Source organism: Perca fluviatilis, chromosome 10 (genome assembly GCF_010015445.1).
Source record: "Perca fluviatilis chromosome 10, GENO_Pfluv_1.0, whole genome shotgun sequence".
Classification (NCBI taxonomy): Eukaryota; Metazoa; Chordata; class Actinopteri; order Perciformes; family Percidae; genus Perca; species Perca fluviatilis.
The window spans coordinates 24,268,448-24,403,403 of record NC_053121.1 but is presented as its reverse complement, the minus strand read 5'-3'; the positions used below and the strand labels follow the sequence as shown (position 1 = coordinate 24,403,403).

Here is a 134,956-nt window from a genome sequence, read left to right as displayed (position 1 = left end):
GTCCAATTAGTGCTCGTTCTGGAGCTTTTTAGCATATCACACTATCTTCATTAACAAATGTAGTTTGCCCACCGTTGTCACCAGGAGTTGTAGATGTTCAACTTTCCCTTTCTTTCCCTTTCTTTCCCTAGAGCACTTTGATGACCTCGTGTTGGCTTAAAATGCTGAGCGTCAGAGTTCATTCATGACTTTGGAAACAGCATTTGACAAAACAGTCTCACTAAAAGGTCCATTTAGTAGCTGCTGTGGTGCTTTCAGTCACACCACTTCATCATCAACTATTTTCATGCTGATTTCTTCTTTCTTTCTGCACCACCTCAGATCAGCACTCCCACCTGTTCTCCCGAGGATTCACACAGACAGACAATTAAAACAGAATTGAACAAACTTTAATCTTAATTGTCACAATTTGATCTCTGCATTTAACCTATCCTAAGCATTAGGAGCAATGGACACATACACACAGCGCCCTGGGAGCAACGTGGGGTTCAGTGTCTTGCCCATGTGGCCGGGATCGAGCCTCCAATCTTGTGGTTGAGGACCAACCCTCTTACACTCTAAGCCACGTGCCACAATACCTGTTTTAGTTCTGCACTGGGTTACCTGACCTAGTGTTACAAGAACAATCCCAAAGTACCGGAGGACAATTCATATTTCATCTTAAATTCCATATTTGCTGTTATACTTGGCTGCAGCTCTGTCTGATCGATACCATACTTGCTACATCAATACAACAACCTTTTAAGAAACTCTTAGCATAAGGGAAATCTTTTATTTTCCCAAACAAGCAATTAGATTGACTGATGTAAAAAGTGAAATGCATGTATTCCATTACTACAACTCCTTTAGGCATCACTGTTCAACCTCTGCAAGTATGAGGCTGAAAACTAGACCTCGATTCGTTCTAAATTCAACAGAGACCGAATAGATACATAGAACCCAGAGCTGAAATGTATTTACATGGAACTTCTGACATTTACTATGACTATGTAGGTTGCTCAGTTTTGATAAAATAACCACAACCTATCTCCTATGAATGCCTGTATAATATACACATTTGTGTAAGCCACCATGCATTTTTATTGCTGGAAAAATAAAAATTGCTCCAACATTTCAGCCTTACTAGCAAAAAGACTTAATTAAGATGCACAGAAAACAAAAGCAGTATTACATTGTGCAATCCAATTAGTCTGTAGCTCTGTGGCCTACAAATCAATGCTCGTAATTAGCCATTTTATTTCAAGTCTTTGCTCTCACCGAGCTATCAAAAAGCCCTTTGATGTGACTCACGAACACCCTGTGTTTTAGTTTTGGATTGCAAATGAAATGCTGGTGACTGAAAGGGGTGGGGGTGATGTTTCCCTGTTATTTTGTTGAATGTACGGTTTAAAGAGAAATCCACAGGCCTGCTGCCTCATGGACTTATTAGACTGGTTATACAGTATGTACACACACACACACACACACACACACACACACACACACACACACACACACACACACACACACACACACACACACACACACACACACACACACACACACACACACACACACACACACACACACACACACACACACACACACAGACACACAGTGGTCTCAGCAGTTTCTCTCCCATTCACTGTCACTCACTGACACCTAAGGACCAAAAAAAAACAACACACACACAATGGACAGGAAGGACTAGCGCTTCAAAGCTCACAGCTTGTGCATAACCAACTATCTCCCCCTGTCTATCTCTGTGTCTATTTTCACTTTATCTTTCTGTTAATATGGGCTTAACTGGCATGACTGTAAATGCACAATTGTGTCAAATTAATAATGTAAGAATCTATCAATGTAATGAAGAGAAAAAGAGAAACTATAGGCTACATGTATAGATGTATATACAGTACAGGCCAAAAGTTTGGCCATACCATCTCATTCAATGCGTTTTCTTTATTTTCATGACTATTTACATTGTAGATTCTCACTGAAGGCATCAAAACTATGAATGAACACATATGGAATTATGTACTTAACAAAAAAGTGTGAAATAACTGAAAACATGTCTTATATTTTAGATTCCTCAAAGTAGCCACCCTTTGCTTTTTTTGATTGCGCTGCAAACCCTTGGTGTTCTCTCAATGAGCTTCATGAGGTAGTCACCTGAAATGGTTTTACCTTCACAGGTGTGCCTTGTCAGGGTTAATTAGTGGATTTTTTCCCTTATTAATGAGGTTGGGACCAACAGGTGTGTTGTGCAGAAGTCAGGTTGATACACAGCCGACAGCCCTATTGGACAACTGTTAGAATTCATATTATGGCAAGAACCAATCAGCTAAGTACAGAGAAACGAGTGGCCATCATTACTTTAACAAATGAAGGTCAGTCAGTCCGTAAAATTGCGAAAACTTTGAATGTGTCCCCAAGTGCAGTCGCAAAAACCATCACATGAGGACTGCCCCAGGAAAAGAAGACCAAGAGTCACCTCTGCTGCTGAGGATAAGTTCATCCGAGTCACCAGATTTGAGATCTTTGGTTCCAACCGCTGTGTCTTTGTGCGACGTAGAAAAGGTGAACGGATGGATTCTACATGCCTGGTTCCCAGCGTGAAGCATGGAGGAGGAGGTGTGATGGTGTGGGGGTGCTTTGCTGGTGACACTGTTGGGGATTTATTCAAAATTGAAGGCATACTGAACCAGCATGGCTACCACAGCATCCTGCAGCGACATGCCATCCCATCCGGTTTGCGTTTAGTTGGACCATCATTTATTTTTCAACAGGACAATGACCCCAAACACACCTCCAGGCTGTGTAAGGGCTATTTGACCAAGAAGGAGAGTGATGGAGTGCTGCGCCAGATGACCTGGCCTCCACAGTCACCGCACCTGAACCCAATCGAGATGGTTTGGGGTGAGCTGGACCGCAGAGTGAAGGCAAAAGGGCCAACAAGTGCTAAGCATCTCTGGGAACTCCTTCAAGACTGTTGGAAAACCATTTCTGGTGACTACCTCTTAAAGCTCATCAAGAGAATGCCAAGAGTGTCCAAAGCAGTAATCAGAGCAACGGGTAGCTACTTTGAAGAAACCAGAATATACGAAATGTTTTCAGTTATTTCACACATTTTTGTTAAGTACATAATTCCACATGTGTTCATTCATAGTTTTGATGCCTTCAGTGAGAATCTACAATGTAAATAGTCATGAAAATAAATTAAACACATTGAATGAGAAGGTGTGTCCAAACTTTTGGCCTTTACTGTACACTACCGGTCAAAAGTTTTAGAACACCCCAATATTTATAGTTTTTTATTGAAATTTTAGCAGTTCAAGTCCAATAAATGAAATGGTACAAAGGTAAGTGGTGAACTGCCTGAGGTTAAAAAAAAAAAGTAAGGTTACCCAAAACTGAAAAAGAATGTACATTTCAGAATTTTACAAAGAGGCCTTTTTCAGGGAACAAGAAATAGGTAAACAATGTAAAGCTGTTCTGCAGCAATGGAGGTTGATCAAGCTTTGAAAGTTGGTGCTACCAATTCCCACAGGTGTTCCAACTTGTCTGGATTACTTACAACGCCCTCTGTTTGTATAAAAGTATTGTTGGAACACACTGTGGTACCGTACCCTCGTGAGCATTATATGAACAGTATTGTACTGCAGAAAGTAGTGTTTTGCTATAAAAATGGCGGGAAAAAGGCAATTAACAATGGAAGAGAGACAGACCATCATAACACTTAAGAATGTTGGTCTTTCCTACAGAGAAATTGCGAAGAAAGTCAAGGTGTCAGTGAGTACAGTATTCTTCACGATCAAAAGGCACTTAGAAACTGGGGGAAACTCTGACAGGAAGAGGTCTGGCAGACCCAAAGCCACAACAGAATCAGAAGACAAGTTTCTGAGAGTCAACAGCTTGCGTAATAGGTGGCTCACAGGACAACAGCTTCAAGCACAGCTTAATAGTGGTCGTAATAAGCAAGTCTCAGTTTCAACTGAAAAGAAAAGACTTCGAGCTGCAGGTTTGATAGGTCGAGTTGCAGCAGGAAAGCCATTGCTAAGACGTCAGAATAAGAAAAAGAGGCTTGCCTGGGCCAAGAAACACTGCCAATGGACTACTGAAGACTGGAAGAAGGTGCTATGGACTGATGAATCAAAATTTGAAATCTTCGGTTCATCATGCAGGATTTTTGTACGCCGTTGAGTAAGCGAAAGGATGGTTCCTCAGTGTGTTACATCAACTGTCAAACATGGAGGAGGAAGCATGATGGTCTGGGGCTGTTTTGCTGGATCCACGGTCGGTGATTTGTACAGAGTGAAAGGCACCTTGAACCAAAACGGCTACCACAGAATTTTGCAGTGCCATGCAGTACCCTCTGGTATGCGCCTAGTTGGTCAGGGGTTCATCCTACAGCAAGATAATGACCCAAAACATAAGTCCAAGCTATGCCAGAACTACCTTAGCAAAAAAGAACAAGATGGTAAGCTTAAAAACATGGTGGCCAGCACAGTCACCAGACTTAAACCCCATTGAGCTGGTTTGGGATGAACTGGACAGAAAAGTGAAAGCAAAGCAACCTACAAGTGCCAAACATTTATGGGAACTTCTGCAACAGAGTTGGGAAGAACTTTCTGAAGAATATTTGATTTCCATTGTAGAAAGAATGCCACGAGTGTGTTCAGCTGTTATATCTGCCAAAGGGGGCTACTTTGATGAGTCCAAAATTTAGAATACATTTTGGTTTATAAATTGATTCCATGATTTCTTTTTTAACTTAAATTGTTAATTTGTTCTATTCTTTCATTTCAGAGTACAATAAGACATTGAACTGCATGAATTTCAATAAAAACCTGGAAAAATTGGGGTTTGACCACCAAGGGTTGCCTGATAAATGAAAGAAAAAAAAGAAATTGCCCATTTTCATGTCAGCATTTGTTCCCCCGAAACACTCATTGATTCTCACATTAAGCAGACCTTTACACCAACATTGTTTCCAGTAGCTGCTCAGAGAGCTTATTGATTGTGGTGGACAGCCAGACACCACAGATGCATCCTCAATCACCAATAGCAAAATTAAAAATGTCCTTACGATAGCTGGCTATCTAATTCTAGTTTGAGTTTCAAGGAGGTTTGAGCATTACAAAGAAGAGAAAGAGAGAGAGAGAGAGAGAGAAACACAGAGAGAGAGAGAAAGAGAGAGAGAGAAACAGATTAGAGAGGCAGATAGATCCTTTAACCTCACATTACCATAATGAGGTGAATTTTGAAAATTAAACCATGTAAACCTATTCTGATATAACCTCTAAATACAATTATGAACCTGAAAATGAGCACAATATGAGCACTTTAACTCACCATATGCTAGGTACCTACCTGCCCAGCACCAAATGGCTGAGATAGTTGCTCAGTCAGTGTATGGTAAACACAGAAACTATCTAGCAAGCTAAAGAGCCAAATATTTTTTCTTAGTTGGAGGTGAAGGAGACAAAAAAAGGGCTAAAAGGTTAGTAAATGTTGAACTTACATTCGTTAAGTGGCTATAACAGGACTCCAAATTAATGCTAACGTAGCTTTGTGTCTGCTGCATATGAAGGTAGGCTGGAAATTGTCTGCTAGCATGTTAGCCATTTTGAAGTTTAAAATGTTGGGATTTTTGCCCACTAGGGAGCAGAAGAACTACATACAAGCTGATAATTACACAGCACTGATATACTGCCAAATAAAAATGTTATGGCTGATATAATTTATGTTAGCAAACAATTTTTTTTTCTTTTTGCTGCTCCCTAAAATTCACCTATACCAATATCTCGGTCCTTAGCCGTCTAACATAGATGCTTTTTCTTTCCTCACTCTCTCTCTGCTGTATTGTAGCTAACATTAGTTGCTCAGCACCAAATAGCAGACAAAGTAACTTTAGCCTAATGTCTGTGGGACGAAAAGGCTAGCATCTGGCAAGATAAAGACCCAGATCTCAGGTGTTGATTGAAACCAAAACAGAGCTATAGCTAACGTTAAATGGTGAGTAAATGTTAATCTTACATTTGTGAAGTGACCAGAAACATAACTCCAAATTAATGATAATGTTGCTCCATGACTGCCAGATATGAAAACATAGGCTATTGTTTGCTAACATGTTACTCATTTTAAAATGTTGTATTATTAAATTTTTGGCCACTTGGAAGATGAATATGGCTAGCAAGCAATTGTCTATTGGCTACTGCCTAAAATGTTCTGCTACGTCTTAGACCTGCTAAATGTTTTTTCTTTCTACATTGTCAGCCTGCTGTTTGATTAGCTGTCAGCTTGTTTTAATGTTTTCTACACTCTGCTGGCCAAAACAAGAAGGGTTTTGTTAAAGAAATACTTCACCCTTAAAATGATAATTTGTAGGCTATATCTATTACTCAACCCCATGATACCTTAAATTCTTGTAGACAAAATGTTGTTTCTCACATGCCCTCGCGGTGAACGAAGAATCCAAAAACTTCTTCTTGATTAATTGTGGCCCCCTATTACTTCCAATTTTTCATTCACCTTGGAAGCATGCAAGCAAAATAATTTCTTCAAGAAATTAAGGTAACACAAGGTGAGTAATTAATATACAAGTGGTGATTTGGAGAGTGAAGTATTCCTTTAAGTTTAGCTGAGTGACAGATTCTTATTCACTTCCACAACCACTAACCATCTTAGTCCCTCTGCTTATGTCAGCAATGCAGCTGTTGGCATAAACTGTCAGGAAAACCACACTACCATATCCCCAGATAACAACACAAAGCATTGTTGCAGGTAAGAAAGGACCTCAACTCCTTTCTGTGTCTCTATTAGTATGTGTGAGTATCAGCCATTGTTGATAGACCAAAAGCACAACATAAATACAATATGACAATAAAAATGAGAGCAAACATAACATTGATTAAACAAATAATTATCAATAATAGTCTAATTGGAATACTGTATACATACTGTACATGTATACATGCTCAGGGTTACTTTTAGATTTCATATGCAGACACACACACACACACACACACACACACACACACACACACACACACACACACACACACACACAGTATATATACTGCATTCTTTACATTGAATTTACAGTATCATTAGACAGCTCTTTTCTCTTCAGTAGAAAGAAAAAACAAAAACACACTGCGTATCCCTCATGTGTCTTACGTAAAAATGCAATGTATTTTTTCACTTTGCAACCATGTTTTATAATCAACTTTACAAATTTGTACTGTATTATAAGATAGATTGAATGATGTAAGTAAAAATGTTATGATTGTGTTAAATTACTATTTCTTTTTCTGATAGCATGAGAAGTCCTGCATGCCTTTCCAGTTAGGCCCCACATGGCTGTGTCAAATTGACGAGATGAGCTAATGGTTGTGTTGGTCTGTCTTCAACAGTGAAATTAAAGCTAATTTCCTGAAACCAGGATTGTTTTTGAAATGCCATTTCTTGTTTCAATTAATACATGTCTGTATTTATTGATAATCTCTGTCTGACACACATATAAAGAGTGTTTGATATTTTACATTTAAGAGATTGTAAGGAAAATAAAGGTCTTATGACAGAACCAGTTTCTTGTTGCCATAGGAACTGTTTTACTCCTTTACAAAGATCATGTCTTGGTGTCTCCATCACGGTAATTTCAACAACTTTCCTCACTGATGCAAAAAACAGATGTCTGCTTAGCGGTACATAATTACAAATACACAGCAAAGCCCAACAAGTTATATTAAAATCAACACTGACATATAGTTTTATATAGTAGTTTTATACTTTTAACAGATAATGTCACGAAAGAAGTTCACCAAAAGAAACTCAGAGAAACATTAGTGCCTCACAGCAAAGGCTCAACATCATCACTGTGTGCCCACACATACTAATATATTTGTTAATGCTTTGAATTGACTGTAGAAAATGAGGTGAATAAAACAATAGTAGGATTTATTAATACATATAGCAAATCCTAATATTTTGTGTTGTGGATTTAGTGTGTATTTTTGTTTATCAGATATGGCAGTGCCAGCAAACCAAACCAAAGTCCCTCTCCTACATGCACCTTAATAAATGCATAAATGCTGTGGTAATTTTCAATGTTGGCATACTATGAGACGAGGAGTTTATCCAAGCTGCATTGCTCATCTACCAGCCCCCACCTGGTAAGATACATCTTTTACTATAGCGCTCGTGGAAACAAAATTATCAACCTTCCTGGATATGATGTGATACAATGACGTTCTTAGCTATGACTGTTTTAAGTAAGCATTAAGGTGATTAGAGGTGATTACTTGATGGTGTTTTAAGCCCCCAACGTCTCCTTCCAGGCAGCGTTGCGACCGTTGACTTCAAGGCACCTAACCCTAACCTTAACCCTAACCCTAACCATTGCCTAATCCTAGTGCCTTCAAGGCAGCGCTGCCTGGAAGGAGACGTTGGGGGCTTAAAACACCGATAAACGTGATTAGAGCCATTAGTGGCAATACGGTTGCTGATTAGTGTTACTAAAAATCATGCTAAAAATAAAAATGGGGACCATGTTTAAAGAATCCTATACTCTTTTCAAGGTATTTCTACAATACATAATATATTTTAATAATTCAGCTAGAGGGATAAACATTTATAAATATTACTAAATTCATCTAGGCTGTTTCAGAATTCATATACTTTATTTTCAATCTTTCTGCTGTTTTCCAATAGTGCTCCCACCCATAATGAGTTAAAATGGACATGTCATGTGGTAACAGAAATGAGACCTATGTGCTTAATCAACAAAAAATATATTATCTCATGAGTGTTGCTCAGGAAATAGTCTGAGACATTCTTCTGTCGCTCTTATTCAGAGCTCAATAGAGGATAAATACAGGTCTGGTTGAATACAGGAATGTGCTCAATTAACATACTCTTTAGAAATGGAGGGAACATTACACTTGTTTTCTTGTGTAATTGAAATTAAGAGACTCTTCTTAACATTATAGCTTATGCAATGCAACGTGTTTTTGTGAGCGTAAGGAATGTCGTTATGTTCTTTCTCTGGTCAAGAATACAGGGATAGAAGTGTGTGAGGCATGGGGACACGTAAAAAACAAAACACGTGCACACACACACACACGTGCGCGCGCGCACACACACGTATGATAAAGCATGGTTGTAGTAGGCAACTGCAAAGAGAAATCTCTGTAAACAAACATGACAAAAAGATTGAGAGCAACCATCACAGCACTGCTCTCTAAAGGGAGCCTTTCATTTTATTGCACAATAGCAGTTGTCTCCGAAGCCCAAACAGTTTAGAAGTAATTACTAGTGTTTTCCCCAAAAGGTGATTACTTTGCCACACTTGGCAGCCATTGTCACCGGCCGGGCACCACACTCATCAGCCCTACAAAGGGGAGAAGTGCTCGATTGATGATGAGCCCTCTGTGGCTCTGTGGGGAGAATTTAAAAGTACTTGTATGAGGCTCTTTCAGGAGATTAACTTGCAATAAGGGCTACCTGCCATAGACACATTCCCTGTATTCATGGTGCCGGCACAAAGACTTTTTTAAGAGGGGCACAGCTGCATGAAAGCAAATGGTGAATGGGGATAATAGTCACAAAAGACAACAAACCTCAAGTGTAAAGAAATAAAGTGTTTTTTTAAGATGGGAGGCTTCCATTCAAAGCCAGACCATTCCTTCTTTTGACCATTGAAGATCCGGCCACTCCACCACCTAAGGCCTCAATCTAATTATTTTAAGACAAGACATGTTATGGTGCAAAGTGGCAAAGAGAGAGCACTCCGGACCAAAGTGCACTTTAATTTAATCATTCTATTGGACAGATTCCCCCTTCAAATGGACGTCACACACCAGTAGACTGGCACAATCGGGAGGCTCCTGGCAAGGCCTCGGGCTCTTTTAGCTGAGGTTAATAACAGAAATCACATCCACTTGTAGATATGGGTAAATGCATAAGTAGGTATGAGTAGATGTCTTATTTCCTGGTATTTTGCAAAAGAATACAACTGTGTAAGAACGTTTGGGTTTATATTTTTAATCTGGAAATTGTAGAAATCTTCAAAGGCAGATTAAAGCGCAGCCACAGGGGCCCAGATCCGATTCCATTCATTAAGCAAAACGAGAGAGAGAGAGAGAGAGAGAGAGAGAGAGAAAGAGAGAGGGAGAGAGAGAGACACACACACACACACACAGAAAGAGTGAGAGACTGCATGTGTCCTTGCTTGTCTAAATGTGAAAATTGCTCATGCCATTATTTCAGACGAGAAAGTGGGAACTGAATGGATTTGCTTTAATATAACAGACATGGGATACCACATACAGAGAGACAGAGGGGGGGCCAGACTTCTTTGCTTTTGCTCACACAGTGGAAAGACCCTGACAGGTGTGCTTTTGTATGCATATGTCTATGCGAGGGTGAGGCAGATTGTGTGTGCGTGTGTGTGCACGTGCACTTGCGGACGTGAATAAACACAGACGTGAGGTGTGTATGTGTGTGCGTTTGTGAGCGTAAAGCCTGCCACTCCCTGATGAAGAGACTTCTTCTTGGTATGGTCTAATAGCAGGCCAGGATTCAGCGCTGACCTTCATCAGACTCAGACTAACTGATCCTGAGAGAGAGGAAGAGAGAGAGAGAGATATGAAGTGTGAGCATGTGTGCAGTAAAAAGTTGGTGGTTGCCGATGGATAAAATAGCATTTAAGTTGCACTTAAAGTAAGTTATTTAATTCTTATCACTATTTCAGCGGCTTGTCTCGTCTGGATTAGTTCCAAACTGTGCGAGAAAGTCGTCAATTCCCACCTTGCGTCTCGGATATTTGGTAAGAAAACTTTAATTGTCTTTAAATGTTTAAAATTATTAAAAACATTTTTTTTAACTATAATATAATATAGGGCGAGCTATATCTAAAATGTATGTGTGATGCCAGGTCCTGCAATTATAAAAATGTCTGTCTCGCCGAACATCCCTGTATGCCAGCTCACGCCTCCTCAAAAACTTGGAAGTGATGAAGCATCAGCTCTTCAATTCTGACGCCAATGCCACAGTCAACGGGGTGAATGCCACTTGAAGGTCAGAGGTCACTTCACCCAATTTAGTGATCAGGGATCAGAGATCAGGAAGTAATCCAAAGGCTGACTCTGGATAACCACTTTGTTGATGGCCTATTGTTAGAAATGTTAGGCATACGTAATATGTTTACAAGTTCACATTTTGTCTATATAACTAAGATACATTGCTCAAGACAATGGAAAACAAAGTTTTCTGGATAGGCTCTGCTTTTATTATGGCAGCTGGAGACTGATACAGTTTTATATTTGACCACTAGATGTCAGGATTTGCCTAGTAACGGTGCACTACCCACCCCCACCCACCACCCTTCACCAACACCTGAGGGGGAAACTTGTGAGTAGCCTACACATGGTGTGACAGCTTCCCCAGGAAGCTCGGATGACATTTGCCTCACTTAATGACACAAGCTAATTAATCATTAGTTGTCCCAGAGGTATTGCTGTTTGAGAGGCTTTGTCGTGCCTCTCCCCAGTAGGGGGTCCCAGCCTCAACATGTTATGTATGCATAACTGCCTCATCCCACGCTACAACATCTTAATTCTCACCCGTTTAGCTAGTTTGACTGAACTACACTCGCTTTTTTTTCAAGCCTTCATCTCGGATAAAGTATAATCTGCTGAGAGATAGATCACCTTAATTTTTTCTCAGCCTCTTGCATGTGGCATAGTGGGCCATGGAGTCTTTTTCCCTATCTAAGGTAGGGCTAGGCAAGTGTTGTAATTGTCTGCAGTAGTGAAGAGGAGAGATTGTATTGATGGTTGATTGGGCAGACAAGGGGATGGGGGGTTTAGATTAGCTGCATCAACGGTTTTAACCACATCACTTTATCAAGGCCCAATGGACACTTTCATAGTCGTCAAATGAATGCAGGATTAGTACGAGTAGTATTCCTATATTTTTATATGATCGTTCTTCGTTGCCCTTGTTCTCAAAGCTGGTGGTGGTTTGTCAATGTCTATGGTCAAAAGTTGGAAATGTTTTATTGTGGCACTGCTTGAGCAAACCTACGGTGATAGAATTTTTGAAATTTGAGTGAATGTGTATATGAACCCAAGCTAACAGGGCCATGTGGGTTATACGTAATTATCTCTCATGGGGTGAAAGCCTCTCTTGCTAGGCTTTGAGTCCAACAAGGATGTGCGAAAAGCCTTTGTGAAATATGGAGAAAATGAAATCTGCCCCCTCTATGTGTTTCTGCCCCCTCAGCATCATTACTGCCCCCCACCTACCGGGTCTCAGGCTGGTTTTGGACAGACCAAGCCTGTTCGTCACGTACTGGGGCTCCAGGTGATGCACTCAGGTTCCCCCTTTCAACCAACGGAGAGGAGTTTGGGGTGGTGCATATGTGCACGGGGCCATAGGGGGCACTCGCTGATGAGGGCCTGGGCTGCAGGAGGGCTTTGAAAAATGTTAGAGGTTTTGGGATGAGAGTCAAGGTCCCCCTGGGATACCGTGACCCCTGACACCTGCTTGCTGGCCCTTGTGCTTTGTTCTGTGACCTGAGAATGGTGCGTACATGTGTAGAGATACTGGCCAGTTTACAGCTAATCCAAAAGTTTTATGTGAACACACGTTGCAGTAGTAAATCACCAAATGAGTGCTGCACACTTTAGCACCGATATATATGTCCACTCTATAGCGGCATTATTACTGTATTTTATTGTGCACATTGTTACAATGTTCCTCTGTATTTGAATATAACATTTACTGTTATTCACTGCCATCTGCCTAATGACAGCCATTACAAAAAAGGAGTAGCAACATGTTTCGATCCTCTCTTTCAGTTCCATTTGTAATTTATTTTCTCGTAATATTTTCACGCATAGTTGAATTATTCCATTTCATGGGAGTGCCTACTTATTGATATGCAAAGGCGTACGGGCTGAGGCTTTAGCGCCCCTGCTCTGCCAGGTGCCATTTAATATCACTTGGATATACAAAAGATCCTTCATTTCCACTCTAATCACGGGCAAGGTTTCACTCTGCCATGAACAGCAATAGTAATTCTGCTGGTTTAGAGCAAACACAGGCCCTTTTACTGCGATGAAGACATAAAGTAAACTTGAGTTCCGATCCATAGTAGCGAGAAAGAAGTCTTTAAAACAAACACAGGTCCCACAGTAAACCCAACCTCCAAAGATGAGGTGCATTTACATGCTTTTATAATGACACTATGTCACCTTGATGATGCTCTACATGATTTAGTTTACTCTGTAAAAATGAAGCCTGCTAAAGAAAATCTTTGTGCAAGACATCTAAGCCTTGACCTTGTGGATACAGACGCAGCCCTAGCAGGAAGCTTTTGGACATGACACATGAAGAGACAACAAGAACGTACTGTTCTCTGGCGATAGAAGTATCTGCTGAACCTTTAAGATGCAAAGATGGATCTGCCGCCATGTTTGCCTTCGTCTCTGTCGCGGAAATCACCGGGGCGTGTCCCTCCTTTGGGAACCCCATCTGCAGGCCTAAAGTGATGGCACCACCCTTTCCTCCACACCCATCACCATTCACTGTCAGTAAGACAAACAAACACATGCAAAAACCCACCTGCACGCACTGTACAGGGAGCTGGCTGTGCAAATGTACCTGACAGTGGCAGTGTTTGTGCCCTGGAACATATTTAACAATGCACACTCGACACCCGTACCATCTCAGCAGGAGGCCACAGGAAACAGATGAGGACTAGTCAGGTTAATCAGGAAAACTACAGCCTACCTATACTTGCCATGCACTGTGCGCACCCTGCCAACCTCTGGGCTTATTAACAATGAATCAATGTAATTTTCTGTAGAAAGCAGTGTTCACACTTGAAAGAGTCTATACCATGAAGCTGATGGCGGAGTGAAAAAGGGGAGGGTGTATCACTTGTCGCTCGGTGCAGATTCCACCCTTCTTGATTTCTAATGGGAAAAGCCAGCCTTCCTGCATCCATCAAGCTCTGCGCATGAAATTACCCTTTCCGAGGCAGCAAGTTGTGGATTTGTACCAGGACCTTTAAAGATAACTTATTTACTCATTTATTTATTGTGCATCAAAGTAAAGCAAACTTTTCTGCTCACCCCCCTTTGCAGCTGAAGCTTTACAGCCCTTTCATGGTGTCAGGGGCGGGGCTAAGCATTGCATGTGATTCTCTATCTCCAGGAACCCCGCAATTACATCTGGCACAACTCTACATGAAGTAACGCTTTGTGCATCGCGGCTTTGAAGAGCCGTGGTCCTCTATAAGTTTGCTTTTTGTCTCCCCTCTGTTGTACAGCCCCCCTCCCCCCCCCCGCCCCACTATCACCCCCATCCCCCAGCTCGGGACAGAAGACAGAATGTGATGTGTCGTCTCCCTCCCCACACAAAGCCCCAGTGCATTGGACACACCTTGGACATCACAAAGGATGAAAAGCACGACGAGGCTTGGACACGCAGGACCACGCTGCCAAGCCCGATAAAGACGCTTCAAAAGTCGAGCAGCAAACAGTGGCCTTCTTCTCTTCTGCTCTCTTCTTTTTCTTCCCAGGACCTTGCAGTGACAGAGAGAAAAAAAAGACAGAAAGGGAGGCTGACTGAGTAAAAAGATATTTTTGTCTTCTGTGTTTTTACTCACATGAGACTTATGGATGTGATTTTGGGTAATGTTGTGTCTACAGCAAAGTAGTCAGTTTAAATGTGCGTGTAAACATCTAGATTAACATTTGTATGTCTGCTTTTGGTATAAGTACAGGATTAACCAAAAACATCCCAGCTTTGAAGCAGAAGGCCCATAAATAAACTCTGCTGCCCCATCTCCAATCCCCTTGTCTCTTCAGCCGTCTGCTCACAGTGGCAAGCCACAGCTAGACTGAAACCTGCCATTTAAGCTGGAAATGGACGCCATTTTACCTCTTGTCTAGAATAAGTCACTCTTTGTGTTTTTACACCAAATTTGCTTATATGGCAATCATTTTCATGTCTAGGCATTAGTTTACTTTATTGACTTAAACTGAGTTTTTTTTCCCACAAGAAATGGCCGTTTTTTTTTTAAATTTAAGACAAGCAAGAGAGAACCACATGTCGCTGTACATTACTTTTTCTTCCCCTTCATTTTTGTCCCCTTGTTAGTACACAAAATTGTCCAGGCTTCATAAAACATGACTTTTCACCGGTAACTCCCTCCTCCTTCCTCATGCCCGTCTCTCTCTCTCTCTCTCTCCCTCATTCCCTCATTCCCTCATTCCCTCATTGAAACAGATGGCGTTTTATGCTGGGCACAATCAGGACTATTCAGCGTCAGGCAAGGCATGCCCTCCCCACCTGCGCTCAGCCCAATCACAACCTAATGAACACATTGGGAACAGTCTGTTCCAAATTACTCCCAGTTGGAGTCAGGGCCACAGGTAAACCCACCCCCCCTGCCATCACACTCTGCCCCTTCCCCTCCACCTCACCTCCTTCGCAACAGTCTCCCTGCCCGCCCGCCCAGATTGATATTGACTCCAGCGTTTAGACCCTCAACTCTGACTCTTAATCAAATCAAGATTCATATCTCTGTGCTGTCAGCATTCCAACACAGCTCAGAGGGGCTGCGTGTGCAGCGACAAGCATATAAGTTACACGTGGGGAGATATGGATTGACAGCTAAGGTGTTGATGTGTTGGATCGGAATTGGTTCTGTTTGATATGTCTCTGCGAGGTGTTTTCCCATATGTTTATAGTGAGCTATGCTTTTACTATTAAAAAGTAACTACTCTCCCGCATGCACACACACACACACACACACACACACACACACACACACACACACACACACACACACACACACACACACACACACACACACACACACACACACACACACACACACACACACACACACACACACACACAAAGGAACAGTCAAGATCCCTGTAAATGCTGTGGTGTTAACCACATTAGGCCTATCTGTGTGCCTTATCAGCATGTTTCCACGGCTTCATAGGGCATCACTTTTGCATTTGTGTTCAGATTGTTTGCGCTCTGTTCACAGCATATAGGTTCTATACATCCATGTTTTATTCATGTATTGAGGTTGAACAAAAAAGGGAAAATTACCTTTTTTTCTTTTCTAAGGTATACCTGTCGGTCACTACCGCTTGAATATCTTTTTCCTTATCAGTGTATGTGTGTGCAGGCAAGGGGCAGTTGTATATCGTAGGCAGTTGACACCAGAAGTGTGCTGTAGCCAATAGCCTCTGACACTCTGGTACACCCTACAACATCCCCAGGGACAAAAGAATAAAACCAGGGCGCCTGCCTCGTCATGTCCCATCAATTGCTATAGGACCTCAGGAACCTTAGGCCAACTACCAACCCCCACGTGGGTGTCCATCACTGGATTTGACAGGAGCGCTGCCCTGCTGGCTGCCCTTCTTCACTGTCCCTCTGGTCAATCTGCACCTCAATTGGCCCTGCACTGGTGGGTGATGCCTGCTCCTTCTGCCGCATGTCAAAAAGAGCCAGGAGCCACAGAGGAAGTGCAAATATCCTCCAATGGCCTTGATCCAGATGGATGTGCCCATGACAATAGGCCCCCGTGCCTGTGGTTTGGGTTTTTGTCAGTGAAAAACACTGAGGCCACCACAATAACACAGCAAAATTATGCATGCGGGCCAAGTACCATTGACATGTTAAAGAGCACTGCCAGTTGCTATGATAATTAAGTTAGCTCATTCCAAGGGAGAGAGCTCTTTTCTCTTAACATGTCTTTAAAGGCACTTCAGGCACATAAGGCAGGCTTTAAGACAATGGATATAGGAGGAGTAATAATGGATTCAGTGGGTCACCATTTCTCTGCCTATTTGCTTAACATAGGGCTATACATCTCTCAATGAATGCTGCTTGATGGGATTGCCTTTAGGGGGTGTTTTGTGGGTTTTAAATTCTATCACTCAAGAGATTGACACATTCTATGAAGTCCATATGGACATTTTAGGATAAGGTAGATTAAAGGACTGAGTATGAAATATTCAGATGGCAGCTCTACTTAATGACAGTGGCAAACTTTGGATTCTCGTTGCATAGGCCTCTGGGCTTTAACCATTGCTCACAAGTGTCCTATTACTTTCTGTAATATCACACTTGCCATGAGCGAACACTGACCTGTTTAAGCAAGCAAATCAATGGAATCCCCTCTGTTCACTTTTCTTTTAACTGAGATGTTTGGTTACGTCACAGGGTGTCTGATCTCCCTCTGCCTCCATAGGGTCTCATCTAGAGTGGCCACTTTTTGTACAGCTGGGGCATGTTTGGTCAGTAACGTAAAACCAGGAAGCCTTTGAAACTTTAAAAAAGGAAGAGGTTAGAAGTTCACTCATTTGGAAACTCCAAAGCTTTCTCCTTGGACACACTGGGGTAGGTCACGGACAACAGGAGCCACCTTTCTTCCTGCATTCTCGCAGCTGTATGACGAACTCAAAGTCAGTTAAAGTATGTCTCCTGTTTTTTTACTCTTTGGATATGTCTGTGTCCAGATGGTATTCGGCTAACAGCCAGTACATCAAGAATAGGTAATCAACATTAGCTTTAGTGGTCACTTTCCTGTTTATTCAAACCAGACACCCATGCATGAGGCATGTACGCACTGCCACGTTGATTTTTATATTTCCTCTAAATGGTGCCAATCTGCCACAACAGACAGGCGCTGAGTGAAAAGATTTTAAAATTCGACTCTAGCACTTTCATGGCAGGTCCTCTGTGTTAACAAGACGGTAGTTAATGGTTTTGCTTTTATGGCGGTGGTCGCATGTATAATTAAGCTGCTGTTGTATTTGTCATAAAAATCACCGGGGGTGCAGGAAATGTTGCAGGAGCCATTTTTACTTTGAGCAGTGGAAAATTAAAACCTCACAATGTTGTTTTGACATCATTCCAATTTTTATGGATTTTCCTGTGTGTGGTTGAGGTTTCGTTATTAAAAAAACACTTAAGTGCCTCACCTTGGGTTTGTTGGGGGAAGAAAGGTTGCAATGTTTGCATAATGCAGATTGTCACTCCTGGGAGGTCTTGCCTCTGGTGCTACTTGTTGGGAAACATGTTGCATGTCTTCCATTAATGGATGTCTGGCTTTTACCTGCATTGTTCCTGAATCATACAGTTCATGTAATAATATTTGGTCCATTTACAACCCTCCATAACTCCATCATGCCATGGAATTTGCTTTACTGGCATGTCATGGGTATAATGCCAGACCAACACTTTGAAATGGCAGGGCAGTCCTATCGATACAGGTTTTGCTAAGCAATACTGATTAACCTCTTACCCCAGATATCACCAGATATCACCAGATCTCCAGCAGATGTGTAGTCATGAACACAAGAAACAAGGACAAAAACACGGAACTCTAAGGAGCTTCACCAGAATTTTTAAGTTGTGTTTCATTTCTATATTTTGGGGACAACCAAAGTAGTATTAGGAATGAATCTCTTACAAGGATTACTGAAACATATGGTGGCAGCTTGTTGGCAGAATGTCACCCACTACAGACATGTCTTAGATAAGCCTGGTGTATGATTTACATGCATGGCCCCAGTCATATCTATGGAGATGAGTTGGGGTGTTATGGCCCTGATGTCACCTCCACAACACCAGTCCCCTGCTATGCTGATGACTGTATCTATGCTAATATGGGGATCAGTAGGGTAGAAAGCTCATCTGGCTCGTGCTTTGCTTTATCTTATCACTCTACTCGCTCTGTGACTTTCTTCACTGCACCAGCACACATACCTAGCATGCTGCACACATGAAAAGAGCTCAGCCTCTTCTCACTCTTCCTCCATCTCTCACCTTTACACTTTTCCTCTATTTCACATTTCTACATTTCAACTTTTGCTTTCACTGCATCAACTTCTGTAATGCTTTATTAAATTATCACCCACGGCTACGTTACTGTATTACTGTATGTGCTAAACCTGGCCTTGAAATCCCAGAAAGAGCTCTCTTGAGATTTATCTAGTTTATTTCCTTTCCTGATATCCTGACAAAGTGGAAAAGCGTTAGTTAGCTTCTTTATGAGAGTATCATCAGTACAAACTAACAAATCAAACAGTCAAATCAGAAGAACATCCTAAAAAGTTGTCACGTCTTCCACGTACATTGTTGGTCAAGGACGGGTCCGTCCAGACAGTAAATCCTGTCTTACTTAAATAACCTCCCCGCCTCGTCCCTCTTAGCCTCTTTGTCTCCATCGCGCCCTCCCTCCCTGGCATGATTATTTCTTATCATGTATTTATTTGTTTAATCCACCCCTCCCCCCACAACACTTGGCGGCCCTCTCCCTATGCACGAGCTGCCTGTCTGGCAGCGAGGCCCCCTCATCCCCCACCTCCTCCTACTTGTCCATATCCAGTCCCCATCCCATCCCCACCCAGCTCCAGGCCAGCCACAATGGGCGGATGTTGCTTCCAGAGCCTCGAAGCTTCATTCTGGGGGAAGAGACCCCCACCTCCTCACTTCATCCTTACATCCCTCCCGCTTGCATGTGGCCACCACTAGCCAGCCTCTATGAACACTATAAATAATGGATGCATTAGCATGCATGAATATCTTTTAAGAAGGGGGGTGGGAGTGCCTTAATTCATTATTAATCCCCTTCAAGAAAAAAATGGGCCGTGGCTCTGGTAGCCCAGCTCTACACCTACTAAACCCTGCTTTTGGGACTTTACTTGTCCACGCCGTACTCCTCTTTCGTCCAAAACTGGTGACCAGCTCCACCCACCCAACTACCCTCTCTCTCTCTCTCCCCTTAATCTCTGCAAAAACACATCTGGAAGGGTGGGGTAATCTGTCTTTTTTTTTCTGGGGGGGGGGGGGTGTTCTAGGCTTTGAACATCTCCAAAAACAGCCTGGCTAAGTGGCTGCTCGTTGATTGGAAAAAGGTGGACACTACTGCTCAGTCAGCTGGTGTGGTTGTACTTCCTTAATATTTCATAGCAGACGCAAAGGGGTGCTCCTTTTTGAAGGTTGGGTAGTCACAGAGCTCCTGACTTTGACTATGCTATCAGTGCCATTTGGTTCAAGAGCAGGGTTTGGCTGTGAAAGGATGGAAGTAGGAGTGGGGGGTGTAAGGTGGAGGGGCTAGGAAAGTGGGCTGACATAACAAATGCGTACAAACCTAGTTAGAGAGCGTTAAGTCATGTATCTGGGTGGGTTGTAGGGAATTATCTGTTATTTTTAAACCTGGAACACTATATTGGTATTGAGGACATAAGATCAAATACATAGGTTAGAGGTTAAGAGCATGTGTTTCAAAGAGATAAATTGCTATACAACAAATAAACAAAGCATGTGGGTTTAAATGTATGTGTTTGTGTGTTTGTCTATGAGCAAGTAGGAAGTGTGTATTTATGAGTGTATCTGTGTGATCCGAAGTGCACTCCCCTCTGCACCACACACCCCTCTTCACCACTAGGTTGCAGTGCCTGCCTCGCAGCCTCTCTTCCTTCTTACCACAGTCCTCTGACTAATCCAACCAATCGTAAACCTTTACAACAGAGCCACATGAGAGTGTCTTCCTATCAAAAAATACTATACTACACTACACACATGCATGTGTACTTGTGTACAGGCTGCATGCACCCGCACAGTCCTACTGAAAATCTGCCCGCCTTACTCACATTAATACAATGTACATAATCCTGTTTGTTTGAATCACCGTGGCATATAAATATAACATATAATCCACAACTAATCAAACACAGCTTCATTTTCCTTGTGTTTTTACATTCTATCAGAATATTGTACAGTACATGAAAAAAGGATGAAATAAAAGTGTATGCTATACCAAGATTTTGTTTTAAAACATTTTTTTTAAATTTTAGCTCAAACAACCACCCCCCCACCCAAAATAAAAACATAAAAAGATGTGGTTGAAAATTAAACAAGTTTTATAACTGACGTCGGTGATAGCCAAAGTATTTTGTGAAAATATTTAGTGGCTTGAATTTTACAATTTTGCCCCAAATACTTTTTTTGCAGAATTGTATCCTTATCGAGGAAACCTTTGAAACCAAATGTCATACCGGCAGTGACTAGCACAACAGGCCAATACCAAGCCTAACCCTGCAGACAGGATATTCACTTTTGAATAAAACAATTTCTCCTCTTTGTAATGTTGCACTTACAGAGGCTGTTGGGTCTCCTGTCAGTGTCCTCTGCACTGCAGTCTGTCAGGCAGGAAGATGGCAGCAGGGGTTGTTTTGTTGACACAGAGAGGACCTGTTTTCTGGAATGTTCTCGGTTGAATGTTTGGATCTTGGGTCTTCGGTATGAGGCTGGGGGCTGGTTGTGAGCTGGAGGCACCACACTGTGCCTCTGAACTTCACTCAACCCTTTAAATTCCTCTTCCTGGGCAGGAAATTGAAATATTGTGCAGTATTGGCATGCTGATGGTCATCTATCATAGGGGCCTGCGAGGGGACGGGGGTAAGAGGAGACCCTCTGTAGATCAGAGATGGGCTGCTGGGCCTGGGTTCAAAGGTAAAGAGGAGAGACCTGGGTGAGGAAAGAGGATAGCGCTCTTAGCAGGAGTTGACACTCAGACGGCTTCCATCACGCATCCAGCAGATCGCCTCAGTGTGCCTATACCTCTCATCAGGCAAGAGCAATCAGTCTTCCCCAGGTAGATTAAAAAAATGCCCATTATGACTCTTCCAGGTTATCTTAATGCGTGTCAAAGAACAAGCAGATTGCTTAAAGCAATGAGTGGCTTGAAACTTAAACGCAGCAGCGAGTAGTAACACACTTCAAATAGGCCATACGCTCCTTTTAAACTGAACAAGAACAGGAGACCCGAATTTAACTATACATCTCATAAAATTCATTCTTTGACTCCAACAGGTGTTCCTAGGACTTTGTGATAAACTATAGCTTTTATAGAGCCTCATGTGCTTGATCGTATTATCACTGGTTGTGATGCAGATGCACAGTCAAAATAAGCTAAAGTGATGATGCCGTCTTCATCATTGCATAACCGTGGCCGTAAATGCGCACAACGTACCAGGAAATGAAACTCGCCGGCGCATCACAGGAGGGGTAGGATGATGTGGATGTGACCGGTTATGTAAAAGTATAGGGCACAGTTGGAATGAGCCAGATGGGATGATGACTGTCATTTTAGAGACTAACGCGCTTCTTGTCTGCGTCTGGAAATTTCGCTTCTGCATGACCTTGTGAACTCGCCTGCCGCGTGACCTCGAACATTCATTCTTACGGCTCCCCTGAACACCCCTCCACATCCTTGTGCTCATTTGTGCAGGCTATTACCCAAGCAGGAAGTGACATCAACGGGTCCAAACTAAAAATATGTCGCAGGACGGACTGTGTAGGATGTCCAGGACCGGTGTTTGTAAAGGAGGATGGCTCGCACCGGCTCCACAAAGTGATGCTCATTGAAGGATGCAGCAGAGCGCCACACAGGCGAGACAGACAGACGCACTGGAGGCTGAGTGAGTCGCCTGCTGACTGAGTGCTTTAATTCCGTCACTTTCATTCATGCAAGTTCAGATATGGTGCCATACCTTGCCCCTCTCTGAATCCGGTGACGCAGTTCATAGCAGAGGCGATAAGACTTGTGCGAGTGAACGAATTGTGTCAGTGTCGCTCTTATGAGACGGGGGTGAGGTGTATGGTGCGATGGAACAGAAAACACTACTGCTTTTACTTGAATGGCAAGTGCAGGAGGGAGGAGTGAAATCCGTGCGGGGCTGGTCTGTGTGCTTTTACGCATTGTTATAATAAACAGACAGACAGTTTAAAGACTGTTTTGTAATGATACCACCACTAAAAGCAAGAGTGTGTGATGAAGTTCACCAAGTTGGATGAGAATCGTGTAGCTTTATAAGCGCCCTTTCAAAACATGAATGGCGTCTATTTTTATCCGTCCAGTGCGTGTGTCGTCCTCACCAGGGAGGCTCTGACAGACCTGCCGTGCGTCCAGACGGGACAGTGCTGCAGTCACGTGCTGTCTGCTATTATCCACCCTCACGCCAGGTACAGCTGTAAAGAGGCAGCACGAGGGAGGGTTATGTTCCACAATTAACGATGAGAAAGATGTTTAGAAAATTGCGTCGGCTATAACTCAAATATAATATTATACCAAAGTGTTACTAGAGTTGAAAAGAAATCATAGATATATCATATAAAATAACAATATAAAAAACAGGCAACAACATCAACACTGATAATCATACTGCACTTAAAAATATTAATTTGTATTTATAAATGTACAACACTAAACTTACACTACACCTCACTGCACAAGTCTAAATAATTCCAGTTTAGATGTCTTATCACAATAAAAGGTTCCAGTCAAAGAAAGATGGACAGATGGACATTATTTTTGAAGATGATGAACAGGCTGCTTCTATCATCTCGCCACCTGCTGTCCTGACTGCCAGGACTTTAGCCTGACATGAGGTGGTCATAGTTAGCCTAACAGATAATAATAAATTATGATAATATACAGACAAATCTTCAACTATATCAATTTTGTCAAATTAATATCACTGCTCCTGGCAGATGTTACCTTTCTCCTTGTAGTCCACAGTTTTAAATAACCTGCTTAAATGTAAAAGTGGAACTTAGGTATATATACCATATATATATATATATATATATATATATTTATATATATTCTCCACATATATATTGTGCTGATGATGTCTTATATAATACAACCATGCTACATGTCAGAGCTGAATAGGGCTAGGTATCTTTAAAAAATGTTCAATACCAGTACTGATACCAATACCATGACTTCACCGGTTCCTGAGCGATAATATATTTTTCAGCTCCTACTCTGTGAGCCCCGTCTTTGTGCGTAACATAAGAGTTTTTCCTGCGTGTCTCTACGACATGTAACGTTGGACAGCCAATCACCAGCGTTATTATATCTTTGTAGAAGCATGCTACATGCTTATTGGCTCACTGACACTGATGAGATTTGCTCTTTAGGTATTGAAATTTGGTATTGAATGACGAGGCATTTTGCGAAAAGGAGGCAATTTGGTCGGTGCCTAAAACGTACCCAGGTACCCAGCCCTAGTGCTGAATTCTGTCTGCAAGACCAGTAACAAATTCATCTCTTTGTGTGTTCTCTGTGTATACAGGACACTTGAAGTAGTTTCCAAAGGCACTTGTGCAAAATTAGCGTGTAGTGGGGCCACGTAACTCTTCTTTCCACCTGGGCCCCTTGGCTTTTCACGCCAATGCATTGTCCTATTGTAAGATGATAGTAAAGCTAAACTGAAGATCCTACACTTAAACCTAAGGCCATTGAAGATCTTTTATTGGCTCTAAGTGAGTCTTCTGCAATGTGAAATAATGCATGAGCTACTGTATACAGTGGTGCTACTACTGTATACGTTTTGGCACATGTGCGCAGCAGCCTATGGGATTTCTGGTGTATATAACTCACGCTGCTGTTGCCTGCCTGTCTGGAGTGATAACTTCATTATTCATGGTTGCGTGTAGACAGCAGTGCTTAATCTCTGAGCTGAATGGGGCAGCCTGTGACTCTGGAAGTAAATGCTTGTGCTCGGTCAGCCTTAACTGGCCCTTGTTGAGGAATGGAGGGGCACCAGTGAGTGGGAGGACTGCTGAGCTGGGCCTCAGGTTGGCAACAGCAGCTAAACGCCCCGTCCCATCGTGGCGTTTGGGGCCAGTTTGAGGTCAGTAGCAATTAACCAGACTGGACCAAGGAGCTGGGCCATATATTCTCTGTGGTGAAAGGGTCTGCGCAGGGGGTCTATTGGCGCTCGACAGGTGCAGTGGGAGGAAGGCGTCAGGAGTTTAGGGAATCGAAACCAGAGATGAGGCCAAACGGCAGCGTCTCTGGCTTCTGGGGTCATATGCTCTCTTTCACCCCTGGAGGCTCCAAAGCACAGTGAGAGCCTCTTCCTTTCCTGACACTATATCTTTGTGAATGTAGGTGCTTTAGTGCATGTGTGCACAGTTATCTTTGTGCATGTACAGGCATGTGTGCTTAAATGTGTGTGTGTGTGTGTGTGTGTGTGTGTGTGTGTGGGGAATGTTTTATGGGTGTGTGACACTGGGGCGAGAAGATCAGGGGGGCATGTTTTGAGTTGCGGTAATCATCTGTCTTACTTTATCTAGCTCACACTTGCACAAAGAACACTTTTTTTTGTTTAAACACACATATGTCCACTAGTATTTTACAGCACTCCATGAGGAGCTTTGATCACTCAGCTGTGAGAGTGGTGTTAAAAACAATGCTGCCATGATGTGTTTTGACATAATTTTGATGCCAAAAGTTGTAGCATTGATTCTGCTGTGCAATTACACTGAAGAATACTCTTGACTATTCTGTACTGTAAACGGGACACACATGACTGGCCGTTGGAGGGAGGAAAAGCAGTGTTGCCGACCATGTAATGTCTTTCTTTCTTGCTTCCTGGCTGTTCTGCTTGAACCCAGTAATCCTGGATACAGCCATTACAAATCCTGCTGTCTTGACTTGAGACCCCAGACAGGAGACAGGCTCTGCAACTTGGTTTCATTTAGCATTCCTCTGGGCTTTATGGGCAGGTGTTTAACATTACTGGCAGGATATTTATTGGCAACTTTAAAGGCAACTTTTTTTGCTTACCTCTCAATTAGGCACATACACATACTATGTGTGTACTGTAGATGCAAGCGCACACGTACATGCATGCAGAAATGCAAAAAAATACACACAGGGATGTTTCATACACGCAACAATCTGAGATTGACAGTATGGCTGCTTAATGGAGCATATTCTCACTCCTTTTCCAACACTGTCACACACTTTATGCCTTTTGAGGCACAGATCCACATCCTTAGAATCTACCCCTGACCCGTGACCATCTCTATCTCCCTGTATGCACCCCCTTCCCCTCCACCCATTATGTCAGGTCAGTGTATGATGTGGGGTAGAAATAGGGTTGGAGGCGTGATGGGATGTGTGGCCTATAATTACAGAAGCTTAGCAGGACCAGTGGCTGTGATGTGGAATTCTCAAATCAAGGTGCAGCCTGAAGACTTAGCCAGCCCCGCTGCTGCCCTCTGCTACTTGATTGCTGGCAGCTGGGTGAGCCATGTCAAGTGGCAGGCTGGGAAATGTGAAATCCCAGATAAAGCACAGAGCCCTAAAAAGCCATGAAGCTCCAGTAATGAGGAAAGTGATGTGGTTTGGGCATGCTTAGGAGGCAGGTAGCAGCTAACGGTAACTCTTTCTGTCTCTCCCTTCTTGGTGTGTCTGTATGTGAGAAAGAGAGGAGAGGTGAAGGTGTTTGTATATGTGACTTTTCAATCCTGGATTTAGAAGGATCCACCAACCTCCAACAATGCAGGACTGGTGGATAGGTCGGCACAGCTCTAGATATACCCAACCTAAATCCTCCGGGGTCACTCTCGGACATAAATCACAACCTACAGTACATCCTGCCTCTGCTTCTCATATTCTCCCAGGGCCAGTTCCTTTGAACATAACGTTAAAACCCCAGAAACTTTCCCTGCTCAAGAGCAGCAGAATCATTCCTGATATTAACGGCGACAGTCCGATTTAGAACGATTCCGGAGCCATTGTAGCAGTTAAACACATTCCTAGTTTTGTGGAGGCCATTATTCCTGCTTCTTAATCACCCCCTTGGCTTTTATAACCTCCCCAAGCCTAGTGTGTGGCTGGGGGGAACCACATGTGGGCAGAGACTAGAAAATAACCGCACTGCCTGGCACTCTTATCTAAGATAAACACCACTAACAACGCACAGGACACCAGCGCATATATCATCTATTTTTTAAGTATTTTAAATGAATCATATTTTTTTTATGTTTAAAAAAAAAATTATCTGTCAATTATTTTCTTGATTAATCGCTTAGTTGTTTAATCTATATGTCTATAGATATATGTCTAAAAATTATGAAAAATGTCAATCAGTGTTTCCCAAAGCCCAAGATGACGTCCTCACGTCTTGTTTTGTTCACAACTAAAATATATTCAGTTTACTGTCATAGAGGAGTGAAGAAACTAGAAAATATTCACAATTTAGAAGCTAGAATCAGAGTATTTTTACTTTTTTCACGGATGTTCTTTGAATCATGTACGTTTTTTTTTTTATTAAACCTAGCTTCCTTGCTAATATTTTGTTTTATTGTCAACAAATGCCATAAAAAGACCTAAGCTAGGCTAAGAAATGTCTTAAAACAGTCAGTAGTTTTCCGGAGAAAACAGGAGAAAACATTTGTAACGCCATGAAATGAACTACTATGACTACCATTTTTAGTCACTGTTCCATTATCTTTCTTGTGACTATTATTTGCCAGTGTTCATCACATCCCCAACCGGCACCGTGAGACACCGCCTACCAAGAGCCTGGGTCTGCCAAGGTTTCTTCCTAAAAGGCAGTTTTTCCTCGCCACTGTCGCACTGAATGCTCGCTCTTGGGGGAATTACTAGAATAGTTGGGGCTTTGTAAATTATAGGATGTGGTTTAGACCTACTCTATCTGTAAAGTGTCTCGATATAACTCTTGTTATGATTTGATACTATAAATAAAATTGAATTGAAACTGAATTGAATTGAATTTAAAATCATTTATTGGGGACTATTGTCAGCTACATATTAATACACACTTGGTGCACTTGTGAGTATTTACAGCAGAAGGATGATGTATCTGGGACTCAAAATAAACTACAGTGTCCATGTTCAGCACAATCATAGAACATAATCCAGTGCAATGGTGTGGCACATTGATGTGTTTTTAAAAGTTTTTGGGCAACAATGGAGGTCTGTGGCACAGCAGAATAAGATACACAGATAATACTTGTTAGTAGGATCAATTCATTATTGTTTTTTAGTCGTTTGATTTGTGGATAATAAGAAAAACATAAAATATCACCTAGCGTTATCCAGTAAGATTTCTGTGATTTTTGTGCTGAAGCCGTGTAAATTTAGTTTGAATTGAGCAGCAGGTACTGAATTCCTCCTATAAAAAAAAAGTCAGCCACCTTTGATAAAACAGTAACCTAAAAGTAACATTAAAGTATATCTTATCTTATTGGTCTGTGGATATTGACGATAAGGGCAAGGCCCCATGCAACAGAGCGGATGGGAGACCCAGAGTGGAAGATGGAGCAAAGTAGACCTCACAGCTTCCCTGTTGTTGTCCATCACTCTCTCCTTACCTGCTCCCAGGTTTACTGAGCTTTAGAGAAGATGGAGAGTTGTGATTAGGCTGCACTGATTATTTTGTTATTGAGCTGTTTTTTTTCATGGTTCTTCCACTTAGCTTCTAGTCCATTTAATACAGCTATCCTCTAGCGTGTATTTGACCGTATGTGTAAAGCGGCTTGTCTTGCTGATGGTTTGGTTATAGTTAACTGAGACACCTGGGTGCTCAGACACCAAGCAGACCCAGTTCACTGTAATGGGTGACACGCTGTCACGCCAGGCTTGATGGCATAATTTAACGAGGTCACAGCCATGCATACTGTTTAGCAGGGTGGGAATGGGGGGGCACATAGAAAGTCATTGCATGTTTACCCTGTGCCTGGTGACCCCCTGCCAGCAGCTACATCAATTATCACCTTTAAGGAATGTGGGACCCTTGTGTTAAATTCCCTTTGGACCCCCCTGTTGGAGGAGGTCAGGAGGTGGGCGCTCTCCCCAGGGGGGCCATACAGTTAGTGGGTGCAGGGTGAGTACTGTGTGTGTTTATGTCTGTGTGGTGGTCCAAGGAGATTCCCTAGATCCTCCATCCTCAGACCTGCAACCAACCACCATGCCTGCAGACCCCCAACGTGGTAAACAAGATTTGCATGGTGTGTTTACAATGTAAATGGGTTTCTAAAGGTCTTAATTTCCACAAGGGACGCACCAGAGGTGGTCTGGGAGCATATACACGAGACCCAGGTTTCATGTATGATTGAGGGTTCTAGAAACATTGCATAGAATCTTTGACTCTCAGATTTCTCCTTTTTAGAAAAGAATTTACTGCCTCAATATTAAATTAAGGATGCCTCAATAAATTAGCCCAACTGCTGGCACACTTTGAAGACCTCAGCATTTGTGATTTTAATGTGTTTGTTTGTCTCAAGCTGTTTTTAGTACACAAGTGTAAATCACAACTTTACAAGTCAGTGTAGCGCACCGTAGAGGGTGGCGGGTAATGTGCATGTGTGTGAGTGCGAGAGAGTGAAAAAGAAAAAGAGAGAGAGGTTTAGACATAGATATTATGTCTGATGCTCTTTGCTTCAGAAGGTGAATTAGATGGGAACATATGACATGTTAGGATGCAGCTATGTAGGCATTCCCAGACACATAAATCTCTTTTCCTCCTCTATCTTCTTGTGCTCCATATCAAATGCCTTCGTGAGTGTGAAGAAAGTCGTTGGGAAAAAGTATCATATGTGCTGTAGGGAGTGAAGGTACCATGGAAATCGATTGTGAATGGAATCACTTTTTTCGGACCATGATTGATGCTCTGAGCTTATGCATTTTAATCTTATCTTTTACAGGCTCTCTATCACGGTTGTCTGCAGGATGTGGTGTTCTCTGCTATCAGCAGTTACCTCAGCAGCTGTGTATAATATCAAAATCACAAGCGTGTCTACTTTAGATGACGGTGTTGACATAATATATTGGTACAGTACAGTTTCTTGTGTGATGTATTACTAAAGTTGCAGTATATTTGCAGTTTCTGTGTTTTAATAGCTTCAAAGTCAGCGGGGAAAGTAATTGTCTGTCTGAAATGTCTCGTTGATTTTAACCTTACCCCAGGACCAGCAACTGTGCTCTGTCCTGAGTCGTTTGCTTTAAGCTGTGCATTGATTAACTCCTCCTTGAAGGCAGCCACCCTTGAAATGTGAGGGCCTTTACACGTTGTGACAAACCAAAGTATCCCTGCAGTGTCATCAGATCACCTCGCCACTTCCAATTAGCGGTCATCTCAGACCCTTTTTTCTCCATGTTGACGGGACAGAAAAGCTGCAGCAGGACAGAGCAGCAGCGTAGCCCTGTCCCAAAGAGTCAACACTCTCATCATTTATTTATCCACACGCAGGCAGACAAAACAACACACGCCCATCCTGTACCAGGACCAACAGCTGCCAGCTAGAAGAGGGTATAGCAAGGTTGGGGTGGGGCGGGTTAAGGTGGAACAAGGGAGGCCAACACACACTCTCACACACAAGGCACAATCAGCACATCATCTGCACAGTCTTGTCAGTGATTGAACTTCTTCAGTGTTGTCATGGCGACGTAATTTTCTTCTCCAGAGGAGCTGTTCTTCTGTTTCAAATTGCACTGTAAGGCTGGTGGTGGTTGTAAGTAAAGGGAGGAGGGCAGGGTGCTCTTGAATGCACTCTGATAAGGAATTCTTTGTGCAGAAGGCTATGATGTACTGAACTTGAGAAAGCCTTTTGATCTCAGTTTGTATGCTAATGAATCTGGTCTTATGTATGCATTGCTTTGCCTTTGTTTATTTAGATATGTGGAGCCTTTATCCTTCAGACATTATTTTATCATTTGCATTACTCTCATTCCAAAGAGAATTGCAGTTACAGGGTTTCTTTTTGCCTATGTTGTGTGTGCAGGGGCACACACAGCCAAACTCCTAACTGTAGTTTTTTTGCTTGTTTGATAGCCTGACTGTAAGTAAGCCCCTCCGGTTGTGCAGACTTTTGTCTCCCTCAGCAACACACTCATTCACACGTGCATTCGCATGACTACACAAATGCACAAACAGGACTTTAGCCTTGACTGGCTCACGCACACAAAACACACTTGCTTACTCACTGAGGAATTATTGTGGTAGTAAAACTAGAGAGGAAGAGTGAAAGAGACAACAAGAGAGGAAGAGGGACTGAGACGGGGAAGCAGAGGGAGGGAAAAGGAGAGCGATTGCCCCAACAGAAGTATTTTATCCCCAAGCGTTTTTTAAACGCTGCCATGTCCGTGACTCAGTCATGAGGACAAGCCATTGTTCTCTCCTGTGGCTTCTGTAGGAAGGCCGATGTAAGACATGAAAGTTGCAGTAGTTACTCATTTCAATTGAAAACATGCATTTGTATATGCAAAGTCTATTCTACACATACCATTTGCACTAATACGAATAAAATGAGAGGTTTGTTGTGTTGCAGTGTGCAATGTCACTGTTTTTACTTTGAGTGGCTCAGCAGCGTACTCATGTTGTCCTTTGAAGGATGTGACAGACGTGTTCTGGAGTGTGTTGTTCTGCTGCTCTCACTTTTTTCTCTATCCCTGTATGTACTTCCTCTACTCTGGCTGTGTGTATGTGTGTGTGTCTGTGTGCCTTCTCTGGTCCGGTGCTTTGGCACAAAAAGGAAGGCCAGGCCGCCCCATTCTTTGTTTTGCTTCTTGTAGGAAACTAGCAGCAAATTGTGGCTCAATGAGGCGTTGCTGTTTTGTATAGTCCGATAAAGTGCAAACGAAACCGTCTGGGCTGCACTGGCCTGCTGCAGTGTTTTCTATTGTAGTTGTGAATGTAGGTCTGTGTAATGCTTGGTTAGTGTTGAACATTAGGTGATGGGGGGGCTGCTGGGGGTAGGGACCATTCACACAGTTTTAAGATGTCACCCAGTGTTTGGAGCTGCTGTCCACTGTGTTTAATTGTGATGTGGGATGATTAGAGCTCTGCTTAAGACTGGAGGAGAGTTTTCTGTCTGGCTTGCTTTCAAAGGTTTTAAAATCCCAATATTGTAGAGCTCTCAGACAGCGCCAACATGACACACTTGTCAAAGTGATCAGAGCAGGGCATATGTGTGTGGGTGTATTGATGTTCATGCGGGAAATAGACCAGTTTTTATTTCAATGCATTCATCCAACACCTGCAGGAACCACTTTCGTTGGAAATCAAAAGGGTGACTCACTTAATATGCAATAATTTCATGAAGATTTTGTACTCATCGCCAAGATGGAAGCAAACAGCTACTTGAACGTGACCTTAAGGGTTTTTTTTTTGAAAAAAAAAAAAAAAATTAAAAAAAAAATTTAAAAAAAAAAATAAAAAAATTTTTTTTATTTTTAAGTATAATGCTGTGTATTGGATTACACATTAATGCATACTTCTACTTAAACTTATTTCATTTTGTTTGTTGTTCAATGGCTTGATTTAACATTTTTCAACACCACTGGGATCAAGTTCATTGAGTTAAGCAAAACAACCACATGGCTTGGGAGATAGACAAAGAAGGAGGTTCTTGGGTGTGCCATGGCCCTTGTCTAAAGCGGTTATGGGGCCCACATGGGCGTTCTGCTCTCCAGAGGCTGTTGGGGTAATTATCTGCCAGGGTGCACGTGTGGGAGTGTGTGTCAGAGTGGCCGTGTCCCTGTGCTCATGTTCGTAAGGTGTGCATGAGATTATAGGGCTGGATTTTTCTGAGCATCCCATCCTGCGTCCTGATGCTGTGGCCCCAAACAGGATGAAATGCATATGCACTCAACTCTATATACTTCTTCACGCTTGTGTGATCTATATGTGCCCACCAAACACACAGAGACATACACACACATTCACTCTTTAAGTCCATCTTTTCCTTACACCCCAGAGTTGAGAGAGGGGATCTGGGAGTTTAAGAGGAGGAGCGTGGCTGGGGGATGAAGCTGAGGAGCCACGATGGGGCCCAACGGCACAAAGCCCCATTCCCTGCTCCTCCATGTGGAAAATGGCAGGAGAGCAAGAGGAGGAGGGGAAGGGGGCAAAAAAAGTGGAGGAAAGAGGAGGAGGGAGTGACAATTAGTGGGATCTGCTAATCACCAGGGCAACACTCATTTAATTGACATGTGAAATTTGAATTTGTCTGACAAGTCGATAGGCACTAAGATAATGGACCAGTCGTCTAAGGTCTGCTTGATGGAAGCCAAGGAGGGGAAGCGACAGCTGAGTGCTGAGGCCAAGCTCTTTGTTACAAGTAGCAGTGTTGTTGGGCGAGAAGGTTGTCCACAAGGAGATTATAACCCATTATGCCTTTGACCTTTTTGGATAAGTAACTCCACGGCTGCCCGTAAACACAACACACAGCAGATACACACCATAGCAAGGGTTTTGTGTGTGTGTGTTGTTTTCAGCAGAAGGCAGAGTAAGTAAACAAGTATTTTTATACCACAATAAATCTGACCCTGATAATCCTAATGGCTTGGAAGAGAAAAAACACAAAAGGGGAATGAAACTCTAGTCTGTCCATTCCTGCTTTACCAGAAATCAATAAGCTATTTGAGGTCATCAGAAAGCAGCATCACTCCAGCTGCTACGGAAGGGGAAAACATACAAACTTCCACTGCCGTCTCAAGAAGTGACTTAAAAAAGGCACTAATCTTTACTAACAGCTCATTTAAAGGATATTACAAAAAACATTTTTGGAAATAATCTTAAGCAATATGGCACTGTGGTTTGGCACTGATGTTCAGGCCACCACTTTGCTTAAACTACAGCTCAAGAGCCAAAGAAGGAAAGGTGCAAGCCATTCCCATTTCAATATTTCAAATCTATTTCAAGTGACAGAACAGCAGAAGGAATACAATATTTTTTAAGAAAAGGCCCTTTAAATTATGACCCTCATCCTACTTCAGGAAATACCAATTCATAAATCAATCAACTCACAACAGCGATTCATCAGTTTCTCAGTAGATATACCTGATAAGTTAATAGCCACCAAATCACATAAAAAAATGTTTTTAAAAAGTGTCATCAGAACAAAAACTTTTTAAAAACTAGTATTTTCTCAAAACACATCACAACCCCCCCTCCACCTATACCACGGTCGGTGCATTCCCCTAGGAACACCTCCATAAAAGGAGTCCAAATAGGCTGGACCTGGTTTGGCACTTCCTGGTTCTGAAAGAGCATGTTCAAGTCCTGCCTAAAGGAGAGGTAAGAAAATCTATCCCAGATTTGTGGGATGTTTCCTGTTTAAGAAACAAATGTGCAAACATGTCCACAACAAACAAGGCTAACACTATTGTCAGGAAGCCTCAAACAGTCACAGTCAATACCCATTAGCAAATAGCACACTGCTAGCTGTGGTCACCATTCATACTGGTAATAGCCCCAAGACACCCATACACTCAGTTATCTTTTAAACAATCAGATTAGCCAAATCTATTTGGAAGACTGAACAAAGTTAAAACTGTCCACCCCAGTTTACAGACCCACTTCCCAGTTCAACAGCAAAACACGGCTTCCTGTGCAATATAGCAAAATTTTGTGAGTGATGTGAAGTGTTTTAAATGGGCTTGCTAAACTGTAGTCTTGATTACAACCAGTCTGATCATTCTTGCCCTGTAAAACTGTTGTAGCAAAGTTGTTTTATTTGCAAATCTCAGTAATTACGTTGATAAATCCAAAGTTACCCTAAAGCCCCTGACACACCAACCCGATAATCGGCCGTCGGACACTCTGGCGATGTCGGTGACTCGAGTCTGTTTGGTGTGTTCCTTGTTTCATCCGTTTTAGGGGCCGTCGGCCTTCATTTTGGCCAACTTGACTTGCTGGGTCGGAGGGTGGGCAGTCGGACTCACGAAAATAACGAGCGGATTGAGTGACGAACGCCTCTCAAAATCTGACGAAAATCTTTTAAACTGACCTTTGTCGATCTGAAATGAAGACAGATTCAGCAACTGTATGGCATATTTCTTGCTTACAATGTTTTCAGAAATACATTTCAGTGAACTATTTTCGTAAAATAAGAGATCGTATTTCAAACAAGCCGCCATTACTATAGGCTGGAGAAGCCAGACCCACGTGACGCGTTCATCATTTCCGGTTTTCATTTTTTGTATTACGTCTCGCACACGCACAGAGCGTACGCTCAAGACGGCGTCGCTTCGGTGTGTTCCAAGGCACTTTTTGGACCTAGGGGAGCAGACTAATCAGTCCGACTGCCTTTTCTGCCAATGGTCCACGTCGGGTTGGTGTGTCAGGGGCTTAACTGATATAAAGGACGACCAAAGCCATGCAAATAAGACCCAAGCTGTAAAATAATCCCTTTAAGGTGAAACTAACTATCATTGTTGTTTGTCTTTAACCCTAACAGACACAGTTTTTCTCCCTGCGGCACGTATAGTTCTGGGTAGCACTGAACCGGCCCTCTGTACCACAGATGAGTCCTTTCCGCCATGTAAACCGACCACATCTTGGGCAAATGATTCCAGTTTTCCACATTTCGTCATGGACACGCTTAATCAACCCCACAAACACTGCTCATTTTGCCTATTCTATAACATACATCTCTTCATGTTTGATTTGGGACATTTGAATGACCTCCACATCACTACAGCGTACTTCCCAAATGTACTTCTGTGTTTTTGATCTATCACTCTGCTAACACAGTTCCATTGTCAGAGGTGACTTTGTAGAAGTGGCAGACAGTCAGAGGAGACTCAGGATACTTCCAAGTCTTTTCAGCCAGTGTAATCCTCTTCCTTTATCTCTCTGGCTGATCTGGGCCAAAGCTCTCTGTGTGAGAATGATTCAATGACTGCCTGCTTTTTTCTTTTGCTCTCAGTAACGTTTTCTCTCCCTTGCTCACTGTCTCTCTCTTGTTCTCTAATTCTCACTTGGATGTGTATTTTTCTGCCATCTTGCAAAGTGACCTGTGCTCTTTCAGTGTTCAGCTCCTCTCTATTTTGCGTGTGGGCAACAATGATTTCTGATATGATTCTCCTGTTTTATGATAGAAGATCATCTCTTTCTCACTCACACACACACACACACAGACTCCACCTTGCAGGCAACTTGGATTATGTCCAAGAATCACAGCTGGATTGATGTGTGTGCATGTGTGTTCACTGTAGATATGCGTGTGTTTCCGCGGGGGGTTGGGGGGTGGGCTGCATCTGGGGCATCTGATTGGCCCCGCTGGCATGGGAGCCAGGCCAGATCCTGATTGGATACATGTATGATGACTAGCGTGCAGGTTTCTGTGTGCCATGTAGCTTTGCCTACCACAGCACTGGCCAATAGCTCCACATATTGAATGCACTGCAGATTAGAGCCCATGAAACTGTGTGCACACAAATGTATATGTGTGTGTGTGTGAGTGTGTCTGTGTGTGTGTCTCTGTGTGTGTGTCTGTGTGCGAGTTTGTGTGTCTACACAGCTCATCTGTGCAGAGCACTTTTATCTTGTATGAACAAATGTGCACTGTCTGTGTTCACCGAAGTGATCACAAAATGCATTTGCCTTTCCCGGGCTAATCATTAATTATTACGGCAGATTTGCATCAGCATCCTTAGACCGATGTAGTAGCTACCCACTGTTAGACGATTAAGACTGCTCTTAAATACATTTGTGAACAATTAAAATGTATTGAAATCCTATTCCTTATGTTAGAGGACAATTACTACAAGATTTATTGCAGAGTTTGTGAGTTCATTTAGCACAAAGCGAGCCATCCTAACTCAAATTTTCACCATCATGTGTACAATTGCATGACATAAGATTCACTCATGCAGGATTTTAGTCAGATTGAAATCTGGAATGGGTCAAGGGTTACACAGTAACTTCAGCTTTGTCCCAAACTCAGAAAATTGGGATAAAAGCTAACCCATGTTTACTGTTGTCAATAGTAAACATGGGTTGACAGTTGTCATGGCTCCTTTGACTGAATAATATATCAAAGTGCAGGAATATTTCATACTTTTACCAAGTGAAATTCTATTTTACCTTCGCCACCATCAAAGAAATCCAACATCAGTGTGAACATAAAGTGAAATGATTAAAACCTAAATCTACAATCTGTATACACAGAGCCTCTCCAGTCCATGTCTGGGGCGTACAAGGACCCCCCCAATAATGTATTGATTTTGACTATTTTCATGCTCTTATAATGTGCGTAAAATTTGGAACCAATCAACAATAATTTCCAGCGCAACGGTGAACCCTGATAATGTACTGACGCATTTAACGAGAATGCACTGACGTTCCAAATCTTCAAAGGAGAGAGAATCGTCATAGGTAACATCATCAGTGACCTTATTTTTGTAATAATTGAAGGCTGAACAGCCAAGTGACGCTTGGGTGAGGTGGGGGGGCAGCGGTCTATACTCTACTAGTCTAGCTTAACGGATGTACTTTGCTTGGATAAATGTCCCTCCCCTTCCGCTATTTGTTTTGGAAAGGCACCGTTGCTGCATCCGGGGTTTAGCATCATCCCGGATGGTTGTGATTGGTTTAAAGAAAAACAAACAAGCCAGGGCACATCTTTTTCCTATCCCAGAATAAAGATGCGGTGTAGCCAGAACATACTGCTGACACAACGCTGTAAAAAAATCGCTCTACTAATAGAAGTAAACAGCTGATGTAACAATGTGCTTCCAGCTGTTTCTCAAACTCTCGCGAGAAGATCACAGTCTCGACAAAACTAGTATCCGGTCTAGCCACGGAGACATTAGGCTTTTCTTTACAAAACCACAAATGAGGGTGAGCTGAAAGAGTGTAAATTAGTAGCTGATTCCATAGCTATATTTATATGGAAGTTTCTTATATTAACCAAATGCTGCTCATTATGGCATGTAGGGAAACACTGGAGAGTTGACATCAGTTGACTCAGTTGATGTTAGCATGAATGAGACGCAGTCAGCAGGTTGGCAGTTAAAGCAGAGCATTTATTTCAGTAGGCAGATTGCTATTCAAGTTCTTTGCTTGCCTCGGTTTCTGTCTTTGTGTTTTTCACAATCAAAACAACTATAAGCAAATCATCTCAAAGGATGCACACATCATATTTGAGGTGGAAAAGAAGGAACAAAGGGAGGCAGTATATATAGCCTCTGGGTGATTGGGTGATTGATTGCACCTGAAGGGTGCAGTTCCTTCCCATGCATGAGTGTTCGGTTTACTTTCCCTGCCTCAGGTGTTGTCAGTTGGCCTATGCTTGGGGAATTTTCACTTTGTTGTAATCAGGCAAAAGTTAAGAGAAGAGATAGATGGCAGCGGACGAGGCATGGAGCTAAATAAGAAACGATCAAGGACCCAACGCTGGTCAAATATCTACAAATATAGACAGCATGCAGTACTTTACCAAATAATCTCATGTTAACTCAGTGGACAGAGATGGAGACAGAAGCTTGCTGGAGAAAGGGCAGGAACAGGTGACTTGGAGGAGGCGAGTGAGAAAAGACACCCTCCTGGAAACAAGACAGAATACAATAAAGTATTAGACTTTGTTTACTTTGCAATACATTTTCTACATCTACATTTAAAAGACCAAACCGCTCAAAGAAGTACATTAAACATTCATCATTTTAGGTCTTTGAGCTTAACCTTTCGTGTAACATAACTTAAATCCTCTGATATTTGTTTCAAAATGCTTTAAAATGGTCAGTTTAGCTGTTAAGTCTCTAAAACAATTCCCCCCCAGACCCCCATGGTTGATTCCAGATCAAGACTTTCAAAGAAAAAAGTTTGGCTTTATCCTTGACAGTGGGACAAAATCTCCCACAAAGGAAAAGGCTAAAATTGAGTCACCTCTTCTCTTCTGTTCTCACCTTAAATTACCTTTTTAACCTGACAACAGATGAGAGGATGGAAGAGAAGTAAAAATGAAAGCCATGAGAGCAATAGGCGAGTGGGGAAAGTAAAAATAGCACAAAGGGGAGAGAAAAAAAAAGGAGACGTGAAGAGTGCTGAACACAGTAGCTTACTCTCCTCTCCGTGACAGTCTGCCCTATTAGAGGTCCTCACTCTGTCATTACACTTGTCAACACCATCCGCTGTAATTGATACAAGTGCAGGGCTAAACCACCAAGGCTTACCATACATAAGACACACACATGCATTGAAAATAAACAAAATGTGACCATACACGCACACATACTTCCCATATGGACACGTAGAAACAGAATAGCAGACACGCATACATATTCACACAAAAATGGTCGCACCATCAGCGCGGCTACTCCTGCCACACTGTAGGACACACGCACACACACATGCGCAGCACTGCTTATTGAAAACATGGCAGCACTGTCAACCCCAGACGGCTCTTCTCTGCCCACCTGTCAAAAAAAAGAGAATTCACCTGGCTGGTATCTCAATCTTCTTTGGCGCTTAGCTTAGCTTAGACCAACCATCTGGCTCAGCAGCTCTGCCTCCCTCCCTCTTTACTAACTCTCACTCTCTTTTAGTCTTTTTAAAGCATGTCAGCAGTTACCCGGCACAGCGGTCTCAGTAAGGCTGCTAACGTGGCTAAGTGTCCATGGGCCTCTTAGTTAGTGGTGCTGTCTTTCTTTACGTGTTTGTGTGTGTGCGTGTGTGTGCTTCACAGATGGCAACGGGAGGGGTGGGGGAGTTGGAGGGGGTGATGGAGAGAGCTGTCTGAGGCTCCGGCAGCTCTCGTGTCTCTCAGGCAAGGCGGTCTGTCTGCGGGCATCTGCACTGGCAGCCCCCCCACCATGCCTCCCCTTTTATCCCATACACTGCCGCAACCTCACCATCCAGCACCGCAGCTTGGCAACAACCCACAGAGTACGGAGCAGTCCCTGAAAGATAATTTACCATTGACCTCAGATGTGTCACTTCACCACCAATATTCTCCAGTTGCCCCAGCGGATAATTATTTTTGATAAATGATAGGAGTAAATTATACATTGGGATACACATTGGGAGAAGAGCAGGCTGTGAATGAGGCTAAACGTTTCTCAAGGAGGAGTGAGTGTGTCTGTTTGGCATCTGCATATGTGTATGCTTCCATGGATGCTAACGTGCTGTGTTGTGTCGACCTATTTGTTGGAGAGTGATAGTTTTTGATTCAGAGCTGGACCCAGGGTTTGTGTTGGGCGGTGAAACTTTGAAGATGATTAGATGAGTTGTGTCTGTAGTGTATCCTGTAAGATTGCTTCGGTCTTTCTGCTGCTGGCTTATTGATCACAGCCAGTTGCAACATTATATTTAACGACACAACTCCCCGCTATAGGCAGATAGGTCAAGATACCTTTTTTTCTTCGTATATTTTTCATTGAACTTGTTATAGTTTTAAGTATCTATCCATTTGCTCTTCTTCTGATTTGTCAGATGGAAAAGAAGATTTATGATGTGGAATTTTCTACAAGAATCTAATGTAATATTTAGTGTTTATTTTATAGTTTGAATTCAAGTATGCTAGATCTCACTAGACAGTTCTTTGAAATGTTGTGCAAGTTTGACCTTTTTGTCTTCAGGTGGCACTTGCTCAAAGACCAATATCTGAGTAGATTAAAACATACTGTGCACCACGAAGCACACAAACATCCCCACACACAGTAATTTATGCAACCATTCTCTTTGAGTAACAGTTCTGATTGGCTTAATCCCTGCAGCGGCACAGCGTAGGGGCCGGCAGGAGTTGACACATCTGTTCCTGAGAAATTCATGGAGGTTTGGGCGCTGGAGGTGTTGGTATGCACTGATTAGCAAAAGGCTGTCTTTACCCAACCACCCGGTTTCCTACTGGGCTTCCATAAACTGTTTACTAAGGAGTCTGTTGCCATGGTTTTCAGCCATGTTCCAATCAGCCTTTTTTTGACCACTCAGCTTTATTTATTCCTCAAAAAAGCCCATGCCTTCTGCATCAACCAACTGTTGTTCCTCTCAGACCAATTGTTCTAAATCATGTATATACTGAATTTCATTTATCTGCAGGATAGGGGGCTTGGATGATGATTTGAGCCTGATTGGATGAGCTTTGGAGAGAGTCTTTACAAGCTGACACCTTTGGCTCATGGGTGGTTTTGAAACAAAGGCTTTGATGAGAGAAAGAGATCACTATCATAATGACCTAATAACACAATGTTTTGTGCGTGCACTGGGGTTCTAGTTAGAAACACATGCTTGCCATACTTTTTGATCTCCCTTGAAAAGGCCATTTTTCTTTAAAAAAAAAAAAAAAAAACGCAGGCAAGATACGATAAAAGTGAGATAAGAATTGATATTTTTTTACGACCAAAATTGTCTTTACACTGATCCTGCATGTCCTTTATCTTTTATCCTTTCAATTTACACCCTCTCTCTGTGTCCCTCTTCCTATTTTATCTGCTTTAATAATGAGGGGAAAGTCTTTCGTAGATCTGACAGAGTTAGAGCCTGAAGCAACATGAAGCAGCTCCCGGAGGTCAGGTCACACCTGAGGAGTGGACTGATGCTCAGTGTGTTAAGGTCAGGGATTTGTCTTCCTATAGGCTGTAGGCTGCATCTTTAGTGTTTAATAGTCTTGTAAGCTGTTTATTTCGACCCTTTGCACCTCTCTTAACAGGAAGCCATATCCCTCAATTGGATTACAGCTAATTAAACACTACAAACGTGTAGAGTCAACAGATAGAGGTGTCATATACCCTCCTCCCCTGCCTTTGTCATTCCTCTCTACAGGAGCAAAGTTACAGTTGTACTTTGACTTGTTCATTTAACTTAAAACATTCTGCTTAAGTATTATGGATTTGTAAACATTAACCCCACTTTAACTTAAAATCTCTCCGGCAGGGAGGTCATATCTTCATCTCTCTTATTTTTCTGTTTTGTGAACCGATTTCTACACAGATTGGTGAACAGTTTGGTTAAGGAACAAAATATATATATATATTTTTTTTTAGCCATACAGAACTTAACTTGGACAAAGTGTTTCCAAATCTAATGTAGCAACGTCATAAAATTGTGTTAAAGAGTTATTCAACATTTTGGGAAATATGCTTATTGAACACCAAAGCAACATGTTGTGTTGTAGGAGTTGGACAGTACTGGATTTTGAGGTCAGCTTTGCCTGGGATACTATGAGGTTGTCCGACTTTCCGAGTCGGAAATCCGACTTTGGGGGCGTTCCATTTGAAATTTCCGACTTGGATCTCAGAAGTTCTGACTTCTGAGTACAAATGGAACGCAGCATAAGTCCTTGGATTATCAAGTTTTTTCAGTGACCAACTTTATTCAACCCTCCAAACCAGCCCCTCTTTGGCCAGTTTGTTGGCCCTGTGGTGACACAAAGTAACGTGTGACTGTTTATTTGAGTGTAAAGATAATCATTGGGCAGTTAATGGGCACCAAAAGGGAACCATTAGTGAAGTGTTAACTTGCGATACCTGCTCGGTGTATGATGAGGGCTTGAAGGAGGAGAACTCAGAAGAAAAACAAACTTGGAATTTTGATTGCACCATGCAAATGCAATGAATGGAGACATAAAGTTCATTGGTCACTGAGGCGGGTTTATTTGACTGTATCACTGTTGGGTGTATTTATCTGCTCAACGAGAGCAGCTGTAGAAGTCTGTGTAAACTGTGGGGCCAGCTGTTGCGCTGCTTTGACCTGATTGTCTTGCAATTGGGTCTTCCAAATTTGCAAGGTCAAATGCATTATGTTTAAGGATGAAATGCAGTTTACTTTAATGCAGTGCTTTCCTGTGGAAACCTCTTCTCTCTACCAACTTTCCTGTAGCTCTTTTGATAATCCGTATGATCCCAGTTTCATTATTCAGTTAGTCAATCGGTCAGCTAACTCATGTTCACTGTTTCAACTCCTACGTCCTCCATCTTGGTGAGGGAGGAAATAAAACAACAGGAAAGAGGTGAAATGATGGACGTCAACAATATGTTTTGCCTTGCAACAGGCAGCAGCCACTAAATCTTTGCACTCCTGGTGGTTGTTGTTGTTGTTGTTATTACTGGTGTACTACACACAAAAAATCAATTTTGCCTGAATGGATGGGAGTGACAGTGATCACTGAGGGAAAGCACTGAATACAAGAACTTCAAGCATGCTGAAAGCTTAAAGAGTCTTATCATCCTCACCAAACCCCCCCCCCCCACACACACACACACACAGCCTTTGAAAGACTCAAGAGAGTTGTTTTCCTTTTTAAGTCTCTAAATCTTTTTATTTCTACCGCTGTTTCAGTATAGTACTCTTGAGTGTGTGCTTGAGTGTGTTTATATTCTTCAACAATCAAAGGCATCTTATTTTACTACTGCCCTAGATATCGTAGCTGAGGTGGAGACCCATCAAGGGGAATGTTTTAATTAACAATGCTGCCATTCTCGCTGACACCTATCTCTTGCAATATCTCTTCAACTTGCAGCATCCTAAACTCAAAAGCATCCATTCAACAGGGAATGCGCAAAAGCACACACAGGGTTATGTGTATTCTTTGCTGCAAGGAATATCCCAAACACTGTTCTAGGCAGGAGTCATTTCGCTGCAAATAGGATAGTAAGGGGGGGAAGAGAAATGCAGGCAGGCAGGTTGCCACGAAGGGGAAATACACACAGATGGCCTGACAGACTGACAGACAGAGGATGAGAAAAAAGTAGACTAACGAACAGACAGACACAATAACACTTACATACAGTATGTATGTGCATGCGGATACCTGCACAACAGTCTGAGCACATCTGTGTGTTGCGATGAATCCATTCAGTATTTTGCATTCACATGTATACACTTGAAGGTTAGACCTGTATGTTGTACCACTACTTGCTTTTTATTAAATCTCTGCCAATCAGTCACCCAGTTCTGATATGATTCCCTGGTCATGATCTGTATAATAATGTTTAATGTATAATCTTTTTTATTTTTTTTAATCAGCTTCTCTGAATAAATTGTCATTTGTCAAGCAAATATCCTAAACATTTTCTGCATTAGCCTGCCATCACCAGACCAAACAGCGCAACGAAATGTGACTTAGCACTGGGCCGACTGGCAAATGTAAACAGACTACAGTGTGCAGAGATGAGCTGTGAAGGTGTAGCATCAATATGTCTATGAACGAGTGTTGCCATTTTTGCCATCAGAATTTGAAAATAGTACTTCAACAGAAAGTTCCACATCAGCTGCAGCCATCTTGGTTGTTTTTGAAAATGCCTCAACAGCGCACCTCTTTACTAAGCAAGGTTTATGCGTAAAGCGCAAAGGCTCCACTTGTTCCACAAGTTGTCATCGCCTGCAACACGCCCCATATTAGATAAACCGTTGTGATTGGCCTGACCCAGGCCACGTTTTTATTGAACCAGTTTGTTACAAATGTTCATACTTAATGCAAGGTTTTACTGTCAGCATATTTACTTCCTTTTCCCTACAATATCTGCTTGTGGCAGGTAAAGCATGATTAACCTATTTGGTGGGATTCATTGAGCACTTTTCATGTAAAATTGTGTTCTTGGTTAAAGACTGAAAAAGTCTTGAAACACGAGGCAGGACTTGTTTACGTTGTAGTAACTTCCTAACTGAAACTACAGTCTTTCCTTAACCTTAACCAAAATGCTTTTGTTGCCTAAACCTAACAACATGCAGAACTCAGGTTACCAACCCTGGTCTCTGGAACATAGCTTTTATCCACTGAAATTGTTTTTGCACGGCAGTTCGTGAAATGGTCACGTTATTTTTAAGCTATTGATTCGTGTTCACGGGGACGTTTTTCTCGTGGTGGCAAGCACAAAATAATCTATACGGAGATTAACGGGGAAAGCAAACACCACACCCCGGGGAAGGACGCCTCACACGCCGGGAGACAGCCGCGGGGGAGGATGGCTCACACACCGGGACACGGCCGTGGAGGACGCGCGACAATAACGGGACGGTTAACGGGAAAACAAAACGCCACACGCCGGTCATGATCCCCAGCCTCCGGGGTGAAAGTCTGGAATTGTTTGACCCATCCACCACCCCAACCAACCTCCTTACGTGGATTTTCGGCATTTCATACTACTCGCTACCGTAGTCGTGCTGTGACCACGACATATGCTTCCCATTTAAATACATTTGTTTCGATTTTTGTTAAAAAAAACGACAAAAACGTCCCCGTGAACACGTATCAATAGATTAAATAATGTGACCATTTCACGCAACATAATAACAGCAGTTACATTTCCCTCAAAATCATATTTGGCAAAACAAGTAAGTACTATATAAATCTATCTTTATGAGATTTTTTTAACATTAATATGCATTCCCCCAGCCTGCCTATGGTCCCCCAGTGGTTAGAAATGGCGATAGGTTTAAACCGAGCCCTGGGTATCCTGCTCTGCCTTTGAGAAAATGAAAGCTCAGATGGGCCGATCTGGAATCTTGCTCCTTATGAGGTCATAAGGAGCAAGGTTACCTCCCCTTTCTCTGCTTTGGCCGCCCAGAGAATTTAGCCCGACCATGAGAAAGAGAGAGACATCATGGCTTGCAAACAAGCAAAGTGGCAGTTGGTCTCTCCTCCTCAATAGCTACAGACACAGAAATGGCACATACTAAGGAAAGCTTATTGTGGGACTGGCTCTAGTGGCTGTAATTCTGCACCAAGACTGAATTTCGGGAAAGAGACTTCAGATACAGTATTAGGGGACCACTAAGGTCTATATAAAAGCATCCAAAGAGCACCATGCCATGGGACCTTTAAAAGCTGCTAAATCTAAGATAATTGCATTTTTCAGGATTTTAATTGAGCCTTTTTTTCTTACGATGATCTAAATGGTGTTTATGGAGTTGACTGGATGGATTATTCATAAAGGAGACATCTTCAAGATTGAGTATTGACACAAAACATCAACGTTCAGTAGCCTTTAATAGAAAAGCACTGGTATTAGTTACACATCTATGATAACTAACAACTCATAGACACAGGTTGGTGGCAGCAGGCCCCTGCTTGTGGTGGCTGATGTTCTGTCAAGGTTGGGGGCATGCTGGGCTGGATCCTGCTGAGTCTTTTGTCACCCCTGCTAATTGAGTGATCCTGCTGACCCTGTTGTTGATGCCTGGTAACATGTCAGCAGGAGCTGGTGTCGCGGCCCTCTGCTTTAAGTCATAACTAGAAGTCTGGCGGATGGGTGTTGGTTGTGGGATGTACTGGTACGTTGATGGATGAAATGATGGATGGATAGATTATAGACGAAGGGTTGATGTGCTGGCTATACCATAGCCAGGAAGCAAGGTTAAGTGCGGTTCAGTGGCTCGGCATTGATGGTGTTAACGTTTCTGCTTTGTTTACTTGCAGGGCTGACAGAGCTAGAATTGATTGAAATCAGTGCTTTAAGGCACATTGAACAAAAGCACCCAACTTCTGGCCTGTGGCTTTATGAAATTGTGAGTGGATGCATACAAGAAGTATATGGAGAAATAAACGGTTTATTGCTCCTCAAGGGATTTTCCTTGCAGCAGGTATGCAGGCATAAGGAAGAGGATGAAGGGATGGAGGGACTGTTAGACTGTTTCGAAATTAGTATGCTATACGAACATATGAGAATAACACTTGACAGATGCTCACAGGGTGATATCATGCCCCATCTTATGATTTTTCATTAAGTATGCTACAACAGCTGCACTTGTACATCTCACTCAGTAGCGACAGTTGTAGCATGCCAAGTCTTCAAAAAAATATTCTTGCATATTTCAATGCATGCCTTTGGAATCTCTTTCAGTGAACATGTGACACTTTTCAGATAAGCGTTTTTGTGTTAACAAAATGGAAATCTTAATTTTGCTAAGCTAATTATAGCTTGTAGCCCGTTGCCAAGCAACCTAATGACAGGAGACAGCAGGGAGTCAAGAATCTAACCTTTGGCTGGATAGAGCCAAGAGGTGACATTTGGATTTCCTTCATATTACTTTCTATTGAAGAACTGTGTTCTGACTGTGGTTGTATTGCACTTTAGAGTTCAAATGGTTTAAAGTATGCTTTAAAGTTATTGTATTTTAAGGATAAAAATGGTTTAAACTCCAGTGAGAAAATTGAAATCAATCAATATCAGGCAGCTTTAACAAGATGCTGTTATGGGAAGGACAGTCTTTATATATAGACGTGCATTCACGTGAGTCATTTTGCTCTACAGACGTGCATTTACTTTTTTCCATCATCAGTGGCTTTATATTTCTACTCAAAGGGAGTAAAAACACTTGGTCAGAAAATAAATACCATCATTCTTACCATAAGGCAAAATGGAAGAGGACTAATGGGCTGAGTTATGAGGCTGAGGGTCTTCTGCTGTTGCATTATGCCATGGTCGTAATATTTTATTCAATTCTGGAGCACTAGCAAATGCAATAGCATCCGGCGTACAAGATTCTTTATTCTGACTCGGTGTTCGATTGATACAATATTTAGAAATCCTCTCTTTTGAAGGGCTGCAGCAATAATGCACATACAAAGAATATAGGGACCTCTGTTTTAGCTTCATATATAGTTATGAACAGATTGCTGTATAGTATTTCTGATCTACATATAATGCAGCACATGCACAATCGTTTCATCTGAGATCCCCCAAAGACAAGGTCTGTATGCTCTGAAAATTTCTTTGTGGGTGTCTGATTTTTCCTCCTATCGAGGGGGAGTATTGAGTGTGGTGGGGGTCCATGGCTCAGCGCCAAAATAGTTTTGAAGTATCTGTGAAAAGACTCCTCTTAATCCGTTTTATTTGCTCTGCTACCTCCGAACCATTTGTCCAAGCAGAGCTCCCAAACCCTCCACTCCACCCAGCCATCTCTGGGATTTAGTGTGGTAGAGCAGAGGTGCAAGAGCCCACAGACAGTTAAAAAAAAAGCCATCTGGCCAGGTGGGGTGGCAGCGAGGTGGGGGTGTTGGGAGGTTTGGGGCGGAGGAGTCGTGCTGGGCAATCAAAATGACGGACAGCAGTGAGAAGTGTTTTGCGGGCTCCCACGTACATGCAAAGTAGCCCGACTTGTGAGCTTTCACAGCTCCCTCTGGTCTTCAGGTAAACACTGACAGGCGAGGTATGCGTGGTCTTTCCCCCTCTTCTGTGTGTGTGTGTGTGTGTGTGTGTGTGTGTTTTTGTTTGTGTATGGTAATAATGTGTTTGTTGGCTTGCTTGTGAGGGGAAAGAGTGGACTTCTTGTGTTTACGTCCATGTCAGCGGCTTGTGTATTTGTGTGTTCTACAAGAAAGGCTGCCAGGATTATTTCTGTAGTTTTTCTTCTTTTTTTTTGCCAGTGATAATGTTTGCCAGTGGAAGGTGTTTGACTAGAGAAGTCAGGGTTAGCAGGTGAAATAAACAGCATCCATATTTCATGAACCATCAAAAAGAAAGGAAAAAAATCCCTTCTTGGATTCGACACAGGCTCAGTTCTAAGGACACTGTGAAATGGGCGCACAATTGTTCCTCTTCGCTCTGAGCAAATATTATAATCCTATTCTCTTATGCTTTCCATCTTGCCCTCTCTCTCTAATGTTCACCCCGATGGCGGCCCCTTTCCCTGAGTGAAAACCCCTCCGAATGTGTGGAGGCTTCATTTTTCACTCTCCCTTTGGGGCTCTGTTGTCAGAGAGCAGCCCTTAGGAAGTCTTTATTTCTGCCAGGCAGGGCCTCTTGCGTTCCTCCACCCTCTCCCTCCGTTCTCATGGCTGTCCCCCCCACCTGCTGGGATCCTGATCCCAGCCGGGGCAGGGCTTCAGCGGGGGACAATTACTGCTGCTCCCCAGCTTTGATCATCTGACCACATGGAAGCATAACAGCTGACCACATGTTTCAACAGACAAGAAGAAGAAGTAAAGAGAGGAAAAAAGGAAGAGTTAGAATAGGGCGAGAAGAAGAAAAGAAACCCCCTTTTCATTTAAGTTGAGCCCAAAGTTCCATTCCTCTTTGGAAGCATTATGGGGAGTTAGCCAGAATGGTCAAATCTGTGTTTCAGATTATTCCCTTTGATGGTTATTATTTATTTGGATCATGGCAACCATACTTATTACCGACAATATCTGGCTACAGCCTCCAATAAAGTTCAGTTTCAATTTGCTACTCTCTTTTTTTGCGAGTGCCGCAGAGAGAGAAAGAGAGAAGCAATTTGAGGCAGCCTTGTAAAAAGTGAGTGCTAAGTCTGCTGGTATTGTCGGCCAAATTGTCAGGACGCCAACTGGGGTCTGCTGTCGTGTTCTGAGCACTGTAATACTGAGCACTGAAATAGCTGCTAAGATATTGAGAGCAATGGCAGATATAAAGGTGAGAGAAAGGTGTTGTCAATCAGCCAAAAATAAATTCAGCTGCATTCAGAATATCTCAACAAAAGACAATTATTTTGAAAGTATACAAGTGTTGTATCCAAATAGATATATAAACAAACAGGGTGATGTTACATAGATACAGATAAAGATAAGTACTTGTCAAACACTTAATGTTGATAAAAGTATATTTTTTCTCTCTACAGACGTAGAAGTCCGCCATGTTGGGGGATATCCGGGCCAAGGGGTTTAGATGGAAAGTGACAAGGCTGAGGGAGAGGGGAGGGAGTTTGCTTTGCTCTTGTTGTCAGGGATGGCCTCTTGGAGTGTCCCAATTGAGGAGGAGATCACTTTACCACATTTAGGGTGCCTCAAAAGAACCTCTTCAGCAGCACTTTGGCCCTGCCTGGAAGAACAGGGCTTGTTTTGACTGGTCTGCCACCTTTTATTGTCACCACTCTGCCGACCAACAGCTTGCTCCTGCCTCAGCTATACTGCCACTATGGCTCTCTGAGAGACGCTCATGGAACATATGTGCACACACTTGTGCACAAGCACATGCGTGCACTGCAAGCAGGAATGCAAATGTGCGCATACAAACATACACATTGACATACGCACATTTATGTGCACACACACACACACACACACACACACACACACACACACACACACACACACACACACACACACACACACACACACACACACACACACACACAAGAACCCCAGGGCATACTAAAGAGATTGGAATCGGCTTTGATGATAGCACTGGTCAAATAGAGCATATGAGCATTATACATGTACTCAAGGGTGAGTAAGTGAGTGAGTGAGACACAGTTTGTTAGTGAGCAGTAGTTTGGTAGATGTTAATGAATATCTGCATTTTTAAAGTGCTGAAAATGGTCAGAGTTAATGTCTTTTGACTTGAGATGGTGACAACTGTTTGTAAAAATGTCTTTTGATCAGTGTGCATTTATGCAAGAAAAAAAATCAGTAGCATGAAAACTGTTCTGGCAGTGGTTGGAGCATACACACACACACACACACGCTTATATTTCTTGGAAGCACTTAATTAAATGCTTGTCTATTAAATTGAAAAGACAATTGGGATGAATAATTTCACTTAATGCTGTAATTAATAACATGTCAGAATAAATTGAAAAACAATTATGTCAACTCGATGTAATGCATTTTTCATTACCATTTCATATACCATTTTTTCTCCTTCATTTTATGATCTATTAATAATGGACACGAGATTGAAAAATCTGGTATGCATTCTTGAAGCCCAAATATATTTGTTTTGCTTCTCTCTAAACAAACAAGAAAAACTACTAAAACTGAAGTTAGTTTTCCTCCAAAGATGGGAGGTCACTTTATGATGTGGCCTCGGCCATTTGTGTATCCTGCCTTACTTAATAATCATTTTTATCCGGTAGTTAAAAATAATTAACAAGTCATGCTCTTTTGTCGTCCACCATTTTAGGTCCTTGCTCCAGCAATGAAAGGCCTTTCCATCAACATGGTCGCATAATATTGTCAGGATGCATTTTAAAGTGCAGTAATTCGGCGGTTTACACGACCTCATAAAATACAGACATGCCGCGGTAATGAGAAGCATGAATGGAAACTTGGAGTTGTGTGTGTGTGTGTGTGTGTGTGTTTGGTGTGTGTTTGTATTTGGTGTGTGTAAGTGAGCAGGGAGATGTAGATAGAAGGAAGAAAGACAGAAAAAAAAGACTTTTCAAGCTACACATCTGCTCTCTAATAACCTTTATGGCAAAATAAATTAGAACTATACTCCTTGAGATAGTCTAAACTCCTTAGACTATACTCTGCATGTGCTCCCAAAATGCAGATAGTCTGTTTCTGGTATGCAGGTCCAGAGTTGCAGGACTGGGACTGAGGCGTCCCACGGTTTCCTCTTCTCTGAGTGATATCATATGGACAAATGGCAAAGGTCACAGACAGCTCAAGCACATAACTCATCTTTTAGCCTGCTCTGACACTCTTTATGGTGCCTTGACCTACTGACATGCAGGCTGTGTGTGCATGCTGGTGTGTGCATATACAGTACTCTACACGGATAAATGTAGCTAAATCTGAATAAGCACAAGCAGTTGTGTGTGTGTGTGTGTGTGTGTGTGTGTGTGTGTGTGTGTGTGTGTGTGTGTGTGTGTGTGTGTGTGTGTGTGTGTGTGTGTGTGTGTGTGTGTGTGTGTGTGTGTGTGCGCACGCTTAATTGCTTGTCTTACATGTTTTTCTCCACCAGGTGATCAGTGTCAGGCATCTTGCAGAACATGTCTTAATCTTACAGTCCCAATGTCTTGCTGTCAGGGAATAAATCATGATGCAGCGTGGAGGTGGTGGCAGGCAGCGTGAGTCAGAAGCAGTCTGCTTGACTTCACACTCGCTGGGGATCTGGTAGCTCAGCAGGTAGTCCGCGTACAGATTGAAACTAACTCTGCCTTTCTGCGCTCAACACACCCCGAGAGCTCTATTCAAGAGCACGACGGTTCCTTTATTGTAGAAGAAATTGCAGGAGCTCTTTTTTTTATTGTGTACAGATGCGGATAGGTTCAGGGTTGCTCAGCTCATAGTCATTTTCTCACACGGTGCGTGTGTGGCAAAGAATTGATGCCATTCAGATTTTACTGGAATAACCTGAGACTGCCACTGTATGAATAAAACCAATGTGTGTGTGTTTGAGTGATACTTGTTTAAAGAAATCAAGAAGGAGAACTGAAGTCATGGCTGGGCCAGTGATTTGTTAGTCTCAGATGGTCACTGGGCATTAGTGAGTTAAATCCTAGAATCAGCCTACGACCTTTCAGTGAGGTTACCACCACAAGGGCTGTTTTTCATCTCCCTTGTGTTTTTGTTAGCACTAACAAGATTGACTTATAGCAGATTTGCACTACTGTGCATGTCGTAACGGCTGACTAACTAGCAGTTATTCATGTGCCAAGCATTATAGTACTGGCACAAATGGGGATGTCTGATTTACATTAACAGCTTAGCAGTCACATCTGTGTTGGCAGGCAACAGCTTCAAACATGACTCAGCCAATCAAAACTATCTGTTTTCTTGTATCTTCTATTGCTGAGGTAGTGTGTAAATCAGTATTTCTGTATAGCAGGCAGTTGCTGGGGCCGGTGCCAATGAGTGTGTGAATTACACCCATGCATAAAGCTGTCCTTGTGTCCCGCTGGCCAAGAGCTACAGGGAAGCTGGAAATGATCGTAAATTAAGCAGCACTTGGCTGAGGAAATCATACAAAATCTGGGATTGAATGGAACATTTGGAATGATTACCAAAGACCATAAGAGGAGTTCCCATAGAGTGAGGAAGGCCGACAGAGGTGGGACACGGGATGTACAGTATCAGAGTGCTAGACTACATAACAGATTTGGGATACAGCTCTCGTAGTAACAGTAGTGGTCGAGAAACGGCCGTCCCAGCTGATGCCTGCCACTAGAGATGAATTATTCACTCACTTGTCAAATCAATAATGACCCGGTCTTTAGTGGCCCACTCTCCCCATGCCCTACTTATCGGTTTTGGGGGGAAGAGGACATCATTTTGATATTTTAGTGGTTTGCATTCATTGTAGTGGACATGCTGCCCCTCGCTGAGGTAAATTGGTTGTCATTTGTTGTCATTTTAACGATTGTTTCTGAAAAATTGGAACTTTGAACAGAGCGTTTCAAAAAAAAAAAAACTAAACACTGAAGCTGGATTTGAAGTGAGCACACATGATTAATATGGCAGTTTTGTTAAAATGGAATGTGGCAAATGGAGGGTGGGAGGGGTTGATGGGGATCGGATTGGGGGGGGGGGATGTTGCCATGGCTTTTTAAGGGCATGGGCATGTTTGGATGGCACGACCCACCCCCTGCCCCTCTGCCTCTGTTCATGTGTCACTCACTGTCTTCCAGCCTGTAATTTTCCATCTACTGTAACAGTCTGGGCACTTCGCCACCCAGGGAACTTTTAAAATAAATAAAGAATTCATTAAATAATTAGTATCTCCACAACAATCTCTTTTGTTCTGTCAATCTCAGAGTGCTCAAAAGTCACCCTGAGAGATGGAGAGAGAAGGAGGGCGAGCAAGTGAGGGAGAGAGAGAGAGAGAGAGAGAGAGAGAGAGAGAGAGAGAGAGAGAAAAAGTGGAAAAATCTATTTATAAAAATTAAAAGCATTGAATTTTTTTAAATGCTTTTTACTTATCCGCCCTTGATTACATCTAATTGGACCTCATTTCCTGAAAGAAAAGTGTGTGTGTTTATGTGCATGTGTGTGTACTTGCATGTGTGTATATGAGTCAGCTTGTGTGTTTGTGACATTTCCTAATGGTTGGGTGCATAGATGATAAGCACTTGGCTTGGAGACAGACAGATATCAAAGGCTGTCACTCTGAGCAGAGACAGCTATAATGGCCCCATGAGAGTGTGTGTGTGTGTGTGTGTGTGTGTGTTCATGAAATGGTGATGATAGGGGCCCACACTTGGGGGCCCAGCCATGCTTCCTAATCAAAACCCATCCTCTCTCTCTGTGCTCGTGCATCAGTGTGCTTGCTGTATGTTGTTTACATTGGGAGAGATGGAGTACCACCTCTTTGTCCCCTTTTGAGATTTGACATTTCTCCCCCCCCCCATCCCCCCTGCCTGCCACCCTGCTGTATGTGAGGCTGGCAGCCTGGAACATCCTTGTATTTATGAACAGCTTGCACAAAATAATGTAAACCTGTCATAGAATAACATTGTTATATGTGAAATAAAAAGTCTGGCCATTAGCACTTTAATTTTTCAGATTTCAAAATGATATGAGACAACTTACAAAACGTTGAATCCTCTGTGCCCATACGTGCAAGTGAATTAGTTACAAAACTGCAAAACATTTTACTGAATGTGAGAATTGGTCACCAAAATCATATAACAAACACAGACAAACTGCACTGACGTGAGAAAAACGAGCTGTAACTATATCCTAGTTTCAATAATATAGATTGAGGAGTTTCAATTGCTGGAAACCAACAAGCAGCTGAATGTGGTTCCGTTGTGTGTGCTATTATATAGTTAATTCAGAGTTAAAGACCTTGTATACATTATTTTGTCTACCCTCTGAAAAACTGGATTTGTTTGTGGGTGTATGTTTGAAGTGTGATTGTTTACTAGGTTTGACATCTAACGACTGAGATATCGTCCTTTTCCAAACTTCCAAACTTGTGCGACTACACATAATGACCTGATGTATCTTTATGCATCAGCCTCAATCGGACACCTCATTAAGCGCTTCAACACCAAGTATGTTTTTAAATGCATTTTCCAAAAAAAATCTACTTGATGAGCGTTGGTAAAACACTGAAGAACAAAAAGTATCCCAACACTCAAAAAGACATCACCTTTTATGAAATTGGACAGGACCATAAGTTGTGTTCCTGTGCATCCATAACTGGGACTTTTACAGACTGTATTTTCTGTTTTCTAGTTAAACTGAATGTTAAACATCACATTACACTGTTTTTCTCCCAAAACGGATATGTAGAGTTTGGGAAGGTTGCCTTTCAACACTTTCTGGTCAACCAAAAGCACTTGTCGCTCCTGTCTTTTTATTTTGTGACTACATCGAGTCGACATTTCAGGGTTTTTTTCAGAAATTAATGGGGAATTAATGATTCCGTTATTCTCCCGCTGTGCGAGGAAGGGGGGGTTTGGGATTCTTTTTTTTAATCGCCCAACCTCTAGAAACTGATTGGAGCAGAAAAAATACGCCCAGTCCCCTTCTGCCAGGCCTCACAATGGAAGCGCAGATTTTTTTGATAGGGTTCTATGCTGCCAGGGGGCCAGCTGGAATTAGAAGTGGATTAATAATTTTAAACAAGGCTAAACCGCTTGGACTGTCTGTCTGTCTGCTCTTTCCATACTTAGCCAATGGTCCGTCTGCTCCTCGACCACATCAAAACAATCTAAAAACACTATATCTTCTTAATGAAGAGGTTTGGGTTTAGTTTACGGGCTGGAGAGTACATGAAAACATGCTTATTTAAACAGATTTCCCGAGGTTCTGAGTCTGAGAACAAGCCAGGATTATCGGGAACATTTTTATATCACCAGAACGACATCCTTAAAGGAAGCATTACTTTGACTTTACTATGAGTGTATGAGCAGGTGTTCCGTTTACCCAATAGTTGATCAACATAGTATTGATTTTCCAAAGTTTTTCTTCTTTTATGCTTTTGGTTAAGCAAATGCTGGACCGGCTTTTAGCATTTATTATTCTTTTACTATTAGTTTGTGGTGAAATATACCCTAACACTTAATCTACCTGATTGCTGCGTTTCAAGCACCTATTGATGCTGCTTCACCATGTCTTGTTAATAGATGTATGGTAAAAAAATTATAATAATAATAATAATAATAAAAAAAGAGTACTTCTTGTGTTAGATGTGTGCTTTGATGTGAGACAGGCTGTTGACTGAGTTGGTAGAAGTTGGTGCTTGGTGCCAGTGGCTGGAAAGCTAAGACCACCAGAATGGTGACCCCAGTCAGAGGAAAGATTAGGTTTAGCACCAGTGGGAGTGTTAAATGGTGAGTTGCAGGGATTTGGGGGGCTATTTGGAATGATCTAAAAGCAGACAAATTACCAACCGAATTTAGGTATGGTAAACCCTGACAAATCAGGCCCTGCTGGTGTCATCCCTCGCAGAACAGAACCATGTCTCAATAATCCCCATGTAATTTATGTGCGTGTTGGAGTACAAGTGTGTGTGTGTCTGTGCATGTGTTACAAGGACTGACAGAGAAGGAAGAGGTTTGAAAGAGTTTGAAAGTGCATGCGTGCCCTCTCTGTGGCCATGTGGGACTGGGATGATGGAGCAGAAACAGCCCTCAATAATATTATATTGTTCCAACTGGTCCTGAGCATGGTGAGAGAGGAGGGTCCTAAAGGGCCCAAATGAGAGCCTGGCAAGGCCAGACTGTGCTGCACTGCATTGCACAGGTTAATTCCATTTTACAAATAGCATTTTGGATCCAAATCTTTTTTTCTCTGCTAAATCCTAACAGGACAAATGCACCTACAGACAGGAATAAATGGAAAAAACAGACAGCATAAAATCTATACTTTTCCCCCTTTTAATTCAGTCATTATAAAAATGTTCTGTGAATGTAGCAGGGGCATTAGCCCCCTTCTGAGCTATTATCCTGGCTGTCTGGTGTTGCAATTTCACACTCCACTGATTCTGACAAGCAGTAGAGAGTCTGCATGCCCCAGATTTCACCTTATTTAGGTAATACAGAAAAATCATTCCCAAGACAAGGTAAATTAAACTAGGTACTGGACTGGCACACTGTTGCCAATTTCAACAGAATATCAAAAGTATCACGCAGTGAGGGGTGAGCTCTACCACATAAACTTGACTGTAAAACGCTGGAATTGAAATTGAGCTCTACACAGATTTTACTCCACTTCATAAACCTGCACATTTGGAGTCATTTTACTACTGAAACGACGCACTGATCTATTTTAAAATCAGCTCTCTCAAAAACTGCCAAGTAAGTTTTTCCCTCCACTTATATTTATATATTTTTATATATATATATATATATATATATATATATATATATATATATATATATATATATATATATATATATATATATATATAATTATTTTTAGAGGCCATGTTCTCCATTTCTTCTCAAGGTGTGAACTTGGTCGTTGAAGGTTGAGCCAGTTCCCAAAGTCACGTCTTATAATATCACCTTTTACAACAGCTTCCACCAGCTTCATTTCTAATACATGAACGAAGGCATTTTCACTGTAAGTGACAGACAGCCGAGGTTCTACATAATTTATGCTCCGCTAGAATGAAAACAAACTGCCTGCGTGGTAACGTTTCTCAGTATTAAACTGTATCCTGACCTACACACACACACACACACACACACACACACACACACACACACACACACACACACACACACACACACACACACACAGCTTGAGTTATATCCCCTCACCCTTTTGTTTTATTTATCTATCTAAATTACGTTATCTTTATTTGCCTCTTTTATGCAGCAGAGAATGAAAGCATCGCGCTGAAACGATTCATTACAGAACAAAAACAATAAGTCTACTCATACAAATTAAAGAGTTGATGGTGGCTTTGATATTTTTTTGTCTTGAGAAAAGTCGAGTGAATTTCGTTTCCTCCGACGCAACACGGTTATTAATTCAACTTATTTAACATGTCCTTTTAATGAGAAGGTTTTCCTCACCGTTGCACCGCTATTTAGAGAGTTGCCCTCTATAGAAATCTACCCTGTTTTGATTGAACTCGTTTTCCTTGACTTCATTACGCCCAAATCGTTTCAAGGACAAGACAAGTGGGTCGCTAATAATTAGACGTGCGCACGTTTTCTATTTTCTGTTGTTTTGAGTTGTGCAAGGCGGTTAGAGGAAAGTTACTGCAGCGGGAAAATCCAGGCCTTGTAGGTTTCTTTTAACTTTAAATGCGCGACATCGACCCATTAAATAAACAAGCATGAAAAATAAAGTTGAAGTCAACGGAATTTTACAAACCATCTGATTTAAATATAATAATAATAACAAACATAAGCTTTGTTAATATTAATACTATGCTAATACACTTAGGACTAATAATAGCAGTATTTATATGGATGGAGTTGTATAGTGTGATTAGTATAGGCCTATATAATATTATTATTATTATTATTATTATTATTATTATCAGTAAATATATTTACCAGAAGTTAGGCAGATGGGTACCTATAGAAATGCAAAAGGTGGAATAGCTTATTTAGAAGAAAAAAAAACGTAACAAAAACTTTTTTTTGAAAATGACTCTTATTGTCAGAGCAACAAGTCAAACTTTCCATTGACTTAGGACATTTTGGGGGAACTGTGAAAAACTGTGGAGAGAAGTTTCAGGTTTCTACCAGGCCCGCTGAGCTTCACTCCCTTCATCTGGGGAGAAACATGTCATCGGTCATCAAAGCAGAGGATGGATAGGGTGTCTCAGAGATGCAAATGAAAATATTTAGCTATGTTACTTTTTAACAAACAGGAGATTAGTTACAACGTCCAAAGGTCTCCTGAAGGAAAATGTGCAATATATTATGGAGAGATCTGCCAATCACATGACCATGTACAAACTTTGAAAGCACATTCTTTTTGTGGTGTTATCTAAATCCCAAACCACTGCTTACGCTATGTGGTGACTAAGAGTGGCTCCAAATACTATAAACCATGCACTTTTGCAATGGTTGTGAGAAACAAAGTCCCTTTTCTTTTGTTACTGGCCCTTAGAGCAGAATTGAAACAGGAAAAGCAATTATTGTAGAGATTGTCCCACAGGCAATGAAAAGATATCAGCATGAGGGTTGGGATTGGCTTGGAGGACACCTATGGCCCTATGCATTATCCTGGCATGAGGTCGCTTTGGCAATCGCCTGCACCTGGCTTTCCCAAACCCCCCCTCCCTTCACCAGGCCCTCCTACCTGTTTCCTTTTTCTCCTCTTAAACCTCCTCCTCCCTCTCCAAACCCTGCTCGCCTGTTATTGTCCTAGGATGGAGACCATTAATAGAAAAAACAACATTTGTACCCTCCAATGAGTATAGGACAAAGTTGAAAATGTGCAATCATGCTGTATCGATTCCCATCATGATGGAAGTGATTGTTGATCGGGGAAAAAATGTCTTTGACTCTGCTCTGTTGGTCTAGTTGAAGACAGAACCTTGAAAATACCCCAAAACCACAGAATAATAGTATGTATAATGCTGTGAAAATATGAGCCACCGGTGTACTGTTTGGGCCAAAAGCCTCAGTGGGAGAGTCAAGTCTAGATTAGTGGAAAAGTGGGAAGAAAATAACTGGTGCTATGTCTAACACTTTTTATTATGGCTGTTGAAAACCTGTATAACACAGCTGTTGAATATCACTCTCCTTTAGCAGCAGAACCCCCCACCTCTCATCCACGAACCTGGTCCTTTCCTGTAAGGCCTAGTTATCCAAACACACCTTATGGCAGGATCAGCCCTCATCATGCAGTACAACAAGGGCTGGGGCATTACATATGGAAGATCCAGGCTGTATTGTTGTTGTTATGGTGGATTCAGGCTCCTGTTTGCTATTATGTGTCATGCTTCCTCTCTTAACTCATAGTCATCCACAAAGCCTGTGGCCATATACCGCAGATGTTCACACAGAAATATTTCTTAAGTGGCTCCAAGCTTTGGTAATCCCTTTGAAAGATGCTGAAATTGCACAAAGGACCATACTTTTTTTTTTATACAAAGAAATTGTTCCTTTTTTTGTGTTTTTAAAGTTTTTAAAGGACCCTGGAGATATTTAGTCAGTAAACTGCCCTTTAAAAAAACACGTGGAAAACAAAAGACCATTTTTAAAGAAACCTTTTCATGCATTTCTTTTCAGTGTCACATGTATTTTCAAGCTCAAAGTGACAGAAGTATGACACCAGCACGGATGTCCTCTATAAGTGACATCCTTGTCTAATAACAAAACTTGTTTTATTTTATTTCTGTTTTTCACATATGTATTTGAAAATAAAATGCATAGGCATCATTTTACTTTGACCATCCTTAATTAGTTTTTTTTACATTCTGGTGAGCAACTGCTGTGCAAGAAGTGTGTCTGCAGCAATGTTTTGCACAAGGCAGCACTTGAAAAAGTTTATCATGCATGCTGTGATGAAGAATATTTAGTCTCACAGAAGGTGCCAATATAGCACCATGTTAGTCTGAATCATAACAGGTCTGTTCATCTTTCAGAACTGTTCATCTTTTGGGAAATAATGACTGCAGTGTTGGTGAAGGTGGCTTACAGCCAGTAAAGTTGAATCTATGGAGGGGATTGAGAGAGTGATTAAGAGGTAAATAAAAAAGGTTTGTAAATAATCATAACAAAAGTGATCTAATCATATATGTGTTGCTAATGTATGCCTTCTGGTTATCAGTGTGACCCTTTTTTTCTTACAATGATGTGTTCCATACATTTACATCACACAGTTGAAATGTGTACTATATTCTATTCCTATAAATAAATAATTAAGTAAATAGATAGGCTAGGTCCATATAAATAAATAAAGCTGTAAACTAAGTCTATGCGAGGGCAACCCCCCACCACCTGCCTGAATGAAGAGTTATGGGGACGGACGTTGGTTTTCTTGTTTTTTTTCTGTGTGTGGTGCAAGGAATCGCGCGCGCACGTTCTGAGGCGGCAGGATCAAGCGGATTGTTATTCATAGTGCTATCCCTGCCTCATGCATATCCATAACGGATTAAAGATTGCGCAAACATTATGCAACCAGAGCTCGCCTTTCCCCGCGTTGATTGGCATTTCTGGGGCACAAATTGGAATTGTGCAAGAGATATGGGCTACTTTTGTTTCACGCTGTGTTGTAGTAGTGACATATTTTTATTTTTGTGAAGGAATAATGCTAAAGACGGTTTATTTATTTACTGCTTGTTCATTCATGCACTCGATCTATCCATCCACCCACCTACCTCCGTATACCGCAAGAAATATCTTTTGTGCGAGCATGTGTATCTTGATATCAAAACACACAGGCCTACGTGTCCCTTCCATTCCCAGATGTTGCAGTAGCCAACCTGGAGTTTTGCAGAACTCCGATCACTGCGCGTGCGCGGATAAATCGCCAACAGAAGCGATGAATGAAGTCTTTAAATAATGGAAAGGCACTTTCCAATTCTAATTCATTGTCTCTAGAAAATGGGACATTAACGAGCATTGTCCCCTTTATTTTGAAGGGCTGATGAATATGTGAGCGCTGCTGTCCGTCCCCTCAGGGGAGAACCCGTCCTGTGAGGTGGAGGCTGTCCCGGGACGAGGGCGGCTCTCAGGTGAAAAGTTTGCTTCAAGTGCCGAATCAAGCCATTCATGCAATCTGAAACAAAAACATTTTGTTTGACTTCGCAGCTGATATACAAGCTAAAGAGGCAGTTGTGCTATGGCTTTAATCACAGATTTAATTACACAGGATGGTGGTTTCGGGTACTCGTTGTTTAACAATTAAAACCTCAACACATCACCCCTTTTCCAATAACCTGCAGTTCAATGATTCATAAAACTAGTCTTCATTCTCAGGGGGACTTCTTGTTACTGCGCCGGATTTGTGGGAAGCATCACTACCAGCAGCGTTCAGGGCAGAGCAACGGCCCATTAAAAGGATGTCAATTGCTCATGTACCCATTTACCACCTCTCAAAGTGTTGAAAATATATCTGTCAAAAGACAAACGCAAAACACAATTGCCGAACATCTGCTTTGCTGAATGAGCGTTTGCAGGAGCCTTCACTCCGGGGACCTATTAGCGTTGATTCCTGCGCCTGCTCTGATAAGGAATTCATCAAGTTTCTGACACCCCGCCAGATGTTGGGGAATTAGCGATGTCTCCTGTTGGACATCCTACTAATAGTTTGTCTTTCAGCACATAGCAGAATAGAAATAGCCTATCACATGAGAGGTGGATGTTTTGTGCGTGATATGCGCTGTAAATTATATATTTTTTATTTTATTTTGCACATTTTTGCCATTATCTATGGTAATAGAATCAATACATGTGTTTGATCTGTTAATTTATTAGACATTGTTATCAGGTTTACTTCTGTGAAAGTAGAGTATGAACGCTCGAGGAACTGAACTCATTGCGTGACTTAATATTATTGTATAATGTTTCTCAATTGGCCGACCACTTTCACTCATTTCCTCGTCAGCAGAAGTGCCTGCAGGCTACAGTATACAATACGATGGGTATATGTAAATGTCTCTAGCAGTCAGTTGAAGAATAATTGAACTCAAAGACAAAGCCATTGTGCTAATCAGTTTGCATCACAAAAGCCATGCAACACGTTAAAATATAAAGACACACCGTGGATTAAGGTACTTTGTGAATGCATATTCAACAGCCTGCTGGAGGTGAAATAAGCATCGATAATTGGCATCCACTTCCGCGCAAATGGAAGCCCTCGTTTAAGCAATCATCAGATGTATGTTAGCTCTTATGCAGTTATTTGTTTATCAAACCATATTTTTTCCCTTATGATGTTACAAATCCATCTCACTTCAATCTAATTGTCATGGTGCGTTTAGTGACAAAATGTAGTTACCCGTGCAGGCTTAATGTCTTGATTAAAGAAACGACTGCCATACATATCTGCAGTAATCCACTACGTTTACTTGTTCTGTTGCCATATGTGGAAAGATAAACCCTGCATTTCACACACACATTCTCAGATGACTGAATTAATTCATGATGATTCAGTTTTGGCAGCATCGTGTCTATTCAGAGCAGTGATGGGAGGGAATCTGAGCATCCTGGTGTGTTGCGGACAGCAGAGTTTGGCCAAGTGCTGCTGCGTAACGGCCGTCCCATATCCAAAATGTCTCCTATTGCGATTAAGGGCCAAGTGCCCTGCTAAAGTGCCCTCGAGCAAAACTGCACCCTACACAGTCCCCTTGCTGTAATGCTTTAATAGTGCCATGTAAAAGCCTCAAATGAAGAGAAAAAAACAGTCTATAATTTATACGCACGGGTTAAAAAAGTGGATAAAGTATATGCATGTTGCGTTTGATTATTACTCATATTATTGAGTGATACATTAGCCAATTGGTTCATTAAGATCACAGCCTCCGTTGCGTGACAAAGGGCGTTGAGAATCTGCTTGTGTCGGTTTATCCTCTTAAGAGCACGCTCTGAGCCAGCAAATAATCTGCGACTGAGAAGACGAATGAAGTTAGAAGGAGATGGGTTTGACCAATCAATCCGATATCAAACTTCAGCGACAGGCGCGAACCAGGAGTACAACTCAGTCCTATCTCCCCCCCCCTTGCAGAATTTAACCCCCCACCCCCAGCAGCCTCCGCTCCATTCCTCCTTCGTATACTATAAACCAACCCTATAGACAGAGAGAGATTATAGGCACGCTGCCATCCTCCGTGTTCACACACCACAGCCCAGTATAGCAATCCATAATATAAATTGAGATGAATGAGCGCTAACGTAATTCAGAGGCAGTAGTGCTCTGCTGTGCGATACAGCCAGTCTTTACCCAACTGCATCCACGTGACCGTCACTGCTTTCTAATCCATTGAGAATCCAGCAGAAAGGAGCCTTTCATGTTTTTTTTCTCTGTCTTCTGGATTGAATCGCCTGCTCTGGTTTCTCATATAATCTGGAAACGATGATTTGTATTGGGCATCAGCATAAAGCACACACGCATGAGCAATAACACGGGCTGTTCCCGGTGGAGAGTAAACACCTAAAAATCCGAGCACACATGTTGTATTTGCAGCATTAGCCCATAGCTGCTGCACCCGGTTTCAAATGAACATGACATGATCAGTGTTAAGATGTAAAAATGTTAACGTTTTATTTATTTCATTATCATATGTTGCTTTTTTCCTTTATGGTTATCAGGTCAGAGCGGCTCAGGCACCTTTCGGTTTGGCACATCCCAAATGCATGCGTAAAAATGCAGCCTCCATGTGAGCCCGTCGTGTTTCGGAGGAAGCCGGGTCTCGGTTATTTGACGTCACGGTGTCTGAGAGGGGAACTTGAAATGTGCGACTAGACGAGACGGGGAGGAGGGTGCGATGGGGAAGAGGGGAGGGAGGAGCGGGTAAAAAATAAATAAAATCAAACGGAATGCAAAGATTGCGCTTGCGCAAAAATCAAAAACAGAATTTGAATCAATATTCCAAATCTTTCTATTGTTGAAGAAGGGGAGGGGGGTAAAAATCCGCGATGTTGGTGTAAAAATTCTCTGTTTTTAGAGAAATAAATCATTGAAGTCTTCTCTTTACAGCAGTCTTTCAAATTATACAGTGTGCTTTTGTTGTTTTTCCTGCATTTAAACAGATGTAGCTTTATAAAACGTTAGGTAAATTACACTGTGTACTATTACTTATGCAGACCCTGTACATGCACTGATGTTTCGCCGTTTAAATGCTTATTATGGCGCCCATTGATGTGTGGTAACTCCTTTGGTTGTGTTTACGAAGCGGTTCCTTGTTAATCGGGAGACGCTGAGGCAGCTCCACTTTTGGCAACATACATACCACTCCACTTTCACGGTCACACAGTGTCCTCGGTTGCCCGTCTTCCAGTTTGCCCATTAGGATTATTATTTGTAAGCTTTCATTTAATAAAATAAAATAATAAAACTTTGCATTTGCAACTGTTGCAGTCATAGACAGACAACCCACATCCCCCATCCAAACCCTGTACTCTGTGCCAAAAAGTGGTTCTCTAACTAACCCCCCAATATTCCTATTCACAGGCACACATACACACACACATAGCCAAGATACTAAGATGGCGCCTTAATCAGTGTCAAGTTCAAATGACTCCTACTAGTCTGATACAAACATCATGGCAAACAGTGTCGGCTTTATGCGTAAATATGCAGGGAGCAGGACAACATGGTGATAATAATCAACGTCGCAGTCTGAAAGTCGCTTTTCACAATGTTTTTTTTTAATTTCAGTCAAAATTTCCGTTCACATTTCTTCATAAATAGTTGGTAAAACAAATCAACCAACATACAGTAGCCTAAAAAGTACAAGGACCCTTTGCCTCTGGTAGCTAAATAGGCTAACGCATAGGCCTGCTGTTGTAACATGGTTTGCCTCAATGTGGCACAGTGACACAGTTCATCAGTAAAACATTTTTGCTCTTCAGGAATAACTTGGAGTGTGACCCATTTCTCCCAGAAAGTGTTACAACATCACATTCTAGCTGTGTTTATACATCAGATATTTTTCGCTGACCTCTGGACATGGGGCAGAAAGGTGGTGGGAATAAGAAAAAGTACTTCATTTAAATTAAGGTATAGAAAATAGCATATAAAACATATATTCCTTAAATTATTTAAATAAACTTATTTCATATATCACTGTCACGAGGTACCGTTTTTTTTTTTACATTTTATTTTAAAAGTAGTGCTGGTGGTCTGAAATTGTTCTCATAGGAGTACAACATACTTTGTCTATGCATATTTAATTCTTGAGAATAGGTTACAATGCAATGCTGTAAACTATTTTTGCCACTGAACTATTCTCCCCCCAACCCACATAGATCTAGATTCCTTCCACTAAATTTTGTTAAACACAAAAAAATGTCATCTTGACAAGTTATTCACAAACTGCTCTATATGCAACACCACAACAAATAACACGCTTAGTTTCACAGAAGAATTACATTTAAAACAATGCAAGCTGACAGACAAAAAAACTTCTTTTATTTTTGAAGATACTGTATTGTGACAGTTCCATTGTTGCCGATGCACACATTTAAACATACTTGCACAAAGACATAGCTGGAACTATAAAGATTGCCACACAGGCGTATATATTTGGGTGCTTGACCCGAATTTGAAATACTCAAAATGCTGTCACCTTGATTTGGAAATCATGAACTTCGCACACTCGTCTAAGACCTGTATAGGAGTGCAATAGGCTGATTTTTTTCTTTTTTTCCCCCCGTCCAATACTGAGTTTATGCTACGAATTGACATCTATTTCTGATTCTATAAAAGTAAAACACAAAAAAAGTTTAAATTGAACCAAAAATAAAGATATCAACAGAACCGTTTTATAGCTTCTCAGCTCAACTGAACTCAGTCCTACAAAGTCAATGATTTACATGTCAATGGTCTCATAAAGAAAATAAAAGTGACGGAAATATCTGCATTATATATAGACAAGTCCATAATATTCATATAGATGATTTCTTCGATCCAAATAAGACACATATAGGCCTATTGGTTAAAAAAACAAACAGAAGGATACAATCGAGATGTTGGAGCTTTAGAGTTTATCATTTGTTCAATGTTAAGCTGGTTATGACCAAAACTGTACAGCTCTTGTTAGAAAACATTTCCATAAATATCATTTAAGTTTCAGAACTTATACCCATAATTAAATTACAAATTGATAAATATGGCATCATGGATATGTATTTACAACGGTATTAACAAAAGGCAACGTTATATTCAACGGTAACAATCGTAACCTAATACCACATTTCTCCACCTGAAAACGGACGTTGACAATAGATTCGACCCCATCAAACAAGGAAATACATTCACGAGTATAATATTTATTTAGTTTTTTTTTTTCTGTGTTCAAGTTCATGACAAAGACTTTGGCACGTTTCTTAAGACTGTTTGAAGTTCCAACAATCAATTGAAGAGGCGACAATAGCGCATCACCGTCATATAAAAACAGCGTGAAATAATCTGCCTTTTTATTCTTTTTTTTTAAATAAAAATTTGAGAAAATACATAAAATGAAAAATAAATTTTTTTTTCTGTAAACTAAAAGATAAAAAAAAAACATTTTTTTTTATACTGAGAAAGTATTACGCTTTATTTATTCGTGATTTTATTTTTATTTCCTCAAAAATGCGGAGTAAAAGTCAAATTTCGTGATCCTGAGAACGGATGTGGCCTGCTTGGTGCTGGCTTTTGCTCTCATCTCCTGTTGTAGTTGTTGTCCCAATCCCATCCGTGTGTGTCTGACAGCGTGTGTGTGTGTGTGTGTGTCTGTGTGTCTCTCTCTCTCTCTCTCTGTGTGTGTGTGTGTGTGTGTATGTGTGTGAAGAGAACAGGAATAGTTTTTAAGGTTTTTATCCTTAACTCCTTGGTCCACGTTGTGAGGTTTGTTCCTCTGACTTCAAACGTACCATTCATTAAAGTTGGGTGCCAGTCCTTCGCTGTGGCCGGACGTGTTTTGTACGGCTAACGGCGGTGTTTTTGTCGGGTCTTCAGTGCTGTTTGAGACCAGCACTGGCGGTGTGGACGACTCGTATCCAGAGCTTGCTGCTGGAGACGATTCAGATCCTTGAGACTCATGTACCTGCAAAAAAAAGAAAGAAAAAAAGAGGGGAAACAAAGAATGAGTTGCTGAGACTGACGTATAATATTCATGGATGCCCTGTAACTACATTTAAAGTGGCTCGGTAGAAGGGTGTTGAACTTAAATGCGGATTAACTATGGATTTTATAGTTACTATAAAAGTAAACAAACGCTGTTAATTAGTATTTTAAAATGTAGTTTTGCTATGTTATTTAAAACACAAATGTCAATGATGAGGTAACATGTAAACAGTTTTCTTTAAACCAGGTTCATTTTTTTTTAAATAAGACAAAAAAAGGCTTGAAGCTGTAGTATCAAAGAGTGACAGACATGTGGAATATCCACAAGCTATGATGAATTGTTTAATTGAGAGTTTAAGTTTCACGAATAGACTAAATTACATTTTAAATGTTGCTTTAGTGCAGCATAACACTGGGACATCTTAAGAAATGCCTGAAGTTGTGATAGTCCCTGTCTGTGGCAGTGGAGGAGGGGGTGGGGGTAGAGTGTGTATATGTGTGTGTGTGTGTGTGTGTGTGTGTGTGTGTGTGTGTGCGTGTTAATGTGTTTAAGGAGTAATGAAGACGTTAATTACCTTCATGTGTTTCCTGAGAGAGCTGGGGTGTGTGTATGACTTGTCGCACACTTTGCAGATGTATGGCTTGTCTGATGTGTGCACATGCATGTGCTTTTTCCTGTCGCTGCTGTTGGCGAAGCGTCTGTCACAGCCATCAAATTCACACTTAAACGGCTTCTCACCTGCAGGATTAAATACATACCATGAATTACCCCAATGGCCCACACAAACAAACTCCCATTGTAACAAAACCTGTAAACGCGAAGCCCGGAGATGTAAATTGTCTGCAGCCTATTATATAACAAGAGTAACCTACATTTTCGGGACGACATGGATACAGCTCCACTACTACACTCTGCTCTGTCAGGCTTTATTTATTCAAGAGGCCTACTCCTTCATGCTACTACTGCTCTGTTCTGTGATTCTGCTCGTATACTATAGTAAACACTGAATCAACAGGGCACGCTCTGCGCTATATGATAGCTGAACAAGGGCCAGAATTATAAACACAGCCAGAAACGGATTCATTATGGGCTACTTGTATATGACGATCAGAAAGCACATGTCTACCTTAATAGCTTCATACAGCTAAAGCACTCAAACTTTAACAAGTTGGCCTATATGTAAAGTATCTGTCTGAATCGCACACAACTTCTTAGCATGTAAGCTACAAGAATTAATGAGGGTTAACACACAGAGTTGCATAACAGAACTACATAAACTGCATTATTGAGCAAACACTAATGTATCACTGTATTTAGAAATAATTCAGAATAATCTGCACTGATGACAATCTAGGAATTGTTTAACATGATTAATGTGGGCACAAGTTCTCAGACGGTTCTTGTAAACAACAATACACTCTTGTAGGCTACTCTGAAACAAGACATACCATTTCTATTCAGAATATAGCTTTACTTGTATGATGTTATTTTACGCATGCCGTGCCATGATGTTTTCGGTGCCTACCTGTATGTGTTCTTTTGTGGATTTTCAAATTTTCCGATCTGGCGAATATTTTCCCACATCCGGGGAACGGGCATGGGAACGGTTTTTCGCCCGTGTGCACACGGATGTGGTTGACGAGTTTGTACTTGGCCTTAAAAGATTTCCCTTCTCTCGGGCAGTCCTCCCAAAAGCAGATGTGGTTGCTCTGCTCGGGGCCGCCGACGTGCTCCATGGACACATGAGTGACCATCTCGTGCATGGTGCTGAAAGTCCTGTCACAAGTCTTTTTGGGTCTGTTCATCTGGTTCTCGTCTATCCATTTGCAGGATAATTCTTGTTTAATCGGTTGCCTCATGTACCTAAAGAAGGCTCCTGGACCGTGGTGTGTCGGCACATTCATCCCCATGTTCATGTTGATAGGGTGGCCGTAGTTGTGTAGCTGAGCCCCGTAGGGGTCCGTCCGAGGGCTCGCGACCGGACGGTAGGGATCAGGTCTTCCGAAAATGTCCCCGCGTAAGCCAAGATGCATTTGGCTGTTAACTACATGTCCACTCGGTGAAGAGTGGCTCACCCCCTGGTCGTGGAGTCCTGGAAACAACAGATGTCCGGGGTTATCGCCGATCCCGGGCGGCCCGTGGAGGCTCCCCGCCGAAGCTGCAAAGATCCCATGCTGGGCGCCAGGCGCTGCGGACTCACCAACACCCCGGTTACGGAAGAGAAAGTCCCGTGTTGAATTGAACGCTCCTCCACCGTACGAGCCCACCTGCCCGCCGTGAGTGTGTCCCAGGGCAGCTGCATATCCAGTGGCTTGCGGGGTGAACGCTGATGTCTGGCTGGAGGCGATATCGTGAGACACGGGGCTGATTTTGAAAGCTGCGGAGTGGGAGGAATCGGTGAAGGGATTCAGTCCCAGACCCGGGTCTCTGTTCCCGATATCGTGGTGCCGTGGTGTCCCGAAACCCCCCACTCCTAACGATGCAAACTGCGGACCGCTATCAAGAAGCATAGTCATGAGCTTGAAGCAAACTTAGGAGACGGGAAGAAAACAGAAAATAAAATTAAAATCCAGTGTAGCGGAGCGCGCAAGCTGCAGACACCGCGCCGAGATTTACAACGTTTTGCGACAAATCCTAAAATAAAAAAAATAAAAAACAGAGCCAAAACAGGGGAAAATCCTATGCGTAAAGAGTTGGGAGAAAAAAACTCCCGTTGACTGCGATCCGTGAGAAAGAGGATCAAACTTCCCCCCCTTTCCAGGCGGATGATGTCCTTGGACTGATAAAGTCAATCACTCACTCCCAGAACATAAATGAACTCGGGAGGCAGTGCTACGACAGCCAATGAGCGCTCAGCTACCCATCTGACACGTGACTGGGAAGGAGGGTGTTAATTGGCTAGATTTCTGGTGATTGGCACAGTTTGGTATTGAAGATGGCAGGTCGTCTCAATTGGTTTCATTTGATTGGCTCTTGCAGGCATTATTTTGCAGGTATAACGGGGCACTAGCGCAGATTCTGGATGTGTAGCGCATGCAGCTACACTTCAAGAGACTCCCAAGCAGTTTTCTAAATAAAAATAATCGGTGAAGGCTATTATAGCCAGCCACATTCCGTTCAAACAGTTCTGAAGTTATTCTGCAACATAAAATGTATTTGGTTTGCGAGCTTCTTCATATTAAAAATCCTCCAACACAGTTTGAAAGCAAGTTTAACTTTTGTTAGAGGGCCTTTATATTTAAAAAAAATCTATCTATCTATCTATCTATCTATCTATCTATCTATCTATCTATCTATCTATCTATCTATCTATCTATCTATCTATCTATCTATCTATCTATCTATCTATCTATCTATCTATCTATCTATCTATATCGTAGTTTATACTATATCATTGACTTATGTGTTATTTTTTTCTCTTTCATGTGACCAGTTTGGCTCTTATTAACTGAAAACTTCAATGTACTTGGCACAGTTCCAAACTGTGGCTTTCTTGAAGCCGCTTGAAAGGGGAGGGGGGTATTTTTTTTGCAAAAGCTCTATAGGGTGTAAGTCGGAGGAATAAAAGACAGAAAGAAAGATGGCAGTAATTGTAATATCCTGAGATTTCTTCGCTCAGCCAAAAAAACCGTGCCATTGAGCAACTTTCACAGGGCTGCCGCTGACTCGCTGCAGGACACATACAATCTGATCAAGTTCAGAGACGCGCTGAGTGCTTCAAGCGGCGCTTTTTAACTCCAAGCCTTTCACATCCTTTCCCCCTCAATCTGTCCCAGGAAGGAGCTCACATTCTTTATTTTAGGGGATCTGGACCTAAAAAAAAAAAATCTTCAAATCAGTCCTTCATTCTGCTTTCGCCCTCATCCTACCGCATTCACTCCAGAACATATCCTCGAGAAAGAGTTATAGATTGAAAAGGTGAGTTTTCTTACTTATCCGTCGTCTGTCTGTGTTAGTAACAGAGGCAGGCCTGTGTGGACTGCATGGTCAAGTGTGTAAATCTACAGTTTATTATATTTAGCCGGTGGAGGTTGCATGGGAGTTAGTTTTCTTGAAATGAACATAACCTGCTCAGTGCGCATGTTACTCATATGGTAATTAAATTGTTGCAAGGACCTGCATACCTCTGTTTTGTATGGTCGTCGTGCACATTAGTTCAACACTGGCGCTTTTGTACATAATCTCAACAATTTATCTTGAACCAAAACGAGGAATGAGATTCACTTCATCTCTTTTTCCTCCGTAAGCTGCTCTCCCTCTCCCATTTTCTCTCTCTCCCTCCCTGTCCGCCTGCCTCTCTCTCCGTCTTTTTCCCTCTCTCTCACCACGGAGGCATAGCCTCTCACAGTTTACTCCTCCCTTTACTCTCGCACACTCGTCTTCTCACACGGCACACATCATGCGCGTGCACGAGCACACACAGTGTACCACGAGCACACACACACACACACACACACACACACACACACACACACACACACACACACACACACACACACACACACACACACACACACACACACACACACACAGCTACCAGAGTTTTCCTTTGCAGTTTTGCAGTATGAGATTTATGGCGACCTTCTGTGAACTTCTACAAGTGACAAGCAGCCTGTTAAGTTTTCCTGTATTCCCTCCATATTTTATTGGCTTGTTGAAACGTGAAGGCCCCGTACGCCACTTAAGTTATGTGCCGTGCATTTGCAGCCCTATCATCGCAATGAAATAATTAAGTAACATGGTTTAGATTAGTTATAAATGTTTGTAAGCTACAGAGAATATAGGAACTGGGTTTTTGCTGAGAAAAAGTGGAGCGGTCATCAACTAGGTCTAAGAAACTGTTGCTTGAGAGTTAAATTTTAAACTGTTGCAGATCTCTTCTGGCACACGATTTATTGCATATTGTATTTATTAATTCTACAAATGTGGAATTTAAGTGAATGTGAATCTGGGGGCTTCAAACACACATTTTCTAATGATGTCTTTCACCAGCATCTAAATACATCTAGAAAGTCAGCATTGCAAGAATATTAGGTCCTATTGTTTAATTTCCTTTTATTTATTTATTTTTTTAAATCTACCTGTTCTTGTCTGAAAGAAGCAGGTTGCCTTGGCGCATTAATACTATATTTACTGGACAATAGAAAATGGGGAAACTGTAAAAGAGGGGGAAAGGCAGCTTAATAGGCCTTCAAAAGAGCTGCACTTTTGTTAACCGTTTGTCTCACTCACACCAGCCAGAATATGTATACCTATATATGCAGCCCATCACATTTTCACCTCCATTTTTATTTTATTTTTTTTATTTTTTTTTACATATCTATTTAATTTAATTCTGGTACATTTTATACAGCCTATATTTTCTAGTTTTGCAACCACCCATTTTTATATATTTATTTTAACCTTTAGAGATGTTCATTTTAATTGCATAAAATGATTTAATGAATATGCATTTAGTTTAAGCCTGTGTTTGGTTCAAATGTCTGGAAATCTTTAATGATCAACATGCTATTTTAATACATTATTCTGCAGGACTATGTATAATTTGATGATTTACTTATCTCTGCTGGGATTACCTCATTGGGCATTGGGATAGCCCATTGGTTATAACATAATCTTCTTCTAACTGAGCATGCGCGTTACCTTAAAATATCACAATATAGTGTGCATACCTCTGACAGTAGGCCCATGCTGTTGGAAAAGAGCAGAACATAACCATCAGCCAAAATGGTAAACAGCTCACATTTATACATTCATTCTAACTAGATGTGTTAGAGTCAGCAGCTAAAGGTTATTTAAGTGCATAATTTGATAAATGACTTAGATGCATGATCATATTTTCTCATAAAATGAGATTTGCCTATGGCAGACCAAATGTCTGGATTTTCTCTTACAGCAATGTTGAGTAATTTTTTTTGTCTATGTTGTCTGGCCGGTAGCCTACAGCTTGGCTGGCTCAGGCCGCCTTTGCTATAGAAGAGTTTGTGAACTTGAAGTTAACTCAATAGTGACCAGACAAACGTTAAATCTTCATCTCCTGAAAACAATAGCAAAACCATTAGCCCAATAGTACTTCCATACCACTGTATGTGAATGTGTTTTCCGTATTTCCATTTTAAACAGGTAGACAATGGTCAGTGTATCCCAACGGCACAGTTAAATAAATATCGTGAGTCACAATTTTGCTTAAATGGACATTGTGTTGAATGAACCTGCAGGTTTTTGCTGTGGTTAAATGAGCCAACTCCAAGACTATGTCTTTGCCTTGATTTAATAGAAAATGAATTGCATTGGGTGCATTCTCCATGACACTTTTTTTCAGTTCTCTTACATTCATTTGATCCCACAACAGTATAAAGGCTCAGGTTGTGGTCTGAACTTCTACAATCCAGTAGATTTCATACGTTATAGAATAAAATAAATTTTGGCTCACGTTTGTTTAAGCGAAAATACTGTTTATACATGCAACATTTGCTTCCACTTTTTTTCTGAATGCTTAGGGTTTTCACAAATCAAATATTTACATTATGCGTTGTATTTTCAAGCACATGTACAGTATAATCAAATGTTTCTGATTTCTGTGCAAGTGTAGCAGCTGATAATGACAAGGAATTTTCCACCATAGATAGTAAAGCTTTACATGACGAATGACAATTTACGTATCTTGTAATTTGGAATATCACAATGTAACACTTGACTGTATTGCATCGCTTTCGGGCATATTTTTGTGCTGTCTATGTGTTTGTTATCAGAGGAAACAGAAATGTTTTGTCATTTCGTATTCGCTTCATATTGTTCAACTTAGGTTTATACTCGCATACAGTATAACTGCACAGATTGTCATGGATATTACATACTTTATATGGTCATTTGGGTCTTGAGTGACTGCTACAGAACTAGGTGTTTGCCTTCATATGGCTGATGGAGAGGGCTAATTGACTTCTTGCTGTGATTTACAGGAGCATCTGTCTGCAAATGGACGCATCCCAAACCTGTTAATTCATCTAAATTTCATAAATTCTCCCTCATCACTTACAATATCTCAGCACTACTCCACACTAATACAGTTGCATGTTGCATGTACACACAGGGATTCCTGTCTGTACCACATATATGAACATAGTAATGTTGTGTCTGAGACACACACACACACACACACACACACACACACACACACACACACACACACACACACACACACTTTACTTTTTGTAGTGTAACACCTGGTGTTTCTTATACACACTGTTTATAGCCTAAATGTTTATCGCCTTTGAGCAAATAGTTTTCCCCAAAAAGGCATTGCATGTTATTTTAAAAGAATTCTTAAATGGGTTAAATAAATAAAATGAGCTGAATTTTCAATCCTATCTACAACATGACATTATATTGTAACTCTGGTCTTCTAACTGGCATTTATTTTCTGTTTGATTTCATCTCTTCATATCGCCCCTTTGTCATTCATTTTGTCCATATTCACTGTACTGGAAGTGACTGGGATCTTATGGATGTAAAGACTATTTCCTGACATGAGTGTTTTGATAGTTGGGAGTAATATTTTGTGTGCAACAGTCACTAGGATTTTGTCTGGCCTGTCAAGCAACCAAGCATAAATGACCGAACTCATAAAACTGGAGGCTTAGAAGGGATTGCAAATGTCAAAATGATAGAATTTGGTACAATGTAGATGTTTAAACTGGAGTTTCATGTGTTTCCGAATTTAAAAAAAATCTACATTGTCACAGACTTGGCATATTTTGTCAAATTTAACAGATGATATGGTAAAGATGGACATGAAAACGTCCTCAACTAAGTAATAACTAATTGTGGTTTATGTTTGCATGTCTCTGCCATTACTATTACAGTAGTAACACTGTGAAGCTACCAACTTTAATCATATGAAATACAAATTTTGTTAAACGTATTTGGCAAATTCTGATTTAAATTAAAATTTACAAATGAAGGCTACTACACTCATAGTTGATTATGTTGTTATTATTAAACATCCATACTGTTTTGCAGTTAAATTAAAAACTGCTTAGAGTAAATTCTAATTTAAGTTATGACCACATTAAGGGTAATTTGAACATTTAAGCAAATGCAGCCTAGATGTTATGAGCCTGTAAATAACCTTTGTCTTTTATACAAAATATACTAGGACTATAGCACACACTTGTGACTATTATTGAAAAGGTGAGGATGCCTCACATATTCGGTTTATTAAATCACAAAAGAGGTAGTCCTCTTTCTTGTTTGGCCTTCTTGCTGCAAATGAGGACCTGGAATGATTCAGGGCGCAGGTCTGTCAGTCATTTTTGGAAACCTTCGCTTTATTGGCCTTCAACCCTCAATCATTTTCGGAAATGCATCGGGTTAAAGGTTGATAAACATGAGCGTCCATTACAATCATGACGGAATTAGACCAGTTCTGGGCATGTCTACTATTTTGCAGCACTTAATGTCAAGTGGGCCCCTTGCTTTGTCTCTGCCTAGGATCCACTGCAGGTGACGTCAGCATAACAATGTGGAAAAGGATTTTTTTCCGCTTTTTATTTTAAGAAAAGGATGACAATTCCGCCAGCTACTGTCTTTGGAAATACGTTTTTTTTTCACCTTAAATCTCGAACATTCAGTCCGTCGTGTAGATTTAAATAAAAGCAACAGATAAAAGAATTTGTCTGAACTGGGCTTGCTAAAAGACAGCGCTCTGATAGAATCAGAGCCACGTTAAAGCGAGGAAACGTGCAGAAATATGTTCTGCACTAGAGGAGCGTGCAGAGCTTGACGCTGCTGTCCTCACAGCACCCCAAAGTAAGAAAGTTGATCAGAGTTTCCCAAGAACAGTGGAGTCTGTCCACTGCTGTTTGTGACGTTTCATAATTTACATTTTACATAACTTCTGTGCTAGGCTGCAAGACGCATGATTAGTGCAAAAGACGCACTTTTGATGATTATTAATTTATTAAAGCTTATAGTTCACGTTGGACTCAAAGGTAACAGTACATCCTGTTTTGCAGTATTCCTCAATGACACTGCTGGAAAATGATCTGAAATAACTTTTTCCAATAACATAATTATGATATGTTGGTTTTCCGGTGTCATAGAACTACTTGTTGCTTTATGAAAGTTTTATTTTTCTTTGGACATGAGGCCAACAAGTAATTTTGTTCCCTTAAAAAAATGCATTTACTATCAAAGTAAAGTGTAATGCAAAGATACTCTTACCTCCATGAGAGCTCAGTCAACTATATATTACATATAGCCAACAAATACACCCTTTAACTTTATTGTCGTGCAGGCTATGAAGCACACAAGCATTATGGGCTATTTTAAATAATTTCAAACAACTGAAATAATTGTTAGAATTTGTTTCCTGTGACTTTATATCGTTTTGAAATGTGGCACACCACTCAAATTGAAAGTCTTGACAATAATTGGCCTGGACACGCTATGGCCACTCTCTATTATTCTTGCAGGGCAGGAGTGGGACATTTGCTTTGGCAAGATTTCCAGCGATATAAAGGACGGTAGATAGTCTTGTGTTTTGCTCATGTCTGCATTTAATCACTTGATCAGATGATTAGTATAACACATAAACCTTTACATTTTTTTCACATGTAGAGATTTAGAGAAGGGGTCTTATGAGAAGGCGCCTGAAGTTAAAGAGGCAGCAATATCTGCATCTATCGCGGCATATTTCAAAGCATTTTCTCTGCGATATTTGAAAACGGAGTCGTGCAGTGAACGCCTGCGTGTCCCTTTTAAAACAAACCCAGCGCCTGTCAATCACAGCGCATTCCAACCAATCCCAAAGCTCCCTTTTTAAAAGCAGGTTTGCCTGCTGTGCTTTTATATTGCACCATGGCCTGTTTCGAAGCATTTTTACTACCACGGTTATTGCCACAAATCAAGAGGGCAAAGTGAACGGCATGGGACTCACACCAACTTTAACGAAATTGAGTCTGGTTCCTACTTCTGCGAAGTTCACAGCCACGAATTTCACATGCAGATGATACACAAACAGGGAAAATGGAAAGAGGATTTCTAGGTGAATCCTGAGTGCTGAATTCGGTTGATTTTGCAAACTCATAGCCAAACCAACAACAAAAAATGACAAGCCTTTCGAGGTTTAGTGGCTGCCCTCTCTCTTGCGTCAACCCCGGGGAGAGCAATACTGAACCCAGCGTGGTGCTGCCACCTTTGGCAGGGGAGCACATGGGACTCCCCACTGGCAGTTCCTTAAAACTCTGCCCCTCGCACAATTTGCGAGACTACCCCGAGACGAGGTCCAGTGCATATGTTGACCATTCGTTTCCCAATTCTTCAGACTCTGGATACCCCAGTCACCGCTTAGAGCACAGCCCTAGGGGCATTATCATTGGAGCCAATCTTTCTGGAGCCGGCATGCCACCCGTCACTGATCAACTGGCATCAAGAGCTAACCAACATGGCGGGATTGGAAGGTATCGTGACTTTCCTGGCTACAGAGACAACAGAAGCCATGCTTTTTTCTCAAGTTATCAGGAGCAGGCCCACGCCTCCGCCGACGCATCTCGAGATTTTGGCAGCCAGATGATGCTGGGTATACCTGGCGACCTCCTCGGCCGGACGCACCCTTATGGCCAAACTATCAACCCCAAGGGAAACAGCCAGCAACTTGTCTCACAATTCCTGGGTCTGTACAAACCCCTCAACATGGCAATTCAGCGTGGAGGCGGCGACGCTTTCCTCAGGTGCTCTAAACAAACAGTGAAGCATGAGCTGGTGTGCAAGTGGAGTGACGGCCAAGAGGGGGCTGGGAAGCTGTCTTGCTCCAGAGCCTTCGGGACCATGTATGAACTTGTCACCCATGTAACAGTGGAGCATGTCGGAGGACCAGATCACTCTGAATATGTGTGTCACTGGGAGAATTGTGCGAGAGACAGGAAGCCTTTCAAAGCCAAATACAAGCTGGTGAACCACGTCAGAGTCCACACAGGGGAAAAGCCCTTTCCCTGCCCCTTTCACGGCTGTGAGAAAGTTTTTGCAAGATCAGAAAACCTAAAGATCCACAAGAGGACTCACACAGGTTAGTTCATAATCACACTAATGCACACGATTTGATGATATTAATACCACTAATAATATTAATAATAATACATTTTGATAAGTGATATTTTAAATTTAAAAAAAGCTATTTGAGTTTATCTGTGTGAACACATTTTATTATGTTTCGTTATGTTATTGATTATGGAAGTTTGCCAATTCTGTCACAATTTATTATTGTTTATTATTATTATTATTATTATTATTATTATTATTAATTATTCTGTGCTGTTATTTTGGCCAACATTGTTATAAAATGTTTTCATGCACAGCTTCTCTCGCTGCTTCTTGCCGTCCTTGTGGATTTTGCAGGAGAAAAGCATGTTTAGGCTCCATGCTGGCACCACAGATGAGTAGTAGTAAGACAGTTGCAAACGAGTATATTCTGCAGGCCTAGTGGTTTGGGTGCCTCTCCCACTTCATTCACTGAAATTATTAAATAAATGCCGGGACACCGGAGAGTTGTGACGTAGCTGTTACGCTGTTTCTGCCTCTCAGGGACTCATCTCCTGTGCAGGAAGACTAGCAGAGCACATCACACAGTGATGTAGGCCTAGTCGGAAATAAAAAGGCGAGAAAACGGATGACCTCAGTCAGCAAAATGAAATGATTAGCAATATAAACAAAATGAGTCCCATTTAAAAAGGTAATTTATTTATAACCTTATCCTAATTTGCATCACTTTGATAGGCCTGTTACTTGCTATGAAGGCAGCACTGTGGAATTGTTATAAAATGCATTTCATTGTAAAACTGACTGTCTTTGGGCTTTTCCTTCTATGCTCCATTTGAGCACAGCATCTAATATCTTCGATAAAAAGGATTTACTGTGCAATCTTATTTTATACTTATGTTTTACACACACTTCAGGGATTGCAGTAGACAAGTGATCTCACAAGGTGTAATAATACTGAATAATACTGTAGGCATTTCAATTGAAAATATAATTAACGAATGGAGTGAATGGCCCTCAGAGAAAAAGAGAGGCTGGAGAAAAAAAAATATTTATTAGGCGCCCCCTTTTACTTCTGGTGTTAAATTGTTTTACTAATGAAAGCAAAGAGAATAGAGACAGAAAAGGGACGCTTAATGACATTTGTTATTACTGCACATGCGTATTGTGTTAATTAGACATAATTTATGTCAGAAAAAATATATTAACATTTCTTTGGAATTCCAAAAGATAGAGATCCATTTAGATACAGGCCTGCACAATGATTTAACAGAAACTATTAAGGTTTTATTGGGAGTCCAGCTCTTTCTGGTTGTCCGCTACATCAGTGTGTGTGCGCAGGAGGGACTGCGCAGCTGTAGAGGCAATTTTGTGCAAGAAGACCCATTAGCATCTTGATAGCCATAATTCATTCTATGCATGATAATTCCATTGAAAGAAATCTTTGCACATGCTGCCACATGTTTATCATAATCTAATGCATGTTTAACTAAGGCCTTGTTGATTTAGTCCGCAGACAAACTGCCTCACTTGTTGCGGTTAGGACTGCACCCAAGTTTCAGCAAATAGTTTGAACTCTGTAATTTCATGACCCATCGCAAGTTTTTGCACATCAGTAACAAACAACCATGAAGATGTGGCATTTTTAAACATCTGTAACCAAGGCTGAAAAGCGATTTTTGTGTTTGCAGAGTCACTGGTTGAAAACTTAAGATCAGATATATAGTCATTTCAGTGTCGAGTGAAGCCTGAATGTGCATTTTCTTTGTTTTGTTTTGCAGGCTCACTTTTCATATAGCATGCTGTGGTGATATAGAGTGCACGTAATTGACTTAGTGCTATAAATATTAGCATATATGGCCAAGGAGAGCATGCACGGGCCTGCAAGCATTTTCGTAACTCGCCGTCATTTCTCTCTTTGCACGTTTAGGTGAAAAACCTTTTAAATGTGAGTTCGAGGGCTGCAACCGGAGGTTTGCGAACAGCAGCGACAGAAAGAAGCATTCTCACGTGCACTCCAGTGACAAACCCTACATGTGCAAGGTCAGGGGCTGCGACAAGTGTTACACCCACCCAAGCTCCCTGCGCAAGCATATGAAGCTCCACTGCAACAAGACCCACGTCGCCGAAAGCGATGACGCGCGTCCCGGGGACGGGGGTCACATTGCGGAGGCCAGGTCATCCCGAGTCCCCGATGGAGCCCATATCAGCCCTCCTCACCCCCCCACCTCAACTCAAGAAGTCCCCCTGTCCCCAGAGAGTCGAGATGATTCGACCTCGAGGTCACGTTTCCATCACACGTTTGACAGCAGTTTGGACTACTCCACACACAGGTCACAGCCCCTCTTGGACCCTTTGTTGCTACAAAGAGGCAGCTACAGGTCCCAGTCCTCCCAGTACCCCTGCGGCCAGACAGGTCACACTTTTGCCCAGAGCTCAAGGACTTTCCCCACCACGTCTCCCTTTCAGAAAAGTATTGTCAACGGATGGTACACATGCCACAGCGGCGTGGACTCCTTCCCACCAAAGCAATGTAACAACATCCCGTCTTTGTGAGTTCCTGTTAGGACACATGCGGGCGACCTACCCTATTTTTCGGGCCTATTTTTCATGTTATAGCCTAAAAAAACGTACAGCTGTATCTATATTACTCTCTGAATTTTTGTGAATGTAGTATCAAATATTTTGTGACACGTCCTGAGTCATCCTATTGAAATATTGCATTGTGCAATGTGGGCGAGCTTTATGTGTTGTTGTGAGGCCTGTTTGGGTTTGGCTTGTAGCCACATCTCTCCCACAGTGGGTTATAGGAACTTTTACAAAGTTGATATGCCTAATTGTTCGCTGTGTTACGTAATTATTAAAGATATCTATCTTAAGTGAGACAAAAAAAATTATAAAGGATTTTAATGGAAAGCTGCGTGTTAAGTCTTCTGAGCTTAGACTGGAAGAAGACGTCTTGCTGAATGTAGCCCTTCATTAAGTGTAGGGGTCTCTGTTGAATGTAAACTAGATGTAATGTATGCCGGAGAGATAGAAACATTATTCATGTCTTTATGTATGTCGCAAGATGAAATAAATATCAGAAAGATATTTTCTCAAGTTACGTTTTGAGCCTGCGTGATGGGCCCGAAGCATGATTTGTCTGTAATTAAAATACTGCGAGGCTCAGTAGGTTTTTTTTCCCTCAACTTGATTAAGTTCCACTTTTCGTCCCCTTTTCATTACACTTTCGTATTCTTGTTTGTATTATATGTATATTTCACATTTCTGTGCAAAGTAAGACCAGTGTGAGCATAAACCAGTGTTCGTGATACTATTAAAAACGTTTAATTAGCATACAGTTCTACTGTACATAAGCCTATACTGTATAATTAATGTATTCTATATTTTATTAAAGTGTCTATATTCTCTTTGATCAGGCGTGTGATTAAACCCAATCAATGCATTTTCATCACATTATTTTTTTCATTTTATCCTTTAGTAGCCCACGCAATATTTGCAGGTTTGCAATTTTGTGCAAACTAGTACAGCGGGTATTCTCACATACAAAATATATATTCTGTGTTTATATCAGGAATTGGTCAGACCTTTACCACAAAGGTATTCAACTGGTTTGATTAAAGGAAATCTTGTGAACACTAACGTGAGATACTAAAATGTACTCAAAATTGCTTAAAACAAATCATGCAAATAATGTGATGGTCACTCTGCACAACAAACAACAAACTAAACTAAGCGTTCGCTTTTTAAATCAGATTTTCGTTTTTTGGGGATACAGGTGTATTTGCAACAAGGTCACGCGCATTCTGTCTTTCAATGAGGCGCGTCCTTGAGTGTTTTTTCTTGCACTTTAGGTCACTTTGCGGATTTTATATCCTATTAATCAACTTTTATATTTCCACTCGATTCTGTCTTTCTGTCACTCAATGCACAAATATACACACACACACACACACACACACACACACACACACACACACACACACACACACACACACACACACACACACACACACACACACACACACACAAACACACACAAAAACAAAACATCTTAACCTCGAAGGAAAGCAAGCTGCAAACACAAATATGTAGCCTCAAAACAAGTTTGTATTGTCCAAACACTAATACATAAAAGCTCAATTATTATTACAATTATTCTATAACAACACTTACATTTACTCTAAAAGGCTTTTACATTCAAATAACTGAGCTTTTCACTTTGAGTCTGAATTCATATTTTTAGGATTTCACTGATCAAAAATCACAATACTACTAAGAGAGGACAGATATGTGGTGTTCTATGTAATGTGGCTATTACTTAAAGTTGAAAAAGTTAAAAAAAAAAAAGCAAAAAATAAAATGAGAGAGGTTAGTTCTTCATTTTTTGTGTGCACACACTGCTAATAGTAAAATGTTTGCTTCACTCCACCTACGTTACAGTTTTGCTGGCATATTTGTTCATGTTTGCTTGTTTATTGTGTTCTTGAATGTACATTTCAACCAACGCCTCATTATTTTAGAGGAATAAGCTGACTAGATTTCTGTTTGAAGCCTGCCTGTTCCTCAGCAGAGCTTGAATTCAGTTTCACTGTTAGTCCTGGAGCAGAGCTAAACTCCTCCGTAGTGAGTTATTATTGTCATACAGCTCATTCTCCCTGTTTCCTGTGTCAAACATTACACCTCTGTCTAACAATATTAGTAACTTAAAAGGGAGAGTGATTGGAAACTGAGTGAGCAGGTTGAAGTACAGTTATTAGACCATTTTATGGCGTGTAGCTGAAGATGATGTACCCAGTGAGTGTCTGTCCTCGTCTCGCTCAGAAAATTACTGCAATACCTTAATTATTAGGGAGATCAGACAGGTCACAATTATGATGAATAAGGTAATGAAATAAAGCCTCTGCCAGTAGCAAAGCTTTTGTACCTATATGTATGGATGTCAGCATTTTGCATCGGGATGATGACTGCTATTATATATGCTATTTGTTTCACACATATCAAAAGGAATTCAGGTCAAGAGTGCGTTCATTTTACATCTCTTTGAAATATATGCTTACAGTGATCTGACAGCTAACTAGCTGTAAAAAGGATGTTCCTTATTCCAGTGAAAGGATTTGATGGAGGGGCAGTTGTCTGGATGGCCACAAAAATACATGGAGTGAATGCTCCAAGACTGCATTAGATGTTTTCCTTCCAGTGTCAACCATATTAATACACTTTCGGGCACTTTAAAAGTTCAGAAGACTTTGGTTATTGTGCTGTTATAAGACAAATTGCTAGGTAGATAGGACCACAAGACACTCATATTATTTTTACATTTTTACATTCATCCTTCTATATTCAAACAAACATTTCAAAATAACAATCATCCCAAAACGGTTTTAATTCTCATATTTTTGAGTGAAACATTGCTCTGTAAGCACATTTTACGTGCTCAAATTGTAATTTTTCTCAATATTTTGCAAAGCTGTGATGAAGTAGTTTGTGTGTTGTGTGCTGGTTAAAAAGTACATGTTGCGCATGATATTTATGAGGATACATCTTTAGGGACAGTCAAGTATTTTTAGATGATGCCTTTTGCAAATCCCTTTTGAGTATCACTGCAGTAAATTTCCGCTTTTAGCTTTCCATGAGGCATCTTGCTGAAAGACATCCATAATTTTCAGTACCTGGATTTCCGTTTTGATAAAGACAACAACTACATAAGTCTTTTTTATTATTTGTTTAATGAGTAATGAATGTGTATCTGATAAATACTGCTGATTCAGTGCTGCTCAGGTCGTTTCAGATAATTATTTTCCTTGAGTTGAAGATGTGGTAAGTGGTGTGATATGGTCTAAGATAGATCATTTCAAGTGGTTGATGTTGTAAAATATTTAAGTTGTGAAGTGCTTCTTTCTTCCAGTAAATTGAGGTGAACAAGGTTGGCTTTGATCAGAGTACTTTAATGATGTGATGACTGAAATGTATGAGATATCTTTCTCTTGTATTGCAACCTTATCAATAGCTTGCATCAAATGTTTTTGTTACTGTAGTATCAATGCTTTTAGAGGAATCTCAAGATATTCTACCTCAGAGCTCATCTTCTAAACCCCAACTATTGTATGCATTGCCACATTCTGCCCCTCTGTTCTCCATTTCTAAAAATAGTAAATCTCTTCACAGAAAACACAATAGAGGTGATCAAACACTATTTTGTGCATAGAGAAGCATCTGATTTTGCAATTTGGAACTGAACTGATTTTCCGTTTGTTGTGTGAGGACATGTATGAAGCCAAAAGGCAGCAACCTAAACAGTGAATTTCTCTGACTACAGTGGCCTATGTAATTCTTCAGTTGTGCATTTTTGACCAAGCCGTGGTAATATTCCATATTCACTGAACCCTGCCACACCCTTCCCCCCAGTAATCACAACTGATTAGACCTCCGCTTCCCAGTTTGCCACTTGCCCGCCGCCATCTTTACTCTTGCGCTCTCTGCCTAGCAACAAGCGCTGGCGCCATTTTGGATAGGGTATACAGGGTATACTTATCAATTTAATGTAAATAAATCCATTTCACCTTGGAACACATTGAATTGCCATCTTGCCCCCTCATCCCCCCCCTGCGTTTCTGTTATGCCATACTTGGGTTGAGCCCCAGCTGTGTACCAGGAGGTGGGCTGCTTTTTCACATCAGGGTCTTTGGTGTTATGCATCATCATAACCATGTATGACATATTGCGTAACTTACACTGTGCAGCTCCCATACTTTTCCAAGTACGGTTTAAGCACTCGGCTCGGGCTGGAGAGGCTGTATCAGCATTGACTCGGACTGACCAAGTGCGATTTTAATTGAATCTCTGGCTTTTCCCCCAGCCTCCCCTGGTCAAACCAGTGGTGATGTTGCTCCCCAAGTTGCGTTCTTTTCATCCACCCCTCTGTGCCCCCTCTCCTTTTTTTTCCAGGTCCTCTTGTTCCTCCGTCTCATCTATCTCTATCCCTGCAGCTCCTGGCTATCTTCACCCTCTATGGCTCCTTCATGATGGCCCCCTAATCTCTGCCAGTGTGGTTCCATGGTAAGTTGCCAGATTCTCCTCCAAACATGCATGGAACTTGACTCATATATCTGCTTTTCTATACACTGCCCCTCTCTCAGTGGAAAATTGCAACCCCTCATGGTAAACTGGATGTAGCTTCACTGCTGCTTTAATTTATTTTTCACATTCTCTCCAGTTGGAGAATGGTAGCTACGGAGGGGGTTGGCATTGAAGCATCAGTGATGCTAACAATGCATACTAAGGGCAATTGTAACAATGAAGAACGATTGATTCTAAAGGAAAAGATTGAACAATACATAATGGAACTGTCAATAAGAAGAAACAGTGGAGTGACGAGAATGTGTAGCTCATGTCACTTGCTCTTTTCTGAGAACATTGGTAAGGTAATCTGTTTCATGTCTAAGCCTGTGTTAATTTGACAGCTTGACAATTAATAATCTTTAACGCACCTTCGGAAGCAGGGCTCTAATGTAAGATAATTCAATCATTACAATTATTTGCACATGTTTAATGTGTTTACAAATCATGGAATGGTGAAAAGAATGTGGAGTCCCTGCTCTGTGCTCTTATGACTTAATCAGACTGATCCTTTAGATTTCTTTCTCATCTTCATCTGCAGTCTTCTGATTTCAGCGGTGCCAGCCCCCTGTGTAGTCCAGCCTGCACTAGGGCTTATTAAACTAGGCTCCTATTTACTCTCCCCAATGGTTGCTCCACTGTCAACTTAAGCCCAAGCCCCTTGAACACTCCGCTCTCCCAACTATTGTTGCAGAATTTGCCAAAAACTGAGTATCGCTGAATAGCCCACATGCAGCGGAATAGAAATGCCCCGCCTATCCTCATATCTAATGCATATTTGTCTTTTGATGCATTGCAACTTGCCCCTGTGGATGGTTCATGAAAAGATGTCTTTTTTTTCTTCTTTTTTTCATTTATTATCCATGCCTTACATAACAGATATTTTGACATTTTCTGATGAGCCAGTTTCTGAGATATCATGAAGGCTTTTAATGGTCTCCTATGAGCTGGTAAGCTCACGAGATAACCAAATGACTGACAATGATGATCTCAAATGAAGAATAAACAACAAACTGAGAGGAAAAGATTTTAGATATGGCCTGCTGTATTTGTTGCGTCCTGATGCAATGCAAAAAGAAAATAAATCATATTTTAAAAGTCCCCATCTTTCAAAGTTCATACACCTAAGTTTTTTGGAGGAGTTCGAGCAAGTTGTGTGGGGTGAGCAGACCTTTGAAGATCTTTCAACTCCTGTAAGCTCCAGGCCTATGATGATGCAGTGCCATCCTTTTAAGGGAATGACCATAACTTTGGTCCCCTTGCATCTAATCCCTCCTCCAGACCCTTGTCATCAGAGATCAACCAGGCTGAGCCTTAATGTCCTCCACTTGCTGGCAAGGGCAGTTGGTAGCTTTCATGTATGTGAAGAGCCAGATGAATATGCTTAAATCTGCAGGTAGGAGCAGGAATTGATGCCTTTATCTTAATCTGTGCTTCTTTACACTTCTACAGTATATGATCTTTGTTTTTTTGTTACATTTTTGAAACCTCTGCTTAATGATTCATATTTTATTGAATTCATTTGAAGCGTTTGTTAGAAAATGTTATAAAGGCTTTGATCGTAACGCCTAAAGAGCACAATGCCTTAGATTTTACAAAAACAGTTGCAAGAGACCCTACGTGCCTGTTGCCTTTGCTGTCTCTCAAAACTATCACATTTCATTAGCAACAAATCACTTATGTTGTGAGATACTGCATTTGAATACTTTTTGTATGATTTCTCAAATCTCTGTCCTTTGAGGTTGAACGTAAAAAAAAAGAGATCACATTGATCACAGTCCAGGGTGTTTCAAAGCAGTAAGTAATCGGGAGTGTTTAATTTTATCTGTTGCAGTATGCATTGCAAGGCGGCTGTGTAATCAAGCCTGTGAACTCGACATCTGAAGGAAGGATTCTGTTTCTGATCACATCCCTATTGAAGTCCATCCATTCGATGAACATGGACGTGTTGACACGCTCAAGCTTGCACTACTTGCGTATGTGGCCGTCAAATTAATATGTACTTGACATGATGCTGTATGTTGTCGTCAGCTGATGTATAGCGTTTGTTGCAGTCCTGGGGGCCCACAGGGCCACATTTTAGAGAGCTGTAAGTGTGGACGCACGGCGATCTCACTGTTAACTTTCAGCGTAACAAGAACACCCAAGGGCCTAACTTTACAATGATGGATGTAGGGTAGCGGGGCCCCACACACTTCCCAGGAATTCCCCTTGGGCCTTTTCAATTACAGTTAGACCAGGCTCCGCACTGTGATGATATGTTGCTTTAAGGCCGTGACATTAATGGAGGGGACAAATGTGATTTGGTGTGGTGTTGATCCTAAAGTGCAAGACACAGACAGAAGCACTCTCATGGCACAGAGATAGCAGGAATAAATACAAGGTAACCCATTGTTGCTTTATTTGTTTACAGTCAACAATAAAATAATCCAAACAGACCAAATTGTCATTTAGGTTCCTCTGAAGTGAAAGAACTATTGATGGGAACTGTTTATCATTAGCCATAGGCTAAAGGGAGCACAAGGGGCATGAGAGAGAGTAATTAGCCACTAGTGCTGCTTTGAAGAGCCCAGGTAACAGATTTAAGAGTGGCAAAGGGAAAGTGATAGACTGTCCCTTCATCTTTTTCATGATCAATGAAGTAGCCTAACCTTGTATTGGATGTATGCTATGATATGGTAATTGGGATGTGTAGGTGTGTGTGAGCTCTTTTAACACATTTAACATCAAGAACAGCTGCAGTGTTTTTGTCCCATGGATCAGTACTATGCCAGTATCTCTGTTGACTTAAACCAGTGAAGTTTGCACTCTTCCACAGATGACTTTCAAAAAGAACAAGGCAGAACTGACTGCATCTATTTCTGTCCGCAGGGAATAATCCTGTGTTCGAGGTATCTGGAAGAGGCAGGGGATAAAAAATCCATCACCTATGCAAAAACAGAGCTTTTCATATAGTCCCTTTATTAAAGTGGGATATGGCTGAGGTAATTAGCACTTATCCTCAGCTCCACTCCTTTATCTACATTATCTGTATTGTTGTGGTGTGAATGTCATGGTATTCCTTCAGTTATGTAACAAATTATGCAATACTTCTGTGTAACTGGGGTATGTCTTGGAAATATTGATCTGCAACAAAAATAACTTATTCCCTTGGAAATGCAACGCCTTCAGTATAACAAAACCAAAATCCCCACCCTCCTTTGACAGATATCAGGTCAACAAATGTGGAAGAGAAGAGAGATGAGTTTACTGTGGAATCAGTGACATTCTCGTTTGAAATTGTACAATATCTGAAACATAAGAGCACCAGCATACCAAGCCCAGCTATACATTCATCACTAAAAACTGTACTGTATTTCACTTGATCAAACACATCATTAACTATGCTCTGTACATTGACTTCATTTAGGATGTACCACATTTGAGGGGCCATGAATAATGCCAAGAAGCTTATAGGGAAAAGAAGACGCCACTTCTTCTCTCCAGCTTCCTACCACACAGCTGTATTGTAAGTACAAAATGTTTTGAAATGTACATTTACTTCATTTTATCAACACATAAAGTAAAGATACCAGCCAGTAACATAAACAACCGAGTAATCGGATCAGGAACCAGCGTGGGCTGTTGGTAATACACATGTGAACAAGGTGCCAGAGGCAACGTGAAGTCACTGACATAATTATCTAAACACGCTTTAGTATTCATCTCCATAATAAAAACGGTTGTTCTATGTTGTAAATCCATCACCCAGGATGCCTATATAGATGATATCTCATCTCATATATCAGATATAATGATATTGATTTATGCTGTTTTTTTCTATTAGTTCTGTTTAATGGGTGGACAGCCTGAGCAAAGATGGAGACCAATACATGTCTTTTATTGTCCCCTGAGAAAACCAGATGGGTGAAGTAGTTTGTGTGTGTGTGTGTGTGCGTGTGTGGGTGTGTGTGTGTGTGTGTGTGTGTGTGTGTGTGTGTGTGTCAAAGTTAAGCCTAGGCCACAGCAGCATGGAGGACTGAAGTCCCTGTGTATTCTAGATCACAGAAATTATGAAAGAGTGCTCTTTGATCATTTCCATTTTTAAAATAATTTCCTTTGAACATTTCAAGTCACTTGTGCTTTTATTTATAAAGCCTATTTAGACAATCAAGGGGTTGAAAATAATTAGGCATGCATGCACACGAGTGTGGACATGTATTTCCTTTCAATCAGTTAAAACCAGCTCTGGTAATTAAAGTTCTGAGCTGTTACTCTGCCCAAATAATTTTCTTATTAGCTGCTGCATTCCTCAGATCTGTTGTCAGCAGAGCACATTTTCGTTTGGTTGCTCCTTTTTATTTTCTTCTCTTACAGAAATCCCACTGACCCATATAGTTGATCTCATTTTTGAAGCGTATAATATAGATTCCAAGTTAAGAGAACGGAGGCTCTATTATTAGTCCCATTTGAGTTGCACTGCCTCCTTCTAGGTGTTGCTGAATTCCCTGAGTGAAAGCATTATCATCTCATTTGGGTAAGGGTGAGATTACCTCATGCAACTGAGCTGTTTCATCACAGAAAATTCAGGGAGGCTGCCGACTGTTTATAGGCTGCTGAAGGTAGAGACATTCCAGATACATTTCACAAACATCACACATGACAACTTGTGATGCCACCTTACTGATGTTTCCCTTAAAAGGTCTCTCACTAACAACAACATCCTATTGATCCTCAGCACCATTTTAACAACCTCCTCACACCTTCTCACACATACCGACCTGAGTGGGTATGGATTGAAAATGTTAGCAGTTAGCAGGCTAGCTTTGCCAACACATCATGGTTGTCAATTAGGCCCAGTCTCTGTGGGATCAGCCCAAGAGGAGTCTTGCGCAGGGAGAGTGTGATGAAAATCAGCAGTGTAAATAACGTGTGCTGAATTAATATGCAATACTTACATTTTTGTGCTGATTAAAAGGCTGTGGCACATGATGAGCTATCAAAACAAGAAATAAACTACTCGGATTAGAATTCTGCTTTTAATTGGATAGATGAAAGGAGCAATTAGTTGCAGTTGAGTAAAGTTGTTTTTTCCCCTCTCCAAGTCAGTTCGTCCTCATTTATTAGAAAAAGGGAGAAAAAAGACAATAATGCATTTGAACCATAATTCAGTTTCCGTCTTCATTTTTGGGCTTTATTTACACTCAGTGGCTACTTTATTAGGTACACCTGTGCAATCAATCCAACAGCTCTGCCATCTATTCTACCTTTTAAAATTTGTAAATTCAAAATACATGTTTATTACTGAGGTTGTAGTCAAAGGTGGTGTTGCACTGGGCTACATTATACTGAGAGGTGTTGACAGGTCTAATTTGTGTCCTCCCTATTTACAAATGAGGGAGGCAGAATATTAGAAACACCTTTGAATATAATGGACCTTTTTCACAGCAGACGTTTTGACTTGTTATAGTAGGAAAAGCACAGCTGAAATTGATAACCTTAACGATGGCTCAATTCCATCAAGTGTCCCAGGAAGCTATTTCAGTGAGTCAGCATGCACAATACCAGGGCCTCTCCTAAGTGGAATGCAGCCATCATTAATGGTTTTGAATACACCTGTGCTTTTCCTACTATGACATGCCAACATGTCTGCCGTGAAACACCACCAACTATAACCTCACTGCTAAAACATATAATTGAATTTACACCGCACCTTTGAACACAATAAGCATCATAAAAGTAGACTTCATGACAGCACAGCTGTATTGGATTGCATTAGATTGTACAGGTGTGCTTAATAAAGTAACCACTGAGTGTGTTTTTACTACTTATTGTGATGATGGTTCTTCTCCCTGTTGTTGTGATATTAAACCGTGCTGTAGAGGCCAGAGGGTCAAACACTGCATCCACCATGAAGTTGCACCTATACAAGCAGGTTTGCTTTTTTAGATTTTAAATAGTTAGCACATAACACTCAGTTGCTAGTGTATTTGGTACATCTATCTTAAACTAATGCAGCTGACACAATGGAAAACCCATACTTTAAGCATTTATAGGCAGTATATAAAGTTTTAATAAATGGTGTATAACACATGTAATGTAGTATATACCAACATTTTTAAACGTTGATTAATCAACACTTTTTGGCAACAATTATAACTTCTGCTCTGACATATTTTATATTATAATGTAATACATTATAACTGTTTTTACTGTATTCAGTCACTCATTATCTGTTTATACAGGAGCCTCCACTTATGGGAGCCCATAGAAAGAGTTTTTGATAAATGCAAAACTGATGTACAACTGCATTATAGTGTGCATTTATTAAATGGTTATATACTGCTTATGAAGGCTAAATAGGGAGCCATAAAGTGTTACCAATGCAACTTTGTGGTCATATTGGAGGATGTACTTTGTAGTGCTGTTTCGTTGTATTGCATTTCATTGAGAGGTGTTTCTAATATCTGTGCCTTTGTTGATATAAATGTGATATTGCAAAACATTAGAAACACCTCCCAGTATAACGCACTGCAACTCAAAAGAACAACAAACTACAGCTTTCAAAATGACCATAACATTGAATCAACACCTCTCTAATAACCGTTACAACAAAAAATGAACACTATAACCTGTATGAAGTTATTATTTACTGCAGGGCTGTATTAAGCTGAGTTTGAGCTTTGCGTAGCTAAAAAACTGACACCTGAGTGTACATGCTTTATGATAGTCTTTTGAAATAACAAAAACTACAGGTGTAGTGAGAAAGTTGTTTCAATTTCTCTCTTTCATTCTGACTTGTTTGCCTCCATCCTGCTCAGTCAATATATGTCACATCTTGTTTATCCTGTACATTTTTAGCCTTGAGGCACTTATTTTACAGTTTCAAATGTGATGTGGTAGCTGCTGAGGGTTTGAGGGGCAGGGCTGCTTTGCGGTTTCCTGTTGTGGGAGAAGGGCCGAGATGATCAGTAGTGTCACTCTGCTATTGCGCCAACCTTACTCATCAATCAGAAATCAAAGCTTTGACAGTTGCTAACATTAAAGGGCTTCTGCTAGCGTGTCCTGTGCCAAGAGGCCTCTTTCTGCTGAGCATATTAATATACTGTAGGTCACAAGGCTCATCAGTGATCATGAAGGGAAGGATAGATGCTCCTGAGCCACACCAGGCACACGTCTAGTCAATATTCATTCTGCAATATACAGTCATCAAAGACAGTGCAGTAGTGGACCACTGGAATGATTGAAGTGGTTAGACCCACTATTTATTTTTATATCTACCAGGATTTTACAGTTGTCGAATTTTATATAAAAAAACAAGATAGAGTTTCATTCCGGCAAAACATAAATTAATAAATAATACAATAATTGATACGTTGTTAAGGTTTCTTATATATACTGATTATTTGTTCAAGAAGGACAGCTTTACTTATTGTTGCATGTTGCCTAAAGGCCTGCAGACATGTTTGTATTTCTGGCTGATTTAGAAATTCAGCTTAAAAAATAAACCTAAAAAAAAAAAAATCCAATAAAGCCAACCATAATATCACAGCTGCCAATTGCAGGCTGCGTCAAAACCCCCAAACTTTTCATCCCGATTTCACTTATCTGCGTTTAGATGTGCTCACCACCTTCTTTCTCCGCCTCTTTTGTGATTTTTGACTCCAGCAAGATGTCTGTTTATCTGAACAACTAGGAGAACTTCAACTGAGTCGTTAAAATGTCAAGGAAGTCGGGTTATCAATCAAGCAAACTACTGTAACTCTCTTTGATCTGCTGCTTTAACCACACATTAATAATCACATTACGTTACGTTTTTTATTTTTTGGCAGACTGACATTTTAGTCCATTTTGGAGTAAATTAAAGTATTAACATGTGAAATGTGTGTAATGTAAATTTAAAGTGTGCATAGCATGTTTATTAGATTTTTTATTACTACTTCTACAACTTCTATCAGTGACTGTGGCCATTCTGCTTATCAGAAGTTAAATCTTCTGTATAATATGTGTGCCTGAAAATGCACTGCATACTGCCGCTTTACAGCATCACCAGTGTCCAGTGACTAGTGCTGTTTTGCAAGGGTGGCGTCTGTCAAAATGAGATGGAGCCACAAATCCCCAGTTAGACAAAATATGTACAACATAACATGCATGTTTCATGATGTCAGTGACAAGACATTCTGAGTTGGCACCATGTCCTGAGCAATGTAGTTTATGCCTTTACCAGTATTTAGAGTATCTTAATTCTTATGCGGAGATTGTGATTTAGCCTTTTTTTGTGTGTACCAGGACATGTTTATTGGCTAATAGGCCTTTGTTAGTAGTAGTCTATTTATTTAATACAATTGTAGTGTGAACAGAAGGAATAATAAACAGGCTGACTAAACATACGATTCTTCTTTTGGGCTGAGAAAACCCTGTGTAAGGACACAAAAGGGGGACGTTTCCACTGCGGAAAGTAAATTCTTTTGAAGTGGAACTAATCATCTGAGGGATGGTTCTCGTTGTCCTAACAACGCAGCTGAATTGGAATGAGCCTTCTTTTTTGTGGAAGATATGTTTTCTTTTTTTCATTCAGAGCTGATGATGATAGTAGTTTCACGCCCTGTCCACCCACATTGTCCGTCCAAACTTCTTTGCAGATAAGTCTTTACTTGGAGACGCCGAACACACGGCGGGTGACTCTTAGTCTGTGACGTCAGCCCCACTCCTCTGTCTCCCAGTCTTTACGCTTTTTAATACCGTTAGAATGAAAAGGGAATCTCACAGCAAATCCTCTCCAATAACAGTTCTTTCTTAGAGTGTGAAAAGATCAAGACTACTCCTGTATCATAATGTACCGGTCACTCTTAAGATAATACTGGTCTAATGTTTAAACTTTTGGTTGCTTTTAACAAAATTAAGAGTTAAATGTGTACAGTGTACACATTTATCTTCTTTTTTAAATTTTTTTTAAATATGGCTGTAGCTATGTTATTTTATACACCTATGGACTAGTTTTTTTTTCTTACTCTAATTTTCTACCTTAAATCTAACTGTGAGCAACTGCAACTTAACTACAACTTAATTTCCCTGAGGGGATCAATAAAGTATTCTGATTCCAATTTAGATACATTGTCCGTCTTAGGATGCTCTAGGTTTTCTTAGTGTAGAAATTTGTCATGAAAATAGTCCAAATATTCTGCAGTAAGTGGCTTTAATGCTCTTGTTTCTTTTTATTATATTAGAATATCTTGAATGCAGCAGTTACAGCTACCATTGAAGGTCCATACACTGATGTTTGTGTTTTATTTGTGTGAAAAAAATCCAAACTAAAAGCTACAACCTTAAAAAAAACGACAAAAGCTGCAATTTTAAGTTGGATTCATTACTTACTTCTCACAAATCAAGATATTAAATTAATAATCTTAAATCATTGTGTAGTTTTTATTACTAGTGGACAGAACATGGTCGAAGGTGTATATGACTTTTTTTTTTTCTCATGTCAGTGTAATTAACCTCTTAAAGATTTATAAAATGAAGAAAATAAAATAAAAGACCTGTTAATGTTTGCATGCTTTATACTCTGAGTGTAAACCAAATCATATAGGTCTAAATTAAGTCTATGTAGAGCCAGTTATTGTTGAGGCTATAGCCAGTCATTTATGAGACATTAAGTGAACTATTCTTTCCCTACACGCCCGTATATTACTACTTCTATTAGGTTGTAAAAGGTTGCAGCAAAGTGAACGCAAGAGACGGACTATAATGTTCTTTTTACTGAAGATAGTGCATGCCATTTACAAACCAAGTAAGCAATTATTGGCTGGAATGATGAGGTCTCTGATTCACTGCGACAACTCCATTGTCTCGAGCTGAAGGGATGTAACTGTGTGCTCCAGCTTGAGTCCAGGGTCTCCTCATGCGCCCTCAGGGAATTAAGAAAGGTAACTTTGCCTGTCTGACCTCAGACTAAGAGAATTCCAATCTCTTACCGTTACTAAATCTTTATCTTCACACAGGCTGTATAGCTTCGCCTCTCTTGAGTTATAAACTGTCGGCCTTTCTGCTAGTCCCATAGTCATCCAGCCGTTTTATTGTCTCAGTGGGGGTACAGAGTTCAGGCAGCAGTCATCCCCAAAAACAGAGGTGAACTGTTTAGAGAAGCATCTTGGCTACTGTGCTAACTTATCATTCAGACCTGTCAAGGCTTTGAAGGAGCACAAAACAAACACAGGGTGGATTCTTCATTGTATACTAGTTGTAGATTTTAGTGCGCAGACACGTTTGTCTAACTAATAAACAAAAGCTCTTGTTGCACTTGTTGAAAGTAAAAAAAATATTGACCTCTTTATCTCAAACAAGCAGATAATTTGTCCTTTGATACACCATCTTTACGGTGTAAAGATCATTGGAATGGAAATGTTAGCATAAATTATCAATCAAATGTAAATGAACCATAATTAACTTTTAACATCATCAGATCAGATCTTATGAGCTTATTATTATTGGATGACTATATTTGTAATATTCATACTTTTGCATGGCTCTATTCAAATCTTTCCTACTGTGTTTTCATACTTATTATATATTCAAACTTCTGATGGCTGTATAAGTCTACATTATTCATAAATTCTCTAATAGATGATTTATGAATTTTCAAAATTTGCTGAGATTTATGTTTCAGATGTACGTTATTTTTTTTTTTTAATCAAACAATCTTTCAGCCCTCCAGAATAGCAGCCTGTTGGCAGGGAATTCCTAAATGTAGCCAGAGATTTAGCAAACAAATTAGACCCAATATGAGTCTGTGTTGATAACTATAGTAAAGTATTTGTATTAGAGAGGCAGGTGGCAGCCAAATGAACAAAGTCGTTTCGTTTCAAAGTCATAAATCTACAGGATATTCAGTTGATGCTACAGCTTTTCACACACCAATTAAAGTGTATTTTGACTGCTGATGCAGGATTTAGTTGCAGTTTGTTCACAGTGATGTCACGCAGGGGTGGATCTCTGGTTGCAGTGACAGGAGGAGACAACTCTTGTCTTCTGAAGACAATAACAGCAGGATTAGCCTTGACTTTTTTCTTTAATTGTGAAACAAATGGATGTTGAATCTGTTTGCCACTGTCTGTTCTACACTGCCTATTTCTCAGCTGAAGCTTCAAACGTGCACGCACGCACGCATGCACGCACGCACATTCTCACACACACACACACACACACACACACACACACACACACTATTACTGACTGGAGCAGGTTAAGGCAGGACACAGCAGATAAGCTCGTGGCACACTAGAATGTAGGCCACTTTTAGTTGGTTAGAAGAAAATCAGCCCTTTAGAGGATACAAACATAGAATCCTCCAAGAACTTAATTTCTTCTTTCCAGTATAGCAATTGCCTCTTTTAAAGCCATGGAAAGCACACTGTACTGTAAACATTGATGAAGAGGCTGATGTCCTAGAAATGCAAAATGGTTATAGCAATGCCCAGGAATTATAGCGATGCCCAGGACTACGTTTTCTTAACAGAGCAATTGGTCAGTGGTGTTGTATTATCTTCATATCTTCCAAATATCCATTGGCTTGCTTTGTCATTTCTACATGCCATGTAGTAGCTGGTTGCCATTGTCATCATGGCAGACTGGGAGCCGGGGAGAGGACGCCAGCGCTGTGCCAGTTGGCTGAAGTAGTGAAAACACAAGGCAGACACAGCACCATTCTAATCTTTATCGTTCCAGGCACGAAGGTCACTTTTGTGGCGATTGCTGTTTTTGTGTCCCATTAGTCATAAGACAGATTCCGTATACTATGTATGGATCTATAAATCTTCCTACAGTAGACCATAACTCTTACTGCTTTTCATCATGTGTGTATTTAACTGAGTTAAGTATGAGATTCAGCCCATGTACACCATTAAAATTAAAAAAATAAGGGAAAATAGATTAAAGAGAAGTTATACAGACAAGTTTATGTAATACTGGGTAAGCTAGAGCCACTCAAACAGGACATGTACAATTATATTATAAGGATGTAAATGCACATCTAACTTGTAACATTTCTCTTGCTTTTTTGCAAGAGTTATATAATGACAACAGATGGTAGGGATGTTGTTTTTTTATTTGAGTGACAACTATTCCCCTATTCTGTTAAAACCAAACAAATGCTGCTTTCTTTTTTGTTGTGCTGCATTCACTGTAGCTCTCAACAACCTTAAGTTATTCTATAGCTTTATCAGTTTTCATGCGGCTCTCCAGCCTGTGGACCTATCCTCCTGGTGGTGCTTTGCTTGGTAGACAATAGTCCTGCAAATATCAGGGGCCAAGTCATTATCTCTTGCTCAGCAGGTGTAGACATTATTGGAGTGTTGAACTAATGATATGTAATGAGCTCTCTGTGACACATGTCTAGCCATGTCTTACTATCATGGGGCCCATTAATAGATAACAGCATCATAATTAGCTTCGTTGGGAAGCCAAACCTAAGCTTATAAATGTAACAAACTAAATTTAAGTTGCGTGTGCAGTTTCACGTGCTGTGTGTTCCTGCACTGGGCCACAAAGTTTATTAATCTGGCTTTTACTGTGTTTTAGTGCATTTAGTTTGTGCATCAACACGGTGATGCTTACATACTGTCAGAGCACTGATACTAAACATAGTCTTCACACAAGTGCCCTTTCTAAATGTGCACATGTGTAATTGTAACGACTTCTTTTTTTAAACAAACACCAAGAAATTTATTCCAGGACTAACAGAGGGGATGAGTCATTATTTGTTAAGTGTTTTCAGTGTACTCAGTAAATTTAAAGCCCAGGACACAAATACATGGCTGTCTTCAAAATTTATATTGGAAATGGTTTTGATGTTGTACCCCACTGCAAACACTTTCAGCCTTGTGCAGGTTTCCTAGCAACAGCAAACAAAGGCAGGACCCATCTCAAGTTTCCCGTGGAGCGGCCAGTCCGGCGTGCCTTTGATCTTGACTGGGAAAATAGCTGAGTGGGCACTACTCGCATTTGTCTTTCATTTACTCCAGCCCCCCCGCCCTCCTCCCAAAATGTTCCCTGAAACAGCCAAATCTTCATCTGTCCCCAGCAACCAACACCCCTCCTGGATAATCAACCATATCGAGGGAAGTCATTGAAGCACTACAAAGTTTAGTCGAAATTGGACGTGTTTTGTTTTGGAGCATAGTCGCTTCCTTTAGAAGGCTATCATTTGTGGTTATGCTGTGTACGAAAGTGAGGTTGTAAACCAAGAGGGTATTTTATCCTTTGTTTACATTGTCTCAATGTAGTCGTACTGCAGAATGTATCAATCTGTGTCCCGGGACTTTGAGATGAAAGCCTTTATAAACACATAACGTACCTTTCACCCTGCCTTTGCAAGTGTTTCTACAGGCCAACCGAAGACTGGGCACACGGTGCAGCTGATGTGTATTTTAAAAGTCGTGTGGCTGCGACAGAGTGCTCCTATTTTGAATTCCACGTTTAAAAAGTAGGCTACACACAGGAAAAATAATATTTTGTGCTCGGTTTTCTACGTGCTTGATAACGCTTTCTAAGTAAGTCCCAGGAATCTAAATATAAATAACTCCCCCATTCAATGCATAAACACGACCAAGGAGAGATAGGGCAATGTGCTGTATCTTAGGGCTATTGAATATTATCTTACTCCAGTGCTTTGCTCTGCTTTCATCCAAAACAGCTCAGACTGCTCTGGAGATTTAACAAATTGAAGTGTTTCACACTGTTTTGGTGTAATTTACAGTAATTGATGTTTCCATCTAGTGCCGAGGCCTTCTAAAGCAATTGCTTGTGTTTGTAGGAAGACATGCAGCCCAGTGGGGTGTATTGACTCAGGCTGTTGACTAATACTGCTCTATTGGCATGTTTTAATGCTCTCCCATTGTTTGACTTAACAGACTCCTCTGTAAAGCTAAAAGTACACCCCAAAACAGCTTAAGATGGGGATCAGAGTATGTTTTATACGTTTTTTTTCACACTGCTTTAGCTTTGAAATGGAAGTAAACAAGTTTTATTTTGGTGTGAATGGGTCATCATGGGTTGTCTAACCTAGTTCTCTAACCATACTTGTGATCTGACCCGTTTCTCCTGTTAATCACAGCAATGATTGTAGTTTTCATAAGAAGAAGAAAACATTGAAACACAATTAGCTTTTAATGACGTGTACAGAACAGCGGTGGCAGGCTGGGTTCTTTTGTTAATAACCCATATTTACTTTAAGAGTAGCCTGGTGTAAGTGTTTCAGCAAACATTCTATATTTTACATTGGTATAATATGTGTTCACATCCTTATCTAAAGTAAAAGTAGGCGTAAAAATACTTCATTTCATAGTCCAAAAGTATTCTCCGCTAAATGTATTTCAATATATAAATAATAATTTCCCTCTGAAATGTAGTGGGGTAGAAGCAAGAAGTTGCACAAAATAGAAATACTCAAGTAGAAGTACCTGTACATTGTAAATACAGAAGTACAGTACTTAAGAACTGTAAGTGTACTCAGTTACTTTCCACTGCTGCATATTCAACATAATAATATGCATACCAGAGATTCATATGAGGTTTGTGTATTTAAAGGTATATAAACAGACATTTAAAAACCAGGCAGGTAGTGTTTTCTTCACCAAATATGTTTTGTCATGAGGGACTCTGATGCACAACATCAGAGATATCATGAGGAATAATAGTATATTATGTGGTGAAATATTTTTGATTGAAAGCTCAGATGCATTTAAAAAGTCAGGGAAAAGCTAGTAAGTGGCCTTTCAGTTGAGAGTATCTTGTAAAACTGTTTCCAAGGTGAAGAATGAACTTTCACGCTCAGTATATTTTAATGATCAACATATTATATTCCATATTATCTCTCAGAGCTATTTTGGCTTTGTGTCTCCTGCCTGTACACCAGCTGATAGCTTTTTTTGCTGCCAAATGTCAGCTGCAATTTAACATACTAATATCACATTTCTGTGAAGGTACGTGTAAACACACACACTGCAATTTGTCAAAATGCTGCAAAAGATTTGACATGGCTGTGTTTTGCTAACAATATTTCGTGTGAGTGTTATTTGTGTATTTTTAAGCAGCCTTTAGAGAGAAGAAAACACATATTTCATGTGTTATAGAGATGCTTGTTTGTGAGGTTAAACTCGTCATAGCTGGATCCTATTTTGATTTGTCAAAGCAGAGCTGCAGAACAGCAGGTTGTTCCATTCCTTCGTTATCCTTGTGAGCGAGTAAGGTTTGGGTTGTTACATGTGAGCGCTACCTTTACCTGCCTGTATCCTCCCCTGCATTCACTTTACACACTGAGAAGTCTTACATTTGTTACCTCACAATATTCAATGCTATGTAGTCGCATTGCTCAGCACAAGACCTGAGGCAGAAAGGTACACTGTGCCAGCATGACACAGGATGGTAAACAAAAGGTTGTGATCTACTACAGAGAAATTGAGGTGCTCAGATAAGCAGACTCGTACCTTTCAAGCAGTCTTGTGACCTGGGAAGGCCATTAAAAGGTTTGGTTTTACCTCTAACCTTCAAAAACTCTTTTCTAACTGAAAGGGTTCTTGTGGGTAGAAAAAAGAAACATTTGAAGCCGTCTCTCTCGCATAAACCCAACGGAACCCATTTTAGCATATTTATTTATAGCGTGTTTCTGATTCAAAATCCTGCGCAAAAAGGTTGTTGTGGCATCAAGGATCATCACATTACCCCTGACAAAAAATAAAGCATGTCTTCATGCTTGTCTGCACCAAACCCCACACAGAGTTCTACCCCTCTGATATAACTGCATGTGCCATCTGACTCTGACAATAATGTTGGGTGGAGAATATATTAATATCCTCCTGAGCCCTAAGCATGCCCATTTACTGTCACCTTTTAATTCATCCGTTTATATGCTTATCAAATATAGGTGTCCTGAAAGGTACTTTATGCTGGAACCATTTCAATATTTAGCCGTACTGTAGCAGAAGGGTGAGGCTAATTTTCTCTGAAAGTATCATATCAGCATATGTTCAGTCATATAAATTTGCCAATTTGCTATTTTTTAAAGGCAGAACTTAAGATGATGTTAATGCTGGCTGAGCTCAGAACGGCCTCATCTGATTCATTTTGGAATTACAGACCCTAGAACTGGTTACTGACACTGTAAATGGAGTTGTGGTGATGGGCAGTGTATCTAGGAAACAAGAATATACTTTAAAGAATATGGGCCATGTTATTTGCATATGAATATTTGTAAAATCTCAGCATGTGAAGACACACGTTTTTTATGATGTTGATATTTTGCGGTTTGTAAACATTTATGTTTCAATATAACTTTCAGCCACCAGTAGCAGCATTGAGGACAACAGAGCATCACCCTGCAGTGCACAACAGAATCTTTAATTTTCACAACAACCATTTAATACAATAATAATTGTATTACCCACAGATTTCTTCTGCTAGGTGTGCTTGTTCTAGCAGAAGACACTTCTTCATCTCCAGTATGCGACCCGCGTGGGACCACAGCATGAGCAATGAGCTCACGATTCAATAATAATCACTTAGATTCCATTTTAAATGGTTGGTTTACCCAAATAACAATAAATAAATAATATTGTTTTCATTTGCCTCTAGCGATTTGTAGCCATGCAATGAGATTTAGCTCTATTTAGGCATGTTTTGAGATATCTATCTTATCTCATTTACATTTAAAGAAAAAAAATGTAAATAAAGCAATGCCTTTTTACAGAAACAATGGCCCTGTTACTCTGTATAATCCAAAAACCTCAAACCCCTGTGAAATGTTTTCAGTGGAACTACTTTATATTGAAGATAGAATAGTCCTGTTCAATCGGTGGAGGCAGAAATCTCTCAAAACCCAGACAAATTAAACCAAAACTATCTATCGCTAGATGTCTTAAGTTTTTTTCTTTTTGTGAACTCAGAAGCCACTCACTGCACCGTAACTTGTTCAGTATTCTGTCCCTCCTGGGTCGACAGACTTCATTCATTACTTGAGAATAATAATCTTGCTTTGATGGACCATATTGTTCCTGCAGTCCTGTGAGTTACCTTAAAGTCTCTGTTCATTTGCAGATGATTTGGTCCCAGTCACTCTACCACCAGATTGCAACAGAGATCAGTTTAATTTTTGTCTGTGAAAGAGGATGTTTCAGTGTGGAGGTGTTTCTAATTTGACATTGCCAAACCCACCTACACTTTAACAATGTGTCATAATATGAGTGTAGACCATTGTAGTGGCAGCTGCAGTTAAGTTTTGCATGACATATAAAACCTATAAAATTATAAAATATGTTAACACCAACTTTTAGAGGGTTAAGCATGCTGTTTATCGTTTTCTGCGTTTCTGGATTTTCTGAAATGTAGACTTCTACACAGAAACAAGAATACTATAGATCATTGAGGTCTGCAATAACTTTAACCTAAGAATATCTTTTTTTTCACCTCCATGGCTCTGTGTTGAGTTTCTTATCCATTTCAAAAAGTTTCCACTGGAATCTATAAAAAATGTGCAATGCTCGCATGGCTATTTAGAGTAATGCAAAGATATATTACACCATCTCAATCTGTGTCAGCCTATTTGCTATATACACTTGGAAGCTGTCAGTGTCTGTTTGTGCCATATAGAATTATCACCTCTTAACTATATGACATTTCTGGAGAGAGAAAAAACAATCATGGCACAGACGGAGTGGGGGTGGGGTGGCATTTGTCAATGCTCTCATTGGGGTTCAAAAGTAGAATGTAAAATGTCTGTCTTTGTCTAATCCAACACGTTTTATTTTTGTAACTGCGAAATCTGTTCAGGGACCCCAACATTTTTTCCAACTGTCAGGGTGTCATTTGTCAGAAAAAAGTGAAACTCATATCCCACCCCCAGTCCTTCTGTATGTTGTGAGGTTATAGCTGTTTCAAACACACAAGGTGGGGGTGTGTGTAAGGGACACACACATTGACATGGCGACTTGTCACCTCAAACACACACACACACACACACACACACACACACACACACACACACACACACACACACACACACACACACACACACACACACACACACACACACACACACACACACACACACACACTTCATGGTCATTTTGCCCTGCAGAAAGTGCTTTCGCTGATCTTCTGCCTTCCTCTTTGACACTGTTATGCCCTGTAGCCTCACCCTCCATCAGTGAACGATGATTTTTTAAGGAACCAAAGCCGTTGGACTAGCAAGAATTGTCCCTCATGATTGAGATGTCATCCTTCAGGGCAGCCCCTTGCTCTTTAGTGTCTCATTTTTTTCTTCCCTCTTCTTCTTGTTCTCCTCCGCCTCCTCCTCCTCCTCCTGCTTCTTCTTCTTTCCTTTACCGATGGTTTCTCTCTGCCAGCAGCCTGCACAGTTAGGCCATCGAGCCGTTAATGAGTCCCAGCACTGATAATGAAGCCACAGAGGTGGTCTGAGCCAGTGTGGCACAGGAGCTGGAGCACAGAAGGAAGGTAGATTAGGATAATTACCTGGCCACGGGGGAACGATGAGTAAGATGTGTCACTTCCTCGATCGACGAAGGAGCAAGTGCGATATAATGAGGTGCAGACACCCTTTGCTCAGAAAGGGAAAAAAAAGAAGAAAAAAAAGAAAAGTGAGTTCCTAATGATCAAAATGTGAAATTATGCATTTTTGATTTTGTTGTGACACTGATTGCGCATTCTCTGTTTTTGCAGGTGTTGTCCACATCCCTCACGTATGTATGTATTTGTTGTTTATGTAGCTGTGCTTTAGGTCTCTCACACATACTGTACGTAAGTCCTAAATATACCCACACACAGAGACTTTGAAGAGCCTATGAGGTCAGGTTTTAAATTATGGTCTGCACCCACACCAAGCTTTCTCTCCCCACTCCTGAAAATCCATTTTCCACACAATGCATTTCAAATGAAAGCAGCGTCACCATAACACGCCTTAGGAAACATTAAGCCATAGTGCAGTACTTTCATGTATGATAGCATAGCCCCTGTATGCTTTGATGTGCTCACTTTTTTAATGCTTTATTAATAATAACACACTGGCTCCTTCTCACACCCACATCAGCTTCTGGTGCTCCTTTTTCTCATCCTGAACAACATCCCTCACTCCTTCCAAGCCTCAGCTCCTTCATCCCTCCCCAGCCCCTGAGCCTTGTCTCAGGATTGGCCTGTTTGTGTTTGGGAGGGGGATTAGAGGGAAGGACATGGGCTTTGAGATGAAGAGAGTGACAAAGACCTATCAGAGGGCAGAGAGTACGGAGCGCTGCATCACCATTGGTTGCTGTGGTAATCAGACACGTCTTCATTTCTTCCAGCCATCCTCTCCGAAGTGCCCAGCTTTCATTTCCACGCCCGGGGAGGGAAGCAGGGAGAGGAAGAGAGGAGGGGGTCAGGATTAGAGTTTCTGTTTGTGCATTTAAGTGTGTGTGTGCACGTGTTTGCTTGCATGTTGTGTGCAGTAAACATCTTAGATATACAGAGGGATGAGCGCGTAGACACTGAGCACTCACCTTCTCAAGGCTGGCCAAAATACAAATGCTGGAACAGTTTAGTGTCGTTCTAGCTGAATGGGATGTTTGACTCATAGATATGTAAAACCTACTTAGGATACAAATTTCTCTCATTATTTTTTTTTCCCACATATTGTGCATTAGTGTCACAGGCAAAGGTACCCCAAAGAACACAAATGCCAATGTTTTTTTTTTTTAACAATTTCAAAGCAATGTCGGCAATTTACTGGATACACTTATAGCAGCCTCTCCACATTCACATGCGTGTGCAGATGTGCACAAACATCTGCTGAATTAATGTCTGCTTTTGTGTTTTCTTTTTATTCTTTGTTCCTGTTTGATGTTTCTTTCCTCTTTCTGTTGTGTAGCATCATTAAATCTTGATGTTTGTTATTATAATTTCAGTCCACAACTTTTGCAGCAGTTTCTCGAGTCATTTAAATGCAATATGTGGTTGTGTTCTGTAAATTAATTATACTAAAGCAACAATTTTCCATTTCTTTCTAAATGTGCTCTGTGCAGCTAAATCTCCAAAAGCTCTACATGGATCTGCATGTATTTATTTTGTCATGTGTACCATACTGGCATGTATGCACACTCACCAATTAGTCAGTGTTATGCAATGTTTTATACACAGATTTGACAGCATTCTGCAGTGGAAATCCTTCCTAAAGTTCTCATATGATGCCTGTTGAGCTTGTTGTGCACCAGACTGTTGTCAGTATTTGCCTGCTTGTTAGGATGCAGCCAGTTGACTCTGGCTGTCTGAGCAGTGATATGACTGAGAGCAGTGGGGCTGGGCCCCAGCCGACTCCGCTCTCTTCCTCGTCCATAATAGACCTGCGTGGTCTGCAGACTCTCTGGGTTCACCTGGCTCCCCTCCCTGCCATCTCTGGCCAGATCAATCGCCTAGGCCGTCCTAGCACAGAGATCAGGGTCATTTTAAAAGGCCTCTTGCCCACTTCCTGCCACCTAGTGTTCCATTTCAGACAAAGGGTACATTTCCTTTCCATTCCCTCCACCCTCCGTTGCCCTTCTGTAAACAGGTTAAGGACATGGAGGCGGTACAGCTCCTCTCTGTGATCTCCTTCAGCCTCCTCCCCAGTTGTCCACAGAGTGAGAGATCAGTTCCATCTAAACACCACATAATCACAAACCCATTTAATGTAAAAAAAAAAAATTGTTGGCCTAAGAAAGCAGACCTCTTTACATGGAAGCGACTTGGTAATTTTTGGTTACCTTTACCTTTGGTTACAATCTTTTTTCATGGACTGGCAGGTGTTGAGTGGACTTAAATCTTGTATACAGTGCATCCATAAAATATTCTACATTAAGTGAGAAAAAACTACACACGGAGCATTATTATTCATTCATATGATATATTTTTATTCAGACATCATTACATTACAGTATGATATAAAAAAAAATAAGGTAATGGTTTATAATGATGCATTAAATTAAGTGAACTTGTTGGCTCTCACTTGAAACATGTTTCATTATTAACTGATCAACAGATCTGCTATGGTATGAATCTCATTCCCTGTTGGTCAAGTCACAAATGGCAGGGCTATTGAACACACATTTTTCTCCATGAGGACTGTTGGACAATTAGCTCCAAGAATACATATTAATCAATCGAGATTTTTGAGTCTGTTTATAAAGCCCAGACATTTTTTTTCCCTCCAATACATTAGCAGATCTCAGTATGTCCGCTACTCTTGTGAACAGGGATGAGAAGGAGATAGAGGGAGAGGAAATAAAGGTCTGATGAGTTTGGCAAAGAGAGGATGGAGGCTGAGACAGATGGCATGAAGTCTGCAGCACTCTGGCGTAGCTCGCCTGGTGCTAAAATCCTCCTCTCTCACATTCCAACAAATCCTACCAGGAGGCTGGGGAGTCTGTCACACCACTCCAAGGATCCACACGGCTCTCTTCACCCCCCTCCTCTCTCCTCCCCCTATTTTGTCGCCCGGGCCCAACCGAGCCTCTGACCACTCTGTATCATATTTTATCCTCACATATGTATACATTCACACATTAACATGTATAGAGGTTGACCATTACAGGCCTGGTACGATAAGAATCACCAGGGGGTGCAGATATGACCAAACACCGTCTGACTGCTCTTATGGAAAGGAACCAGGGGGGCTTAATTGAGAGAGGTGGCCTTTACTGACACTCCAGTATAAGAAATCTTATTCAGTAAACACTAGGCCAAATCACGGGGGAACTGTACAATCCATTTATATCAGAGGAAGAAGACATAAGAAGCTTTTTGATTAGTTTCACCACAGCCCGCATCAGCCCATGGTGTTGAACAAAAACACTGTAGCCCAATCTCAATCCAAACATGCACTTCTCAGACCCATATTCCAAGGCTCCCTGTGGGCATACTATCCTGAAATGGACAGTAAAATGTAACTGTGATTACACACAAAGCACAAAACCAACAACTGGATCATGGGCTCTACGTGACATCTTCATCTCCAAACACTGAAGATATCCTTTGAATTTCTGAAACACACTTTCTTTTACATCTTAAAGTGGTTCATCTAATAAGAACAATCTAATTTATTTTACACTGTGCTCTCTCCCCATGTCTCTTTCTCGCTGTCTTTCTGCCTGCCTTCTGTTTGTTCTAATGAATGACTTCTGAGATGAGGTACTGCTGTGAGGAGGTCACGGGGGGGCTTCAGAATTACATTATTGTTAATGATAATAAAAAGAACAATCTGTGCTGAACCTCTTGGATGTCTTCTCTTCTCTCCCCATATGGAATGATTGTTTTATCTGCTATTGTTTTGAAAAGCTTTACATGTTTGAAATGAAGTCCATGCAATTAAAATGCACAGTAAATATGGTTTTGTGTTTTTTTATTATGCAGACATTTTTATTGACAAAAAAGGCTGATAAAAGGTATACAGTGGTGCACCATCTGGGTTACAAAGTAAACCACCAAGCACAACATCAGGCACCTCTTAGCAACATGGTGCAGCATGATAAAGATATATTCCCTACGGTAACATTTTAAGTGCACAACGAATGCAAAGAATGATCAAAATGCAAACACAAGTTTTAACTTTGACAAGGGTTATGCAGGAGTCGGGTTTTATGTTGATGTGACTTCAACTTTTACTGACAAAAGGTTACAGGAGTTCTCAGCTTTTGGTCCAACTCTATTCAATTTAAATTAAAGCAATAAGGTGGAATATCTTTATTCAAACAAAGCTGTCGCAGCATGCATTTGATATATGCTTATGTTTACACCAACACTAATAAGCACTGCATTTTCACAACTCATTGCAATGGAAAAACACATTGAAAGAGCTTTAGAAAAAGTTTTGAGCTGAAAACATAAACATATTCCACATAATAATGCACTTCGTAGCTCTGGACAACTATGAACAAGTTCCATCTTGCTATGCAGGTTTTCAACTCTAGTGCGAGCTGCCATATCAACATCTACTCAACACCAACGTGTTTGCTGGGGTTGTTAACATGGATCTGACATTCACAAGCAGATCATCAGTGACTTTATTTTCCGCCACCACAGAGATGGAGTTGCTGGCTGTCCTTCCTACGTGGAAGGGCAGCGTGGCGTCCCCAGGCTCATTGGCACTGCAGCTGTCACCCACAGGATGGGAAAGTGGCAGGGTCGATGGCTCCACGGCGTGGCTCCTGGCAGCATCTGTCCCTTCCTGGCCCGGTGAAAGGGCAGGGATGGGGAGCCTGGTCTCTCAGTGCATTGATCGAGGGCCAGCCCTCCATTAGCCACCGTCAGAGCTGAAGGTCAGCTAAGGCCAACGGATGGGTCCTGTGTGCGCGTCCTATGGAGTGACTTATTCTCACACCCAAGGAGTGAATCCTTGTCACTTTTGTCTGTACTGCCCCCTACTCCTGGTGGCCACATGACGATGCCTATTCCTCTCAGAATAGTAGACACCTCCCTGATGCGGGCTAAACTCGCTCCAATATTGTTTTTTTGTTTGATGTCAGCCACATTATGCATTATTGTTGCTTTTAGAGATATTACTATCTCCTGCCAAATTAAATGAGCCTTCCTTTTAATTTTCTCAAACAGAAATTGCTTAATAAATGAGCAGGCCCTGATTTGCACTGATGATCACACAGCAACACAATTGCCTCAAATTGCTCACCCAGAGATGGTGCACCACATCATGCTCATCACTAAGTGGCAACTACTGCCTGGTGTGGTTTACATTAATGCATCCAGGCTGTGAAAAGGGGGATAATTGTGGTGCTAAATGCTGTAGAGGCTGACAGGATCCATTTCTTGACTTGTCAAGGGCAGCAGTGATGGAGAGGGTTGTGCCGGGGTCTACACACAGAGGCAGATTATTATTTGCACCAACACCCATGCACACATGTGGGCACATAAGCACACACACACACACACACACACACACACACACACACACACACACACACACACACATAGGCAGACAAACTCAGCCACACTGCACAGAGATGATTGTCTCTTGCCTCTGTCAGGTTGTGCTTTTTCTCTCCAGCCATGGAGACCTCATCCTGGGAAATTGAGCAATTTCTGATTGAAAACAGTGACGGTAATTAGAGCACTCACTATTTGTAAGCACTTGGCATTGCATTAGTATGCAAAGCTGGCAGCCAGCTTATCTTGGGGAAAACGTTTGTTTCCTTAATTGCCCTCTTAGGACAAAAGTGAAGGGGGTGGGTGGGGAGGGAAGAGAGTTAAAATGTTAACGTGCTGCAGTAAGAATGGAGCCTGGTGTGTTGAGGGGATGTGACTCCCTGAACACAGGGGTTAAACTCTACTAATAGGCTGCATACAGCACACATGGGCACACACATGAACACACATACATATACACACAGGCACAGAGTAACAGTGAAGCACTCATACACCCACATATGGGCACACACTTGCGTTGGCACATGGGCACATGGAGGCACAGACAAAAAGACAACTATGATGAGCGCACACATTCCAGGACACACAATTAGGTACAATAAACTTCACTCCACTCTACTGTAAAAATTAGACATGTAAAAATAACCATTCACCAATGAATCAAACAACCCTGTCTTTAAATAAAGAATCCATGAAGGTGAAGAGTGGGAAATGAACTTTATTCTAATGGTTTAATAAATACTGTCTTTCAAATATACGGCACATATCCCAGAATACGCAAAATGATTCATCACCCTCTATCATCCATTGAATGTAAAGCTTTCCCTGCATTTTCCACAGCTTTCACTTCATCTGTATCATTAAACATGTTAAATCTGTAAGCTCATTCCTACATGGCCTCTGTCACACTTATGGTACTTCTCTTACTGTCACTTTTCGAGGGGAGGAAGAGATGAATCTTTCATGTCAAATTCTGCATTATTTTGCTGGAAATCTTCTCCTTATCATGTCTTCACAGTAAGATGCACGTGGAAATCTTAACTGGACCCTGATGGGATCAAAACAGAAATGTTCCCACATGGAAATGTTACTTTAGGATTCAGGTATGCAAAGATGCTATTTCTTTCTTTTTTTTTTTTTTTTTGCACCAGTGACTCATGCTGCATTGTACTTTGAAGTAGTTGCTGAATTACTTTGATTTCCCCTGATTGTTGTACAATGGTATATCTCAGAGGAGCAGATAATGAGACATTCTCATTTTCACAAAACACAGAGGAAATGTTGTATAATTAAGACTTATGCAAAGACAGGTGGGCATATTTACTTTTAATAACCACCTGTGCACATGTATGGAATCAGTTTTCACAATAATGAAAATAACAGAGGGTTTCCTGATTTTTTTTGTTTCACAATTTTTCAGCATCGCTCTTGTTCCTCCACGAAAAAGACAAACTTCGGTGTGAAGCCTTATTCTTTCTGAAAAACTATAATGCAACCATAAATGAAATGGCTTGTTAATCTGCATGTTGAAGACAATTTCACTTAGTTCAAACCTTCCCAATGTAATAAGGAGTGTGATGTGTTTATGTCTGTTTTGTAAAAAAAGAAAAGAAAAGAACAAGAAAAAACATTTAATGAAATATAAGAAACTGTGATGACCCGTTGAAATGTTCTCTTTGAAGAGGTTATCACCACATGTTGAAACTCCTCTGTCGAAGTCTAATCCGTTTACTGACAAACAGACACAAAGACGCAAAATCATTTCACATTAAGCAGAATCAAAGTCAGTCAGCGCGAGCTTCCGGGCGATCTAAAGTGTAATAGAAACTGAATTGAAAAGACAATATGTGGGTGATACATATTTTTTAAAAACTGCAAACGCCAGTGATGCTAAATGTTTGTTTTAATCATAATTATGACTATAGTTTACTCCTTGGACAATGAAAAGTGCCGTAAGAGGTTGATTTCCTAATCGAAATATGACAATTAGCTATAGTTTGGATGAAGTGAATATAATTTACATGAATTAGTGTTTGCCTTGTGTAACAACGGGTCAGTGGTAGACAAAAACAAGAAGATATAACGTAGTTTGATGTCAAGATTGAGCGTCTGGAATACACGTTTGTACAGTTTAGCTTATGTGTTCTAAATAAACATAGTCCGTCATGATGAAAATAAATAGCAGCCAGGTTTAAATTACACACAGCAAATTATTATCAAAATAATAACAAGAACGCAAACGAAATGGCAGACACAAGTAAGGCAAAAACACTTAGGCCTATGTGAAAAAAAGAAAGTTGTCATTTCTACATTTCAGCTGAAGCAAAATGAACAGAAGCCTCGATGCTACAGGTGATGAATAATGACGAAAACATATCGCCCAGAGTGGGGCCTTTAGGCCTGCTGATGTACTTTGGCTACTAAGCTTCCTATAAAAACAAAAATCCGCATTAAGACTATTTTCAAACCAGCTTTACTTTAGTCACTAAAATATTAAAAGGGTCATGATGTTACATATAGGTCAATTCCATATTAATTGGTGCCCGATGAAACAAAGTTTCCTCTTTCTTCTCAGAGATCTGTTGCATCTCATATTCACAATAATGCAGCAGAAAGTGGAGAGAGTAAAAATATAAGTTTTACGAGAGAAACAAGTTGATTAAAAAAAAAAAGATGGGACTGCATGCTTTCTGCAAAGTTTGCAAAAATAAAAGTACAGAATTTTAAAATAACATCAAAATATAGTCTCTTCAAAACCACCTGAAAGGCATGAGGGACAGTTGACAGTGAACATCGCACTTCCTTATTCCTAATTATTTGGATGTATCAAATTATAAAGATTGATATGAAGATAGGATACATTCTGGGGACGTTTTAATTAGCCACGGCTAATAAACCAGTCGTTAAAATTGTCTGGCTTAATTGGTCCAAATACTGCAATTATTAAGAAATATGTGCAAATGTTTATATTTACACCTCGGAATACAGCATGCGCGCACTCACGTGCACACGCGGCGGGTGGGCTCTGAGACTGTGTGGCTGTGGAGGATTGTGCAACATGGTCACATTTCCTGATAAACGTCATGTCACTCAAATCAATCGTTCATGCGTCTGTTGATTATTTTTGATTCGATAATTATCAGTCTGCGGTTCAGCAGTTTGCTAAACAAATTCCAGGCGCCATGTGATGCGTTTAAGACATCAACAGGATGTTTTTCTTCTTCTTTGTGAACTACAACGGAGGGCTCCGACTGAATTCAATGTTTTTTGCATTTTGCCAAACAAAACCTGAACTAACTCAGTGATGAATGCTGTGCAACTTCAAAAGGAGTCCCCATTTAGATCATCTCCGGCTGAAGGTTTGGGAATATAAGACTTCCTTAAAGTTGTTAGGGCCAAAATGGCTTTATGAGAGTTGAATCAGTGTCCGTGTGTACACACCACAACAAAAGCAGAGGCTAATCCACCTAATTCACACAATGCACAGGGCCCTGCTTACATGGGATATACCCACAGAGGGCCTCTGTTTCGTCTCCCATACATTTCAGACCGGACAGAGGTAGCTACTGTTTTTTTCACTCTCTCATATGCGAATGAAAGCAACGTGAATGAGCATATCTGCAAGCAAAGCAGATAGAGTGGCGTTATACAGAAAGAGCATAAATATGAATTAATTTACAAAGAGCCTCAGCATCGTTCACTTATTGCTAATTGTCACCCTTTCACACCCGTTTCATAAAGCCACTGCTCACTAAGATAAATAATTCCAAATATGTCAGAAAGTCTACTCTGCGAAATGTGCAAAGTTTACCTCAGTAGCCTACATTTATTATACTGTGTAACTGTAGGCTAGTTATACTTAAAACAAGACTCGATAGTAACCAATAGGCATATCACAGGTATGACCATCAAATGATTGAGTCCAGGCCTTTTTTATTTTTTATTTACTAAAATAAGGTATAGGCCTAGGCCCTAAGTGAGAGAACTTTCGATGCAGCACCGGAACACATCACACAGACGAACAAGGAAGAATTAACCTAAGGGATTAGGCTTCATGCATTTATAACCAGAATAAGGTGCACTTGTTGTTTTTGAACGCATAGCAGGCTACTGAAGCCAAGACGTTGTTATGAGTCTAATTTGATTGAATTACAAAAGGCATCTAATTTGTACCATATGACTTTAAATGCACCAATAATCTATCCTATATTTAATCCCATTATTTACAGCAGCAAGCCAAGTTTAAGTTACAGGGTACTGTAATATTAACAACATGTTTTTGATCTTTTAACTTTTTTCCATCCCCCTGTTTATGATTTCCACATATAACCTCAAACTACTGCCAATCAGTCTTCCCCACAATCACTTGAATCAGTTTCCACAATGTCGTTTTTAAAATTTTGTTTTTACAAATATAGCCTAATATAAATATATCAATATTAAAAAATATATTCCCATCATTTATTTCTGAGTGGTCTTAGAGTACACACATTTGTGTGGGCAAATCTAGGCTATTTTAACAGATTATACAAGATTTTTTTTTATCTAATTCACTACTAAATAAACACAAAATAATGAAGCACTGCATTTTCCTGCGATTATAAATTCATATTCAAGATGTTTCCGATTTCTTTTCGTTCTCCGTTTTGGAGACTTCTTCAAACTGTCTCTGCGTTTAACACTGAATGCAGCATTGTCTTTTATGTCTTTTCAGCTCAATCACCTATTGACTATTTAGGCAAATTAAGAGTTCTGTCAGCTGCGTCTTTTTTTTATTATTACTTTCATTACAGTCGTAGATTTCCTGTTTATTTGGCTTCGAGCCCTTTATGTCTTCGCCGTCTGTAGGTGCGTTTTACTGTTTCCATAATAGCATTTTTCCAGAAGGGGTAATTACTTTGGCACAGCCAGGTAAATTCCCCCGCTAAATTGAAAAATTGTGCTTTAATCCTCCCTAAATCCCAATTCTCAGGACACGGAGATGTGAGCAGCGGAGGAGTCATGTGGAGCTGCGGTTTCTCTTCAGGTGAGCGACGCGTCGCGGGGAGGATCTCCTCTCACCGTAATAAGCATAAAACAAGATTAGGCTAACAGATCTTTATCACTTAGCGTTTTCCCCCTTACAGAACAGCAACTTCACAATCTCAGCTTCTGATAGAAAATGGTCCATAATGAGCAAGAAATTAATTGTGTTTTTGTTAATGAATAATCAACATCCCTGCATGTTTTCCAGGGGTTTCATACCTTTAAGAAAAGAGCAGGTGACGTTGTTCATGTAAAGGAATCAGAAGAGGCAGTGGTGCTAGGTTCTTGATATCTTTGTTTTAAATGATATTTGAAGAAGAATAGTCTCTTATTCAAAATAAAATCTTTTTCTTCTTATTAACAAAACAAAATCATGATTGATCACAACCAAAATCTAGATACCAGTTTTTATTGCAGGAGTAAAAACTGGCAGAAGTTTCAACATTCCGCTTGTCATGGTGCTGCCTGAATTTACCTTCCTCGTATCTTTAATTTGTAGTCACCAGGAATAAAAGACTGAGTCTCAGCTCTGGCAGCTCCCATGTCACTCTTTGCAGGAGTGGGTGACAGAGAACAGCAGAGGCTGATAGCATGCTAAAATCGCTTCACTAGAGACCCTACATCAAAGTAGACCAAACCTCATATTGAGTGAACTTTTAAGCCAGAAAGACTGTGTGACATCAGAGCACCTAAAATGTGACTGTCATGTTTTTCAAACTTCGCTGAACACAGCCTCAAAGACTTGAGAAGTATTCAACACACACACACACACACACACCACACACACACAAACACACACACACACACACACACACACACACACACACACACACACACACACACACACACACACACACACACACACCTAAGATTAGCAGTCTTTGTCTTACAGGAACCTCAAAGACCAATTAGAATGAGAGATGGGTGTGACGAGTTTGTCAAAAATAAGATGATAGATATCACTTTGGCAGTGAGCAAACATGGCTGGGGATTTCACTCCAGCGTAGTCATTGACAAGGCACTGTCAGAAAATGTGTCATCTTCAGCAGACCTGCCAGTTGACAAGGATGCAGCTTGGGATTGAGACTGATCAATTCCCAAACTGCCAACAAGACATGGCTCTGATAGTATTTTGTGAAGTAAAAAAAGTACTGCTTGCTTGGATACATTGTCAACTTTTTACGTGCATCACAAGCCTGAACTGTCCCAAATCGTCGTGCAGCAAATTTGAGCAAAAAAAAAAAAAAAATCTGTTATATTTATCCATGGTTAACCTTCTGACATTTCTGTTTGGACATACTTACAGAAGTGGCGTATAGTGCACATGTCTGGTTTTGTTGTTTAATGTACACCAATTCAACACGTCTAATACTTGAGCTAGTCTTCGGCCACAATTTCTAAAGTGAAATCCGATACTCAAAGCACTTTCCCCTTCAAAGTAGTTTCCTGTTGTGCTTTGTGACCACAATAGTGTCAATCTTATACTTTCAAAGCCTCATCTCCGTGTCAGCTTTGAGTAGCTGTCTATACATGTCTGCGAATAGAGTCTAAGCTTTGATGGCTGGTCTGAAAGCAGTTGGGAACATTATGAAAAAATCCAAAAAGGAAAAACTATTTCTATTGATTTGGCTGCACGTGAAATTTGACCTGTGGTTTGTGAATTTGCTTTCTTAAGCAAAAAATTGTGTTTGATGGTTACAGAAACTCAGAAACATATAGGTATTAGGCTTAAAAGCATCGTGGGAGATAGAGGAAGGAAATTCCCCATCAACTGCAATTGACAAAAGGTTATCTCTAAATCTATAGATACCAACACTCAAGTTTGGCTCACACTGCATATTAAGCTACTTAGAATGAGCAGCATGTAGTGTCAACATTTGCTGCTGCCAGATGTTAATGTTTGAGTAGGCCTATTTGCTGCTTTTCTTTCTTTGTATAATTTAAAACCAACCAATACCTTTAGCATTTGGAGACAAAACAAGTATCTTTAGATAAAGCCCTCAAATTTGTAATGGGCATTTTCAAAAATCAATTAATGGAAAGAAATCAGCAGATAAAATAAAAAGAATTAATAGTTTTAGCCCAGCCTTCCAAAATAATGCGTAACACAGTATTTCAGTTTGAGATGATTGCCTAAGTATTCAATTTCTACCACCATGAATCATGCATTCTTGTCATCACTGATATAATAGTCAAAGATATGAGGTTTGTGGACATGTTAGAAAAAAAGCTCTTAGTGTTGTTCTAAAAAATAGCCATTTGAAAAGCTGCGTTTGAAGCCATGCCAAGTGATTGGAAATAATCAAATGACAATAATCAGATGAAAAGAGAGGCAATCTCAATAAACTTTGTCATTCAACTATTCAAGGTTCAATCATATCAGAGGTGTTTTGCATAACTATGAGACCCTGGTTCTAATCCTCAAAGGGTTTGGGCGCTACTTGGCTTTGCACTGTAGTCATTCAAGGTTTCAACCCGGTAGGAAATATGGGCTGCCATAGCAACACAAAGATGGCCTCTAAAGGCTTAGCATAATTCTTCCCTAATAGAAAAATAACAGCGGTAAATCCCGTCCTTAGTGAACTGGCTTATTTGACAGAGGCAGACTCCCACCTGTGAAGCACATAGTCACCACACCAATGCGCTAAGACTACGATAAGATGAAAAAGAGCCCATCTCTGGATGGGGATGGGCGGCCTAAGCTCTAGCCAAATTCTTTCTCCTCTCTGTAGCTGAAAACAGCCCACAGTGTGTCTCTGGCTAGCTTTAGGTGTTTAAAGCTAGACAATATGAGCTGCCAAATGAATCATACTCTCTATATAGTACTTAACTTTGAAGTGCTTAAGTCATACTCTGAGAAATTCTTTTTGGCAGGAGGAGATAGCTTATATTGGATCATATCTCAGCCAGTGAATTGTTTTTACTTCCCCTCTCTGGTTTTAATGTTCACAGGATGTTCTAGTAGTAGTAATATGGCATTAGGATGTTGTAAACCTGCCTGTAACCGTTACTCGCCCTTCTGATTGTGATCACAAAATATGTGATCCCCCTCCCTTTACCCCTCCTCCCGCTTTGTTTCCAGGTACCACAGAGATGGATTCTTGTCACTGTGTGAGTTGCATCAGAGTGATGAGCACCGGGGAGAGAATAAATGGAGAGAATAAATTACCGCCACACTTTAGAGTGGAAGGCATGCAAGTATCAGCTGCTACAGCAGTGCATTGCTCTCTGCTTATGGAATCACTAATGAGCGATATCCAGCGATGTTGCAGCCATGGTGATCGAGTTAAAATCAAAGGCTTTATGAAATCCTTACTGTCAAGACGAGCTATACAAATCAAATGACTGCCCAACATGGCTTTCTGTAAGCGGTATATGGTGCTGTTTTGATCTTATGCAAAGGCTAAGATAGAGAGGCAGAGGGAGAGAGAGAGTTGTAATCGAGAAATGCGATGCTTCCTCTGCTGCACACCTGAGTCAGCCATTTTTAGCTCGACTGGATTTCTGTTTATTCACTATTCAACAACTAGAGCCTCATTGTCTGGCTCAGATGCTGCATCTTCCTGTCAGTATCCACTTGTTTTATTCAGCTGCATTTGAATGGTATTTCAGCCTGCCGGGATGAAGTCCTGCTAACCCATTCCTGACTGTGTATAATATCATCATTGTCAGCAATTTTTTCCTGTTTCATGGCATTCAAAAGCATGTAGTCAAGATGACAGAGCAGAACTGAAAGCAAGATTATCATTATATCATGATATCCTCTCTGCTCAGGGCAGAGAAAGCTACATGTTTTTGGCTTGCTGTTAACCTAACAACAATATCGATATAAAAATCACAAAAAGCTAAAAAGATTCAAGGCTTAATATCTTAATTTCATTAAAGATAAATTCTCCCTATCTTAATATATGGCACTTGTGGTTCTGATAACCATGAGGGTGATGTATTAGTACTCTAAATGGATGTTTTTGTCATGCAAATTAACCAGCATTCTTTTCTTATCAATTCATCTTTTTGCTGTTGGGCAAATATGCAAAATTAATATATTAATATTCTATTCTTCCCAATATATTAAGACTTATTCAATGCATTTTCATCAAAAACAATATCTTCGCCCTTTACACCTTGAAATGCTGGCAATGAAAGCCTCTTCACTGGAGCCTGTACATTCCCGCGGCTTGCCTATATTATGGAGTGATACGCAGTGGTGTCTTCCCATTAAATAGGCAATAACATCCATAATGGACATATGTGGGACTGAATCTATTTTATAGTGCAGCCTTAGTGGCTAGGTATGGAGTAATTAAATCAACGCTGTCCAATGAGAGGCCAGAAGGGAATGCCACTGAATGTCTGCCTGTAAGCCTCCTGTTTCAGTCTTACGCCGAGCACCTTCCTACATCAAAGCTTGCTCCACACCATGTCTCAAAGATTCACATCTCCAGGAAAGAATGGCCTCTGCTGAGATATGGGCACCTCTGGCCTCATTTATCGTGCATGGTCCCCTCCCCCTCTCCAGGCCTGAATCCGAGGATAGAGTGGCTATCTGACGAGATCACAGAGAGAGGTGCGGGAACTTAAAGGCAAATAGTTACTGTGCATCCTACCAGGAGTGTTAAAAGGGTTCTATTAAAACACGTTCAATATGCCGGTCAGGGCTTTCAAAGTGCTGCACACCCTCTAGCCCCGGCAAACTCAAAGGGCATCAGTGCACATTCAGTGAGGGGAATCTGGCCCCCATTAATTTAATGAGTCCAGGGTATTAGTATGCCATAGCCAGCTGCAAAGTCTCCATTTTTTCATTTCTAGTGGAGTTTTTAAGGAAAGATCCACCAACTTGGGTGTGACAAAGGAGAGCAGGGAACAAGGTGCGCTCATCTAATCTGAGATCAATTTCTCGCTGTCAGTCCTCAGAGGGCAATTTCCAGTGGTTAAGATGTCTTTGTGCAAGCTGGAAATCCAGATAAAGAATGCAGAGTGGCACTTTTACTGTCACCAAGAGAACTTTGCAGTCTCTTAATCATGATTGCATCCTCAGAAAACAGACACAAAAGTTGTAAAAGAAATAATAATGGGCAGGGGATTGGTGCTCGGAGACATATTTGCATAACATATTTGGAAACATGCTGTGGTCATTATAACACAGTGAGGTTTCTTTTTTTTTCTTGTCTACAGTCACTACACAGTTAATTAGCTTGGTAAACAGTGATGTTGCTTTCTAAAGCTCTAACACCTGACTTAAGAAGAACACACAGCCTGTCACTATACTATGAGCTGACATGCAACTGACAGTCACCTGTAAGAGATTACAGAGACAGTGGAGTTTGCCAGGGCCTGTCAACCAGGAAGTAGCAGCTGCTGGAGCTAATTAAAGGCATAGCAACATGGTAACATAGCCCAGCTCCGGGCCACATCAAACGCTCCTCTTCATGCCAGTCTGGAGTCTCATCTCTGGGATGTTGAGGCCCTCTGTGACCTGTGCTGGGAGCCTGCTGGGCCCTAGGCCTGACCCCTGAGCTGAGAAGTGAATTTGAACGGGTCAGGATCACTATGGGGTGCACCTGGAGCAGACGTACCTGCGTCTGTGTATCTGCATACCAAAAGCGTGATCCAATGCGGCTGTGTAGAGTGATGGAGTGCAAGTGGACTCTGAGAAAAAAAGGTTAAGGAGGGGAAGAGGCTCGAGCCAGGAAAAAGCCCGTAGGATGCATTGGCTAAACATGATCAGAGGGACACATATGGCTCAGCTGAGGTAGAACCAGATGCCCTCAGATGTCCTGGTGAAACATAAGCTCAATGTAAACAGTACTCATTGTGTTTAAGTTATGCTCAATTTAGCGATAAGCTTCCATTAGGAGTCCATATCACTGTGTTTATCTGGTTATCTCCTGATAAAAAATAATTATATTTGCCCAGTTACAAATTAAAAAGCTCTTTCTCTCAAAATAAGAGTTCAATCATATAATGAGCACTCTCGCTGAACAAAAGTACCTGAGGCCCACTGAGGAAACGTTCCACCCATTATTTATAGCCATTATTTTTTTGTGATAAAAGAACAAATAGTTGACTCTCTCCAGCCCGTCTGTTTCTTCTCTGAATATGTATGTCAGTTGTAGAGCCTGTGTGTAACTAACCAGAGAAACATATCCTAACAAGTCTATTATGAAAACCTTGCTCAGATGCAGTTGCAGCGACGATATACCAGATAAAGCAGTGGAAATAAAATTCCTTCCCTTAATATTGAGTCAATACTAAAAGCTTCTGCGTAAATATAAACAGCAAGTTGTGTTTGAATATTGCACCACCATTTTTTGATTTTGAATTTTCATTACCTTCTGATCCAAATGTTTGCCTGTTTACTTACTTCAAAGTCAGCTTTGAAGACTCATAATGGCATGACAGGGTTGATGAGCATGATTACATAGGTGACAGTTGCAGTAATGATTCAACATTGAAATTGTCTAAAAGGAGTGTGGCAGAAGGGTGTGGGCGTTGTCTATGTCCATTGATCTGGCCCTGTTCGGTGGAAGGCTCTGGGTGCTGTTGCGGGAGCCCTGCAGCCACGTCTAGGGAGACATCTGCAGTACGACACCATGGCACGTCTCCCCGGGGAGCCATGCTGCGGCACACGGCCCACCTGAAGCAGGTCTCTGTCTCCACCTGCCACACACAACGCTGACACAATGTCACCCAGGGATGCATATAGGCAGACCTGTCTGCAGGCATGTCACTGTCAGCCGAGACAGACACAAATTTCCCACTGTCTTGGGGAGGCGAACATGGCACATCTGACACATATGACAAATCTGCACCCTCAAAATAGAGGATTGTTTTTTTCTTGTCTGCTAACTTCACAATAGCAGTGAAGAATTCAACGCAGTCTAAGTTGGATATTTTGTGTGCCTGCTGAGCAGTAGGCCTGGACAAAATGAGAAAGCCCTTGACTGGATTTTGGGGGCCTAATAATATTTTGCCACCCTGGGCAGCCCAGGTTCTCTTGTTGTGTAAAATAGAGTGAATGCAACTTTCCGCTTCACATCTTTATGGCTTCATGCTCAGAGTGACTGGCTGTGAGGGTCTGAGTGCTGTGTTCTTTCAGCAGTCATCGTGTGGTCTCAATCTCTTTACACGTTTCACTGCCAGGCTCCTCTCTACCAGGCCTCCCCAAACTGTGTAATCAGCAGATGTCTTTATAGAGCAGCCCACTGCCACATGCACACCCTGCATTCTTTGCCAATTTCATTTTGGCAATATATAATTTTTCTTTTAGAAAATTATTATTCTTTCAAGCCCAGCAGCCATGTTGATTTGGTTCTTAATGTCGCCTGGGGTTGCAAATATCGCTTCACTCAGCAGTTCATATGCCGGAATGATATATCCCGAGTGTACATAGGTTAGTCCATTCTATTATACCGCAGACCTGCTGATTTAAACAAACTGACGTAAAGTAATTCAGCTGAATCCCTTGACCTTCATAAAGACAAAGTCAAACCAACTGAGCAAGTATAAGGGCTCAACATCCATCAATGGTTTCAGTTATATGATATTATAAGGAAAGAAACCAAGGACTCTACTTGCCTGAATTACTTCATACAAAGACACACAAACTGTAACAAAACTCAAAATTATGGCCAGCTCTCTGAGAGCAAACGTATGAACACATTTTCAAAACTATGATACAAAACATACAATGTTAAATGAATTAGCATTGACATTTGTGATATTGCACTAAAATTATAGACAATACCTGGTATTGCATTGCCTCATTTACACTATGATGAAATGGACGGCATAGCCACGCACATACATGAGACATTAGTCATAAAATCAGTGCACTATGTAAGTATTTTTGATTTTTAGGCACTTGTTTTTTACATTCATGCTACTTTATACTTCTACTACATCTCAGAGTGAAATACGTTTTGAGTGAAGTATTGTATTTCGCTACATTACATTTCCCATCCGTTACTTAGTAAAAAAAAACAAAAAACACTACAGTGACGAATGATCAGCATCTAGGCTGCGTATCAGGCGCCAATTCTTTCTGTAGGAGATTGAGAACGAGATGGAGATGGATGGTTTCAGTAGAAATGCTAGCTGAAACATCGAATGCTGCTGCCCAAAATGACGAAAACCTTGGCCACATTTGAAAGACATCATCATGTAATGCCAGATGTGCCTGCCAAAGGTGATTGAACTGGCAGCATTCAATAACTCCACATCTAATCTGCGGAAGCATGTTTTGGTAAGTATTTGTGCATTGGTACTTCAAACAAAGTTTTCATGACTAATAGCAAATTGCCAATTAGCAAAACAACATTGCTAATTTTTGTCTAGCACTAGCAACCCGTAGGACAACGTATGTAGGACATTGGCTAAATTAATTCACATACATCTAATTAGCTCGGTTGAACAAATAGGCTGTGCCCCACCGAAATTGTCACTGGTTTGAATATAAACGAGCCTTTGAATTTACAGTCACATCAAATGTATCAGTAGTGTGATTGGTAAAGGGAGAGCTCAGTTTTTTTTGGAGAGAATTGTAGCATGAAATGTCATGTGTGACATGTGTTATGTTGTTATTACATGTGTATACATTTGTATAGATTTTTCTTTAATTAAAAACAAAATAGTTTGGGGATTTGTGTAACTAAGTAACTTTTACTTAAAGTACATTTTAAATGAACTACTAATTACTTTTACTTGAGAAATTTTTCAGATAGGTAATTTCACTTGTACTTGAGTAATATTTCATCAAAGTATTGGTACATTTACTTGAGTACAATATTTTAGTACTTTTTCCACCTCTGCATTTCAATAATCAATTAAATGTTTATTCTATGACATTTAGTCATAGTAGTGAAAAACAATTAACGCAACTTGGCTGAGCCCAATGTGATGTCTTTAAATACCTTGTTTTATCTGACTGGTAGTCCAAAAACAATAACTATTTAATTTACTATAATAATACAACATAATGATACAATATAATGCTACCTAAATATAACACTGAAAAGCAGCCATACACTGAGTACTCTTACACTTTTGCTGCTAATACCTTTCTTCTTTAACTTCAGTAGAATTTTGAATACAAGACTTGTACTTACAAACAAAGTATTTCTACAGTGTGGCAGTGTACTTTTACTAAAAGGGATAGTTTAGATTTTTTGAAGCGGGGTTGTATGAGTTACTTATGTATAATCAGTCATAGTCGGTCGGCACATCCCCAGTTTGGAGAAGAAAGCAGGAGTACCAGCATGGAAGCTAAGCAATGCATTGCTGTGGACGGGGGCACACAGCAGTAGTATTTTATTACCTTAAAAAAATCAATATCGGTCATATTTAAAATATTTTCACTTTGCCATCAGGAAACACTGAATCCATTATACTGTATATATATATATATATATTATAACTATCCAAACCAAACCAAAGCCACCAGAATCCTGTGACAAAGTAACAGTAATTCTACCTTGCAGAACGCTGGAGTTGCTGGTCTACCGCCTTGATCGGTTAGTTAGTTAGTGTTATTTTGTGACTTTGGTGTTTTAAGGGGTTAGTTCAGATTCACCAAAGTCACCAATAACACAAACAAACTAACAGATCGAGGCAGTGGTAGACAGGCAACTCCCGTGTTCTGCGAGGTAAAATGAGTTTTTGTCAAAGTAATCTGGTGGCTTTGAAGAGAACATAGATAACGGTTTCAGTTCCCCGTCAAAAAGGTCTGTCTGATGGCAAGGTAAAGTGGTGAAAATATTCAAAATATAGTGTACACTTAAATGGATATTGATATTTTTAGGTGGTCCCTTTTTTAGGTGGCTACGTTTTGCTGCTGGCCCCGTCCACCGCAGTACATTGCTTTGCTTCCGAGCCAGTATTCCTGCCTGCTTCTCCGACCTGGGGGCATGTCGACAGCCATCTAGTCTAGGCACACAGTACCTCTTAGATTACAACTCCACTTAAAAAAAAAAAATCTGAACTATAAGTCAGAAACAGTTTTACAAAACTTTTCTGGCCTCAACATGGCCCAGCAAGGCAACATCCATTCATCCATTATGGGCATGTGGCAGCATGTATTTCAGCACCACCAGGGCTCTATCAGCATGCCAGTGTTCCTTGTCTGTCACCATCTTCAATATTGTTGCAGAAGGCTGCAGACTTGTTAAGGGTTGGGTACTCGTGAAGTGAGCTGTCGAAATTAGCAACGTTTCTGATTAGCTTAAAAGGCAAAATGGGTCGCACGCCACTGCAACAGTTAAGACCCAAGAGGGATGCCGTGATGTTCGTCACTGAGAAATTATTCATTATTGTATGTTATCACATTGAGAAAATGTTTTACATTTTTTTCTCATTACCATCTGAAATAATCTGTCAGTTATAGGAACAAATTATTTTTCATAGTAAGCCATAAAATAGTGTTGATACTTCTGTCACTTAATGTCTAACCTGACCTTTGATAGCGGTTGTGTTAATGATGACTCCAAGAATTCTCTTTTTATTAATTGGCGATTTTGCTAGTATAATGACATGGAGATAGGGGTGTGTGTATGTGTGTGTGTGTGTGTGTGTGTGTGTGTGTGTCATAAGAGGTGATGTTAGACTTGTGCACTTGGCAAGCATTTTTTTCGCTCCATTTGGTGACAGATTGGGTTTAAATAACATTATATCTTCACAGTTGTGACTCACAAGCCTCAGCGTTGCAAAGTCACGGTGAGGTTTAACACTTCAGATGAAGACCACAGAGGACCAGGTCGCCCCGTCTTTTAGTTTATCACTTTCTGCTGGGCCTAATCTGGGACTCAATAAAACAAGCCTTCGACACTTACTCTTGTCAATCAATCCAGCCAATCCCATTCTTTCTCCATCTATCTTACTGATCTATTCACTGCATATATTGTGTTTACTGATATTAATTCTTAAGACACTTTGGTATAATGTCCAACATGCTTTAAAAATATAAATACAGGTAAGCAGCTGACATTTCAACTGAAAAGGGGTTTGCAAAAGTTGTGATATATGCAGTAAATTGAACAGCACAGGGGCCAGGGTTTGCATGCCTGCTTTACATTGATTACTGAATATTGCATTGTGGGTTGCTAAAGCATTGCTGAATAATACTTAGCAACCATGCTAACAGCAGCGCTATAGTTTTTAACATGACTTTGATTTTTTCAGCTGAGGTCGTAGCAGGGTCTGTCTCCTCTCTGAGCCCCAAGTAGGAGGCCATGCCAGGGGATCTTTTTTTAATATCGATGCTGCTGCCTTGAAAAGCTCCTCAGACGGTAACGTTGCGTTAACTCCCTGTACAAGTATATGTTACTGTCGGCCTTGCCCCTCTCATCAGCCATGTTTGTTTTTGCTGGTGCTATCAAAGGCTATAACTGCTTTACAGCACCTCCTGGTGCTCCCCTAGAGGAAACTTTTCCTTCTGGAATAAAAAATGCAGCAGACAGATTTAAAGGTAATAACAACTGTCTGTTTCACAATGTTTCCATCATTCTGTTCTTTTATAATTTAACAAAATGTTGTTTATTTTTGCTGTCAGGATCCAGGATCTGTCTGACCGTGGGCCTTTTAAAAAAGATGTGAGGATTTGGGTGGTGGATTCATTATAGATCAACTTCACACACCCAACAGATACTTCCTGCTCATGGCTGTTGCCCTTTAACTTTTGTTTGGCTAAACCTGTAGCTGTATGGCAGATGAAGCATTAACTGTGACATGTCTTTTTTAAGCAGTGAGTGTGGTGTACTTGTTGTCCAAAAAAGATACACTGGAAAGTGGCCTTTGCTCTAAAGCTTTGCTTACGCTCTGCTTTGGTGCACTTGTTCTGTCCTGAGCTGCCTGTCCTTCAAATCCAGGGCTTAGTATGAGGTGGGGCACAGAGGAGGGATAAGGACTGTCACTGCTGCTGCTGGGGTGCCCACGCCAGCAGTGCACAGAAACTAATAAAGATGCACACTGGCAGGACCCTGCCGACCAAGCAATGAGATGTCACCATAAACAAGCTGCAGGACCTTGGCAGTCAACTTCCTGGTTATATAATGCAGACCCATTTTTAGTGAAAGGAAGATTATATGTCCCACTCAAGTGTACTGCACCAGTCTCAATTCTGAAAAAAATGAATATTTTTTGTTATTTATGAATTTCCAAAATAGAGACACCAACCACCACCAGAACAAAAAGTGATGCATGGCAGCACTCAGCTCAGACAAGTGTCATGATGTGATGTGTCGTGATGGCAGGACAGGTAACGACATTGTTGACAAATCTTCATCCAAAATATACATCAGCAATCAAAACAGAGTAGTGATAAATAACAAACATGACTCAAGTGTAGCCCAGATATGATCGCATGTCTTCAAATTTGAATGGAACTGTTATAGGGTGCAGAAAGCAGCGAGCGAAAAGTGTCAATCCATCAACATTAAAGTAAAAATGTAGGTTAAAATGACTTACAGTATTTAAATTTCTAGCAATCTCTAAACCGTTATGTATTCATTTTACAAAATATATATCATTTTGAACAATTTAACACAAAAATATAATTTCTCAGACTGCATAAAGTAAGGAAAAAGCCTGAAGACCAAACAGCAGGAATAACACCAATGGAACTAAAATATAACGGTGCTTTAATTTGACGGTGTGAAATTGGAGCGCCTTTAAAGAACATCCACAAAAACCTACTCCCTATTAATTTCTCGTCGATTGTGGGACTCTGACATGTCCCTTTTGTACACTAGAATTATGGTCAGGCTCCTTTAAGGTACATTTAAAGAAATATGTGACCAGAACCTTCAGGTGAATCAATTTAGCTCGACAAAATGAAAGTGGGGCCCTCTGTGATATAAGCAGGCCTCCTACTTCTTAGAATGGATTTACTTTACAGATACTTATACTAACTTCACAATACTCTCAGTCATCATCATCATCATCATCATCATCATCATCATCATCATCATCATCATCATCATCATCATCATCATCATCATCATTATTATCATCTCTGTTTCCTAGTTTCTATGTTTTCTGATTAGTAAAATAACATTCGGAATATCTATTGTAAAACAAAACACATAAACATATTTTATTGTTCCCTTTTACTTAAGGGCCGATAGTGTTTTTTTGAAAATAATTGTAATAACGAAAAACATTAAAATAATGCCACAGCGTATTAATAGGAAACGGTCAAATGTTTGATGTTTTGTTGTTGCGTTGGTCAAACTTTTAATTTGACGAATAAGTAATACTCCATAACCGTTGACTTTATAATATATGTGAAATTAAAATTAGACAAATAAAAATTCATTTGATAGTGTTGCTGTAATTTTAAGCTAAGGGCGTAGCGTATGTGGTTTTTGTTTAAGTACATTTTAAGTTTTGGTCAAAAATAAACTTAAAAATTATATTATTCAATATGTAGACGTAGATAAACAAAAACAAGAGTATTTCAAGGTACAAGCGATAATAAAAAGCAAGGTATTTCCAGTGTTTTTATTCTAGATTTAAAAATACATTAAAACAAAATGTATAAGCATATTGATGAGATAAGTAAAAGGGCTCATTTAAAAAAAAGATTGTAAAAACTATTGCTAAATTTACAATTTTACAATCTCACTATGAGTGAGCACAGGTGTCTTAAAATTTAAAACTTTAATTTTTATTCAGTGTGCAGGAACTTGGTTTTGACCTCGTATACACACCCAAATACTTTTCACGAAACAGAAGCAGTTGATTAATCACAGTAATGACAGTTCTAAACTGACATTATGGTTTTAATCGTAGTTTCAGCAGATGGAGAAAAGAAAGTTATACGAGCATTGTGGGAAACTTTTCCGGCTTATGTCAGACAAATGTATCTGCGAGAACAATCGGAAAGTGATTACTTTGTGTTAGTTTAGCTGTTTGTTGAAGGAGCCATCTGTTTGTACATTTCTTTGTAATTCTTTTTAATTGTTTTTACATTTGCAAAACTTCATGCGCAGCATCAAAAGACAATGCAATTCATTAGCTCTCTATTTCAAGGTGGCATCTAACTGCTAGAAGATTCTTTTATTTCAAGTCTTTTTATTTCTTCAAGGGACATTGTCTGGAATGGGAGGCTCTCATCATAATCTAATAATATGCAACGATAAATAAGAAGCAGAGTTTTTGATCAAAAACTGTGAGTCAAATCAGATGTTTCTCCTAGATTGAAATGAGAAACATCTCTCAGTTTGCAGAATGAAAGGCCACCATCTGTTTTTCGTATGTTCTGTAGAGAGGACATTGAACTGTCAGCAGAGTCCCTCCTACTTATCAGGACACTTCGACATCCCCACAACACAAATCCTCAATTCTATACCAAACTTTTGTTTTGTATTTACATCAGTGGTCAGCTGTATTAAAAGTTCAAACACATTTGAATGAAAATGGTGTTCAAATAAATTGTTTTAGTTTATGCTAACTGCTGTAATGTCACTGTAAATTATTATTTTACAATCAAAGTCTGATTGCAACATTGATATAAAGTTGTCGTTTAAACAGATAGAATGGGGGGGGCCTCTAGCTCACCCAGTAAGAGCGTTCGCCCCATGTTGGCTGAGTCCTGCCGCAGTGAGGGTTTAAATCCAAGCTCCTGCCCTTTGCTGCGTGTCATCCCCAATTTCTCTCCCCCTTTCATGTCTACCCACTGTCACTATATAATAAAGGGAAAAAGACCACCCAAAAACAATCTTTAAAACAGATACAATACTCATTTTAATTTCATTATATTTTAAAGCTTTTTCTTTGTTTTCTTTTTCTTTCTTTCTTCCTTTCTTTTTGTTTGTGTTTCTTTCTGTTTATTTCTTTTGCTATCTTAACCTACTTTAAGAAACTTTAACATTACTGTAAAAAAATAAATGTATTCACTTCCATAATCTACACTTTAAAATTTGACATCATTGAAAAAGTATACTGGGAGAGAAAGTTACCAATCTTATCCTTTAAATCTCGATTACAAAGAAAAATGTCTCTCACATGATTTTCCAAAGTAAACGCATAGGGAGAAAAAAAAAAAAGCTAACAAAAATGTGAAGGCTTTCCTGGTGTCATACTATGAAAGCTTTTAACTGCAAAGACTCAAACACACTTTCATATGAAGCTGTCACATTTTACTCATCTCATAACTCACAAATGCTGGCTGAAAATATTTAAGTAGTCACTCATTCTAATGCTGAAGTCTGTTGAAGTGTGCGCTGTTTCTTGTTTACACCATCAACATTTTGTAAATAAAAACAATCTCATTTATTAAACTCTCATTAAATTAAACTATTATGCATGTCTTAAAAGTCAATCTGAAGCTGTAATATCAAGAGACCTTTAAGAGTGCACCGCTTTTATAACACAGCACATACTGCACATCTAAAAGAAAATGTACTAGAGAAGGCAAACTGAGTTTTAAGCTGCTCAAACATGCTGGACAAAATAAAACATGTAATCTATGAACGTGCTGCTTTCAAACAGCATTCAAAGAGTATCAGCTCCATCTTCTTCTTCCCCTGTTAGCTTAGCAACAGCGGCCATTTTGTCTGCATTTGCATTGGTCCAAACGTCTTTCTCAGGTCATCCCTCAATTCTTTGAAATTCCGGTCGGGTGATGATGGTAACATCAATTTCAAGACATGTTGCAGCAACGAGATCTCTTAATTTGCGCCTTTAACCGAGCTATATGGCGGAAAATGTGGCTTTTATCAGGCATGCGCTGTGCATGTTCCACGCAGTAATGCTTTCATTTGCTGCACCAGACAGTGGTTAGTATTAACCACATGGCTGTCACACAAACGCACACGCACGCACACACACGCGCACACACACACACACACACACACACACACACACACACACACACACACACACACACACACACACACACACACACACACACACACACACACACACACACACACACACACACACACACACATACATACACATAGACATACACATGAAATATGACGAGCTGATCCCTTCCTTAGAGTCTGTGTCAACCACCCACTGCTCCTAACGCACACATACGCAGAACCAACCACAGGATGTAGAAACCCAGCTGTCCAGAGGTCACCTTGGCATGTTTACTTGACTGGAGTGGATGCAGAGTGGCGGCATGGACAACCGCCAGCCACAACAGCTCACCTACCAACATGTGTTCAGCCCTCATCTCTTACCGGATCCTTAGTCACGCTGTATGGGTAAGTAGCACACTCTGTACTTTATACCCAAGTCAGCCGCACCGTAGAGGAAAAACTCTGATGGACAGACCTGCTGGAGACTGCTCTCTCTTATGTCTTTCCACTCTTTGAAAAGCTGTAATTTACACACACGCCATCAATTAGTTATACTTTGACCAATTAGCATCTTCCTTTAAAACTTTGCCAGAATAATTCACAGGAAATCAATACATTTTTAATCTAGTGGATGGATATTTTCATGTATTAGATCTTCGCTAAATTTGGTATCTTTAGGAAACAGCAGCTGAAAATGGCTGTCCAAATGTACAAAGATCAACGGAATAAACACAATTTTAACAACTAAAACATGCTGACGTGTTAACTGTCTCTTCATTTCAGAGGTTTACGGGCCCGTTGTCACCTCACAGGCCGAGCCACCAATCCTGATCACGCTTATACGTACCAGGTACTAACTCAGCTACTGTACGTTGTCGCAGACAGCTCTGCACACACACGCCCACACAGACACTCACCTCTGCACTGCTGAAACACACCACTCTGGAAACACTGGAGCTTCGTCTGATTCTGGTAAGGTCCAAAATGTCCAGGTTATTGGCACAGAGGGGTAAAAATACTGTCTGGGAGTGAGGCCCAAACACTAGGCTTTCTGTGTTTCCAGAGAGCTGCCCTGACCACCCTGGTAAATATAAGAGAGCAAATCCTTTTCAGGTTGAGAGTATGACACGGGACTGCCACATAAATCAGTGCAGGCCCAGCCCGGCACAGGCTGGGAACGCCATGGGAGTGGTAGGCGGCACTACGGTTAGGTTTTTGGGGAAGGATTATGGATTGAGACATACAGCTGGGAGGCTAAAGTTAGACTTTTCATTACCACTTCGAGGGGGTCTTGGCTGCCGGGAAGCCAGTCAGATTTGTGAAGACCTCTTTCTCCCCCTGGAATTGTTGTAATTCTGCAGGCACATTCTTCACCTGAAGACAATTGTTTTTGATTTGGCAAAAAACAATTTGGTGAAACGCAATGGGAAATTATGTTTTTTCTTTTTTTCTTTCCTTTTTTTTTTGCCAATGGAAGAATGAAAAAAGAAAGAAAAAAGAGAGGGCATTGTGAAAAGTCCTCATTCACCAAAAGACCAGAGTGAAGAGAGAGCAGTATGCCCCCTTCTGGCTCTTTTCTTCTCTCCCTCTTTTCTTCTCCTTTTTTCCCTGGCGTCTGGAGATGTGAAGAAATGTCTTTTGATCAGCTCTGACAGAGCCTGGGCCATGTAAAGAGGGTGGCTAGCGGGATTCTGCCAATCCATGCAAGGCAAAAATGTTCCTAATAAGAGAGTAATAAGCTAACGAGTGCTCGGTGTGTGTCTGATCCACATTCTGGGTAGTGTTTGTGCCAGCACACCCAGTGCCTTCTGACGTGTACCCGACTCTCATCAGTCTTTGGACTGTTTGCCAGGTCACTGCGTTTCACCTGGCCAGTCCCATATGCTCTCACCAATGGTGCAATAGTCTGAAATTTGGAACCTTGTGGGTACAACAAAATTGAAAGTGGGAGCATTTCTATTTCTGGTTTTACACACATTGCAGGATTGTCAACGTTCAGAGTGTACAATATGTTTCGTATTTGCTCTGCCGAAAATATATACGGTTGTTAAAATAAAGTGCAGGGGTTGGTTTTGAGCAAAGCAAATTTGTCTCACCTTGCCCACACAACATCAACTTGGGCTATTTCCACAACTGACTGCTTCCATTGTATGTGTGTGTTTGAAGTGGTCACATATCAAAGGGCTCTGTCTCTGCAGGGTGGATTCTCTGGTACTCTGTAGAGCACAACAAGGAGATAGTTACCTCTGACAGCTTCTCACTGCAGCATCCCAACCCAAATAAACACATCACCTCCACTGCAGGGGGAGGAGGACAACAGCACAGCTGCCAGCCCCTTTCTTTTTCCTACCCAGCAGCAGCACCAGCCAAGTCCACAGTGCTGCGGGGCATCCCAGGCATGAACAGGTGCTCTGTTGGTGGAGTTGGGCCTGGTCTTAGGCCTTTGCCTGGGCCTGTGCTAAGTGCTGGATGTGTGAGGGCTGGTGAGGACTGGCTGGCCAGACTTTAATGGTGTGTTGGTGAGTCCTGGGCTCAGCGCTGGTAATTATGGTGGGGAGAAGGCGATTAGGCAGTGCTGAGCTGCCCAGCGAGGGGGACGGGCCCACGCCCAGCAGGGAGGGGAGTCCTGCCACGGGAGGGACCAATCAAGTGTAAAGCAGAGCGCAGACCCTGGGACTTGGTTCAGTGGGAAAAGGCTTGGCCACTGGTTCAGAGCGCCGCAACTTTGACGGATTAGTAGAGACACTATTCTGAAGACTGAAAGGGGGAACACAGCACGGAGGCAGCATCAATGCATGCGTGCACGCACACAAACACACAGTCACACAGTCTCTCTCTCCTTCCTTTTCTCTCTCTCTCTTACACACAAAACCCACCAACAGCTGGGAGGAGGGCTACAGCCATTGCCATATTACCATAGCAACGGCATATCTCACATTTGAGCCCAAATGAAGACACTTTGGGCTGCAACCGGGGTATTTTTTTTCCAGTTAATGGAAGTATTTTAATAGTTTCTCTGTGTGCTTGTAGAACGCTTCCCCCTGACTGAGTTAATGAGCTGCAATTGGAGGTGCTTGGTGCATCAGACAAGCATCTTGTCATTTTGCAAATTAAAGGACATCTACACTGTGAATCTGACTTGTGTATTTATGTGGCAAAGAGGCTTCAATATATGCTGTGAAGACTTTCAAATTTTGGTTAATCTTTATTACTTCCGTAGGTCCACTGTGGAATTTAGTGCATGCAAATGGATCACATTTGAAAGAAGAAGCACTTTCAAGTAAAGTGATTACAGTTTGCCCAAATTAAACAATTTTCACTGTTCAATGCCTTTAGCAGGTCCAACAACTTTGAAGAATAAGCGTATGCTGGGCTCCACGTGCATTAGATCCTTTTTTCATTTGGTTTTAAATGTAATTCTTGAAAAGCAGGGGTTGGGTGCTGTGTGGGAAAAGGGCCTTAGTCATGATGAAGTGACTAAAAATGACAAATTACTTAAAGACAAGTTTTAAAAAACCTTTCTGTATTGTGGATACAATTGAAAGTGGTAAAAAATAAATACAATAATATGCAATAAACAAATTAGACCATTTTGAATCACTGTATTGGCAGTGCAATCTACAATTACACCAGTATACTGTATGCTGTGTATAAGCGTATTTGCAGTGAAAACACAAAGTGTAACCATCACAGTAAACATCTGGCTTCGGCTGCTGTTGTTGAAGGAAACGTTGGAGGCCTTCATCAAGCATGACAAACGTCTTCAATTTCCATAGCATGCTTATTTGTGGTGACTGTTTTGGTTCAGTTTTGTCCTCATTTCTGAAAAGAGAGTAAACACGTAAATGGTGACGCTGATTTGTTTCTGGATGGGTTTCGGGTTTGAAAGCTCAAGTCCTATTTTATTCTGTTTAATGGCGTCTCATCCCCAGACTGTGTGTGTGTGCGTGTGTGTGTGTGTGATTTAGCATTCTTTGAGATGAGGAGAGTACGCCTGTATCCACGGACCTCCCCCCACCATCCCGTGCTTGCTTTGGGTACTATCATCCTGCAAAGCTCTCTCTCTCTTTCTCTCTCTCTCTCTCTCTCTCTCTCTGACACACACATACACACACTTCCTATCTCTTTCTTGGTTTCTCACTCTCTCCTCCTCTCTCTCTGTGCATTGCTCATCATGCTATGACTTTGAAGTCACAGCTTTCTCTTCCCCTTTTTTGTCTCTGTGTGGCTTTGATTCACTAACATTCTGTGCATAGTTCCTCTAATGCCTGGATCCTTGTGCCTTATTCTTCCTTCTCTGCCAGTGTAGGAACGGTGAGTCTCTTGCCTTTGAAACGACGTCCATAAATTACAACTTGTCAAGTGTCATTTTTCTTGTTTACAGCCATTTTGGGCTCCCACTCCCCCATGTTCCTCTCTTGTGTTTCACATTTAATTGCACCAATAACGTTGGTGGAGCTCACCAGCTCTGCACATGCAGCTTGTTGCCGCTAAGGGGGTGCGGAAACTATTAAAATATTTTCCAGGCTTTACGAGTTTTATGTGTGTAATTTGTGTGGATATATCCCACTGTGTTACCACCAACTAGGAGAACAGAATCAGATTGTGCTGTGGCCTGTGTTACAACAGTGAGAGGGAGTCAGGAAGAGACGGAGGGAATGGGCTATAAGGGTAAGAGGAGGAGTTAGAAAGGAAGAGAGGGAGAAAGAATGAAGGAGAGAAGGAGGAGAGTTAAGTTTGTACAGGAAATCTGCACTAAGTGTTCCTAAAGAGCTCGTGTTTTTCCTCCCGTGCACAAACAGCTTAATTTATTGCATGTCTGCTGAAGTCAACAGCCCTTTATAACCCCACAATAATTTCCCATATGTTCCATATATCACCACAGAGAGAGGGCGGAGGAGAGAGGGGAAAAAAAAGACTGAGGCAGCAAATACATTGAAGACCCAACACACACACACACACACACACACACACACACACACACACACACACACACACACACACACACACACACACACACACACACACACACACACACACACACACACACACACACACTCACACACACACACAGGAGATCTGGCCAATTGCAACAGGGACAATACCCTCATCTTAATCAGATCCACATTGGAATGTGTGGATG

General features: G+C 40.9%; 2 protein-coding genes and 1 long non-coding RNA gene across 7 annotated transcripts; 2 read left to right on the top strand and 1 right to left on the bottom strand.

Moving 5' to 3' along the window:
• Positions 1-22,091: 22,091 nt before the first annotated feature.
• On the top strand, positions 22,092-104,425 carry LOC120566461. 5 transcript variants are annotated; one of them, XR_005640405.1, is made up of 7 exons: positions 22,092-22,511; positions 84,922-84,991; positions 86,886-87,027; positions 87,923-88,035; positions 88,461-88,559; positions 103,426-103,677; positions 103,760-104,425. It is a non-coding gene; the product is annotated as an uncharacterized LOC120566461 (long non-coding RNA). The 5 variants fall into 5 exon arrangements; XR_005640404.1 differs by having other exon boundaries at positions 84,881-84,991; XR_005640406.1 differs by lacking the exon at positions 22,092-22,511 and adding an exon at positions 70,292-70,813.
• Positions 64,472-69,695, bottom strand: zic3 (zic family member 3 heterotaxy 1 (odd-paired homolog, Drosophila)). The gene is made up of 3 exons (XM_039812939.1): positions 68,421-69,695; positions 67,470-67,633; positions 64,472-66,874 (listed from the first exon to the last, which is right to left on the bottom strand). Exons 1-3 carry the CDS (start codon positions 69,409-69,411, stop codon positions 66,692-66,694), a joined length of 1,338 nt encoding a protein of 445 aa, XP_039668873.1. The 5' UTR covers positions 69,412-69,695; the 3' UTR covers positions 64,472-66,691.
• On the top strand, positions 72,644-81,347 carry zic6 (zic family member 6). Its single transcript, XM_039812938.1, has 2 exons — positions 72,644-77,960; positions 79,860-81,347. Exons 1-2 carry the CDS (start codon positions 77,003-77,005, stop codon positions 80,483-80,485), a joined length of 1,584 nt encoding a protein of 527 aa, XP_039668872.1. The 5' UTR covers positions 72,644-77,002; the 3' UTR covers positions 80,486-81,347.
• Positions 104,426-134,956: the final 30,531 nt, after the last annotated feature.

What these genes read in the sequence shown, in the direction of transcription:
- zic3 (XM_039812939.1), bottom strand. Translation starts at nt 69,411, where the DNA reads ATGACTATGCTTCTTGATAGCGGTCCGCAGTTTGCATCGTTAGGAGTG. An exon ending in CCACAAAAGAACACATACAG is followed by an intron (nt 67,634 to 68,420) that starts GTAGGCACCGAA and finishes TTAATCCTGCAG; the next exon opens with GTGAGAAGCCGTTTAAGTGT. An exon ending in CTCTCAGGAAACACATGAAG is followed by an intron (nt 66,875 to 67,469) that starts GTAATTAACGTC and finishes TTTTTTTTGCAG; the next exon opens with GTACATGAGTCTCAAGGATC.
- zic6 (XM_039812938.1), top strand. Translation starts at nt 77,003, where the DNA reads ATGACAAGCCTTTCGAGGTTTAGTGGCTGCCCTCTCTCTTGCGTCAAC. An exon ending in CCACAAGAGGACTCACACAG is followed by an intron (nt 77,961 to 79,859) that starts GTTAGTTCATAA and finishes TTGCACGTTTAG; the next exon opens with GTGAAAAACCTTTTAAATGT.